Source organism: Lactuca virosa, chromosome 8 (genome assembly GCF_052849685.1).
Source record: "Lactuca virosa cultivar CGN04683 chromosome 8, Lactuca_virosa_CGN04683_v6, whole genome shotgun sequence".
In the NCBI taxonomy this organism is placed as follows: domain Eukaryota; kingdom Viridiplantae; phylum Streptophyta; class Magnoliopsida; order Asterales; family Asteraceae; genus Lactuca; species Lactuca virosa.
The window spans coordinates 14,384,380-14,528,558 of record NC_136433.1 but is presented as its reverse complement, the minus strand read 5'-3'; the positions used below and the strand labels follow the sequence as shown (position 1 = coordinate 14,528,558).

The following is a 144,179-nucleotide window of genomic DNA, read 5'->3' as shown; positions in this document are numbered from 1 at the left end:
TTTTTCCGTTATTGCCTCCACAACTCCTATTTTCCAAGCTTTAAGTATTTTAACCCGACATGACACAACATATTCCCAAGGTCTAAACCTTACCCCAAAATCCGACACGAAAATAAACGGGTTAACACGACATGACATGATAATTAAACGGGTCGGGTTAGGGTCAAGTCCTTTCAACCCGTTTAATGTCTTGACACGACACGAACCCGACACGACACGACACGTTTGCCAGGTCTAATCAGGACTTTCCATTTGAACTCGTCGAGTCCGTCCTTGGACTCGTCGAGTTCTCCTTCATACAGGTCGGGACATTTTCTCATTGACTCGCCGAGTACATCCTTGGACTCGTCGAGTTCTTGACCTTTAAATCCAAAACACGTCTAATTGGCCGAGTCATCTTCTAGACTCAACAAGTTTGCTAAGTAACAGAGAAGGTTGGGGAACCATGACCCAACTCGCCGAGTCCAAAGAATGATTCGTCAAGTCCCCCATGATCCAAATCTATCCATTCGATTTCAGTCGGGCTTAACGCATCCAAAACATAGATCTGGCCTCCTAGGGTCGATATAACACGTAAAGTTACAAGCTTTACGTTCATGTATGTGCTATTTAGCTCAAAAAGCCCTAAAATAGGATGCATGACCCCCATGGCCATAAAGTTGGCACCTTTATGCCATGGAGTTCCTCAAAGGCTCTGGATATGAAGTTATTACCCCAAATAATGCTTGCATCCATGAATGGCTCCAAAAATGGCTCCTTAGAGCTCTAAACTACTCCAAAAAGAGATCTAATAGATGAATGGACAAGGTATAAACTTTATACCTAAAATGAGTTGGAAATGGAACACAAACTCTAGATCTACTTGTTTCCTCTTGAACTCCCAAGCTTCCTCTTCCTTCTCAAGCTTCAAAACCACCAAAAACACACACCAATGGCTCAAGAACACTAAAGATGGGTTAGGGTTTCGAATTAGGGTTTTCTGGACTAAGGGAGGCGATGAGGGAGGCCATAATGGGGTGTTAAGGCCTTTAAATAGGGTGCAAACCCTGAAAATTAGGGTTTCACATTGGTAGACCTACTCGTCGAGTCGAGGATCCTCGACTCGTCGAGTAGACTTCAAGTCCCGCGTCCAACATATCCAAATTCCTACTCGGCGAGTTTGGGGCCTCCAACTCGTCGAGTCCCTTAGCAAATATGAACAATTTCTCATTTAAATACCTACAAGGAACCGAGCGTTACACTTTGGGAAATGATTGAGTGATTTAAGATTGTCACGAGTGTTAACAGATTAGCTATAGAGATTGGACATTGCATTGAGATTACGCTAACATTCATGAGTACTTGAAATAAAAATCTAAGTATTGTAACAACCCACACTTAGTGATTAGTTTATGGATCAGGTCATAAGTAATCTAAGATGATAATATCTTTTATTCTTCAAAATGAGATGCATATGGTGTTTTGATGCAAATTTGTTGTGTATTGGTATGCTCCAATGCTATCTGTCACTGATAGTTATAAAGGGTATGTTTGTGTATGATAAGAGGAGTAGATATAATGTAGTCAAAGTTTATTTGTTCCTTCTCGTAACTACGAAGCGATATCTATGGGTCATCGATGATTTGATGCTGACATCTGAAGTGTTTGGCCGAGCCCTATCTAAATTGATGTGTTCGATTTAGAAGTCAGATTTAATCATCAAAAATTGTTAATCAGGAAACATAATTATTGAACATTGAGATTGACCCTTATCCATTGACGTGTTTTTCATGCACTAGTTTATATATATATATATATATATATATATATATATATATATATATATATATATAAAGTCCTATATAATCTCAGCTAGTTTTAAACACAAATAGGAAATGTACCTAGTCGTGAAGTAATATAGCTGTGCTAAAAAAGGGTGTCGAACACAGGGAACGTGATGGTTTAGATCAAATAATTCAAATGTTAAATAAATTAATAACAGTAAAGTAAAACTGGGGTTTCTGTGTAAACGAAATTAAACTAATGCTCAATTAATTAATGAAACTAAAGAACTAAATGGAATCAATAAATAAGAAGTACTTCCACTAGAATACGAGTCCCCCAAGTTTTTATGTTTGATTTATTAGAAGTGAAATAGATTAATGAATTGATTACCGAATTGTAATATGACTAGTTATCTTGATCGGATCTCCTACTACTAATAATTAATAGACAACTAACACAATGATCATGGAATTAGTGAACACATAATTAATGAAATATATTCGAACTATGAACGATATGATCTAGTGATTTCTCGTCAATAATCATGACAATCAATCTAAGCATAGCATGGATATCTAATGCTCTCTAACATAATCAAAGTCACTAATTAATATTATCTTAACCCTAAGCTTATGATCAAAGTCCCACTCATACAAACCTAATGACTGTAGATTCATATGATTCAAGTACATCAAGATAGAATGATCATCTAATCCTAATCATACTCATCAATAAACAATAAAAATCATAACTTTAACATGAAAGGTAAAACAATCAATCGAACAAAAGTAAACACCAAATTCAATTAATCCTACTAGCGAAATCAAAGCATATCAACAAGGGTTCATCAATATCTAGTGAAAGTAAAGGTTTTTACACCATATTCAGTAAACTAAAGCAAAAAATACTGATGAGATATGGCCAAAATACTGATGAGGAGTCAAGATGTCCAGTAGTATCCTTTTTGTGTCTTTTTCAACTCCTCTTCCTTTGAGTATCTAGATTTCATCGGTATCAGTCCTTTTCTTCGAGAATTTCCATTTTTGGCTGCAAAATACAATTTAAACATTATAAGTACCAAATATCTTTGAAATAAATCAAATTATAGCTTATAATGTATTAAAATAATGACTAGAAATGTGTATAAATATTGCAATATCAAAATACCCCACACTTGTCTTTTACTTGCCCTTAAGCAAAACTGATTTTTTATTAGCATCACAGAGAACCCTAGCTACCAACAATGCACAAGACAAACTATTTTGAACACATCCATTACATCAAGACCGCAATGCATGTATTTATGTCTAAATTTTCCTAAGAACTTCCCCAATCCTAAATACTTAAGATCCTCAAAAACACTTCCCCATTTATTTTGATCAACATTCATTTTATGCATCCCTCGGAATATATCCTCAGAAATCTTTCTTAACCTCAAAGTATTTTTTTGGTTAAACCCCTAAGTTGTAACATCCCAAACTTCTCCGGTATATTTCGAATCCCTTCTCTTTATTTAATTGCCATTGTAGTCCTTGGAGTTGTTTGAGTTGGGCCATGAGAAGTATAAGTGCTAAAGTTGCAACTTTAGGTCAGGAAGGAGTACGCTGACCGTACACAAGGGTATGCTGAGCGTACTAGGTGCGCCCTAGTACGCTGGGCGTACACTCATATACGATGGGCATACTCATGTCAGGAAAAAACCCTAATATTTAGGGTTTGGGGACTATATAAACACCCTTATGGATCATTTCCTCTGATTATCCTCAGCCTCCACTGCCTACATTCATCCTCCCCAAAACCATGGCTCTTCCTTGTGGGTGTAAGCTTATTTGGTGTGTTTTGGAGTGTTTCAAGAGGAAGGCATTGCTTCCAAGTGTTGGAGAAGAAGATCAAGTTCATAGATCTGAAGTTAGTTTGTGCTCAAGAAGCTCCTAAAGGTATAAAGTTCCAAACTTTATGCTTATATGCTTAGATCTCATCATTTTACTTTATTAGAAGCATCTCTTGTCCCAAAAGCCATAAAGTGGTGTATTTTGTGTTGTGGACGTAAATAGCTGTCCTTCCAGGCTCTTGAAGGGACTTTGAGTAATAAAAATAAGGTTCCATAGGCTGTAGGTGTCCCATGCAAGAGAAATAAGGTCTTAATGGATTAAGACCAAACATTTAGAACTTTATGGACGTCCAAAGTGATAAAGTTCGTGACTTTATGGACCCTAGGCATGTTAGGCCTCTGGATGTGAGATTAGGACTTAAGTGCTTAAGCCATTAAGCACTTAATAAGGTTTTGTCAAGTTATGGAGTACGCCCAGCGTAAATCCAGTACGCCCAGTGTACTGGGTCAACCACCCCGATGGTGGTCAACCTCTGGTCGCGTACGCCCCACGTACCAGAGGAGTACGCCCCGCGTACGTCCTCTGTTAGGCCATTGACATTTGGGCTTCGGGTATTGGGCTGTTTATGGACTAAAGGGACTTGGGCCTTTGCTGGACTTAGTAAATAAGATGTTATGGGCCAGTTAGTGGTAGTGGATCATGGGTTTAGGCCCAATAAGGAGATTCGGCCCAATTTAGTAAATTGGGCCAATAGTGGACTTATGTATATGGAATTTCAAGATAAGGTCTTGGTGTGGGATTTTGGCCCAATAAAAGGAATGCGTTTAATGAGTTTTAAAAACACTTGATCAAGGGGGTAATGCTGGGTATTAACCTAGTATCTATTATTATGTGACAGTTCGGGATTTCCGGTGAGATCGTAGTCAGAGACTTGCAGTAATTCAGCACTAACTGCAAGGTGAGTCATCCTCACTATACTAAGGGGTCTAAGGCACCAAGGCCGGCCCATTGGAAATGACATCCTATTAGTTGGTATTATGTTGAGTATGAGCTAGTTATGCATGCTAGTTTGATATGCTAGAGGGTAGGTTGTAGGACTACCTGTGATATTGCCTGTTTATTTGTATGTGCACTTATCTGTTATATGTCGACATATTATGTGGGATGGGTTGAGGTGATCCTGCTCCGTGCGGTAACCAACAAACCCGAGAGCATTCCAGATACGAGCTGAGGGCCAGGTGGGGCATGCCAGACTCGTACTGAGGGCTCAGGAGCATTCCAGATACGAGCTGAGGGAGTCTCGTACTGTGGGCTCGATGGCAATCCAGATGTGAGTTGTGGGCCCGGAAGGCAATCCAGAATCACATTGTGGGCCCAGGGGTAATCCAGTCTGTAAAGCTATGGACCCAGTACATGTTGTTATTTGTATATGTGTTTATGTGCAGTGTATCGGTATTTTGGGGAACTCACTAAGCCTCGTGCTTACAGTTTCAGTTTATTGTTTCAGGTAGATCAGGGGATCGCGGCAAGGCGAAGGCATGATCGTACAGCTCGTCATGTTTTATTTATGTTTCTGGGATAAACTCTGATGTTAGACTATTTTAAAAACAGATTTGTAATAACTACTGGTTTTAAATGTCTTTGAAAAGTTTTAAATTGGCTTAAATTTTTATGGGTGTTACAAGTTGGTATCAGAGCCTTGGTTTGAGTGAATTGGAGGAACACTCGTGTGAATTCAGTCTCAAATCAAGGAAAGGATTTTAAAATGATTTTTAATGGTTTCAAAATAAATAAAGGAGGATGCAGGATGTACGATCAGCCGGAGCCAGTAAGTAGAGCCCAAAACACCATATAGTTATTTATTATTATGTAATACGTTAGAACAGCATGCTAGTGTTAGGCTAGGGATCTTCGGGAATTACATGTTAGAATTGTCTGATTACATGATGCCTGCTAGCCTAGGGTTTCCTTTATATGAGATTGACATCATTACTATAGTTGCTTAGTGTATGCATCATGGTTATACATAATTAAGATCTTATAGCCTGAGAATGTTTGATTTGGCCTTATGTTCTGTTCTTGTTTGATTGAGAGCTTAGGGTAGGATTGGGTATTCGAAAGTCTATAGGGTCCAGTGTTATGTATGGCTAGCATACACTAGTACTGCAGGGTTGGTGGAAGTTTCATTGATGGGTGGTTAGTGAGAGGTCGGGAGGCCAGTTATGAGATATTTAGCATTCCTCTAGGAGTGAGGATTTAGCGCTCGCTATGTTATGTATATTGTTAGGGTTTTGTGGTGATACTTGAGACAAATATGGGTAGGTGTGGAAGGTAGTATGGGCCCGTACTACTGAAAGCACAGGACCCATACGCGTAGCACGGAAGTCATAACCCCTAGGATTTAGTCGGGAGTTGGTTCCCAGTTCTTTATATGGATTATCTGATATCTTGTGGTATGTTTCAGAATGGTGATGACGAGGCGCTTTGTGACCGGATCCGGTTCGGGATCAGGATCAACAGACGGAGGCCCGGAGGGGCCAACAACACCTGAGCATGTGGTGCAGATGAGTACAGAGGAGTTGGATGCCAGGATTCTAGAAATCTTGCATGATGAGGTTGCTGCTATGTTTCGGGTGCCGCTACCGGAGATGTTTGGGTCTATTAAGACCGCTATGGTCGAGTACTTTGACGAGCGTTACACAGCCCTTGCAGAGACGGATGTCGCTGCAGCTGCATCGGCTGTAACAGCGGCAGGATGAGGTGGAGCCGGTCGGGGCTTCCAGTACCGGGACTTCGATAACACGAAGCCCCCGACATTCGATGGTACTCAGGATCCGATTAGAGCTATGAGGTGGTTATCTGACGTGGAGGGCTGTTTCTTCACGTGTTCATGTCCTACTGACCAGAAGGTCAGATGTGCCTTGAACATGCTGAGGCTTGGGGCCAAGGACTGGTGGAGATTGACGACATGGTCGTACACGGACGAACAGAGAGCTGCTGTTACTTGGGAGCAGTTCAGGGATATGTTCCGCGCTCGATACATTCCTCGGGTAGAGCGGGAACGATTGACTCAGGAGTTTTTGAGTTTGAGACAGGAGGGAGAGTCGGTGACGGAGATCACCCGGATGTTCACTGAGAGGGCGATGTTTTTCCCGGAGTTTGCCTCGGAGCAGGCCCAGATGACACGTTATCTGAGCAGGCTCAAGACCGACATTCGTCAGTTTGTTGCCACACAACGATGTGATACTCTACTGGAGTTACAGGAGGCCGCTAGGCGGCATGAGTTGGAGATTGAGCTGCAGATGAGGGAGCAGCGGCAGGCCCCGACACAGACGCAGCCGGCGCCGAAGCCGTCTAAGACCGCTGATTCTAGGGTTGGGAGCCAGCCGAGCCGGAATTGTGGGAAATGCAACAAGGGTCATTCGGGGGTTTGTCGAGCGGGTAGTGGGTTCCACAGGTGTGGCAAGGAGGGGCACTATGCGAAGGATTGTCGCCAGCCCGTCGCGGTTCCGGGTATGAAGTTGTGTTATCACTGTGATCAGGTTGGCCACATGAAGGCCAACTGTCCATTACTTGTTGGTAAGCTGGCACAGGCTCCCGCCCTAGCTACATTGAGGATTACGGATGGGAGGTCTGGTAGGGCAGAGCCCCCGAAGGCTCAGGGGCACGCCTTTCAGCTCACCGCAGAGGAGGCCAGGGCCGCACCGGATATGATTGCTGGTATGTTTCTATTCCTTATGTTATTGATCTTATATGTTTTATGCTTATCTCTATATATCTGTGTTTAGGTACGTTTTTAGTGAACTCATTGCCTGCATTGGTTTTATTTGACTCGGGGGCAAGTCGGTCATTTATATCACAAACTTTTAGTAGGGAGTTCAGTATGCTAGTGGGCGAATTAGAGTGTCCGTTGCGAGTTTCGATCGCTAACGAGCACAAGGTTTCTGTTTCTTCGGTCTACCAAGGATGTGAGATGGAGATCTTCGAAGTATCTTTCCCCATATACCTGATTCCGATTCCCATGGGATATGTGTGCGTGATTGTAGGGATGGAATGGATTGGTCGATTTGGTGCTATGATAGATTGTGAGGGCCAGCGGGTTGTAGTTCGAACCCCAAGTGGGGGAGAACTGATTGTTTATGGCAATGGCACCAGGGTGGGTTCAGGGTTTTGTTCAACTGTCAGGGCTCGGCAGTACATTCAGTACGAATGTGTGGGTTATTTACCGTATGTGGTGGATACACGGTTCAGGGATCAGACTCTGGTGTCAAAGGTTCCAGTAGTTAAAGAGTTTGCTGACGTGTTTCCGGAGGAATTACCGGGAGTACCTCCGGAGAGGCAGGTCGAGTTCCGAAGCGACCTGGTGCCGGGTGCGGCTCCTATCGCCAAAGCACCGTACCGATTGGCGCCACCCGAGATGCAGGAGTTGTCATCATAGCTGCAGGAATTGCTGGGCAAGCAGTTTATTCGACCTAGCAGTTCTCCATGGGGAGCACCGATCCTCTTCGTCAGGAAGAAGGACGGCTCGCACCGGATGTGCATCGATTATAGGGAGTTGAACAAGTTAACGGTGAAGAATTGTTATCCACTCCCGAGGATAGATGATCTCTTTGATCGGTTGCAGTGGGCCTCTTGGTTCTCCAATATAGATTTGAGATCGGGGTGTCATCAGGTCCGGGTCGGAGAGGAGGATGTGGAGAAGACCGTGTTTCAGACTCGTTATGGTCATTATGAGTTTGTGGTGATGCCGTTTTGGCTCACCAACGCACTGACAGTATTTATGGATTTGATGAATCGGGTCTGCAGACCGATGCTGGATCGCTCGGTCATCGTCTTTATAGATGATATCTTGGTGTATTCCAAGACTCGAGAGCAGCATGAGGAGCATCTCAGGGAGTTGTTGGGAGTTCTGAGACGGGAACGGCTATATGCCAAGTTCTCTAAGTGCGAGTTTTGGTTACGATAGGTCCAGTTACGTGGGCACCTCGTTAACCAAGAAGGGATTTTGGTCGATCCGGCCAAAATCGAGGCAGTCGTGCGGTGGGAGGTTCTGAAATCTCCCTCAGATATCAGGAGTTTTCTGGGATTGGCAGGGTACTACCGGAGGTTCATACGAGATTTCTCCAAGATTGCGTTACCCTTCACTCGTCTGACGAGGAAGGGGGTGGATTTCCGGTGGGGCCCTGAGCAGCAGAGGGCGTTTGAGACCCTCCGTCAGCGTTTGTGTGAGGCTCCAGTTTTGACACTCCTAGAGGGAGTTGAGGATTTTGTGGTGTTCTGCGATGCATCCATCATAGGTTTAGGGGCGGTTCTCATGCAGAGGGGGCGAGTGATAGCCTACGCATTGCGACAGCTGAAGCCGCATGAGACGAGATACCCTACGCACGATTTAGAGCTTGAGACATATCATATATGGGGTTCGTTGTACCATATACACGGATCACAAGAGCTTGAGACATATCATGGATCAGCCGAACCTGAACATGAGGCAGCGCAGGTGGCTGGATGTAGTCAAGGACTACGATTGTGAGATCCTTTACCACCCTGGTAAAGCGAATGTGGTGGCGGACGCTCTGAGCCGCAAGTCAGCTGGGACTTCCACCCCGACACTATGTATGAGGATAGCAGTGGATTCTCGCTTGTGAGTTTGATCATAGATGCTCAGGTGGAGGGCATGCGACCAGAGAACTGGAACATGGAGAGGATCAAGGGCGAGAACACCCGGTTTGTGTGGGATAGCCGCGGGTTGTTGGCCCGATGCGGTCAGGTATGGGTTCCGATGTCTGGTGGGGTCAGACAAACAGTCATGGAGGAGGCTCATAAGTCTCACTTTTCTATCCATCCGGGGGCCACCAAGATGTACCGGGACTTGAGTTTGAGTTACTGGTGGCCATGCATGAAGTGAGAGATCGCTTGGTACGTCGAGAGGTACTTGACCTGTAGGATGGTCAAGGCCGAGCATCAGAGGCCGCATGGCAAGCTGCAGCCCCTGGAGGTTCCCATGTGGAAATGGGAACAAATCATGATGGACTTTATTACCAAGTTGCCGAGGACGGCGAAGGGGTTTGATGCTATATGGGTCATCGTGGATCGGTTGACCAAGAGTGCCCATTTCTTGGCCATACGGGAGAGTTCATCAGCCGAGAAGTTGGCCGACGTGTACGTCCGCGAGATCGTGGCTCACCATGGGGTTCCGGTCTCCATTGTCTCCGACCGGGATGTTAGGTTCACCTCCCGCTTTTGGCAGAAATTCCACGAGGAACTGGGCACGCGGCTGCACTTTAGTACAACATTCCATCCTCAGACCGACGGTCAAAGCGAGCGGACCATTCAGACCCTCGAGGACATGTTGAGGGATTGTGTTATTGACTTCGGTGGGAGCCGGGATTCCCACCTACCCCTTGGAGAGTTCTCCTACAACAACAGCTACCATTCCAACATTGGCGCTCCGCCTTTTGAGCTGTTGTACGGGCGGAGATGTCGCACCCCAGTTTGTTGGGGAGAGGTTGGCCACAAAGTGATGGGGCGGACGGAGGTAGTTTTGCAAACTACCGAGGAGATTCAGCAGATTAGACAATGATTACAGACCGCTCAGAGTCGGCAGAAGAGTTACGCCAACAGACGCCGATCTGAGTTGGAGTTTCAGGTAGGTGACATGGTTCTACTGAAGGTTTCGCCCTGGAAGGGTGTGATTCGCTTCAGGAAGAGGGGAAAGTTGGGTCCCCGATACATTGGACCATTTTGGGTTATCGCCAGGGTTGGAAAGGTTGCATACAAATTGGATCTTTCGGAGGAACTCCGTCGGATACATAACACTTTCCACGTTTCGAAATTGCGGAAGTGCATCATGGATCAGGAGGCAGTAGTATCTTTGGATGATATTCAGGTTGATGAGCGCCTGAATTATGTAGGGAGGACCGTGGCCATTTTGGAGAGGAAGATGAAGGTTCTGCGGAACAAGGAGATACATTTGGTAAAGGTACAGTGGGAGCATCGGAGAGGATCTGAGTGGACTTGGGAGCCCGAGTCCGAGATGCGGGAGCATTACCCGGATCTATTTGTTGCAGCAGACTTCGGGGACGAAGTCTAAGTTAAGTGGGGGAGAATTGTAACATCCTGAACTTCGCCGGTATATTTCGAATCCCTTCTCTTTATTTAATTGCCATTGTAGTCCTTGGAGTTGTTTGAGTTGGGCCATGAGAAGTATAAGTGCTAAAGTTGCAACTTTGGGTCAGGAAGGAGTACGCTGAGCGTACACAAGGGTACGTTGAGCGTACTAGGCGCGCCCTAGTACGCTGGGCGTACACTCATGTACGTGGGGCGTACTCATGTCAGGAAAAAACCCTAATATTTATGGTTTGGGGACTATATAAATACCCTTATGGATCATTTCCTCTGATTATCCTCAACCTCCACTGCCTACATTCGTCCACCTCAAAACCATAGCTCTTCCTTGTGGGTGTAAGCTTATTTGGTGTGTTTTGGAGTGTTTCAAGAGGAAGGCATTGCATCCAAGTGTTGGAGAAGAAGATCAAGTTCATAGATCTGAAGTTAGTTTGTTCTCAAGAAGCTCCTAATGGTATAAAGTTCCAAACTTTATGCTTATATGCTTAGATCTCATCATTTTACTTTATTAGAAGCATCTCTTGTCCCAAAAGCCATAAAGTGGTGTATTTTGTGTTGTGGACGTAAAGAGCTGTCCTTCCAGCCTCTTGAAGGGACTTTGAGTAATAAAAATAAGGTCCCATAGGCTGTAGGTGTCCCATGCAAGAGAAATAAGGTCTTAATGGATTAAGACCAAGCATTTAGAACTTTATGGACATCCAAAGTGATAAAGTTCGTGACTTTATGGACCCTAGGCATGTTAGGCCTCTGGATCTGAGATTAGGACTTAAGTGCTTAAGCCATTAAGCACTTAATAAGGTTTTGTCAAGTTATGGAGTACGCCCAGCGTAAATCCAGTACGCCCAGTGTACTGTGTCAACCACCCCGATGGTGGTCAACATCTGGTCGCGTACGCCCCGTGTACTAGAGGAGTACGCCCCGCGTACGTCCTCTGTTAGGCCATTGACATTTGGGCTTCGAGTATTGGGTTGTTTATGGACTAAAGGGACTTGGGCCTTTGCTGGACTTAGTAAATAAGATGTTATGGGCCAGTTAGTGGTAGTGGATCATGGGTTTAGGCCCAATAAGGAGATTGGGCCCAATTTAGTAAATTGGGCCAATAGTGGACTTATGTATATGGACTTTCAAGATAAGGTCTTGGTGTGGGATTTTGGCCCAATAAAAGGAATGGGTTTAATAAGTTTTAAAACACTTGATCAAGGGGGTAATGTTGGGTATTAACCTAGTATCTATTATTATGTGACAGTTCGGGATTTCCGGTGAGATCGTAGTCAGAGACTTGCAGTAATTCAGCACTAACTGCGAGGTGAGTCATCCTCACTATACTAAGGGGTCTAAGGCACCAAGGCTGGCCCATTGGAAATGACATCCTAGTAGTTGGTATTATGTTGAGTATGTGCTAGTTGTGCATGCTAGTTTGATATGCTAGAGGGTAGGTTGTAGGACTGCCTGTGATATTGCCTGTTTATTTGTATGTGCACTTATCTGTTATATGTCGACATATTATCTGGGATGGGTTGAGGTGATCCTGCTCCGTGCGGTAACCAATAAACCCGAGAGCATTCCATATACGAGCTGAGGGCCAGGTGGGGCATGCCAGACTCGTACTGAGGGCTCAGGAGCATTCCAGATACGAGTTGAGGGAGTCTCGTACTGTGGGCTCGATGGCAATCCAGATGTGAGTTGTGGGCCCGGAAGGCAATCCAAACTCACACTATGGGCCCATGGATAATCCAGTCTGTAAAGCTGTGGACCCAGTACATGCTGTTATTTGTATATGTGTTTATGTGCAGTGTATCGGTGTTTTGGGGAACTCACTAAGCCTCGTGCTTACAATTTCAGTTTATTGTTTCAGGTACAACAGGGGATCGCGGCAAGGCGAAGGCATGATCGTACAGCTCCTCATGTTTTATTTATGTTTCTAGGATAAACTCTGATGTTAGACTATTTTTGAAAACAGATTTGTAATAACTACTGGTTTTAAATGTCTTTGAAAAGTTTAAAATTGGCTTAAATTTAATAACCTAGAAAGAAAAATTACAATAAATAATAACTTGGCAAATTGTCTTATTTTTGAGTCTTCAACTGTTGGATTTCTTGATTTTTCTTTATAATATTTATTGATTTTCATAAATTTGTAGACTCTTATTCACTTAAACTTTTGCAACTTTTTTTTTCTTTTTACATTTTCTATTTTTTTTCTTTTTTCACAACTTTTTCACTTTTTTTTTCCTTTTCTCATTTTTTTCACTCAAAACTAAAAATCCTAAAAATAAAAACATATGCTTAAGCAAGGGAATGTAACTTTAACCCTTACTGATTAATGATATTAGTTTATAGTGCAACGACTACATAAACTCTCCTCGATACATTTCTGGTACATATTATGTCCCTCAAACTAAGCAATGTCGTGTTTTTGTTCCATGATTTCACTAGGATAGAGAAGCCACAAATACTCAAATAAACATTGAACTCGCATCGGATCATCCCACACAAGACTAGCAACCTAGGTATCAACATAATAATATAACAACTTTTAACTAGATTCAATTTTTAAACCATTATTTCAAGTCTTTCTAATATTTTTTTAAATCCTAGTCATTTTTCAATTCTTATCAGTATGCTTGTATTCCTATATTCGACCCATACCCCACACTTAATTGATGCAAAGTCCCCATTGCATGCTTAAGCAATAAAAGAATATAAAATTAAAGAGGAGAAATTGGAACAGACTCCCCTGGGATAGTAGTGGCGAGATCGAATCTTGAAACATGTGTGGTTGACATCTCGTAATAATGGCTGGAAACAAAACTTTTGGACTCTTTTCACGTGAATGTAAATGTGCCGAATCACAAAAAACCAAAGAACCATCTTCAAAAAGTGTGATGAACCTCAGCCACGATGTGGGAAAGCAACGCAACGTCGTGGTATCAAGTAAGAAGTCATCATGGTCACCAAAAATAAGAATGCCACGACATGGTCTAGTGATGCCACGTCGTGGGAATAGGTCTGATGAAATTCAATCGTGAAAATAACAAACTCCACGGCGTGGAGATGATAGCCACGTCGTGATGACTTCTCAGAAGGTCATTTAGATCCAAATTAATGCATCTTCACTTCTTAATGGCTAAGGACCAATCTCGACCTTTTCTTACTGTAAAATTCTTCAAACTCCTCTTTTCATCAGGTAGTTAATTACCCCACACTTATTCAAAAATATGGTCTTCAATCGCAATCTTCAAATATCTCACGACCTTTTCCAATTAAGCTCCTTAACTGCTCCACTTTTGTTCAACACTACAAAATAAGATCAAAGACTAGAGAAACATATCATCATTCGGTTAAACTAAAATAAAAACAAAAACTAAAAAGAAATAAAAAAGAAATAAAATGCAAACTCTTAAAACATCAGGTTGCCTCTCGATAAGCGCTTCTTTTTGAGGAGTCACGAGCCAAACTCCTTCCCTTCTACATTGCGTTGGGTGGATGTGTAACCTCCCTGTTCTCCACCATCTTGAACCTTGCTCGTTTATAGGCAACCCTTCTGTTGAATGCCTTTTTCGAGCTTTCTGGAATTTTCGGGTTGACATCTTCATTATGTTTACGCTTGGGTTCTTTCTTCATTCCAGTGTCTTTAGCTTTTTTCTTGTCTCTTTCCGGGTTTTTCTTGTCAAAATGAGGCTCATCACTCTCTTCTTCTTTTTCTATAACTTTCTACGTGACTTGTTCTAGAGGTCTTGTAAAAGCAAACACCTCGAAAATCATTGGTGTTGACATTGAAGGTTTCGAATAATTCACTTCCTTTTCCAATTGCTCTTTAGGTAAAGGCTCCTCCCAGTCTTCTTCCTTCACGCCTTCAAATTCATCATGCTCAAGGAACTTTGTATGTTCTTGCCTCATCATATTGGAATTGGCACGAGATAGGTAAGGGAGAGGTGGTCGATATGGCTCAATAACTAAGAAATCATAATTTTCTTTTATCGTCCACGATGTGGCACTAGTGCCTCCATGTCGTGTCAATTGGGCAGCTTCACGACACACTTTTTCTTTTTTCGCTTTTACTTCGAGTGACTTATTAGACTGTCCTTTTATTGAATCAAGGACCCTCATATGCACCAATTCCTCCTCTTCTTCTGTATAAATAGCCAGAACTTGAGAGATTGGGATTGGATCAACTTTTCTTGAAGGTGTATCCAATAGCTTTTCTTGCACAAGCTTTATTAATTCCCCGAGTTGTGTGTGTATGCTCAAAATAGATTCTTGTTGTTCTCTAAGTGTTGCAGCTGTAACATCATGTCGTTTTTCGCTAGCTTCCGTAAATCTAAAAAGCATTGACTCGAGAGCAGATATTTTCTCGGATTGGACTTGTTCTATTTGGTAGAGATAATGCTTTAGTTGTTGAATTTCCTTTGTATCTCGATCTCTCTTATACTCCAATTCACAATCCCTTTGTAGAATGAGGTCCCCCCACAACCTCCGCATCTATCTTGAATTGATCCACCCATTTTTGTGATCCTTTCTTCCATCGTGTAGAGCTTTGCAATTACTGAACTTGTAGCATCTTGACCTCCATCTTTACTTGATTTTCCTATAGTGAAATCCTCCTTTGGGTTGTGATACTCTCTTGAATTCTTAGCGAATTCGTCAATCAAATCTTTATTTGTTGCCGGATCCTTCTTTGTCATGGGCCCTTAAGAGTCTAGAAGTTGGCGAGTGCACACATTGACTCCATCATAAAATATCGATATTTCTTGTTTCACATTGAAGTCATGTTGATGGAAATGTCGTAACAATCTCTTGTAACGCTCCTAAGCTTCGTACAACAACTCCCCGCCCAATTATTGAAACTTATGTATGTTTATTTTAAGCTTCTCCACTTTTGAAGGAGGGGTAAACAGGTTTATGAACTCAGTCTTAAAATCAGCCCATGTCGTGATTGCTCCAAAGGGAAGTGATTTTAACCATTCTTTTGCTTCACCCTTAAGGACGACTAGTAAAAGTCGAAGCATCACTGCATCTTACTCATGTTTGGAGTATTAAAATAATTTGAAATCTCCACCACCTCTTCTATGTGCTCGTAGGCGTCCTCCTGGTCCTTCCCATGGAATGGTAGATCTTTTAGCATATTAAGAATGTGACAAGGTAGTTCAAACTTTGTCGTGGTTGGGATTTTTGTTGGATCAAGATCCCATCTATTGTCATTCCTCATATGTCGCTTGTATTCTTCCATTGTCATGGTCGTGATGTCCCCCATAATTTCTGCTAAAATAAAACTAGAAAACACACGCAAAAAGGGAAAAACTAAACTAAATGAAAACTAAAACTCATTGTTTAGTGGTCACAATGTGGCTAAGGCTGCCCATAAAGTGGCTATTAAACCTACTGAAAAATTACACTAAGCAGAAAAATAACTTTTTGCGATTTTTACCCCACAAAAAGGATCGATTAACTAGAAGCAATTAAACTATAACTAGAATAAGTCGTTCCCCGGCAACGACGTTAAAAATTCGATGTGTTTATTTGTTCCTTCTCGTAACTACGAAGCGATATCTATAAGCCCCTCGATGATTTGATCCTGACATATGAAGTGTTTGGCAGAGCCCTTACTAAATTGATGTGTTCGATTTAGAAATCAGATTTGATCGTCAAAAATTGTTAATCTGGAAACATAATTATTGAACATTGAGATTGACCCTTATCCATTGATGTGTTTTTTATGCACTAGTTTTTTTATTTATAAATTTCTATCTAATATCAACTAGTTTTAAACACAAATAGGTAGTGTGCCTAGTCGTGAAGTAATATAGTTGTGGTAAGAACGAGTGTCGAACACATGGAACGTGTTGGTTTAGATCAAATAGTTCAAATGTTAATTATATTAATAACAGTAAAGTAAAAATGGGGTTTTTATGTAAACTAAATTAAACTAATGCTCAATTAATTAATGAAACTAAATAACTAAATGGAAGCAATAAATAAGAAGTACTTCCACTAGAATATGAATCTCCCAAGTTTTTATGTTTGATTTATTAGAAGTGAAATGGATTGACTAATTGATTACCGAATTGTAATATGGATGTGCGTTTGGACCGAATACCCGAACCGAAACCGAAACCCGGACCGGACTGACCCGAATTAGGACCGGATAAGTTATTTGGGTCGGTTCTCGGGTATTTATTTTTGCCCAATTCAGGTTTCGGGTTATTCGGTCATGGTTACCCGAATAAAGGTTTAATCGGGCCAAAAAGGCTGACCCGGAAAATGAATAGTCACTTGGGTCGTGTGTATTGCGTAGCCAACTAAGATCCAATCTCGTCATGCAAAAATCTGTTGTATCCGGCTATCATCGAAGTTTCAAAAAAAAGTCACTGATCATCGTTTTCCCTAGTCGATCATTGTTTCACCCTTGTCGATCATCATTCCCACTCTTGTCTATTAAGCAATTGATTCAATTCCATCGAGTCATTGATTCATCGGCTTTGCAACAAAAAAAAAACTCCTCTACACCTTCGATCGTTTACTGTCATCAATTAACAAAAAAATCAATTCAAGCATTCAAGAAATCAACCTACACTCTACTCTCAAGAAATCGAATTCCATTCTTCATCTCCAAGGAATCATTCTAAATCATGGAAAATTGGGTTCCAAGTCAACAAACTCAAGTAAGCATCATATCTTAATCTACTGTTATTTTTTTAAATGTTATGATGTTATTTTTTAAAAGTGTTATTATGTGATATTACTTATTGAGATTTGAATGTTTTATGTTGATGTATGAAAGTTCATTGCTATTATATCATATTAAATACAATATGCTATGTTAAAATTGTTAATCTATTTCAATGTATTATGTGATTGTAAGTCATTGTCTTATTGTAATTTAGATTAATTGTTGTATTTCAATGTTAAAGAACATATTTTGCTATTTTATGATATTAAAATCATTTTGTTATTGTGTTTTAGATTGATGATGAAGATGTTTTGGTTGATAACACTCAAATTGACAACGAAGACGGAAAAGGTCAAACAACAAAGAAGAAAAAAAATATACCAAAAGAGCGGCTTGTTGGGCCGATTATGATGAACTTGAGGTTGACAACGTTCAACATAGCAAATGCAAATGGTGTAACACGTTGCTCAAAACTGAGTCCGGCGAAAACAGTACATCTAGTATGATTAGACATTAAAAAAAATGTAAAAAGAACCCAAAAATTTTAGAAGAAAATTAAAAAAAGCAAACCACTTTAAATTTCAAGAAAAAAAATGGGGAGAATAGTATTGCCACTTGGAAGCATGATGAGAAAAGAATAAAAAAAAGCTTTGTTAAACTTATTTGTAGTTGGAGAATTACCGTTCAAGTTTGTAGAGAATGAAGCATTTATTGAGTATACTAATGCAATGAACGGGAAAGTGGTTTTTCCATGTAGAACCACAATTTCAAAAAGAGTTGCCGATTACTATGTTGAAGAAAAGGCAAAGTTGAATAAGTTATTTAGTAATCCCCTAACAAATGTGCATTTGACCACCGATTGTTGGACAAGTTCATGTCAACGATCGAGCTATATGGTGTTCACGACCCACTTTATTGATAAAGATTGGGTCATGCATAAAAGAGTTATCAACTTTAAATCTTTAGATAATCATAGGGGAGAAGACATTGGGCGCACTTTGTTGACTTGTCTTGAAGAGTGGGGTATCAATAATGTAAGGACCGTAACCGTAGACAATGCTATTTCAAATGGTAAAGCCATTGAATTTCTAATGAAAAAACTACCAAACTTGTACGATGGGGGGAAACAATTACACGTAAGGTGTATGACCCACATCCTAAACATTATTGTTAAGGATGGGTTTGATGAACACCAATCCAATATTAAGTGCATGGAAAGGGCCGTTAGATATATTAGGAATTTCACTCAATGGATTCAAAGGTTCAAAGAATGCATGAAAGAGTTAAATGTGGAATCCAAGAAGTTTTTGTGCAATGATTCCCCAACCCGATGGAACTCCACATATGAGTTATTGAAGATTGCGGTGGAGTTAGAGAAGGTTTTTGGAAAGTTTGAAGTTAAAGGTAATTCCATATTCCATTCCATTCCATTGTTTTTTGTTTAAAAAAAAGCAGCATGTTTGCAGATTTTTATGTCCACTTTGAACTGTCATAACTTCTTCATTATTTGTCCGATTTGGCTGATTTTTTTTCCAGCATCTAGTTCACAATTTAACATTCAGTTTACACTATTTTATGCTATTTTTGGTTGTATATTGAATGAGATATAGACCCTTAAACAGGAGGTATTGAAGCTGTTTTTCTGATTCAGCATGTTTGCAAATTTTTATGTCCACTTTGAACTGTCATATCTTCTTCATTACAATTTTTGTAATATGACTAGTTATCTTGATCGGATTTCCTAGTACTAGTAATTAATGAACAACTAACACAATGATCATGCAATTAGTGAACACATAATTAATTAAATATATTCGAACTATGAACGATATGATCTACTGATTTCTCGTCAATGATCATGACAATAAATCTAAGCATAACATGGATATCTAATGCTCTCTAACACAATCAAAGTCACCGATTAATATTATCTAACCCTAGGCTTATGATCAAAGTCCGAGTCATACAATCTAATGATCATAGATTCATATGATTCAAGTACATCAAGATAGAATGATCATCTGATCCTAATAATATTCATCAATAAACAATAAAAATCATAACTTTAACATGAAAGGTAAAGCAATCAATCGAACACAAGTAAAAACCAAATTCAATTAATTCTACTAACGAAATCAAAGCATGTCAACAAGGGTTCATCAATATCTAGTGAAAGTAAAGGTTTTTACACCATATTCAGTAAACTAAAGCTGAAAAACATCACCAAAAGAAAGCAAGACGCGATCATCAAGCAAACCCGAAGTGATATATTGATGTATTAGCTCTTAAATCTTCAAATCCTTGCTCCAATTGAATCTCTAACTTCGAAATCAACCCTTGGAGGGTTTTTCCTCGTAAATAATCGTAGCCCTATGGCCTCCACCTCTTGGAAACGACCTAATGTCCGGAATATATATACTTGCCAAATTATGGCCACGATGACATGGTTAAGAGGCACCACGCCATGGTCTTCATGAATATCCTGTATTCTCCAAGTCAGCTCAATGATCGCGAAGTTTCCATTTACCACATCGTCGTGGTTGGACTTCACATTTTGGCGTAAACATGAAAGTCGTCCGAAAATTTGTCTAGTTTTTAGATCATTTTGAATTGTCGTAATCAGAGTTACGAGTCATGAGATATTGCCAAAATACCGACGAGGGGTCAAACTATCCAAAAACATCCTTTTTGAGTTGATTTTTAAATTAGGTTGCTATAACTAGTAAAACATAAATCTTAGGGTGCGTGTACACATAAGGTTTTGTTTTTGTTTCCGCTGTCTTGATCATGTGTATTGATGCTTATAAAACCAACAATTATTATGTCGTGTCGTGTTCGTCTTAGATAAATTTTATCATGTCGTGTAGTGTCAACAAAAACACGATACAATTGCCAACCTTAATAAAACATGATGAATAAAAATGGATGATAGCCACATAAGTTAGGCCAGTTATGTAGTATATTATTGAATATTGGATAATAGAAAAAATATGTTAGGATGATGAGAGTTATAATGAGGATGCTATAGTATCCTTTTGTAAATTAGCGTACCAACTAAGAAAGTTGTGGTAATTATGGATGAATTCATGGAAAGAAGTTTGTGTGATTGTTTGCGTATGTACAAATAAGGCAACCGGCGATAAGAGTAAGTAATATGGACATTGTTACGATCAATATTGCAAGGATGAGTGTCCACCAAGGAAGTAAATTTGAAAACGTTTGAAGTTACATACGAAGGAGTTGGCACGTTTTGAGAATATTATATGAGATAAGAATAGCGGATATAGTATATTATTATGGTGCCATAATAGTTTATATATGAGATAAGATTGGCGGATACATGTTATAATGATGCCATAATAATTTAGGTCTTATTTATTTATTATTATCTTTATATGTATTTAATATCTAACTACTTATTTATCATAAAATTCTTATATATTTTTTTACTGTCAAGATATTCGACCATTTTTTATGTCATTTAAATATGTGATATATAAGAGTTCTAAAAGGTAGCATGCTAAGTTTTCTTGTCTAAAACTAATGTATGTATTAAGTATTTGACAACTTATTTTTTGTTGGAAACAATCATACTTTAAAGTAATTTGTTAAGTATTCTTAAACTCAAAAACTTACTATAAATAAAGATATTTCGTTAAATGTATTAGCGTGATGTCTTAATATATATGAATTTTATTAGAAAGCTAGTTTTACCAAATGTAAAAGGATTAAAAGACGATGTATGAACATGCTATTAATATATGAATCGTTGCAACACGGTCAACAAGAGGAGAGTGACTAATGTCTCTCAATCCTTGAAAGTCATCAACTAACTTTAAAAGCCATTAGGATTTAGGACTCGTCTCTCCCTTGGGTTAGCCGGAATATCTTTTTAGAAGAAGAAAAAAAAGACTCTGTTAAATCTTTTTTTATATGTTTAGAAAATAGGGTTTTAGAGTTCTATCTTTTGTTAGAAAATATCATCTCATATTTTGCAAACTATTTTACTATGTGTGCTGAAAACTTGATTATCTTGATATAAATATTTCATATATGGTATTTTTAATGTATAGTTCTACAAAATTACTTGTAAAAGTTTAATAAATATTTGAGTTATTAAAATCGGAAGGTTATATATAGGTGGGAGTATTTTTCAAGTGCAAGAAAAGTGGGTAAAGGCATAAGTGGCATTGACTTGCGGTGTTAATGGACGACAGATGGAGTCTTCAAAAGCGTAGCGGCCGAGGTCTTTGTTTTTCGTTTTGTGGGCCCCATCCTGTCACCCTTCTATATTACGCTTCATGTTCTTTTACTTTATTACATTTATGGTATCTCCATTTCCATTAATCGACAACTTTGACCCTTTTGGTTTTAAAAATACATGCTTCATCTATAGAAGTTTCTTTTTCTCAATCAAAAGTAGAGTTAGTTAGGTATTTTTTTAAGAAATTAAATATCATCGGACATTTCTTCTAATTTATCTTACTACCTATTGGAAATGATGATAAATGTCATAATAACATTTGTCATCATTTCACCCGATAGGAAGATAATTATGGGTATATTTAATTTCTTTATTTTTATACAATCTAATCTTCAACTTGTCTATCTAAAAAGATTAAATTTTTTTTTTTAAAGTCATCATTTTATTTATAAGTCACAATAATTTATATTTATATATTAGTTGAATATTTAATGTTGGTTGTAAATCTATAACATACATCACAATTATTGAAAAACCTAATGTTAAAAGCTAGTAAATTTGCAATTTTAATAAAAAAAAAACTTCAAATGTAAAGAGTTCATAGTGTAACACTTGTTTCCAAAATAAATCAGTTGACGACTTAGAGAGATCAAGGTAAGGTTTTTTTTTGGGAAAAACCTGGTGCCAAGACGTGGAATATGGAGGACCATGACGTAACATGTCCATTATAAGAACGCGTGTTTGGATTGTCGCCATGACGTGGCAAGAGGAAGGCCACGATGTGGTAGCTGATGCAGCCCAATCCCACGGTTTTTAGGGTTTTCTCCGTATTTAAGAACCTTAACTTTAGGGTTAGGTCATTCTCTTCAGTTTCCACCCTCTTATCTTGAAAACCCTAGCCCTATTGAGTGTTATTGAGGTGTTCTTGGCCACTTGAAGGCTCATTTCTCAGGTTTTGGTGTGAAGCATGAAGATCAAGTTGCTTGCAAAGTGTTTTGGTGAAGAACTTCATGTAGATCTAGCAAAGTGACTTCATTTCTGGACCATTATGAGTATAAATCTTCAACCTATACTTCTAGTTTGTTAGATCTAGCTTATGGTCCTTCTATGCTTTTGGTCCTTTTTTAGTGGTATGCTTGGATTTGAGATGACTCCTGATGGGTTTATTAGGTTACAACAAAATGCTCACTGAGGAAAACACTTAACAATTAAGAAAGTGCACATAGAACCTAAAAGGATCTATGTCTTTTACATTAAGAAAACATACTTTGAATAACAAAATCTAACATAATGTCACAACTAGCAAATTTGGCTAGGAAGTTCTATCCTTATGTAAGCATTATCAATAATTGTAACCATGAGTTGAAAACATGATGTTTATTCAATAACAACAAAATTCCATCAAACACTCTATACAACACTTCAAATGGTCAACAAAAGATTAGAAACCCTAACAATCCCGGTTTAAGTCCATTACGGACCAGGATTTCCTTATTGGGCCTAATGGACCAATAAGCTTCCAATTTGACTATTTTGGGCTTAGGACCCTTAAATGGGCCCTAATTGGACCCACTCTCATGAAACTTAACATTTTGGGCCATAATGTATCCAAAATGAATTGGTTTACCTTAATGGGCCTTATTGGGCCATAACAAACCTAATAAACTTCAATGGGCCGTGAAACCCATTCTATCCTTTTAATTGGGCCGTGAACTATTTAATGAGCCCAATGGGCCGAATAATAATATTGGGCTTATGAAAATTCAATCAAATCAAAAGTTGGGCCCAACATCACTCTCTTCATGTCTCTAGGCCCATTCTCGGCCATATAGATAAAAAAAGAAGAAGAAAAGAGAAAGATATGAGTTAAGGAGAATTAAACACCTAATTATTACATCTTGGATATCCATGCAAGTTCTCATGTCTCCAAGAAGCTATCACTTCAAGCTTTCTCTCCTCTCTCTTCTTTTTCTTCTAGGCCGAAGATCACAAACACACACACTTCACTTGAAAATTCTCTCAATCACTCTCAAACACTTCTCTCCTCTTTTCCTCCAACATCTCGAAAATTTGGCTAGAATTCTAAGGATCTTCATCAAATCATTCCAATTATTGATAAGTTATTGTCAAACATAAGTATCTTCATCCACCTTAGCATGAAAAACTCTTTCTTACATAGTTTTATTCCATGATCACACCATAGAAGCTTCATAAACTCGAGATCCACAACAAAGGTGTGCTAAGACCCAAAAATCTCTTCCAATTCTTCTTCAAACCGAGAACAACTAAGCAAGGTGAGTTTATAACCCTTGTTTTTGGTTTTTACATGATTTATGGGAGAGAATACAAGCAAAATGTGTAGATCCATGTGGTTTTGTATGATATGTGTGATTTCTTGAATTTATTTGATGAATATGTGTTAGAAACTTGATCTATTCGAGATTCTTAACCTTGTTAAGGAAATATGTGACCTAAGATATCTTATACATATTATTATCAAGGCAAAAGTATTATACAAGTTCAAACTAAGTAAAACAAAACACAAATTCTATTTATGAACCATTTTTGACAAATAAGCAAAAGATGGAGGGAATGATGTCATTTACGGTTTTTATAAGGGTCAAAAGGGTCAAATCACTTAAAATATGAGTTATTATGAAAATCACAGTTTTTAAAGGACTAAAAGTGTAAATTTTAGCCTAATGGGCTAAAGTTTGGGCTTTTCGGCTTTTAGGCCCAATTTGCGAAAAATATGAAACTTAAGGGACTGAAATTGCAAGTTTATCAAAATATGAATTAAAAACATAAATAAACAAGTTTCAGGGGCTAAAAATGTCTTTCTTACCAAATAGGACGAAAATGCAAAGTTTTTGGATTTTGGGCTAAATTTGTAAAAATTGCGAATTTAGACTACAAGTGTAAATCTTTTTAATAAAGGGCTGAAACTGTCCAAAACTTTATTTTGGGCTGAAATCATGATTTAAATGAGTGTTTGGGCCGAAAATGTCAAGAAACATAATCTAAGGACCTAAAATGTCATTTTTCATAAAAGGGGTAAAAATTTGTCATTTTTACTAGAAAAGGGGCTGGATTGGTCAAACAATTATTTCTGGATCAATTATGTTAATACTAAAATAATTGGGTCAAAAATACATAATTTTAATAACTTATGGATTTAAATAGAAAAATATATACATATATTTTTTTTTATAAATCTAAATATCATTATAAAACAATTTGGCGAATGTGGTGACTTTTTGATTAGACAATTCGTGTGAAACAAACCTTACGACATTAATACTATACAAAACAAGTAAACATTATATCGGTTGGGCTTTAATACTTCTAATCATGCTTATTGGGCATTCGTGACTCATTAACATTACGATTGGGCCCAACATAAATAGTACATGTTTATTGGGCTTCCGGTGGCCCAATTACATGTCTAATGGACCCTCAATGGCTTTAGATGGCATTGGGCCTTAGTGGCCCGTTAGCATTGCTAGTATGGTCCAAATCAATTATATGCTTAACGAGCTAATGTGTCCGTCGCATACTCGACAGTCTGTAATAACATACACGATTAGTGGGCCATAGTTGTCCTTTTTCGTGTTTGTTAGGTTTTATTCATATTCATGTAAACATCAAACGGGTTGTAATCAATGTTATTCAAATTCATGGGGGTAATAATAGGGATTTAGTGAGAATTATCGGTTGGCACCAATAAGTGTCGGTCGTAGCCTGTAGTTATAACCAGAGTCTCCTGGAGGGAGGGCGAGAGTTTGTGTATAGATCTATACGGGGGTGACTCCCCCACACCTGAGTTGTTCGCTACAGTTAGACTCAGCCAGTCTAGGGTGACAAAATCTTAATTCAATACCGGTATTCGCAAGAATGCCAAGGTAGGCGAAATAGTCATTATTATGCATGGTTATAACGACTCACATAGAGATCCATTACCATATCATCATTCATGGGAATCATATTCATACACTGTGATGATGCAAAGTGATTTATACAATAATACAAAACTGCCATACTATTTAAATTGGAAAACATCGGGTTTCCCGGGGAACGACATTATTCACTTCTACATACAACAACTACAATACAACGGACAATTATGAAAGTCATTCACTCTTACATGTTTTGAAATCACATACATTATACTTATGGGATCATCACATCTATTTCGTAAATAGCTTTTGTTATAGAAAATATCGGATTTTCTGGGTTTTTTACAAACAATACAAACCATTTTATATCAAACACGCTTATGAACTCACCAACATTATATATGTTGACCGTTTTCAAAATAACTTGTATTCTCAGGTAACAAATAAGCTGAAGAAAATTTCCAAGTGTGTTAGGATGTTATGTTTTGTGACTCTCAAACAATTTATGCTATGAATATGTAATATTAAGACAATGTACTTGATGTGAACAAGGTCAGTTGTAATGTATTAATGCATGGTGATGTTTATGTTATGTTTCATGTATATTCATTGTGATGATATTTCAATTTAAGTCACACGAGCCCTCGGACGTTTCCGCCGTCTGGTTCGGGGGTGTGACACATAAGCCTAACAATTTTGAAAAACATAAATTAGTGTTACATACCTTAAACTTGTTATAGCAAACAAGTTGCTTGAATCTTTCCTTTGTAGACTTGAGAAGCTAGCACCAAAAGTTTAGTGCCTCTAATGGTTTGTACCCAAACCCTAGCAACAAGAACACAAGAGGAGAGAGGCGTAGAATTTCGGCTATATTTTTAGTAAAGATGATGGACGAAAATAATGCACCCCAATGGTCATATTTATAGCTGATAGGATAACCCAACCCTAATTTTGAATAAAATAATACTATTTCAAATCCGGGTGGTTATCCAGTTTCCTTATATCTAGAAGGAATATTCCATATACCTTTCGCATCTCCTAAAATCGTGCATCCTTCATAAAAGGTTATGGAATTCCTTCTTGTTCAACTATTGAACAATTACAATTCAGTCCTTGCACCTTTGATTACATTCTAATTAACCCAGAATTAAATCCAAATGAATTCTGATTAATTCCTAATTAATTATTACTATTTCAAATTAATATATTAGTCACATAATATACTAAAAAATTATTTACTGTAATTTATTAATCATATAATAATCAATAAATCAACCTTTCTCTCCAGATGTTATTCTATTCCGTTACTAGTTATGAGAGCAACCCAAAAATGATTTTGCTTCTACTTACAAGTCATACCAATTTAGTTATAAGCTTAGAAACCTTAATCCAACAGTCTCCCATTTGGATAAGTCTATAACTACAAAATTCAAATATAACCTTGAACTAAACAGCAAAATGAGCTTCCCAAACCACTACCAAACTCTGATTCAAATCAAATGTTGGCCCTAAGATAAGTGACCAACTATTCCTTCGTTCTTCATGATATCGTATGGACACGAGTCATGGAATCTAATTAATATCATTGTCCAAGATTTTGTTTCCCGATTTGTGATGACGTCATAAGACTACAAATTAAACACAACAATTCCGTCCTGGCTGGGCCCAACACTATAATGTCAACACAAAATCACCGAGGGGACCAAAGATATCGTTTTTTCCCGTTAGGGCAAAAGGAACGAATAAACATCGACTATATAATTGTGACCTTAACTCACCAAAATGATACATGATACTATGTTTTATAACATCATGTTACTAATGCATTTTCGCTTTGTAAATCATAACTTATGTATATCCGTTTGAAGAATAGAAGATATTATCGTCTTAGAATTACTTGTGACTGAATCCATAAAGTAATATCTAAACGGGTTTATCCAATACTTAAAATCTATATTTTCAAGGTCCTCGTGAATATTGTTACAAAACCATGCAATTGATGGGTTTTATAGGTTACTAAAACATGTAAAGCGGAAAATCTTAACCCTTAAGTTTACATGCAACCTACTTTGGATATATGTTTTCTCTAATTGATAGCAATAAACAATGAACATCAGTAACTCTAATAAACCCTAGATATTTCGAAAATACAAGAAGGATTAGGGTTTACTTACCTTAGATTTATTATAGTAAACAAATCTTATTCATTGGTCTTCAGAAAGCAAGCACCAAAAACATAGTGCATCTAATGGTTTGTACCAAAAACCCTAGAAACCCTAGAATGAAGAGGAGTGAGAGAGATAGGAGAGGGGAAGAAATTTTGTTTCTAAGTTTGTAAGTAAAGGTATGAACGAAATTTGTTGGTCTTGGGGGCCTATTTATAGTTTAGGTAACTTGTAGGCAAAGCCAAATTTGAATTAATTAAATAATAGATTTAATCACAATTCAAATCCTTTCCTTATATGCATCCATGAGGCTTCCAGAAACCCTACGAATCAGGCCAAAACTGTCCATACCATGGATGGTTCTAGAATTGCTTCTTTCATTCACCTATTGAACAATTACAATTCACCCCTTACACCTTTAAGTAATTCTAATTAATCCCAAATTAATTTCAGATAATTATGATTAACAATTAATTAATTCTTATTGATTTCTTATTAATTTATCAATTAATAAATCAATTATTTAACTATTGATCTCATGTTAATTTATTAATCACATAACAAATTAACAGATCTTTTATCTATTTATAGTTAATATATTAATCATATAATATATTAAAAAATCAGTTATCTCTCTCTCTCTCTCTCTCTCTCTCTCTCCTAATATGATTTTCTAGCTATTTCTGGTTATGAGGGCAACCTAAAAAGGAATTTGCTTATATTTGCAAGTATATACCAATTTAGTTATGAGCTTAGATACCTTAATCCGACAGTCTCCCACTTGGATAACTCTATAACTATAGTTACAAGTGTGACCAAACAACAAAGGGTGCTATCCAAAGCCACTGCCGAACTCTGATTCAAATCAAACGTCAGCCATAAGATAAGTGATCAGCTATTCTTTCGTTCTTAAAGATATCATATGAGCAGTGGCATGGATTAAATGATCAACCTCATGTTCATTTGTTTGTTTCTCGATCTCTGATTTAATGATCAAATTCAAGCTACAAAATTGAACACATCAATTTAGTCCGGACCAGGCCTGGTTCTTATAGATCAACTCAAACCACCGAGGGGCCCAATGATACCGCTTTTCCTTATTCAAGAAAAAGGAACAAATTGTCGAATTACATTGATTATATAGTCATACCTTTTAATCACCAAATCATACATGGAATAACCCTTTATAACATCCAGTTAAGAGATGCATTTGGGCAACCCAATGCAAAGCTGATTCGCAAACTATGAACTATATATCTCTTCCTTAAAAATAGTAGATATTATCATCTTAGAATTACTCATGTTAAAATCCATAGCGTGGGTTTATCCGATACTCAAAATCCAATTTTCTAAGTACTCATGAATCTTTCAACAATCCATATGCAATGTCTAATCTTCATAGGTAATCTACAAACAATTCATGACAGTCTTAATTCACTACTTACTTCCAAAAGTATAAATGAATGTGGAATTTCAAATAATAAAATTATTCAGGAAGTAAATATGCAAAGTTAAACACAATAATAAACTAATTAACTATGGTATCAAACCCTTTGAATATACATAAATCTCTATTAATCACCATAACAGTTACAAATTTATTCATTGTACATTGCTTCGTGTAATCAACAAACTACTTGAATTAAGTAACATCAGTCATGCCATTTTCTAAACACGCACATTCTGTCTCTCTATGGTCGTTCCTTTATGAACATATCGACTGGACATTATTCCAATGATGCTCATTTCACAATTCCTAATTATCGTCGCTATCTAAGATGTAGTGGGATTTATTTTTTACATGCATTGTCCTTCTGAGATGTCGAGGTTCTAAAGTCATAGAAACTGAACCTTCGATATTACAGAATGTTCCAACGGAACTTGTTACTCAGAACAAGTCCATGGTTATTAAGTCTCAAATTCAAGACACACTCCTTGAACACTTCTCTTGCATTAAAGTTTCCAGCTCACATGTAGATTTTATAACCAATTCTTATTATGGAAACATTTCCATATTCCCATATGACCATCAATTCTGACCAAGAATCGTCTCAATCCAAGACGTGTCACTATGGTCCTTCGAAAACAATACCATACTTCCAACTGTCCACAAACAACCAATCTTCAGTAAACCTCAGAATGCTCATGTCAGTTTGTTTAATAACTCCAGTCACTTAAAATTATAGTCCTTTTTCTCACAATGATCAGAGCATTTGAAAAATTAGAATATTATAGCATATGTAATCGATCCTATATCCGAAGCATATGAGATTCGACTCATTATATCTTATATAAGGATCTGATATATGTTCAACCTCTTGCTATAATATTTCCATATAAAATCTCCTATGTTGAAATATTTTAACACATTATTCATATATGATTTTGACTATGTTCTATTAAACTATACGATCTAAAACTTTAGATTCATAACGAAGTATGAGTGCCCTCTCTCTTAAGTCCACTATTGCCAAACAGTTCCCAACTTTTGCAACTTGCAAATTAGAGACATTGTTCCCTATGAATAGTATTGTCAACAAGAAATACCAACAATATAATTATTCTCCCACTAGCTTTGACGTGTACTCAGAAATCAACTGGATTTCTAGAAATCAATACCCTTTGACTTTCTCGTGGAAGTGCAGATTCCTATTTTGCGATGCTTCGTCAAGCCTCTAATTAGGCTTCTTAATATTATGCACTTTATCCAGATATTGTATGTATTCAAATCCTTTCAAGACGTGATAAACATATATCCTGAAGGTTTAACCAATTCATTGCCATTCCTTACAATTAGAAATATGAAGAGGGATGTCGTAATCATATTGTGAATTTGAGAATGAAATTAATACAACCAATATCCGTATTGATCTTTATCATATCCTTAAAATCTACTAGAGAAAGTGCTTCCTCATAACCATTTTCATGAATTAGAGAAAAACCTTTTGCCACTTAGATTCGAAGGTGCATATGTTCCCATCCATGTGTAACTTTTAGTTTCAGCCTACAATTACAATACAAGGTTTAGGACAAACCAAAATCACATTTAGGTCTCCTTCATGGACTGAACTTGGCTATTCTTCGCTTAAAGCCCACCGGTCCTTCCGTTCCTATTAGCACCTCACCCGTATTGATCAGTTTACCTTCACTGACCAACACACTTTGCATTTTTAGTTAAATGAAAAACATAGAACTCATAAGCATTGCAAACTTAACTGGAATTGCACAGATTTAAGAATGTGTCAATAAACACAACATGTTTTAAACCTCAAGTTTCGTGCTAGTGATAACTAAAAGGATCATTGTCGGTTGACTCTTGAAACTCACAAGATCAATATGACTCCCACCGACTTCTTGACATATAAGTTTTTCTCTCAAGAAACATTCCTTGATGAGCTAAAAAAATATGCAAAAGTTCGTGCGGATTTCCGACATGAGTGTTATCATGTATTAAGAATCTATGAATAGGAACTTAATAAAATAATGGAGTTATATACTATCTCTAAGATCTTTCAAGTAGTCTGGGTAGCTTTGCATCCAATGCCCTTTCAATTTGCAATAGAAACACATGGACCTTTTGGGATTAGCACATGGAACTATCTCAGAAATAGCCTTTCTCTTTCCCATATGATCAAACGGTTTGACTTTGGCCGATCCCTTTCCATTGGGAAAAGAAACCTTTTCTGGACTACCAATGTTGCCATTATCAATGTCCATGGAAATTTGGGAGATAGATCCTTCAAACATTTTTGCTTGACTTGTGCTCTTAAGCATTTCTGCTTCAGCATCAATCAACATATATGTTAGATCAATTAGGGTCACGTCTGTGGTCCTTCATATAGTAGTCTTTAATGAACTGAATATGTGATTCAGGAAGTGAAACTAGAACCAAGTCAATGGCCAGCTCCCTTGGGAAAACGACACCCAACATCCACAATCTGTCAATGTGCGATTTCATTTTCAGAACATGTGCACATACATACTTTCCATGCCAATAGGGCTTGAGTAGTTTCGTACTTTTCAACTTGAAGAAGACATGACTCAGGGGGAGTCACTAGAGGAGGTGGCTGAAGAGTTGGAGAAGCATGATTTCCAGTTCCACCACTGCTTGAAGAAATGAACATTCTTTCACCTTGATCAACATGTGGAAGATCATCTTCAGAAGGAAAAACATTTCCAGAATAACGAGGAAGACCATTGTTGTCTGAACTTGACATCTATAAAAGGGAGAATAGAGAATTCAAGTTAGTTGATTTTAATCATTAATTATCAACCCGAAAAAATTAAATTCAGGCTAGGATCTATATTTTCGATTCGAATTCTGAAGAGGGATGCCATAATCAAATTTGAATCTATTTTAGGTAGGTAAAGCATTTACCAATTTCAATCTTATGAAACTCCTAAATCTTTTGAGATTCACTGAACTATTCAATGGCATGTTTAATCTCGATTATGCTCTCACTTTGTGACTGGGATGCCGAGGATCACAAACAAGATGTGAATAACCATGAAAATTAGCTTGGTACTCTCGATGTCATTTATCATCTAACTAATGTGCCGGTTAGCCACACACGCTCCATTAATCAATGATAATTTACGAGACACCCATTGTCAATAATATAAGTCCCATACTAGTGTGCCGGTTAATCACACACGCTCCACTAACGAGCAATAAGGTGCAATGTGCAATTTCATGGGTTAGCATCAAATTCACATTTTTCCTAAAGTAACTAAGAATGTGATTTTAGAAAATAGTTTAGTTACTTTACGCCATTATACTTTTAATCAAGTTATGTCCTATCAAACCCGTTCAGCTAACAACCTTCCACCATACAAGAGAGTTGTGGGTAAGAATGGATACCTAATGACGGTCATTTTACAGGCCACTTCCTTAAACTCTCCTTATAGTATGGCTTCGTGAATGAGGCGTACTAGCGGTTCGACTGACTTGTCTTTTATATATATATATATATATATATATATATATATATATATATATATATATATAACCATTAATGCTATATATATTATAAGGGCGTATTTTAAAACATTTTAAAACATCAAAGGGTTAATCCTTTAATAAATTAAACATTTTAACTTAATTAAATTTAAACCAATTATGGATTTATTAATTATCCTTTAATCAATCAATTATTTAAATTAATAATAAGGTCCATAAAGATGTAATTTAGGGTTTACATTTTAAATTTCAAAAATTAAACTTTTAATTTAAATCTCAAACAACCCTAAAATTAACATTAATTATTAAGTCAAATTAATAATCAAATTAATTATTTAGTAACCAATAATGGATATATTAATTATCCTTTAATTAAACAATTAATTAAATTATTAATCATATCCATAATGATAATTATAATTAAATAAAATCAACATTATCCAATTCATAATTATCTCTTAACATTTAGGTCTTATTTAATTATCTAATATTAATAAAAATCGGATTATGGCAGGTTTAATAAAAGATAATTACCAAATATTAACCAAATAAATCAAGTTAGGTAAGAAAATATGAAATCAGGATCTGACACGCAAACACGCCGAGTTGGAGGACCAACACGCCGTGTTGCAGTCCAACACGTCGAGTTCGAAGAACAACTCGACGAGTTCAAAGAACAGAATGACGATTCTGTTTTCTACTCCTTTTTCAAGTTCATATTAGTATCAATTCAATAAAAAACTAAACCTAGGTTCTGATACCACTGATGGGATTTGAGCAAAACATACAATCCTATGTGTGCATGCAATTCTAATTGAAGATCTACGTTTTCTCTAACTGAACATACAATAATGAAAAAAAAGGTATAAACCGTAGATTTATGAATAATAATTGAAAATCATATAATAAGGTTATAATACATACCTTTAAGATTGTTATTGTAAACAATCTTGAATCCTTGCTTGAAAGACCTTTGGTAGCAAGCGCCACAAGTGTCGCGCCTCTAATGGTTCACAAACAAACTCAAGCAACCAAGGAAAACTATAGAGAGAGAGAGAGAGTAATAGAAGAGAAATTTTGGCCCTTAGGCTCTTAGGGGAGTCATAAACGATATTTAACCCTAAGGAGGGTTTATATAGGTGTTACGAAGGTATTGGATAAGGCAGGTGTATCCAAGATAACCCTAAGGCATCCAAGACACCCTTAGAGCCCAAGAAACCCTAGAGACACTCTAGATTTCGTTCCCTCCTCTTTAGGGAGGTTCTAGAATTGTCAAATGATCAACTATTGAACATTTTCACCTTTAGTCCCTGCAGTTTTAAAACCCTAAAATTAATTCCAAATTAATTCCCGATTAAATATTAATTAAACAATATGATTTCTAATTAATATATTATATCCATAATACATTAATAAATCATTTATTTTTGATTTCTAATTAATTTATCAACCAAGTAATTAATTAATAAATCACTATTCTCTCTCTAACAGTCATCCAATTCAATTGTCAGGTTTGAAGGCAACCCAAAAGGACTGTGCTACTATCAATTCAAGTATATACAAATTATAGTTATGGGCTTAGACACCTAATCCATCATTTATTCTTAGTGATATGTTAGATCTGCCTGTTATCTGTTCTGGTTATATGTTTAGCTGTGTATATGGTGTCGTAGTGTGGGTGGGTTGCGACTGCACTGCTTTGTGCTGTCACTCAACAAACCCGAAAATGTTTATATCGATATATTGTTATGATTTACTAGGATTATATGTGTTTGGATATGTATATGTTGACATCTTGTGTGGGATATGTATATGTTGACATCTTGGATACGTATATGTTGACATCTTGTGTGGGATGGGTTGAGGCGGTTCTGCTTTGTGCTGAAGGCCAACAGACCCAGGGCGTCCCGGATAGACTAAAGGCCAGTAGGGCACACCAGTCAGACCGAAGGCCCGGAGAACGTTCCAGATAGGCTGAAGGCCCGGTGAGGAGTACCAGTCATGATAAAGGTTCTGTAGGCATACTAGATAGATTGTAGGCCGGTGGGGCGTTCCAGTCAGGCTGAAGGCTCTGTGGGCGTTCCAGATGGACTGTAGGCCGATGGGACGTTCTAGTCATGCTGAAGGCCTTGTATGCATGTTGTTTGTTGTATATGTTATCTTTTGTGTGTTGGTACTTTGGGGGAAACTCACTAAACTTTTTTCTTACAGTTTTCGGTTTATGGTTTCAGGTGTTTCAGAGGTTCGTGGCAAGGCGAAGGCTTGACCGTACACATCCTGATTTTATGTCGTTGATCTTGGGAGGTACTGATTTTCAAATAACGTTTCCAGAACACTATTTTTGTAAACATTTTAATAGTAAAAGGATCATTTTGAAAAGTTTAAAATTGTTGAAAATTTTGGGATATTATAAGTTGGTATTAGAGCCTTGGTTTGAGTGAATTGGAGGAACACTCGTGTGAATCCAGTCCCAAACTAATGAAAAAGGGTTTTTAAAAAATGGTTTTCAAAGTGTAGATTAAAAAAAAATAACTTTCAAAGTTGCTTTCAAAATAACCAAAAGAGGATGTGATGTGTACGATCATGCAGAGCAAGTAAGTTGACCCCAAATTACCATACTATTATTTAATCTTGTGATATGTTAGAACAACATGCTAGTGATAGGCTAGAGATCTTCAGGAATTGCATGATATAATTGTCTGATTATATCATGCCTTATCTCTTATAGAATCCCTGATTGATTATGGTATGACACTTTCGCATGTGAATTGGCTATTGAGTGAATACACTAAGTCACATGATGCATGGTTTAAATGATCTTAGGATAAGGGGTTTGGTCCTGTTGCGCAACTCTTGTCTGAGTCCAACCATTGTGGGATTGAATCTGTTAACCTAAGATTGTTTAAACTATGGGGTATGTGATTGTATTCATGCAATAGTCATCTGACACCAATAGAGAGTCACGCGACAGTTAGTGGTATGGTGATTCATGTGGGGTCAGCCGACCAGTTGCGTTATTAAATGATGAGGCGGTGGTTTTCCCTAGAATGGGTGCGGTTCATGGCGGGTTAGCGTGAGGAATGATTAGCCACTCTTGAGAGAGTGAGGGCAGGGCGAAGGTGCGCTCGTGATGCTGGGAGTCTGAGATCAAGAATTCGTATGAGAATCTGTCTGATTTTATCGTGTTTTAGTACCAGTCGGCTCCTATGCTCGAATATTGCTTGTTTCGTGCTTCGTGCGACCCATGTCGATGAGAGTCAACAAACAAATTAATACATTAAAAAGTACATGCTATTAGGGTTAAATAATCATAGAATAAAGGACTTGAACTTATTGTGCAGCTCTTGTCTGAGTCTAACCGTTGTAGGGTTGAGTCCTTTAGTCGAAGGATTATTTAAGCTTTGTTGCATGTAATTGTATGCATGAAGTGATTAGTTGTTATTGATAGGGGTTCTTCAGCAGCTGATGGTAGAGAAGGTGTGGGTGGAATCCTAGAAGATCCTATGAAGTATTTAGTGCGGTTGTTTCGTTGTAGAGCAGGTATTGGGAGTATTTTATGAGTAGGTCTTGGAGGAACCGAGATGATTGTTGTGGAAAGTATGGATAGGTGTGGAAGGTAGTATTGGGCCCGTACTAATGGAAGCACAGGATCCATACTCGAATCAAGGAGATTTTCTGGGGTTCTAAGGGTTGGTCGAGGTGATAGCATGGTTCGGTGCCATGTTTCGTGGCAGGGGTTCCGTACATGTTGATCTTTTGGTTATGGTTACCCATGCATGAGGATGGGTCTGGTAATTGCTTTGATCCCCAGTGGTGTTATTGATTTGGGTTGTTTGATGCAAACCTAGTAAGATTATTGGTTTAAAGCCTTGGAGGTTTTGCTCGAGGTCGGGTATTCGAGTCGTGGGACTCAAGAAGGGGGCGATGATTATGATCGACATGGGTTTGCAACTGGAAGTGGGATGGTCAAGTGATGGATTGGAATGTTGTTATATGTGGCAATAGTTATGCCATTTTCAGTTTCCAAGTTCGAAGAAGGAGTGAGCAGACTAGTGATTTTCAGAAACTGGATGCAAACCCAACATGGGGTCTGTTGGTCATAGAGTTCTACGACAGTATGTCAGTGTAGTAGTGCGAAGTTGGAATGATGTGTTATGGATGCTTGTGATGTGTTCAAGGGTCCGTATTCTTGGGTTGCAGCAGAGCGAGTGTCAGATCGTCGATTGGGAATGCAGGCAAGGATGGTAAGTATTGGATTGTAATTTAGAGTTGTTTATGCTTTTTAGTAAAAACTAGCGGGTGGTAGTTCGAGCCCTAAGTGGGGGAGAACTGGGATTCTCGGGTTGAGTATCAATCGTGAGGGATTTGTCAGTTCGTTGTTGGATTGCAGTTTTCAGACTAGTTTCGGGCTGATGTTGATCGGTAAACCATTTCCAGAAGCGGTTATGTTCAGTTCCGTGTGGGTATTGATTCTATGGATTAAGTGTCATGTGTTCTCGGCCATTGGTCATTGAGTTCTTCTTTCAACAGGGGTCTCTGAAAGATTCAAGTGGTGACAGTTAAAGTTCAAGGAATGTGTCAGCTACCATCAAGTTCAGTGTGTTATGTTTCTTTGGCTTCGGGGTGTTACCCTCTTTGGGGTGTGAATTATGGTTATAGCAAGCTCAAGTTTTTGGGTAGCATTTAGAAATCTTTCGTTAACTAGGTTTGTATTGATGGAATCTCTTCAGTCTAAATCAAGATTTGGGGTATGTTCCTATCATTCATGGGGCTGTTTTCTGTTAATGTTTGAGGTTGTCGCTCAGCTGAGCTCTGGTGTTTCTTCCCTTTATGGGGCGAGGTTATGGGTTCCCTAAGGATGTGTATTGTGGTTATTTAGTATGTGTAGTGCCGAGAGGGATGTAATGTGTTTTGTTTAAAGGAAATAGTTAAGGATTAATGGGAGTATCAGTCAGGTATCAGAAAATATCGGTGGAATGCGTGCATTATATTTCCGTTGTTCTCAAGCTGTTGTCAGGGGATTGATTATCAAGATGGGAACCGGTTTTGAATCCACAAATCATAAAGTTCCTCATGAATGCCTCGAGTGGTTTACCAGGTGAGGGTACACCTGAGTGGATAGGGGTTGGATGCAATGCGAAAAATTTTGGGTTGATAATCTCTACTCGTCGAATCAGTGGTTGGTAATGGCATAACAAAGAGTCAAGGGTTATTAAGGTTTGCTACGTCATATGGTTTGGTTTTGGGTGAAGTTCGTGATCGGTGTGTTTTGAGGATCAACTCTGCGTGTTTCTAGTAGTGTCTCTAGTCAGGGATTGGGGGTAGATTCATAATGGATGCTCATCAGTTTAGGGGAGGTTCTGCGAGAAGATATTATGAGTGGCCATTTTTTGAGTAGGATTTTAGTGGAAACTCACGTTGGAAATCGCGAGTGTATCTGTGTAAGGTCTGTATCCAAAGAGATGTGGGTTAAGAAATTGTAGGTCAAGGCATCAACCAGAGGGTTCATGATTTAGCTTATGTGTCTGTACTCCGGGATGGTTCTACCTTTGTGAAGGTCGGGCAAGTGATTAGGTTTCAGGATTCTAACAGCAGGGTGTCGGTCTGACGATTGAGGAAATCTATATCTTGTATCTCTTTGTTGTCATCATTAGTTGAATATATAGTTTGATGGATACATGTCATGTATTTAGCATTAGTTCAGTTTGGGCAGTCTTTCAGGAAGTCAGGCCAATTCGATACTTCAGGCTTCAGATAAAATAGGTTTGGTTTGTGTATGGGATTGTGGAATTTGTCTTCTTCGAGTGGAAAATTATGTTGGGTTCAGTTGCCTTGGGAAGGCAATTGTATGTTTAGGGTTGTGGTCGTGTCCCTCAGGTTGTGGGGCACACCGGGAATGATAAGAAATGATTTTGAGGATGAAATCGAATTTAAGTGGGGCATAGTTGTAACACCCAATTTCGAATCGCTTCATTATTCGGGGCTGCTGTAACGCCCGCAAATTCGGGCTAGTCAATTTAGAGACAATGAGCGTCAAAAATGACTTTTTGATGGAAGATTATTTATAATAAATAATCTCAACCAAGTTATAGTATATGTCACAAGGGTTCCGTACATATAAATAACGCCGAAATCCGAGTTATAATGAAGAAGTTATGACCTGTCAAAGTTTTACGGCTAAACCGGCACGACACCACGTAACGTAAAAAGTGAATTTTTGATAAATTACTTTTTAACCTTAGTGATCTAAAAGAAAGTCGTAGTATACGTTAAACCGAGAGCGTGCATAAAAAGAAAGCCCAAATCTGACTGCGTATGGGGAACTTATGATTTTTCTAAGATTTGGCATAGCACCGCACAGCCCGGAATTCGAATTTTAGATCGATCGATTTTTGGCCAACGCAACCTAAATGAGAAATGAAGATCTCATTAATAGGAGCTCAACGATAAAAATACAGACGAAAACGGAGTCCGTATGTAGAAGTTATGAATTTTACACGGTCATTTAACAGTGTAATCTTCTCATACTGTTAAATTTAAAATCGGTCGAGAATTAGCCGATGGAGTCAAAATCAGAGTTGTAGATCTCGTCAATACCTACGCGTGGATATAAAGAATGTCGAAAACGAAGCTCGTATGCGAAAGTAACGGAGTTTAGAAGTCGGCAGAGTGTTGCAGCGAAGAGGGTGACGTGGCTGAATCTGGGTCATTGCTTTCTACCCAAGCCTTGCCACCAAAGGGTGACATGTGGCACCAAATCGATGAGTTGGAGGCCCCAACTCGACGATTTGAGCAGTATTTCATCCTATAAATACCTTGCGAAGGTGCCTTCATTTTTCACACTTTCCACTCTTTCTTTCTCACTCTAAACTCTCTTTAAACCTCCCAACCCCCCCCCCCCCTAAAGCCCTAGGAAACTCCCCTAACGCTAGAAGAAATCTCCGGAGTGCCCGGAGGTTCTGAGAAAAAGAGCTTTTCGGCTCAGAAGCTCTGCTCCAGCGGAACCCGGTTTTTAGCAAAACCCGTTGTAAGTGAGATACGCCTACCCTACTTTAAATATAACTTATATTTAAATATAATATCATTATTATGAACCTATAAATAAAATTTATCAGTGATTCAAATTCGTTATACTACTTACGGGGATGATGTCTAGGCTATGATTTAGTGAGGTGTTTAAAGTGGGATTTCCAAACAGTATACTTCGTATACCAAACAGACCCTACCTCCGATATGATCCTACCTGGTTGTTCCTTACTTGATAGATCATGCAGTAGACTCTGAGTTAACGATGAATCTAGACTAATAATTAGTCGCAATAAATATTAGACTAAAATCTAGTGGTAATAATACTAGGTTTCGTCGAAGAAAATTATTTTTAAGAAGCGAAACGTTGTCTGAGTTCGGAATCACCACCTTAACAAGTGAGTGCATAGTCCCTTTCATGAACATGATTTTAATACAAGTATTGATTGAAGTATTAAATATACGTTTATATGTGAAATATTTTATGTTGCCTGAAATACATGTTAAAGAGCATACCTGATAATATATGATGATTTAGGATAAAAAGTAAACATAAATTAATTATAAGCAATATTGGGTAGTATCTTCTTATAAGTACGAGTGAGATATACACGAAGAATAGAACTTTAAATTATGTCATTGATCCGGGAGCATGGATTAGTCATTCGTCCCTAGTCCGAAAGTATGGATTGGGCACAATCCTTTTCATTAATCCGGTAGCATGGATTAAAACATAGTCAGTTGTCCTTAGTCCGAGAGTATGGATAGGAAATGGCTATTTGTCATTAATCCAGGAGTATGGATTTAGACATAGACAATTGTCCCTAGTCCGAGAGTATGGATTGGGCACAATCATTTGTCATTAATCTGGGAGCATGGATTAAGACATAGTCGGTTGTCCTTAGTCCGAGAGTATGGATAGGACATAGTTATTTGTCATTAATCCGAGAGTATGGATTTAGACATAGACAATTTTCCCTAGTTCGAGAGTATGGAATGGGCATAGTTATTGATTTGAGAGCATGGATTAGATCCGAGAGTACGGACAGTGTCGTTGAGAGGATTGACGGGGTAGGGTAAGAGTTGTTTATACATGGCGAAATTGTATACTTGTTAGTTCTAATATATATATATATATATATATATATATATATATATGATATAACATTGTGGGATTAAAATCCGTATGTACTCACCACGTTTCCCAACCTGAACCACTCAGTTTATTTGTATCACAGATGTCGATATGAAGCTACATTACATTGAGAGATTAAGGAGATGTAGATCACTAGTGTAAATGAATGTAAGGTTTGTATATGCTTATGTTCTGTATTGACGATTACATCCCAACGTTTTAAAAGGCCCTGTATGCATGCTGTTTGTTGTATATGTTATATTTTGTGTGTTGGTACTTTGGGGGAAACTCACTAAGCTTTGTGCTTACAGTTTTTGGTTTATGGTTTCAGGTGTTTCAGAGGTTCGTGGCAAGACGAATGCGTGACTGTACACATCCTGATTTTATGTCATTAATATTGGGAGGCGCTGATTTTCAAATAACATTTTGAGAGCACTATTTTTGTAAACATTTTGATAGTAAAAGGATCGTTTTGAAAAGTTTAAAATTGTTGAAATTTTTGGGATGTTACAGCGAATTAGGATCAGATAAGGGGTTGGTGTTGGTACCAGAGCCACCCAGTGGGACATTGCCCGTCATTGTTTAACAGGATGTAATATCCCGCTCCGATACCATAAAGAAAACGAAGAACAAGAAGAAAATAACTTCTAATTATGTTACTTACATTCAACGAAGGAAGAGGGGATATAAATAGATCCTAATTATAAGTGGAGTCTATGAAGCTATCAAGTAAGGATAAGAAAAAATAAATACTTGACATAAGGAAACAAGTATCTTCTAAATATAATGAGATATACCCGACAAACGATTAATTCCTTTACGTGTACACTTTGGAGTTTCACGTGACAAAATTACCAGCATCGTAGAAAACCATTATGACCGGTTTCTTAAAGCCAAATGCATACTTCCAAATTGTAATCTTGTGGACGACCACATGTATAGTTTTTGCATTAGTTTATTCTAATAAAATATAACTTTTCACCAACATTTATTTTAAAGATTCAGTTAATTTGAAGTCACTAATCAAATTTTGTAAAAGTTAAAGTTTTGACATAAAATATGTTAAATCAAATTCCCATAAATCTCGTAATCACAAATAAGACATGTTATAAAATATGTCAAGCAATTTTTTTTTTATAAATACTATGCAATTTGAAATCTCTTTTATAAAATCAAAATTGAATGTACTATCAATTATTTGATGCATAGCTTGTATGAAAAAGTCCTTACGTACATATTAGAAAATCCCTATAAAGTAATTCTTGATCACATGTATTGAAACACATAAAAATAATGAGATAAAAATGACTTCCATATTACTACATCCAAAACATTAAATATTAAAATTTTACAACAAAAAAACATAAAAATCTAATTTTTCAGCTTGAATTCTTCTAATTTGTGTGTGTTTGCTTCTACTCGGTATCTCTTGATATGTTTGTTATGATATCATTCAGAGTATTTTCATCTGCATATTCTATATTTGTCTTCCTCAAACGTTCTTTCCTTCATTGCTTTTATATTTCTAGAATGAAATGTTTTTTTTGGGACATACAGCCAAACTATTGTAATTCCTTTTTGATTTTTAAACAAAATTAAACCAAATCAACACATATTCACTCTAAATTCGTAATACAAATTACAAACCCCACGAATAGAGTACTACAAGTGTATTGATGGCGGGAAAGCAATAGGCGTGGTCACCATTTCTATTTCCTTTCCTTTTTCTTTTTCTCTTTTACTTTAATCATTAATTTTAGCTTATTTTATCCAACATTTAAATTAAATAAAAGAAATGTATTTTGCTTTTTACCAAATTTGATCAAACTGTCGCTTTCCATCCATCCTTTTCTTTATGTAATTTCTTTATAAATTTCAAAAAAAAACACTCGTTATTTAATAGTATAAAATATTATCGTTTACAAATTATAAAATACTTTATTAATAATATTTAGTCTTTTTGAATAATTGACAAGGTGCATATTTACCTTTTGAGATAAAGTTAAACTTACAGATAAAAAGTAAAAAGATTAATTTTGTGTCAAAATCGATAAATGATGTTCGATTTGGAACAAAAAGACATAGTGTCAAAATTGAAAGAAAAAATTAAACTTAATGTCAAAATCGAAAAAAATGAAAACTTAGTGTTTTTTGTGGAAAAAAATTCAATTTTGACACGTCAGCATATCATGTCAGCATGTCACATCATCAAAACTGACACGTCATCATGCCACGTCAGCATGTAACCTAGTTAACCGGTCAAATGATCAGAATTGTAACAAATTGGAAAACACAGTGTCAAATTTGAGACAAAAAAAAACACGGTGTCAAATTAGAATTTTGGTGTAAACGGAGTGTTTTTTATGCTATTTACCCATGATTGTAACATTCGTTCATTTTGATTGATTATTGTTACTTGATAAAATCCGGTTGTTCCAAATATATAAAAAAACCGGGTTAGATATAAACTGATCATAATTTTATTTTGTAATTTGAAATTGAATTCATTATATATGACGGGTTTGAATCTCATGAAACTCAAGATACAAATATTAGTTTGAAAAATATATAACAAGTTGAGTTTGTAAATTGAATTATTATCGAATTGTTATTGTTTAATGGTGTATATATGATATAAATTACGGTTAACAATTACAAAAAAAATCTTAATTTAAAGTACACTAAACATAAACATAAGGGTAATTATGAGAATTGTAATCGGACGGTTTGGGTTAGTTCCCCCTTTTTGATCATGTGTTTTTTTTTCTTTCTTTGCTTGTACTCTTGTTTTTCTCCCGGCCTTGTTCCTTTTTAGGCTGTGCCGTTTCAAAAAAAATAAATAAAGATTTTTTTATCATAGATATTTCACGGTATTTGAGCTCTAGGCTAAAACATTAAGCATACATTGCCGAACATTCTTAATAGACATTTTCAAGCACCCAAATGGAGTTTGAGTTTTTAGCACACCAAGATCGAGTAAACATAAAATAGACCCCTCTTATTTGGTTTGAGTTTAGTCTAAGTCTAAGACCATCAAATTGGTGGTATTGGTCCTATCTTTGGGTAACAATGTGTTCAAAAATGTTTCCAATTTATTTAGAAAAAACATTTGGATGGAGACAACGGCAAATTTAAATAGAGGGTAGGTGGGTCTCACAAGTCACAACCCAACTAATTTTTTTTTTATTTTATAAATTTAATAATAAGAATTTTAGGACCTATTTTCAAATAAATGTAGAACTTATCTTATGATGTTGCGCTAAAGATAACAAACTAGAATATTATTATATGTACTCCTACCACGTTAAATTCAAAAGCAAAGCCAAGGCATTGTCGAAGATTGTTTCACTTGCATTGAATATTTTAGTGGTATCACAAGAACAAAAGGATTTGATACCACCCTTCTAATCACATTAGATTTACAAGGACATAATCAATGACTTTCGAAACAAGCGGACTCATTCTACAACAATATTTGTACTTGAGAGTAAGCAATCGTTGAATCGTTCGAATTACACCTTAAGGATATCACATAACATTTTTCCTAGACAAGTCAATATGAAGAAAAGTTTTGAAAACATGAATATTCCTTAGTTAAATGAATTATTCCTTTGATCTTCTTTCTTCTTTTGGAATCTCACTACAGTTGCTACTCGTTGGAAGCTCACCGTGGATAAAAGGATTCTTGTTCGTAACATTATGCTACTTAGTAGGATCGATGATACCCAACATAAGGTACATTGGCACTATCATCTTACTCTCATCTTTTGTCAAATCTCCAAGGCCGAAGTAACATCCTTTCCATCTACAAGGTTTGAATCCCATCAAACATCGCCGGTACGCATTGCACTTCATCGTTCTCTTTCGCTTCATTCTTTTTCGGCCAAGGGCGGTCCGTTGATTCTGAAGGCCCTATGCAAACCGTAACAAATGGGCCCCTATATATATATATATATATATATATATATATATATATATATATATATATATATATATATATAAGATGTAAATTGTTTAAAAAGTAAATTAAATTAATTAAAATAGGAAAAATGTAATTTTTAAATAATTGAGGGGATAAATATATAATTTCTAAAAACTGATTATGTATAGAAATTGGATTGTTGGACTGATTGTAAAGTACTGAGCATAAATGAAGGGCTGAAAGTGCAAAATAAGTGAAAATCACTTTAAATTAAGTAATCTACGGAAGTTAAAAAAGGTCGTAACAGGACTTGAACATACTTCAATCCGGAATTGTAAACGGAGGATGAAGCCCTTTACCAACTGAACCAAATCAATTTTATGTTTAAATTTGAATAAGATAATATATATTAACTATTTAATCACACAATTTCGTAAAATTCCGGGCCCTATTTTTTTCGGGGCCTTGTGCGGCTACACACCTTGCACACCCACAGGGTCGGGCCTGTTTTCGGCTTCCAAAATTTTAGTTCTTAGTTCTTACAATTATGAGAAAATTACATCCTAGTTCTAGTATAATAATTAAACATTTAGAAACTTAAGCACGTAAAATCTCACTTTCTAAATTAAGGCCAACTCCTTAAAAATTCTCAAACATACTTAGAGCACATATAGTTTAAGTCTAGAGCACAAATCTTAGTGCCTAGTTCACTTAAACTCATGATTTGATACCAAATTGTGACACCCCTCATTTTCAGTTTGATATTTAAATACTTTCATTTTAAAAGATTTCGAAGTCATCAGTTATGGAATTTAGGTCGTATAGTGTGACATCCCCATTTTCACGGCCAGAAAATACCGATTTTGTTTATGATTTATAAAAATCAGAGTACTTCTTTTGATAAAAATGTTGCGGAATTTGTTCCCAGTAAAACATGATAAGTACGTTATCAAAGCATTTCTGAAGAAATGTATTTTTATTCATTTTAAAACATTGGGGTGTCATCGTCAATACAGAAACATAAGCATAAACAGAACTTACATTCATTTACACTAGTGATCTACATCTCTTTTAAATCCCTCAGTGTAAAGTAGCTTCATATCGACACCTGTGATACAAATAAGCTTGAGTGGGTCAGGTTGGGAAACCTGGTGAGTACATAGGGTTTTCAACCCACAATAATATAATTATTATGTTAAACATCAAACAATCAATCCAATTACCCATCCCCCATTATCTTCTTTACTCTTAAGGATCTACCCTAAGATTCAGTTATTCCTCGTTCATTCATTCCTAAGGAGTATCCTAAGGAATCGACACTAAGTCTGCATAGTCACCAGGGTTTATCTCGTTTATTGACAACATCGTTTTTAAGAGTCCACTCGTAATACCTGTCAATGGGTTTTTAGAGTACACCGGGTGAACACATCGTTCACAACACCTACAGGTTGCGAGCCTGCTAGTGTTCCACTAGACTGTCTAGAATAGTCTGTGGTTCTCATCCATACTCTGCTAGATGACAGGTCCATCGCTTGGGTCATCGTTTGGCTCATCGCTTTGGCTCATCGCTTTGGCTCATCGCCTTGGCTCATCGCTTCGCACCATATTTTATCACTCATATATCATCGCTCATCATTCATCTCATCTTTCATTACTCATCATTTATCTCATCTTTCATCGCTCATCATTTATCTCACCTCTAATCTACCCATGTTTTACCCAACACATTTTGTAGATATAAAATACATATACAGTTTATATCATTTAAAACATGTATAAAACGTTTCATCCAGCATAAACAGTAAGTATTCAGACAGTATACATACATAGCACGTAATTTATATAAAATACTTCATATCTATGTGTAAGATGAAAGTAACTATGCACTCACCTGATAAGGTGGTGATTCTAAATTCGGACAGCGCTTCGTTACTTCTTAAAAGAATTTCCCTCGACAAAACCTAGTATCATTACCACTAGGGTTTAGCTCAATATTCACCGAGACTAATTAATAGTCTAGCTATTATTAATATTATTATATAAGCGTTAAGAAACACTCTTATATAACTCATAATAATAGTCCAAATAATTATTTTAAGGTCATAATAACATTACTATATTGAAACATAAGTTATACTAAAGATAGGGTAGGCATAGCTTACTTACAGCGGGTTTTTCTCAAAACCGGGCTTCGCCGGAGCAGCGTTCCTGAGCCGAAAGGCTCTTTTCTCGGGGCTTCGGGAGCCTCGGGGCTTCCTTCGGGTGCTAGGGGGTTTACCTAGGCTTTAGGGGGGGGGGGGGTTTGGGGGCTAGAGAGAGAGTCTAGAGAGAGAAAGAATAGTGTGGAAAGGTGTGAGAAATGGAGGAACCCGGCACCTCTATTTATAGGGGGGATGGCAGCTGGACTCGCCGACTTGGAGGACAAACTCGCCGAGTTCATGCATGTGTCACCCTTCTGGTGGTGCCACGTGTCCTCTTTCTGGTGGTGTCACGTCACCTCTTTTGCAGCAGCACCCTGTCGACCTCTAAACCCCGTAACTTTCGCATACGAGCTCTATTTTCGACGTTCTTTTTTTCCACGCGTAGGTAAAAACAAGATCTACAATTTTCATTTAGACTCCGTCGGCTAATTATCTACCGATCTTAAATTTAACAGTAGGAGGAGATTATACTGTTAATTGACCGCGAAGAATTCGTAACTCCTTCATACGGACTCCGGTTTCGTCTGTCTTTTTACCGTTGAGTTCCTATTAATGAGATCTACAACTCTCATTTAGGTTGCGTAAGCCAAAAACCGCTCGAACTAAAATTCGAGTTTCGGGCTGTACACTGCTAAGCCGAAACTTCGAAAAATCATAACTTCCTCATACGAAGTCAGATTTGGGCGTTCATTTTATGGACGCTCTCGGTTTAACGTTTTCTACAACTTTCCTTTAGATTGCTAAGGCTAGAAGTCGTTCTATCGTAAATTCACTATTTACGTCTCCCGGTGCCGTGCCGGTTTTGCCGTAAAACTTCGACGGGTCATAACTTCTTCGTTATAACTCGGATTTCAGCGTTCTTTATATGTATGGAAACCTTGAGACATATTCTACAACTTGGTTAAGATTATTTATAACTACAGACTACGAACGACCCTTAGAGGTGTCACCCGTTATTACTCACTTAATCCAAACAAAATTGATTACTGTTGAATAACGACATGGATTTGTTTACTTTGATTTCAAATAAGCCTAACAAACGAGAAGAAGAGGAATACGAAGTCCTGCTAATTACGTGAGTTATTTTAGGCTGTTGGTTATACGAAGGACGCGTTGGCCCATTTCATATTTGATTTAATTTGGACCTTACTAGCAATGCTAATGGGCCACCAAGGCCCAATAGTACATATAAGCCATTGAGGGTCCCTTAAACATGTAATTGGGTCACAAGAGGCCCAATAGACATGTGTCATTATTGTTGAACCCAAAAGTCACGGTAATGGGTCACGAAGGCCCATTAAGCATGATTAAGATCTTTCAAGCACAACTATTTGAATATTTACTTGTTTTAGGTATTATATAATGGTCGGAAGTTTGATTGAAAAATTGTTAAATTCTCAACGGCACGAAACTTGTCGGTTGTTTATAACGATATTTGAAAATATATGTATATTTTTCATTCTATCTTCATAAGTTGTAATTTGGTATTCTTTTTAACCCAAATATTTTAAAACCAAAATAATTGACTCAAAATATTGATTTGACCCATTCAACCATTTCTTTAATAAAAATGACAATTTTAGTCCCTTACATAAAGAAAAAGACATTTTAGGCCCTTAACTCATTTTCTTGACATTTTTGACCCATAGACTTGTTTAAATAATGGTTTTTAGCCCAAAATTTACTCTTTGACAGTTTCAGCCCTTCCAACAAAGAGTTTTTCGGTTAAAGTCCAACTTTTTCGCAACTTTTACAATTTTGGCCCAATGTCCAAAAACTTTACATTTTTGATCCTTTTTGGAAAAGAAAAGTATTTTAACCCTTGAAATGGTTTTTTTTACTCCTTTTTCCCCCTGTTTTGAGAATTGTACCATTTCAGTCCCTTGAAAATCATAATTTCGCAATTTTTGGGCCTATGGGCCGAAAAGCCCAAAAATTAGCCCATTAAGCTACATATTACCTTTCTAGTCCTTTAAAGAGTATAATATTCATAAAATCATTTATTTTTACTGTATTGACTCTTTTGGTCCTTAAGAAAATCGTGAATGACAATTTTAAACCCAACTTTTGTTTATTTGACAATTATAGCCCAAAAAATGGGTTTTATGTTGCAATATGTTTATTACAATCTTAGAGGGTAATTTTCTTGACTTGTTTAGTGTAGTATATCTTAGATTATGTTTGTTTTCCTTCTTGTGCCATGGATCTCGAGATTTCTTCCCTTTTTGTTACATATTTACCACATAAACACATAAAATTACACATACATGCATGAAATCACACGTAACATACACATAGACATAGATCTACACATTTTACTTGTATTCTCCCCCATAAAACTTGTAAAAACTGAAAATAGAGGGGTATGAACTCACCTTTTCTAGTTGATCACGGTTTTGAAGAAGAAATGGAAGAAAGTGATGTGATTTTCGGCCTAGCAAGCTTCTTGGAAGATCTTTGGCTTAGATGTGTTCTAAGAAGCATGATCATGTATTTGAATAGATCAATAGGAGATTTTTAATGAAATGAAGTAATTAGATCATGGATTTAAGCATCAACTTACCTAGGATGATGACTCTTATGGAAAATCCTACTTGAAGTGCCCAAGATCTTCGAAAATTTTTGATGAAGAAGAAGAGATTATGATGGTGTTCTTGAGAGAAAATTTAAGTGGTTTGTGTGTGTGTTGTTCCTCCTTTGGCCGAGAATTAAGAAGAAGAAAGGAGAAGAGAGAGAGATGAAAGGATGGTTGCATGGAGGTATATGATGTTGCTTGGAAGTCCATGGTGTAATAAGGAGGTGGCTAACCCTCCTTATTTCATGAATTTATTCTTTTTTTTTTTTTGTTTTCTTCTTGGGCCGAGAAAGAGAGAAGAGAGAAGAGGTCTTTTGGGCCATTTTGTGTTTAAGTTCATATTATGGGCCATTTAGATGATTTTCGGCCCATTGGCCCTTTTTGAGTAATTCACGGCCCAATATTCTTCAAGTATGAGTCTTATGGCCCATTAGGGCTATTTAGATTTGTTATGGCCCAATAAGGCCCATTGAATATAACCTAGTTCATTTTAGGCTTATAAGGCCCAAAATATTAAGTTTCATGCAAATGGGTCCAATTAGGGCCCATTCAAGAGTTCTAAGCCCAAAAAGTTAAATTGGAAGCTTATTGGTCCATTAGGCCCAATAAGAAAATCCTAGTCCAAAATAGACTTAAACCGGGATTTTTAGGGTTTCCAACCTTTTGTTGACTATTTGGATGTTTGTATAGAGTATTTGATGGAATTTGTGGTCATTGAACAAGCACCATACATGTTTTCAAGTTTTAGCTACAATGTTATCTTTGTTAAGTGTTTACAACATATCAGAAATTCCTAGTTGTGACATCATCCCCCCGTTAGAGGGAATTTCGTCCCGAAATTCTTTTTAAATCTAGATTTGAGAATATGAGAATAGATGAGGGTACTTCTGCTTCATTTGGTCTTCGCGTTCCCATGTGAATTCCGGTCCGCGTCTCGCGTTCCATCGAACTTTCACAATCGGAATGCGACTTTGCTTAGTACGCTTCACTTCCCTATCCATGATTTCGACTGGTTCTTCGACGAACATGAGATTCTCGTTGATTTCGATTTCTTCTAATGGAATGACGAGAGTTTCGTCGGATAAGCACTTCTTTAAATTGGAAACATGGAACACGGGGTGTATACTGCTGAGCTCAGCGGGTAGCTGCAATCTATAAGCTACTGGACCTATTCGGGCAAGAATCTCGAAGGGTCCAATGTATCGAGGGTTTAGTTTTCCTCGTCTCCCAAAACGAAACACCCCTTTCCAGGGAGAGACCTTTAATAACACCCTATCCCTGACTCTAAATTCCAAGGGCTTTCGCCGCTTATCGGCGTAGCTCTTTTGTCTGTCTCGTGATGATTGCAGTCGGGCCTTGATCTGAATTATCTTCCCGGTCGTTTCGCGTATGATTTCTGGTCCCGTTAATGCATTATCTGATGTTTGTCCTTTTGCTAACTGAGTGTCTCCTACCTCAGCCCAACACAACGGTGATATACATTTACGCCCGTATAATGCCTCGAAAGGAGCGACTTTGATGCTTGAGTGATAACTGTTATTGTACGAGAATTCGATTAAAGGCAAGTAGGTATCCCACGACTTTCCAAAGTCTATCACACATGCACGAAGCATATCTTCTAGCGTTTGAATGGTTCGCTCGCTTTGCCCATCCGTTTGTGGGTGGTAGGCAGTGGTCATGTCAAGTTGTGTTCCCATAGCTTTCTGAAGCGATTGCCAAAAGCGTGAAGTAAACCTACTATCTCTATCTGAGATGATAGATATGGGAACTCCGTGGAGTTTCACGATTTCCTTGATATAGATCCTCGTCAGACGTTCCATCTTGTATGATTCTTTTATTGGCAGGAAATGAGCGGGTTTTGTTAACCTATCAACTATTACCCATATGGTATCCAAACCATCAGTCGTCTTGGGTAGTTTGGTCACAAAGTCCATAGTAATCCTTTCCTATTTCCACTCGGGAATTACTGGTTGCTGTAATAATCCCGAGGGCTTTTGATATTCCACCTTTACTTTAGCACATGTGAGGCACTTGCTAACGTAAGTAGCAATTTCTGCCTTCATGTTAGGCCACCAATAATGTTGCTTGATATCCAAGTACATTTTATCCGAACCCGGATGGATGGAGTATCGTGTCTTGTGGGCTTCATTCATGACTACTTCTCTGAATCCCCCAAGTTTAGGGACCCAAATGCGGTTCATGAAGTAATATGCTCTGTCCTCCTTCACTTCGAAATTCTTTTCCATTCCACGTAGCGCTTCGCTTGTTTTGTTTTCTGCCTTCATGGCATCCAACTGGGCTGCTCTGATTTGCGAGGTCAGGTGGGATTGGATGGTTATGAAGAGAGTCCTCAAACGACGATTCGAGTAATCCTTTCGACTCAAGGCATCAGCTACCACGTTAGCCTTACCTGGTTGGTACTTGATTTCGCACTCGTAATCGTTTAGCAGCTCAACCCATCTTCGTTGCCTCATGTTTAACTCCTTTTGATTTAAAATGTGCTGGAGACTCTTGTGGTCGGTGAAAATGGTGCACTTGGTACCATAAAGGTAGTGCCTCCAAATCTTCAAGGCGAAGACCACAACTCCTAATTCAAGATCATGGGTGGTATAATTCACCTCATGTGTCTTTAGTTGCCGAGACGCATAAGCTATCACCTTTCCACACTGCATCACAGTAAACTACAAAGTCTTCTGTTCCTTCTGATAGTGATAGTACCGGTGCACTGCAGAGTGCTTGCTTCAGAGTTTGGAATGCAGCTTCTTGCTTATCCGTCCATTCAAAGGGTACGCCCTTTTGCGTAAGCAAGGTAAGTGGCTTGGCTATTTTGGAGAAGTTCTGGATGAACCTCCTGTAGTATCCTGCGAGACCTAAGAATTGACGAATTTCGGTGGGTGTTGTTGGGATCGCCCATCCTTCAACGGCTTTGACCTTAGAGGGATCCACATGTATCCCTTCCTGACTAACAACATGACCCAAAAAGTTCACACTACGAAGCCAGAACTCACACTTAGAGAGTTTCGCGTATAACTTTTCGGTTCGTAGGGTTTCTAGGATTTGTCGGAGATGTCGGTCGTGTTCCTCTTCACTTCGAGAATAGATTAGGATATCGTCGATGAAAACGATGACAAAGTTGTCGAGGAATGGTCGGCAGATTCGATTCATTAGGTCCATGAATGCGGCATGGGCATTCGTTAGACCGAAGGGCATTACGACAAATTCATAATGTCCATAACGAGTTCGGAAGGCGGTTTTGGGGATATCCTCCTCCTGGACTTGGAGTTGATGGTATCTGGATCGCAGATCTATCTTGGAGAAGTAACTTTCTCCTTGGAGTTGGTCAAATAGATCGTCGATTCTCGGGAGTGGATAGCGATTTTTGATAGTGAGCTTATTAAGTTCCTTGTAGTCAATACACATCCTAAAGGTACCGTCTTTCTTCTTAACAAAGAGAACCGGAGCTCCCCCAGGTGAGAAACTGGGTCGGATGAATCCTTTGTCCAAAAGTTCGCTGAGTTGACTGGACAACTCTTGTATTTCCGCAGGAGCCAATCTGTAGGGCGATTTGGCGATGGGTGTAGCTCCTGGCGCGAGGTCAATTAGGAACTCGACTTGTCTTTCTGGGGGTATCCCCGGAAGATCTTCCGGAAAGACATCCGGGAAATCGCAAGCCACAGGGATGTTTCGAATATTGATCTCTTCTTTGGACTTATCCACTATATGAGCTAGAAACGTCAAGTCCTTCTTTCGTAGATACTTTTGTGCCTTAGTGCACGAGATAAGACGAAGGTTCGTGCTGGGTTTGTCTCCGTATATAATTAGGGTTTCGTGATTTGGGAAGTGAAGGCGAACGACCTTCTCGTGACACATAATTTCAGCATGGTGGGGGCTTAACCAGTCCATGCCGATAATCACATCAAAACTCCTAATGGATACATGCATTAAGTTTATTTGAAAGACGTGATGGTTCAAGGTCAGGGTACATCCAATGTAGATTTCCCCAGTGGATTCTGTTTTCCCATTAGCCATTTCCACCGTAAAGGTTTCATTAAGTTTCTGGGGTTGTTGTTTTAACAAGTGTTTGAATTTATTACTCACAAAGCTTCGTTCTGCCCCGATATCAAATAGGATGCATGCATAAGTGCGGTTTAGGAGAAACATACCGGTAACAACAGCAGGATCCTGAACCGCTTCTCCCTGTCCCATGGTCAGCACTCTTCCTGCTCCTCCATTCCCAGGGTTGTTGATGTTGGGGCAGTTTCGACGGATATGCCCAGTCTTTCCACATCCATAGCAGGTGGGGCTTGATCCTGCATTATTGCCGCAGTTGTTGGTGTTGTTGTTGTTGTTGCGGTTGTTGTTGTTGTTGTTGTTATTGTTGTTGTTGTTGTTTCCTTGGTGCTGGTTCTTGGGAGGATAGGTCATGCAATATTTTGCCGTGTGACCCTTCCGATTGCAACTGGTACAATGCATCTCCCTACATTCGCCATTATGATGGAGACTGCACTTGTTGCACTTTGGGAGATTCCCGAAATACTGTCTAGAGGCACTTGGATTAGCTGAGGCTGGAGCATGTGGTGTGGAGGATACTTGGGTGGTTGCAACATTGACTGTCACTGTTTGCTGCTTCTTTTACGACTCTAAGCCTTGTCGCCCTTTCTCTTGTTGTTCTTTCCCTTCTTGTTGTCACTCTGCTTCTTGCCTTTAGTTTCCACTGGCTTCTCGCCCTTCCTGTTGTTGTGGTCGTACAGTTTCTTGGCCAACCTCTTGGCACTGTCGAAGGTTTCAGGATTTGCAGCTATCACATTTCCTTGAATTGGGGAGGTTAATCCCCAGATGAATCGTTCGATTTTCTTTCCCTCTGAAGTAATCATGCCAGGGCATAATAGTGACAGTTCGCTAAACCTTGATATGTATGCATCTATGTCAGAGTTTCGGACGGTAAGATTCCATAACTCTTGCTCCATTTTCTGAATTTCGCCTCGCGGGCAGTACTCGGCCATCAGCATTTCTTTCGACTCCGCCCACGGCATAGCGTTGGCTACGGGGAGAGTCATGGCCTCTACATGTCCATTCCACCAGGTGAGAGCCTGGTCAACAAATGTGCATGAAACGAACTTCACTTTCACCTCTTCGGGGCATTCACATATCTCAAATACTGATTCCACCTTCTCAATCCATCTCTTTAGGGTTATCATTCCACCCGTGCCATTAAAAGTTCGTGGCTTGGCATTGGTGAAATCCTTGTAAGAGCATGTCTTGGTAGGTCCTTGATTCGTTCCGTTGTTCGAACTTCCAGCCCCTTGTCCATTGCCTCCACCATTGTTCCCTTGGTGGATCTGCGCCATGGATGCGGTGACCGCAGCAGATACAGCTGCTTGGAATGCAGCTGAGTTGACTTCGGGTGGGGTTGGTCGTTGGGACATCTTTCTGTCATGGAACGGAAAGATGTTGAGTGCCTATGATTTTTGTGAGATTGTGGTCCTATAAGCTAGGTGTATTGCATGAACTTAAGTAGTTTCACAAATTAGCATACAATCATGGATACATAACACATAGCAGATCACAACATCACAATAAAACACATAAAATTTTCCATTAATATTATCCGCACTTTGATACATGAAAATTTGCTCGTAAGAGCATACATAAGTGGTGCAAGTTCGGCAGCGTAATGGCTCTATGAGTAGTGTAATCACTTAAACATAGAGTCGATGGTACATAGCATAGATCATATAAGCGTAATACTAAAGATAGATATGACTAGCCCTAGTCATGCTGGGATGCGCCAGGGGGTGGTGCTGAGGAAGTGGACGCTCCCTGAAGGCGAGCCACCTGTCGTTCCGCGTCTCGGAGGCGAGTCTCCCATCTCACCTGCCTCATGTGGAACTCTCGGATAACCTCTCGCATCTCCTGTTCTGCACGCTCGACTCTAGTCCGCATCTGGTGCATCTGATCGGCGGTGCTCTGAGCTAGGTCGCCAGTGTCCCGCAATCGTCTCACCATGACCGGAAGTGCGCAATCAGCTGGTCCTCCCTCCCTCAGGTCGTAGAACTCGCGTGCCATGCCAAACGGAGGTCGTTGTCCCTACTGTCTGCTCATCCTCCAAAGATCGATACCCCAGGGGGGTGTAGGGCCAGTTGGGCCCATCCGGTGAGCGGGCACCCTAGTCGGGTAAGGGGGGTTGATGACTTCGGACTCCGTGTTCGAATCACCATCATCGCTAGGTTCCTCCTCGAAGTCCTCTTCGGCTTCTTCTTCTTCCAGGACCTCCACTAGCTCGACAGGTCCGCCCTCGACTTCCGCCTCAGGTTCCTCTTCAGACCCTTCCTCAGGGTCTTCTACAGGTTCCTCCTCCAGCCATCTGTTATTTCCCTGATTAGGGAAATATGGATCTCCGGGGTGATGGAAGCCGGCCATACTGTCTGCGTGAGTATATAAATGTACTGATATTATTCCTAAGGTGTTTTAATTATTATGTAAATTGAGTTGATGTTCTTTTCTTGGTAACAAAGGGGTATGTTTTTAGGTTTACCGTCCATCGAGGTTTTTACCGGGGCATGTAATAGTTGTACTTCGGAGAAAATGTAGTTGATCAGGCCACATCCACCCCTTCATACAACTAAGAACAGTCCCGACTTAACCAAGATGTTAGTATCATCTTATTTGATTTGGTATTATGTTCTTTTTCCTTTATCACACAAGTAAAGACGTTTTATCGTTGTGTTTTATTTGTTTTGTTCAGAGTTGTTTTAGTCCCTCTTTGGTTTATAGTTGCATATCAATGTGTGGTTAGATATGCCAGTTCACTATAAACAGAGCTCTGATACCAACCTGTCACACCCCCGAACCAGACGACGGAAACGTCCGAGGGCTTGCGTGACTTAAATTGAATATCATCACAATGATTATACATGAAACACAAAATAAACTTCACCGTGCATTAATACATAACGACCGACATTGTTCACATCCAGTACATTGTTTAAATATTACATATCCATAACATCAATTGTTTGAGAGTTTTCAAAACATAACATTCTAACATACTTGATATTACCCTGCAGCTTACCTGTTACCTGAGAATACAAGTTATTTTGAAAAACGTCAACATATGAAATGTTGGTGAGTTCATAAGCAGGGTTGTGATAATAATGATTTGTATAATTTATAAAACCCAGAAAATCCGATATTTTCTGAAAAGACAGTTGTTTACCAAAGTGTGAAGATCCATAAGTTGATGCATGAATGATTTCAAAACGTGTATAAATAGGAAGTTTTGTATTATAGTTATAGAAAAATACAAGTGAGTGGTGCTGATTTCCTCGAAAAACCCGATGTTTTCCGATAACTTAAAATATAACTGTTGTCAGATTGTTATACCGCCACACGAGTGGTTTTGATTACTTTTCCTTGATTACTCGGATAGTATTGGATTTATTTAATTATGTGAGTCGTTATAACCATGCATAATAATGACTAGTTCGTCTGTCTTGGCATCCTAATGTACGCCGAAATTGATCTAAAGATTTTGTCACCCTAGACTGGCCGAGTCTAACTGTAGCGAACAGCTGAGGTGTGGGGAGTCACCCCCGTATAGATCTATACACAAACTCTCGCTCTCCTTCCAGGAGACTTTGATTATAACTACAGACTACGAACGACCTTTAGAGGTGTCACCCGTTATTACTCACTTAATCCAAACAAAATTGATTACTGTTGATTAACGACCTGGATTTGTTTACTTTGATTTCAAATAAGCCTAACAAACGAGAAGAAGAGGAATACGAAGTCCTGCTAATTACGTGAGTTATTTTAGGCTGTTGGTTATACGAAGGACGCGTTGGCCCATTTCATATTTGATTTAATTTGGACCTTACTAGCAATGCTAATGGGCCACCAAGGCCCAATAGCACATATAAGCCATTGAGGGTCCCTTAAACATGTAATTGGGTCACAAGAGGTGTCACACCCCGATCCTTGTCGGAATCGATCGAGGCGTGATATATTGTTCAAAGTATCATGACAACTATGTTATAATATGATTAGATTCAATTAAGTACTAAGTATGCAAACAAGATCCACAACATACAAATACAAATCCAAATATGAACAACATTTATTACATCAAATTTAAATAGTCTTGTGGATTTCTAAGGCACAACCTATTTTTCATCAACTTCATTCTTCAAATCTGCATCATGGGTAAAAACAGGTCAACTACGAGAGTTGGTGAGTAATCTAATTTTAGTAGAGAAAATTGTGAAGTTGAAACCTTTATAATTGGAAATTTGTTTTCTTTTGAAGTCGGCAAACAATTGTATTTGAGATAACGGTTTATAAATCAAAAATTGATTAACAAATGATAACAACAACAATAAGTCCTCACCCTATATATACATATGTATATATATATATATATATATATATATATATATATATAAAAATATATATAGGATGGAGCATCTAATCATCATACACACTTAACCACGTGCGATCAATCACCTTAGCGTCCCAAGGCGGGGTGGTCAACCCAATAGCGCTATTATTGTCCATAACGTACCTCAAGAATACGGGCATAGTCATGGAGATTAGACTAAAAATGGTAATGCACTACAAGTACATGTAGCGTAAACAAACTATAGTTATACAATTAATGACTCACGTATAAATGTCCCAACAATGTCTCAATTGGGATAAAACAATAAAATGAAGTTGGAACATATTAGAACCACATGATACACCCCAAAAGTATTGAAAATTATAAAATATGGGGTAGATTACTCACTTTAGTCCCAAAACGAAATGCGTGTGTCGTACGATAGACGGTTCGGGTCAAAATGGCGTAGAACCTAATATAATTAATAGTTTTGGTTTAGGAACTGCTAAACGAGAATAGAGTATTAATAAAAATTATAGTTTGTTATGTAAATGTATCATAAACTATACCTATTATAGTTTATCACAACAAGGGTAGTAGTAGTGTTCATAAACTATAATTGTCATAGTTTACCAAATGTTTGTGTATAACGGATGTAAACTTTGTTTATAAAAATTAATTATTTACCATACTTGTGAAGGTAAAAATCCATTTGTTTTCTGATGTATGTCTAATTACCAAGACAAAATGACATATAATGTAATAATATATGATTACATAATGATATACACCTTGCTCAACGAGTTACAAGGCGTAAATGAAATTGATGGTATTTTTCTAGTAATAACGTTTCTGTTACTGTTCTTAGAAAATTTATAGAAAAATCATCAAAGGTCTAAATCAAAAACCGCAAATTCTGAGAGTTTAGAAAGTGTGTCTAGTTTGTTCATAAATTTTCTCATGATTTTTAGTGATCTCCAACTTGTGTGAAAATATTCATATTCACAGACTGGTCCGGTTTTGTTTCTGAAATGATAGACAATTTTGTAAAAATCACCATAAATCGTATAAAAATCATATGGTAATGTGCAAGTAGTCATTTTAACGGTATGAACCTGAACTATATGCGTCTGAAACAGTTTTGAAAACTAAAATGTTTAAGTTGACCAAAACAGTCCGTGAATGGAGTTACACGTTTCTGTTGAAGACTGTTAAATGAGTTTAGTTGTGTTTTTGGTGTTTTAACTTGTATTCCCCCCCTTAAAACTTAAGAAAAACATTAAAATATAGGGGTATGAACTCACCTTATGTGTTATTAGAGGATGGATGTTGGAGAAGAGAAGTGTTCAACCCAAGAACACTTAGAAGATGCCTTGACGAATCGAGAACCTAACATGAAGGTGACGATGTTTGTGTAAGATTCTTATGATTTTGAGTAGAAGGATGTGTAATAATCATAAGAAGAATAAATTATACTTACCAAGAGTGGAAGAAAGCTTGATAATCAGCCTTGGAAGTCTTGGAATTGAGAGAGAATGGTGAGAGAATTTGGAGTGTGATCCTTGGAGGAAAATGAGAGAATGAAAGAAGTATGAAGAGAGGGGATGGGTTTTTATACTTAGACAAGGAGTGGGGCTGGTCATGTAGTGGGTATGAGTTGGTCATGTAGTGGGTAAGAGCTGGTCATGTAGTGGGAAAGAGTTGGCCATGTAGTGGGTGTGAGTGGTGGCATGTGACATAAAGTAAAGTAAAGTCATCTTTCTACCTCAAGCACCTCCCCTACTAATTATTGGTATGAATGGCCCTAAAAACGTGGGGATTACTGACATATAGAGTTCTAACTGTAAAAATAAAGTTTTTGGTGAAAATCCCACGTTAAAATGATGAAAAACGGGCCTAAAACAAAGTCGTAGTCGAAAAACCGGAAACATTATGACACGCAAAAATGCATGTCGTCTTCTTTTATGACAGGGGCTTCCTTGATATTCATTGCGTGTCATCAACACGCGCGTCGTAAGGTTATGACAGACAAATGTGTGTCGTCTTCCTTTATGACAGGGACTTCGGTCATGAAGCTTCAGTTTTGGGTCCTTAAGCCTATTTTACCCGTTTTTACCCCGTTTCAAGTGGTTTTTGACCCAGTTAAGGGTCGGGATGGCCCGAATGATTACAAAAATTTAAAGGAACTTTTGAGAGAGATTTGGGAGAGATTTTAATAGAGAGAGGTTGAGTGAAAGAGATTGTGAGAGGTTTCGTTTGTGATCTTTTTGAGTGTCCGGCTTCGCAACGAAAGGTCCATAAACCCCGTTAAGCCATGATTTAGTGTCTTACGCAATCCCGATGATTGTGCAATAGTGTTTTATCGCTTTGGTTCGTTGTTTAGCACTGTTAAGGCTAAGGAAAATCAAACACATGAATTTTTCAAATGATGTTTTCTCATTGAAATAGCGAATTGTATAATGTAAACCCTAACATACAAGGGTTAATGGAGTTGACCGGTTTGACTTGTTGACTTTGTTTGACTTTGACTTGACCGAAATTTGACGGTTGTCACATCATCCCCCCGTTAGAGGGAATTTCGTCCCGAAATTTGCATTTTGATTGGGACTTCAAGAGTTTGGAAAAAGATGTGGAAAACTTTGCGTAGTACAAGAAATTGATTATGGTGAGGAACAACCCTCCTGATGTCAAATGACGACCTTGGAAATTTCTTATTGTAACTTGAACTGAGTCAATTTAAAAGGAGTTTATTGTTTTGGGATGATAGAGTATTCTATGTGTGCTTTTATACTCCCTGTTTTATCCTTGGTATTACCACTATGAATATTTTATAACGTAGTTAGCGAGTTCCATCATTACGAATGTTTCAACAAATTTTGACGAAATTTGCATTATAAGTCCTACTAGTTCTTTTATAGTCGATTGGCGTAAACTAGTCGTATATCATTAAGATTGCAAGGGCATTTTGGATGGGTGACCCCGCCTTAAGCCCACAACCAAACAAGGAACAGGGAATGAGGCGGAATCACACATTCTAAGTCCATAGAATCTTAATGATATATGACCATAACGTTTACACTAGCTATCATAGATTCCAGGGGCGTAGTATTATTGGGGCCAGGAGTAGGAATTGTAGTTCAAAATAAAATTGTTATAAGCCTGCTATCTTCAAACTTGGGCTTTGGCCCCTCCCGATTCCTAATCAGAATGGTCCAATACTCTTGCCCGATCCAAGTCGAGAGTTGATTCATGTGGCTTGAGCTTAGGCTTGGGTCTTAGAGAAAGAGGCAATGCGTCAGGCTGGCTTCACAGAGCTGCAAAAACTCTTCTCTCTCGACAGTGGATAGATAACATGCCTCGGCTCTTCAGGCCCACATTGCCTACTGGGCCAACTCAAATGAACATCCACTTTGTTACCCCACTTGGGTTATAGGCAAGTGTTACCAAGCCCGGTATCAAGAAATCAAAATCGATTCATCCCTATTTGCCCAATTCGCTGCCTATCTCGCCTGCTGTTCGTTTCTCGCTGTCTCGCTAAGTCAGTCGCCTGGTCTCACTCTCGCCAATCGCCATCGCCTAATGCCCAAATCCCTATTCAAACTTCACAGAAATCAGGTATGTAATCCCGAGACCCATATCCTGTTCAGCTGTTCTTTCTTTTCTGATTGTAAGATTGTTGATTGTTGGTGTTGGCGTATTGCACTGCTGCTGCTGTTTTCAGTCAATCCGTTGCCTATTTATGCGTTACTACTGTCTTACTGAGTTTCTTTTTAATTTGGCTGTCATTTGTGATTTGGCGATTTTCCAATTTGATTTATAAGTTATGAACTTATAGATTTGGTTATTGTTAAATGAGTTATTGGTTATTGTTCAAATTTTGATTTTGATTTTTTTTTTGTTAATTTCAGTTATAATATTTTCGGCCCCCCTCCCCCAAGTTAATTGTTCAAGCTCCGCTACTGATAGATTCACTGGTAAAAACCCTGAGTTTTTACATAGATGATAAGACTTATTTGGGTTTTGCCGTGTTCCCAAGATTCATGGTTTATAGACTTGAATAGATGCTAGTTTTAGTAATAAAAAGAAATTTAGAATTTAAATGTCGATGTTAGATGCTTGTACTGATATTTAAGGGGTTAAAAAAAATAAAGTTTTATTAGTTACCTATAGCGACACTCAAGTCATAATTTGCATGTGTGAAGACTTGGAGTACTTTCTAATGAAAAGTGTGCTACTGGGGAAATTCGAAACTGGTACGTAGCTTCAAAGTCAAGAATATGCAGTAGGCATGTGATGCATTAAATGCATGAGGCACAAAAGTCCTAATTTGCAGCAACATATACGTATATGTGTGTGAATTGAAGAAGAAGGTTACGGCTCAAAGACCATTCATTTCCTCTTTATTTTTTATTTATTACTCCTCCCACTTACCTTATATAAATCATCACAGAAGAAGGTTACGGCTCAAAGACCATTCATTTCCTCTTTATTTGTTATTCGTTACTTCTCCCACTTCCCTTATATAAATCAGCACATTCTTACCGCGACTCTTTAACTTCTCCCTCACAAATGGATCCGCCTGCAGATCATCAAAACCCCATAGATGACCTCGATCGGTTTCAGTACTTTGATCATCAGGATCTGTTCAGGTATATATAAATGTCACTCATTACACCATCTTTCGCACAGAAAAGTGATTTTGTTTATATTGATCAAAACATGGTTTGATTTTTTTTGCAGTGGTGACCTGCTCAACCATCAGGATTTCGAGTTGTCGGAAAAATTGCATGAAGTGCTCGATCAGAACGTTTCCACAGTACTTAACAAAGATCAAAACATCATTTCTAGAAATGAGTTTCACGATTTGGATCCCCTTAAAGACATAAGCTTATGGGATTGTTGGGAGGATGGTAATTTACCATTGGTTAGTTTCAGTGAAGACTGTAAATCCGGTGGTGAGGCTACAGGTAGTTCTAGTGCTGCCACCACTGATCACGGTGACCGGAAGGTGGCAAATAGATTGAGACCATTGGAGTTTGAAGAGATAGCGAAGTACTTTGAGATGCCGATAATCATGGCAGCAAAGGAACTAGGGATAGGGTCAACATTGTTGAAGAAAAGATGCAGAGAGCTAAACATAAACAGATGGCCTCATAGAAAACTTAAGAGCCTTCAATCCCTCATTCAAAATGCCAAGGTAAACTACGATAATAACCTTCTATACATTACTCATGCATGTATGCATGCACTTGGTAACCAAAGTAGTTTTGGTATTTTCTAAAATTTTAATTATTAGTTTCTTTATAACATAAACATAGGCCCTAGGCATATGCCACATCGAATCAATTGTTTTACTACGATTTCTGATTTATATTTACATAAACTTAACTCATTGTAAATTTTATGAACTCACACGAAAAATATATTGCATCTACCTAAAAAAACTAGGAGTTGGGATTAAAGGAGGAGGTAGAGACGTTAGCAGGGCACAAGAAGATGATGGAGAAATTGCCAGGTATGGAATTGACAGAAAGAACAAAGAAGCTTAGGCAAGCTTGCTTCAAAGCTATTTATAAGAAGAGAGGACTTAACAATCCTTAGTCCTTACCTTTTCTTTTAGCCATTTTGTTATAATTAGTGGATTTTAATCTACATTGTATGTGTTTTTCTCTTGATAGATTGATACCCTTTTTAGTTTCATTGTATTTGTCTATTGATTTTTTATGCAGAAAATTTTGTATAATTTGGGTATTATAGTTTGTATTATGTATTTAGCTATATTCTAGATTGCCGACACGACTACGCTGACGACTCTATACCAGAGGTCTTATATAAATAGACTTATGAATTTAGTAGGAATAACTTGATTATAATCTTGTGATTTGTTCCATGTCTGATCCACTCCTAAGATTCACTCGACATGCCCCCAGTTATGTGTAATTAAAATTTTATTAGACTGTTGATCCTAATGAGTCTACCCTAAGTCCACAACCAAACAAGGAACATGTCAACTATGAGAAACACGCATATGGACTTGTGAGTTATTTGTAAATTGATTATGGAAATAAAGTTTTTTTTAGACATTGTTGGGTAAAATAATTGTAAAACACTTGTTGGGCCATTGTTAGGAGTGTTGGGCACCTTTTGGGCTTTCCATGGTTACTAAATGTGAAACATGTAGCACTTGCGTGGGCCCCCACAAAACTAAGTTTTCAAATTTCTTTCCCACTTCTAGGCCCATTAGGGAACTTAATAGTCCAATGAGTTGGCCATTTTGGAGTGTATCCTTTCGGATACGTTTGATAAGGTCGGGTATTTTGATGGCTCAAAAGTAATGTGAATGACGCGCTTTGGCCTATAGGTTTGGGAACTCTCGCCTTTGGTCCCCAGATAAGCAAACTGGTCCCTCGGTTGATTGGGATGTATACGAATGCTTACCTAGTCAGGACTTTCGGGCTACCGGCACCTCCCCCTTCCAGTTACTACGCGTCCATTACTATGATCCTACCCAACTAGAGTGGATGACTTTGAATTTCCTATGAGCTCTAAGGAATACATATATGTATATACATTTTGTTAAACAACTTGAGTATGTGTGTGATTTTCAGAGAAAGTGGAGAATATTCACAAGTATATGCACACATATAAGTGTCAGGAGTAATACGTATGCACATAAGGGAGCAATTAACACACAAAGGTATTCCTAGGATTTTCTAAGTGTGAATTGCATGCAGTTGTGTGTGCATTTTATAAACTAGCATACGAGAGGACCCTAGAGGCTATAGACTAGGTCAAGGCAATTAACCTAATTCCCTATAGTCAAGGGCTCTGATACCAATCTGTCACACCCCGATCCTTGTCGGAATCGATCGAGGCGTGATATATTTTTCAAAGTATCATGACAACTATGTTATAATATGATTAGATTCAATTAAGTACTAAGTATGCAAACAAGATCCACAACATACAAATACAAATCCAAATATGAACAACATTTATTACATCAAATTTAAATAGTCTTGTGGATTTCTAAGGCACAACCTATTTTTCATCAACTTCATTCTTCAAATCTGCATCATGGGTAAAAACAGGTCAACTACGAGAGTTGGTGAGTAATCTAATTTTAGTAGAGAAAATTGTGAAGTTGAAACCTTTATAATTGGAAATTTGTTTTCTTTTGAAGTCGGCAAACAATTGTATTTGAGATAACGGTTTATAAATCAAAAATTGATTAACAAATGATAACAACAACAATAAGTCCTCACCCTATATATACATATGTATATATATATATATAAATATATATAGGATGGAGCATCTAATCATCATACACACTCAACCACGTGCGATCAATCACCTTAGCGTCCCAAGGCGGGGTGGTCAACCCAATAGCGCTATTATTGTCCATAACGTACCTCAAGAATACGGGCATAGTCATGGAGATTAGACTAAAAATGGTAATGCACTACAAGTACATGTAGCGTAAACAAACTATAGTTATACAATTAATGACTCACGTATAAATGTCCCAACAATGTCTCAATTGGGATAAAACAATAAAATGAAGTTGGAACATATTAGAACCACATGATACACCCCAAAAGTATTGAAAATTATAAAATATGGGGTAGATTACTCACTTTAGTCCCAAAACGAAATGCGTGTGTCGTACGATAGACGGTTCGGGTCAAAATGGCGTAGAACCTAATATAATTAATAGTTTTGGTTTAGGAACTGCTAAACGAGAATAGAGTATTAATAAAAATTATAGTTTGTTATGTAAATGTATCATAAACTATACCTATTATAGTTTATCACAACAAGGGTAGTAGTAGTGTTCATAAACTATAATTGTCATAGTTTACCAAATGTTTGTGTATAACGGATGTAAACTTTGTTTATAAAAATTAATTATTTACCATACTTGTGAAGGTAAAAATCCATTTGTTTTCTGATGTATGTCTAATTACCAAGACAAAATGACATATAATGTAATAATATATGATTACATAATGATATACACCTTGCTCAACGAGTTACAAGGCGTAAATGAAATTGATGGTATTTTTCTAGTAATAACGTTTCTGTTACTGTTCTTAGAAAATTTATAGAAAAATCATCAAAGGTCTAAATCAAAAACCGCAAATTCTGAGAGTTTAGAAAGTGTGTCTAGTTTGTTCATAAATTTTCTCATGATTTTTAGTGATCTCCAACTTGTGTGAAAATATTCATATTCACAGACTGGTCCGGTTTTGTTTCTGAAATGATAGACAATTTTGTAAAAATCACCATAAATCGTATAAAAATCATATGGTGATGTGCAAGTAGTCATTTTAACGGTATGAACCTGAACTATATGCGTCTGAAACAGTTTTGAAAACTAAAATGTTTAAGTTGACCAAAACAGTCCGTGAATGGAGTTACACGTTTCTGTTGAAGACTGTTAAATGAGTTTAGTTGTGTTTTTGGTGTTTTAACTTGTATTCCCCCCCCCCCCCCCTTTAAAACTTAAGAAAAACATTAAAATATAGGGGTATGAACTCACCTTATGTGTTATTAGAGGATGGATGTTGGAGAAGAGAAGTGTTCAACCCAAGAACACTTAGAAGATGCCTTGACGAATCGAGAACCTAACATGAAGGTGACGATGTTTGTGTAAGATTCTTATGATTTTGAGTAGAAGGATGTGTAATAATCATAAGAAGAATGAATTATACTTACCAAGAGTGGAAGAAAGCTTGATAATCAGCCTTGGAAGTCTTGGAATTGAGAGAGAATGGTGAGAGAATTTGGAGTGTGATCCTTGGAGGAAAATGAGAGAATGAAAGAAGTATGAAGAGAGGGGATGGGTTTTTATACTTAGACAAGGAGTGGGGCTGGTCATGTAGTGGGTATGAGTTGGTCATGTAGTGGGTAAGAGCTGGTCATGTAGTGGGAAAGAGTTGGCCATGTAGTGGGTGTGAGTGGTGGCATGTGACATAAAGTAAAGTAAAGTCATCTTTCCACCTCAAGCACCTCCCTTACTAATTATTGGTATGAATGGCCCTAAAAACGTGGGGATTACTGACATATAGAGTTCTAACTGTAAAAATAAAGTTTTTGGTGAAAATCCCGCGTTAAAATGATGAAAAACGGGCCTAAAACAAAGTCGTAGTCGAAAAACCGGAAACATTATGACACGCAAAAATGCATGTCGTCTTCTTTTATGACAGGGGCTTCCTTGATACTCATTGCGTGTCATCAACACGCGCGTCGTAAGGTTATGACAGACAAATGTGTGTCGTCTTCCTTTATGACAGGGACTTCGGTCCTGAAGCTTCAGTTTTGGGTCCTTAAGCCTATTTTACCCGTTTTTACCCCGTTTCAAGTGGTTTTTGACCCAGTTAAGGGTCGGGATGGCCCGAATGATTACAAAAATTTAAAGGAACTTTTGAGAGAGATTTGGGAGAGATTTTAATAGAGAGAGGTTGAGTGAAAGAGATTGTGAGAGGTTTCGTTTGTGATCTTTTTGAGTGTCCGGCTTCGCAACGAAAGGTCCATAAACCCCGTTAAGCCATGATTTAGTGTCTTACACAATCCCGATGATTGTGCAATAGTGTTTTATCGCTTTGGTTCGTTGTTTAGCACTGTTAAGGCTAAGGAAAATCAAACACATGAATTTTTCAAATGATGTTTTCTCATTGAAATAGCGAATTGTATAATGTAAACCCTAACATACAAGGGTTAATGGAGTTGACCGGTTTGACTTGTTGACTTTGTTTGACTTTGACTTGACCGAAATTTGACGGTTGTCACAAGAGGCCCAATAGACATCTGTCATTATTGTTGAACCCAAAAGTCACGGTAATGGGTCACAAAGGCCCATTAAGCATGATTAAGATCTTTCAAGCCCAACTATTTGAATATTTACTTGTTTTAGGTATAATATAATGGTCGGAAGTTTGATTGAAAAATTGTTAAATTCTCAACGGCACGAAACTTGTCGGTTGTTTATAACGATATTTGAAAATATATGTATATTTTTCATTCTATCTTCATAAGTTGTAATTTGGTATTCTTTTTAACCCAAATATTTTAAAACCAAAATAATTGACTCAAAATATTGATTTGACCCATTCAACCATTTCTTTAATAAAAATGACAATTTTAGTCCCTTACATAAAGAAAAAGACATTTTAGGCCCTTAACTCATTTTCTTGACATTTTGACCCATAGACTTGTTTAAATAAAGGTTTTTAGCCCAAAATTTACTCTTTGACAGTTTCAGCCCTTCCAGCAAAGAGTTTTTCGGTTAAAGTCCAACTTTTCGCAACTTTTACAATTTTGGCCCAATTTCCAAAAACTTTGCATTATTGATCCTTTTTGGAAAAGAAAAGTATTTTAACCCTTGAAATAGTTTTGTTTACTCCTTTTTCCCCTGTTTTGAGAATTATACCATTTCAGTCCCTTGAAAATCATAATTTCACAATTTTTGGGCCTATGGGCCGAAAAGCCCAAAAATTAGCCCATTAAGCTACATATTACCTTTCTAGTCCTTTAAAGAGTATAATATTCATAAAAACATTTATTTTTACTGTATTGACTCTTTTGGTCCTTAAGAAAATTGTGAATGACAATTTTAAACCCAACTTTTGTTTATTTGACAATTATAGCCCAAAAAATGGGTTTTATGTTGCAATATGTTTATTACAATCTTAGAGGGTAATTTTCTTGACTTGTTTAGTGTAGTATATCTTAGATTATGTTTGTTTTCCTTCTTGTGCCATGGATCTCGAGATTTCTTCCCTTTTTGTTACATATTTACCACATAAACACATAAAATTACACATACATGCATGAAATCACACATAACATACACATACACATAGATCTACACATTTTACTTGTATTCTCCCCCATAAAACTTGTAAAAACTGAAAATAGAGGGGTATGAACTCACCTTTTCTAGTTGATCACGGTTTTGAAGAAGAAATGGAAGAAAGTGATGTGATTTTCGGCCTAGCAAGCTTCTAGGAAGATCTTTGGCTTAGATGTGTTCTAAGAAGCATGATCATGTATTTGAATAGATCAAGAGGAGATTTTTGATGAAATGAAGTAATTAGATCATGGATTTAAGCATCAACTTACCTAGGATGATGACTCTTATGGAAAATCCTACTTGAAGTGCCCAAGATCTTCGAAATTTTTTGATGAAGAAGAAGAGATTATGATGGCGTTCTTGAGAGAAAATTTAAGTGGTTTGTGTGTGTGTTGTTCCTCCTTTGGCTGAGAATTAAGAAGAAGAAAGGAGAAGAGAGAGAGAGATGAAAGGATGGTTGCATGGAGGTATATGATGTTGCTTGGAAGTCCATGGTGTAATAAGGAGGTGGCTAACCCTCCTTATTTCATGAAGTTCTCCTTTTTTTTGTTTTCTTCTTGGGCCGAGAAAGAGAGAAGAGAGAAGAGGTCTTTTGGGCCATTTTGTGTTTAAGTTCATATTATGGGCCATTTAGATAATTTTCGGCCCATTGGCCCTTTTTGAGTAATTCACGGCCCAATATTCTTCAAGTATGAGTCTTATGGCCCATTAAGGCTATTTAGATTTGTTATGGCCCAATAAGGCCCATTGAATATAACCTAGTTCATTTTAGGCTTATAAGGCCCAAAATATTAAGTTTCATGCAAATGGGTCCAATTAGGGCCCATTCAAGAGTTCTAAGCCCAAAAAGTTAAATTGGAAGCTTATTGGTCCATTAGGCCCAATAAGAAAATCCTAGTCCAAAATAGACTTAAACCGGGATTTTTAGGATTTCCAACCTTTTGTTGACTATTTGGATGTTTGTATAGAGTATTTGATGGAATTTGTGGTCATTGAACAAGCACCATACATGTTTTCAAGTTTTAGCTACAATGTTATCTTTGTTAAGTGTTTACAACATATCAGAAATTCCTAGTTGTGACACTGGCCCAATCCATTTAACCAATAAGAATTCCCCAAAAACATTTCTATAAAACTCTTTGATAAAAGTATTGTCATAAGTTTGTGGAAAACCTTTAACTCGTTGAAAACTCTTAAATCCTTGGTTACATAACAATAAGTCATTTCCAAAAAAAATCATAAGTCATCAATCATTATATACTACTCATTATTAAAATAACATCTTTAGAGTCATAATCAAATATCATCATTAACTCATAATAAGAGTAGATGTAATGCACGATGCTTTTAACCATTTCCCATTTTAATCTCATATATCCAAACTTAGAAGTCATAAAGTGAGAAATGTCTCACAAAGTCACCGTGGGAGAGCATCCAAGTAAGGTAGCACATCAAGTTAATTATTATAGTGAACCACAAAGTCATATCTAGTATATGTGTCCACATATGTATCCACATACAAGGTAACTAGCCTTGTATGCAAGTGAGGCATCGTATAGAGAAACATCACTAGTTATAAGTCATTAGACTTCATCAAACTCATTTACAATGGATTTTAGGTTGGACAAATACAATTCATTCTGATCCTAACATAAAATGCATATGGATGCACATAGTCATGAGAAAATAATTTAAAAATCATAATAGTCATTAAGTCTTTAAAACATAGTTTAGAAAATATGATTTCATGTATGCACACATAGATACATATTATATTCAACATAGGAAGAAAGTTTGAAAGCATTTAGTCATATTTCATTTCATAAAATCGTCATTTATTATCATAGTGACATGTATTCGGTAATTACTCATATTTGTCTAAAGCTATCCTTCTTCACCTTTAAGGTATGTAAAAGATTGTAACATACCCTTTCTCCTGAAGAATGATGTAGTAACTCATGTGTCACCTAATAACCTAAAAACATATATCAGAACTATATTAAGTGATTAATTCAGAATAATATTAAGATATTAGCTCTAAATATGTAATTTTATTATTTCATTGTATTCCTTTTGTTAAAACATGAACATAGGCGAAAACCATACATGATTTCGAGTATGGGTGAAAAGTTATGAACAAAACAAATTTAGCGTCATAAAGCATATGGGGTAGTACACGGCCTGTGTGGAATTTTGCGTTGGAATATGACACGGCCCGTGGCAGGACCAACATGCCAAAAATAAGCAAATATTTACATTTAGTCGTCATGGAATGAATATGGCTTAGATTTAACCATACACTTCATTTAAATTCGAATTCCTTATGGGATCTAGGGTTTGAAAACCCAAAAACTTTATCTAAGCCATATTCAAGAAACTATAAAGGAATTTGTTCATTAATTGGTGAACTAATGATAGAATATCAATTTAAAACTCAATAAAATCCTTAGACAAAATTCATTTTGGATTTAGAAGCAATTTCTCAAGCATTAGATTCAAATTGAGGAAGAAAAGGAGAATAAAATTACATTTCAAGCTCTTAGATGCTCATCTGCCTTCAAACCCTTGATTACTCTTCAATTGATTATCTCCCAATCACCATGAAATGCTTGAAGATTTTCCATGGCAACCTATTTCTTCTATCAATCATGTTTTCTCTCCCAACTAAAGAGAACCTTTAGCTTATATACTTTCACCTATACGGACCCTCAAGTTATGAATTATTTTAAATGAACACCAAATTGACTAGTCTTTTAATGAAACTTCTTATTCTCACATATTGCCTCCAAAATCTTGCTATTCTTATCATATGGTATTGGCTAAACTAGGCCTTCAAGTTTGTCTAATAGTCAATTTTTGCCCTTTAACTTCAAAAGTTTACACCTAGGTCATTTTTTGACTTGGAAACTAATTAGTACCTTAATATTTCCTAAATAATCTTTCTTCATGTAATTTATGACTTTCAAATCCTATTTGCTCAATTAAAATTCAATTCTCAACTTTCACGATTCAACAACTATGGCCCTTAATTATAACTTTCTTAATTTGACTATATTATCTCTAGTTTATTCTATCATCATATTTATTATATATTTCATTTATAACTTTTTAATTAATTATTGTTATATTGTTTTTATTTTATTTTCCAAAAAAAATTCACCATAAAGGGCAAAGCTCGTAGGTCCATTTTGCGGATTTATAGTTTTAATTTCTAGTGATTTAATAATGACTTTTTTGGGAAAACATTAGGGAAAATCCTTAAATTTTGGCATCATAATCGATTAATCTTTATATTTTTTTCTCTTACAATTAATCCCAAAACACTGGCAATTGTTTACAATTAAGTCTCAAAAATTGACAAATATTTACAGTTAAGTCCTCAAAATCAGCAATTGTTTAGAGTTTTGGGGTTTTTACCCCCACAAACCAGAAATTTCTTTAGGCGTTTACCATAACCTATCACCAACCGAATACTAATGCTTTTTCACAAATATAATAAAAAATTAAGTTAGTACAATACAAAATATGCACTTAGTTAGTCCAATACAAAGTATTAGATAATAGTGAGTCCAAACCTCTAAACTATAATCAAATTTGTAAAAAAAAAAAAAAAAAAAAAAAAAAAAAAAAAAAAAAAAACTCATTCGGTTGGTGATTGATTATCGGGAAAAAAAACTCAAAACTTACCGGTTTGCCTTGGTAAAAAACCCACATTGCTGGTTTTGGGACTTAATTGTAAACAATTACCAGTATTTTCGGCTTAATTGCAAGAAAAAAATATATAATGATTTAATCGATTATGAAGCTAAAATATAAGGACTTTCCTAAAGTTTTCCATTTTTTCTATAATTAATTTAATCCATCACGTTGACATACCATTCTTTAAAAAAACATATTATTTCATATGTTTAAATCTTGGCATGCTTCACCTTTGAAGATAACATGCCATTCTTTTAATAAAACATATTATTTTTCAATTTTTTTCATAGGAAACATGCATTATGCTTTTATAATATATACTTTGCTTTGGGTTTTATATCCAAATTAAAGTGCATCTTTACAAATACTAACAAAATAAGTTGGATACTTTGTAGTTTGTACAATTGTACGAAGTATGAACCAACCCAAGAAAGATCAATTATGGCCCTTGCCCCTTGACTATATGAGAGGTTCAAGCCCAATTTCTAGTAGGAGTCATGACTCATGACAAATAGAGCTCATGTCCAAAAGTTATGATCCTTCTTTTCAAATGAAAGTATCACAGGATAAATGATTGATCACACACGACCATTATGATACATTATATCTTTTTTTGGCGTATTCTACTATTATACAGTTAGTATCTTAACTTGTCTGTTAAAAGTATCACAAGATAAATGAGTGACCATACACGACCATTATGATACATATAACATGTTTAAGACACACAATGAAAATAATATTCATTTATAGAAAGAAAAACTATCATTTGGTATAGAAACAGTTAGGGGTGCTCCTTTGAGTGGATTGAATTGATCCGATATTGATCAATTGAATCCAGTTTTCAAATAATTAATCTGAATAGTTCGAACTAAATTATGAATCAGTATAAACCAACCAAATTATAATTCGATTGACTAAGTTTTGTAATTCCGAAAAAATTCAAAAAACCTACAACTTCAACATCAACATCAATCTTGATTTGTAACTAAAACCAATCCTAAATTCCAAAATTGTAATTTGGTTTTTGTTAAAACCCATTCTACAATCCGAATGTCCGAATCACAGAATATTTCCAAAATAACTGGCTAAACAATACATTTTTATCTGAATAATAAATGGTTTTTGAAAAAGTTTGGTAAAACAATTTTATCAATTTCTTTTTAGAAAGAAACCGCTAAAAACTTTGTAAATTATGGTGACCATGACCCATGGGTGGAGTAAGACTAGAGGGTGTGGTGTAGGGATGTTATTCGGATCGGAACCGGACCCAACCAACTCGAACCCGAATAACTCGAAAACCGAATAAGGGTAATTGCATGAACTGAATACCGAACTGATTAACCAATGCGAGTTCGGTTCAGTTCGGATATTAATCGGTTCAGTTCGGTTATAACCCGAATAACATATACAAGATGATTAAGGACGTAATATAACCGAAAAAAACCGAATAAATTGTGTTAGGATTCTATAACCCGAATAATAGAATAACAATGTACTTTTATACATCAACGTAAGACATTCAAATACTAACATAACACAATAACATATTGAAAGAATAACATCTACATGGTAAATTAACATAATGAGAATTAATTTCTTACTTGAGTTTCTTGAGTTGGAGCCTATTTTTCCATAACTAGACAATAGGAATGGTCGATTTTGAAACGAGAAGAACGAGCGTAGGATATTTTTTGTTATGAACGATGAGGACAGAAGTGTGAATCGTGATTTTGATTTCTGTCGATAATAGAAAGGGGACGAGGAATGTTTATTCGGGTCGGGTATTTAGAGTCAAGTAAGCTCTTATTTGGGTAACCCGAACCGAATAACCCGAAAATCGAATAAACATAATATAGATACCTGATTCACAAACACAGTAGTCAGTCCTACTACTCCCTCAAGGGCTCCGATCATCTTCCCCCTACAACAAAGACGATGTTGTCGACTGTAATGTCTGTGTTTCTAGGCTAGACATTAATATTGATATGATAGTCTAGGTTAACCTTTGTAACTCATTTTGAAGAAATGAAAAGCAATTATGTGAATATTATGTGTTTTATATGTTTTATGCTTAATTACTAGGAGTTAATTAATTAAGAAAAAAATAAGTGTCGAAAATAAATATTAGATAAAGCCGATATCTATTAAGAAAGTTGTAGTGGTCGTGACAAGGATTACGGATATATAAACAATACCAAAATCCGAGTTATAACGAAGAAGTTATGACCTGTCGAAGTTTCACGACAAAACCGGCAAAGTGCTGAATGTCGTAAAAAGTGAGTTTTTGATAAACTACTTTTTAGCCTTAGTGATCTAAACGAAACTCGTAGTGTTCGTTAAACCGAGAGTAGGTATAAAAAGAATGCCCAAATCTGACTGCGTATGAGGAAGTTATGATTTTTCAAAGTTTCAGTTTAGCAGTAGACAGCTAAAAACTCGAATTTTAGATCGAGTGATTTTTAGCCGACACGACCTAAACGAGAACCGAAGGTCTCGTCAATAGTATCACAACGGTAAAAAGACAGACGAAAACGGATGTCGGATGAAAAAGTTATGAATTTTTAACGGATTTCCTGTCCCAGTCTGTTAAAAATAATAATATAAAAATTAAAATCAAAATTAGCCGACAAAGTTTGAACGAAAGTTGTAGAGCGTAATTTTACCTACGCGTGCATATAAAGAACGTCAAATACGGAGCTCGTATGCGAAAGTTATGGATTTTAGAAGTTTTGGCGCGAAAATCGAGAAAAATCCCCAAAACCGAGGAATTTCGCATAGGTGGACTTCGGCCACCTCACCCTCGCTTAGAACATGCCACGTGTCCAAAATTTTGCTGAGTCATCCGAAGCGGTCCAATGGGTGTCCGACGCGTGCCCTTTATCACGTGTCCGAGCCTCGCAGTGAGCCACGAACCCCCTACCTCGGACCCTAGACCTCGGTCCACTTAGAAGATGACAGCGAGCGCTTCGCATGTGCAGCCCACGTGCGAGCCACCTGCGAGCCTTCGGATCTGCTGCCACCTGGGAGCTTCTCAGACGTCCGATCAGAAGTCTCCTCCTATAAATAGAAGGCTGTGAGCCTTCTCGGATATTTTTAAGAAATTGTCCATTTTAGCCCCTTTCTTCATATTTCTTTCATTTTAACATCCCCCAAAGCCCCAGTATCAATTATAACCTCCGGAATATGCCACGAAGTGCCCGAGAAGCCCGAAAATTTTATCTTTTCGGTTTCGAAGCTCGACCTTCACAGAGCCCGGTTTCTCAATAAAACTCCCGGTTCTATTAGAAATGATCGTTTAGGAAACGAATTGCTGCCCGATTTTCTTCAAAACATGTGAGTGTGTAGTTACTTTCACTTTACACATAGATATGAAGTATTTACCTTAAAATACGTGCTATGTGTAAATATATTAATTGTTTATTTGAGGTGACTGTTGAATAGATGTTTTATACAAGTTTTAGGCTTTATATGTATTTTATCTACAAATATGTTGGGTAGAACATGGGTAGACGAAATAGTCGATGTGTTTTAAAATGGTGAGAGGCCTCGGTGTTGTTGTTGTTGTTGTTGTTGAAGTCGTCTAGCGGAGTATAGATGACGACCACAGACCTTTCTAGACAGTCCAGTGGCACACTAGCAGGTTCGCAACTTGTAGGTGTTGATGAACTAAATGTTCATTGGTGTACTCCATCCCCCTCATGGTTGCCTTTAGGACATGTATGGCTAAGGAGTCCCCTTAGCAGTAGTGTCCATCCCGATGATATTCCTTAGGATAGGTCCCTTGTGTTAGGTGTTTAGGGACATAAAGTGAGGACAACGGGAATGGGTAATCAGGGTTATTGTTGATTGGTGAACTTAATAAGTTATTATTATTGTGGGTTGAAAACCCTATATGCTCACCAGACTCCCAAGCCTGACCCACTCAGCTTTTTATGTTACAGGTAGTGGACCCCGAGCTTAGTCGGAGGACGATGAGAGATTTTTGATTATAGGCCAGTAGTTGTAAATAACTGTTGTAAGGCTTATAATGTCTTGTTTATGCTTTTGATCTGTATCGGAACATGACATCCCGAGGTTTTGATATGAAATGAAACTATACATTTCTTATAGAAAGGTTTTGATAAACTTTCATCATGTTTTGTTTTGGGGACCTATTCCGCAACATCTTTTAAAAAGATTTCTCTGATCTTATTTTAAAAAGCATAAATTAAATCGATCTTTCCTGGCTGAGAAATTAGGGGATGTCACAGTTGGTATCAGAGCATTAGTTTAAGCGAACTAAGAAATATCCTACAATTTCTAGACTTGAACTTAGAATGCTAAGTGATGATTGTGAGATGAGTGTCTACCATATTTTAGACACGAGCACTAGTTTATTTTAGGAAAGGTGCCTAAAATGCTTTTATGTGCTAAATGCTATATGTTTGCCATATATTCCATTATTTGTTCGGATCTATGGTCTGTTGCCGACCGGATCTGGAAACCTTATGTGTGTAGGATTCTAAGCGTATGATTACGAAATTAGAACTAACATGTACACGTTTCGGAGTGATAAGGGAATTGAAATATCTAACAAGGATAAAGACCTAAATTCGCCTTATTCGGTATATAGATTGTAATGGCAAGAACTCGAAGTGGAGCAGGAAATGCAAACAGAAACCAACAACCTCAACCTCAAGTGGTGGAACAGGTGCCGATAGTAGGAGCTGGACCCGAACCCATCACCATGGCTGGAGTACGAACTATGATTCAGACCATGATGGCTGAACAGAGGGAGGAATTGAGGCAAATGTTGCTGAACAACAGGGATGAACCTTCAGTTCCTGTTGAACGACGTGAATTGAATGATGATCAATCTGAAGAAGGAAACAACAGTAGATCGGCTGGTCATAGTGAACCGCTTGTGGTTGGGAGAAATAACCACGAGGTTAGAGTGGAGATAAATGGGTGCAAGTATAAGGACTTTATGACTTGCAAGCCATCGACCTTCACTGGAAAAGAAGATCCTGTCGGAGTAATGGACTGGATCTCGGAAATGGAATTGGCTTTCATGACTTGTGATTGCCAAGGCAAGTTACAAACCACCTTTGCAGTGCGTCAATTCAGGGGTAGTGCTGCTCGTTGGTGGAACACTTTGGGGAAAACCCTAAGCCCTAATGAGCCACTGCAATTGACTTGGGCAGAGTTCTTGGTGCACTTCAAGCGCAAGTACTGCTCGGCCCAAAACGTACTTGAGTTAGAAAACCAATTTCTAACGTTGAAGAAGGAGAGTATGACCGTTGACGAATATACGAATAACTTCACAGACAAAATGGAGTTTGCTTTGCGTATTGTCCCAGATGAGCTGGCGAAAATTGAAAGGTACGCAAAGGGACTTCCATGGGAGTATGCAGTGCCAGTACGCCAGGCACTTACTTTGGAGGCAACTATCTGGGCTGCCAAGTCTGTTGAAGATATGATAAAGGGGAGAGCCGCCAGCAAGGTTGAAGTTGGCGAAAAGAGAAAGTTTGAAGGAACTTCAGGTTCCAATAAAAAGAACAAATTCTCGAAGTCTGGTTCGAGAAAATTCGGAGGAGGAGCCGAAGGCAAGTGGTGTGACAAGTGCAAGAAGAAACATGTTGGGAAGTGCAACGTGGAACTCTCTTGTTACAAGTGTGGAAAGCCAGGACATTATGCCAATAATTGCACCTTCACTAATAACGTCTGTCATGGGTGCCATGAAGAAGGGCATATTTTGAGGGATTTCCCGAAGAAGAAGGACACGACAAAACCCAATCTTCCACCAAAGCCGAAGGCGAGAGCCTTTCAGATGACACTTGAAGCTGCGAAAGAAGAAGCCGATGTCGCTTCAGGTACCTTTCTCGTAAATGAATTGCCTGCCCAAATTTTGTTTGATTTTGGAGCCAATTACACATTTATTTCGCATGAATTTGGTAGAAAACTAACTTTGCCTGTAGATAGACTAGTTAATGCTATAATAGTCGAGATTGTTAGTGGCAAGTTTGTACCTGTTAGCCATCGTATGAAAAACATCCTCATTGACTTGGATGGGAATAAGTTCCACGAGGAATTATTGCCTATCGAGTTAAATGGTTTTGACATAGTTTTAGGAATGGATTGGCTTAGTGCCAATGATGACGAAATATTGTGTAGGAAGAAGATAGTAAAAGTAAACCCGCCATGGAAGGAGTCGTTTATGGTGTACGGAGACAAACGCAGAGTAAACTCTGGAATCATTACCCTAATGAAATCCAGAAAGTGTTTGGCCAAGGGGTGTACATCATATCTAGCGTTCGTGATCGATGCTAAGAAGGAAAAGAAGGAGGTGCAGAATATTCCGGTGGTGTGTGATTAACCGGAAGTCTTTCCCGAAGATCTTCCCGGATTGCCCCCTGATCGACAAGTAGAATTCCGTATCGACTTGTTACCAGGAACGACGCTGATAGCAAAAGCACCGTATCGATTAGCACCAACAGAGATGAAAAAACTTATGACCCAACTTCAAGAGTTATTGGACAAAGGTTTCATTCGACCTAGTTCATCACCCTGGGGTGCCCCTGTGTTATTTGTAAAGAAGAAAGACGGGAGCATGAGAATGTGCATCGATTACAGAGAGCTGAATAAAGCGACGATAAAGAACAAGTACCCATTGCCGAGGATCGATGACCTGTTCGACCAGTTGCAAGGTTCGAGCTATTTATTGAAGATCGATCTTAGGTCCGGATACCATCAACTAAAGGTGAGAGAGCAGGATATCGAGAAGACTGCGTTCAGAACAAAATATGTACACTATGAATTTTTGGGTATGTCGTTCGGACTAACCAATGCCCCAACAACTTTCATGGATTTAACGAACAGGGTTTGTAAACCATACTTGGATAAATCCGTGATAGTATTCATAGACGATATCTTGATTTATCCAAGGCTTTTCTTCGATCGCTACTCCATTAACAACTTTGACCCACAAAGGAGCTACTTATGCTTGGAATGAGAAGCATAAGGAAGCCTTTGAGAAGTTAAAGAAGAGATTGTGTGAAACACCGATTCTTTCGTTACCTGAAGGAGTTGATGACTTCGCAGTCTATAGTGATGCCTCTGGAGTTGGGTTAGGATGTGTTCTGACCCAAAGGGATAAAGTGATCGCGTATGCATCGAGGCAATTGAAAGAGCATGAAAAGACCTACCCCACTCATGATCTGGAGTTGGCAGTGGTAGTATTCGCCTTAAAGATATGGAGGCACTATCTTTATGGTACTAAATGCAAACTTTTCACTGATCATTAGAGTCTTCAATATCTCTTTAATCAGAAGGAATTGAACATGAGGCAACGGCGCTGGCTGGAGTTACTCAAGGACTACGACTGTGAGATACTTTACCACCCTGGTAAAGCAAATGTTGTTGCTGATGCTCTCAGTCGGAAGGTGAATCTTGAAAAGAAAAGGCCAAGAGCGTTGAGGATTGAAGTTGTCTCTACAATTGTGGAAAGTATAAAGAAAGCTCAGGAGGAAGCTTTAGAGAAAAATGACCGGAAGGAGAAACGTTTGGGCAAAACGTTGGTGTTTGATACAAACGGTCAAGGACTGAAGGTATTCAAAGATAGGATTTGGGTACCTAAGACGGGAGGAGTAAGAGATCTTCTGATGGAAGAAGCTCACAAGACCATGTACTCGATTCATCCCGGCAGTAAAAAATTGTATAGGGATCTAAAACCCTATTACTGGTGGCCGACGATGAAGCTCGATGTTGCTAAGTATGTGGCCGAGTGTGTAACTTGTGCTAGGGTTAAGGCACAACATCAGAAACCGTATGGGAGTTTAGAACCTTTACCTGTACCCATGGGTAAATGGGAAGACATCACCATGGATTTTGTAACTAAACTGCCCAGAACAAGGAACGGTCACGACATGATTTGGGTGGTCGTTGATCGCTTCACTAAGAGTGCGCATTTCATAGCCGCTAACGAGAAATGGTCTATGGATAAACTTGCGAATTCTTATGTGAAGGAAACTGTGAGGCTTCACGGTGTTCCGTTAACGATTGTATCCGATCATGACAGCCGTTTTACCTCAAGGTTTTGGATAAGTCTACAAGAGGAAATGGGTACAAAGTTGTGTTTTAGTACAACTTACCATCCTCAAACCGATGGTCAAAGCGAACGAACGATTCAAACATTGGAGGATATGCTGAGAGCATGTACCCTAGAATTCCAAGGTAACTGGGATGAACACTTAGCTCTAGTAGAATTTTCCTATAATAATAGTTTCCACTCAAGCATCAAGATGGCACCTTATCACGCCTTGTATGGAGAAAAGTGTCGAACGCCATCATGTTGGCTGGAAGCTGGGGAAAAACAGTTTATGGGACCTAAAATAGTCCATCAAACTGCTGAAAAGTTGAAAGTGATAAGGGAAAGGATGTTAGCAGCTCAAGATCGACAAAAGAGTTATGCTGACAAAAAAAGACAACCGATATCCTTCGAAGTTGGAGATTCGGTTTTACTTAAAGTCTCGTCGTGGAAGGGACTTATAAGATTTGGTAAAAGGGGAAAGTTGAGTCCAAGGTTTATTGGACCATTTAAAGTTCTTCATAGGATCGGGAATCAAGCTTACAAGCTAGAATTACCGGAAGAACTGGAGGGTATTCATAACACCTTTCATGTGTGTTATTTGAGAAAGTTCACGGGAGATGTGCCGGACATAATTCCCATTTCTGAATTAAGGTTGGATGAAAACAAGAGGTTGATTGAAGAACCTGAGGCAATCGTTGACCGTAAGACTATGAAGTTGTGACGCAAGATGGTTGATTTAGTGCTTGTGCGTTGGAAACATACGACTGGGCCAAATCTCACCTGGTAAACGGAGAGTGACATGATGAGTCGCTACCCGCAGTTGTTTGTTGATATGTGATTCCGGGGACGGAATCATCCTATGGGGGAGAGAATTGTAATGCCCGTGTTTCTAGGCTAGGCATTAATATTGATATGATAGTCTAGGTTAACCTTTGTAACTCATTTTGAAGAAATGAAAAGGAATTATGTGAATATTATGTGTTTTATGTTTTTTATGCTTAATTACTAGGAGTTAATTAATTAAGAATAAAAATGAGTGTCGAAAATAAATATTAGATAAAGCCGATATCTATTAAGAAATTTGTAGTGGTCGTGACAAGGATTACGGATATATAAAGAATACCAAAATCTGAGTTATAACGAAGAAGTTATGACCTGGCGAAGTTTCATGACAAAACCGGCACGGTGCTGAATGTCGTAAAAAGTGAGTTTTTGATAAACGACTTTTTAGCCTTAGTGATCTAAACAAAACTCGTAGTGTTCGTTAAACCGAGAGTAGGTATAAAAAGAATGCCCAAATCTGACTTCGTATGAGGACGTTATGATTTTTCGAAATTTCAGCTTAGCAGTAGACAGCTAAAAACTCGAATTTTAGATCGAGTGATTTTTAGCCGACACGACCTAAACGAGAATCGAAGGTCTCGTCAATAGTAGCACAACGGTAAAAAGACAGACGAAAACGGATGTCGGCTGAAGAAGTTATGAATTTTTAACGGATTTCCTGTCCCGGTCTGTTAAATATAATAATATAAAAATTAAAATCAAAATTAGCCGACGAAGTCTGAACGAAAGTTGTAGAGTGTAATTTTACCTACGCGTGCATATAAAGAACGTCAAATACGGAGCTCGTATGCGAAAGTTATGGATTTTAGAAGTTTTGGCGCGAAAATCGAGGAAAATCCCCAAAACCGAGGAATTTCGCATAGGTGGACTTCGGCCACCTCACCCTCGCTTAGAACATGCCACGTGTCCGAAATTTTGCTGAGTCATCCGAGCTGCTGAGTCATCCGAAGCGGTCCAATGGGTGTCCGACGCGTGCCCTTTATCACGTGTCCGAGCCTCGCAGTGAGCCACGAACCCCCTACCTCGGACCCTAGACCTCGGTCCACTTAGAAGATGACAGCGAGCCCTTCGCATGCGCAGCCCACGTGCGAGCCACCTGCGAGCCTTCGGATCTGCTGCCACCTGGGAGCTTCTCAGCCGTCCGATCAGAAGTCTCCCCCTATAAATAGAAGGCTGCGAGCCTTCTCAGATATTTTTAAGAAATTGTCCATTTTAGCCCCTTTCTTCATATTTCTTTCATTTTAACATCCCCCAAAGCCCCAGTATCAATTATAACCTCCGGAATATGCCACAAAGTGCCCGAGAAGCCCGGAAATTTTATCTTTTCGGTTTCGAAGCTCGACCTTCACAGAGCCCGGTTTCTCAATAAAACTCCCGGTTCTATTAGAAATGATCGTTTAGGAAACGAATTGCTGCCCGATTTTCTTCAAAACATGTGAGTGTGTAGTTACTTTCACTTTACACATAGATATGAAGTATTTACCTTAAAATACGTGCTATGTGTAAATATATTAATTGTTTATTTGAGGTGACTGTTGAATAGATGTTTTATACAAGTTTTAAGCTTTATATGTATTTTATCTACAAATATGTTGGGTAGAACATGGGTAGACAAAATAGTCGATGTGTGTTAAAATGGTAAGAGGCCTCGGTGTTGCTGTTGAAGTCGTCTAGCGGAGTATAGATGACGACCAGGGACCTTTCTAGACAGTCCAGTGACATACTAGCAGGTTCGCAACTTGTAGGTGTTGATGAACTAAATGTTCATTGGTGTACTCCATCCCCCTCATGGTTGCCTTTAGGACATGTATGGCTGAGGAGTCCCCTTAGCAGTAGTGTCCATCCCGATGATATTCCTTAGGATAGGTCCCTTGTGTTAGGTGTTTAGGGACGTAAAGTGAGGACAACGAGAATGAGTAATCAGGGTTATTGTTGATTGGTGAACTTAATAGTTATTATTATTGTGGGTTGAAAACCCTATATGCTCACCAGGCTCCCAAGCCTGATCCACTCAGCTTTTTATGTTACAGGTAGTGGACCCCGAGCATAGTCGGAGGACGATGAGAGATTTTTGATTATAGGCCAGTGGTTGTAAATAACTGTTGTAAGGCTTATAATGTCTTGTTTATGCTTTTGATCTGTATCGGAACATGACATCCCGAGGTTTTGATTTGAAATGAAACAATACATTTCTTATAGAAAGGTTTTGATAAACTTTCATCATGTTTTGTTTTGGGGACCTATTCCGCAACATCTTTTAAAAAGATTTCTCTGATTTTATTTTAAAAACATAAATTAAATCGGTGTTTTCTGGCCGAGAAATTAGAGGATGTCACATCGTCATCCTCCATTACACAAGCTTTCTTGTCCACCTCCATATCCACTAACACCACCTAAACCACCAACACTGATCGCCTCGTCGTCAACCTCTCTTTCATTTCCAGTTCCAACTCCACCGCCCTACGTCACACCGCTTCCCTCACTCCAATCCAACTGACGCGAACGCGATAATCACATACTACCGTGAAAGCGTCTGCACAATCAGTCCAGAAAGCAACCGACTCGTCATTGGTGGAGAAATCTGTGAACACGATCCGATTCATGGCTGTAGAGTGTAGACGCAGTTGAGAAGGCGAATTCAGGTCATCCCGGATTGCCCATGGGTTGTGCTCCAATGGGTCATATACTATTAGATGAGTTTATGAGGAATAACCCGAAGAACCCGTACTGGTTTAACCGTGATCGGTTTCTGTTATCCGTTGGACACGGCTGCATCCTTCACTTAGCTGGTTACGATAGTGTCAAGGTATCAAACACTAATTTTTCTAGTTTCAAATTATTCGTTTCATTTTCATATCAAATTTGAAATTTCCTCTCTGGGATTTTCTTCAATTTATGAATAACTCAACCTACTGGCTACTGGTAGGAAGAGGACTTGAAAAGCTTCCGACAGTGGGGAAGCAAAACACCTGGACACCCTAAAACTTTGAGACACTAGGAATCGAAGTCACAACTGGTATTTCCAATTTCCCTTCATTTATGTTACGATTCACCCGAAAATATACGAATCTGGAATTCGGCGACTTAAACTTAACCAAATTTAATGATTTAATTCATCTTGTAGGACCTCTGGGACACGGTATTGCTAATGCGGTTGGTTTAGCATTTGCAGAGAAGCGTCTAGCAAGCCGATCTGCCGATACAACAAACCAGACCATGAGATCGCTGATCACTACACGTAAAAACACCATATATATATATATATATATATATATATATATATATATATATATATAATATTTGATTCTCGAGTTTATGTTTTTGATGAATTTTTGGTATACTTAATTACGTTTATATTTGATTAGGTTTGTTGTAGTTGGTGATGGTTGTCAAATGGAAGGAGTTTCCAATGAAGCTTGTTCACTTGCTGCACATTGGGACTTGGAAAGCTGATAGCATTCTATGATGATAATCATATCTCCATTGATGGAGAGACTGGTATTGCTTTCACTGAGAATGTTGACACGAGGTTTGAGGGATTAGGGTGAAGAATGGTAACTCAAGATACGATGAAATTCGTGAGGCGATTAAGGTCTAAGGAAGCAAAATCGGTTAAAGATAGACCCACTTTGATCTAAGTTTTTTTTTTTTTTTTCGTTTATAATAAAAAATATTATTATGTGAATCTTTTAAATAATATATATATATATATATATATATATATATATATCCTAATAAATGAAAATCTTTTTTGCCATGTCACTTCCTCCTTCACTATGCCACATGTAATTTTTTGGTAATTTTGATTTAAATAAAAGTCACATGTCATTTTGTAATTTATTTGTAGATTAATTTAATTTAATAATTTCATTAATGTTTTGTTTTCATTCCATTAATAATCCCAAAATAAAAGCCACATATATGGTATCTTGCCGTGTATTTTGCTCAAATAACGTATGTCATCAAAACTTCATTACATTGACCCTAAATTCACAGAATCCGTTCCTAATTTATATAATGTATACAATATGGTATTTCATTTTACCATATATTTACTCATGACAGTTTTTGATTGATAGTGCCAGTTTTTTATTGATAGGAAGCTCTGAACTCCAATTGATGATAAACAGTACTCCTCCATCACAAATAGCCGATTTCTTTCTTTTCAAGTTGAACTCCTGATTTCACATTCACCGTGTTTCTGTATTTGGCCTAACTATCATCTACTTTTTGCATTAAAAACAAAAAAAATTCCAGGTAAGTACTATCAAACATCATTGCTATAATATTGATTGTATGTGTGTCCCTAAGTCAGTTTTTATAGATGTGTTTATTTGATGTTTAAATCAGTTCGGTTTCTATGGTTGTGTATGTTCGATCCTCAAGACCTTCTATGGTCGTGTGTGTTGTTCTGTGCTTTATTTTGTGTTTTGGATTTCGAATTTGTATTCTGCAGTTTTTTTTTCAGTTTGCTTGAATTTTATTTTCTTCGATTCATGTGTATGTGTATCTGTGAAATTACTCTTCAATCTAAATGAAATTTTAAACCCTTATGTGTATGTATGTTATTAACCCTATGTGGATGTCCTTCCCTATTTCTTTCAACCTGTTTAATGAATGCAACAAATATGTTGTAGGAAAAATATCAAATTTTTGAAGCCCAATGGTTCTTCACTTATGTATGTACGTGTATTTAACTTGATTTTCTTTACCTGATATCCCTTAACCCTGCTAATGCAGCCCTCCTGTTGGTTGAGTGATTATAAATTGTTGATGTCAACTGATGCTATTTATCTTTTTCTATTGTAGTCATTTGAATCTATGAATATGATAGTAAACAGGGGCAAAATTGGTCATTGGTGGCCCTGCATGAAGATGTATAGAGATCTTCGGCCTGATTATTGGTGGCCCTGCATGAAGCGGGACGTAGCATGGTACGTGGAGCGGTGCTTGACCTGCAGGAAGGTCAAGGCCGAGCACCAGAGGCCACACGGTAAGATACAGCCGTTGGATATCCCACTGTGGAAATGGGTGGATTCGATTTGGGTCATCGTCGATCGATTGACCAAGAGTGCTCATTTTATTCCGATTCAGGAGAGCATCTCGGCCGAAAAGCTGGCCGACATTTATATCAGAGAGGTGGTGGCACGGCATGGGGTGCCAGTGTCGGTGATTTCAGACAGAGATGTTCGGTTTACTTCCAGGTTTTGGAAGAAGTTTCATGACGAGCTGGGTACTCGTCTGCATTTTAGCACAGCCTTTCACCCGCAGACGGATGGTCAGATCGAGCGTACCATACAGACGCTATAGGATATGCTGTGGGCATGTGTTTTAGACTTCGGAGGTAGCTGGGATACCTACCTTCCGTTGGCGGAGTTCTCGTATAATAATAGCTACAATGCGAGTATCGATCGACCTCCCTTCGAGATGTTGTACGGGAGAAAGTGCAGGACCCCGATATGCTGGGGCGAGGTTGGCCAGAGGGTCATGGGGAGCACCGATGTAGTGCTCAAGACGACCGAACGGATTCAGCAGGTCAGGAGCAGACTTCAGACTGCGCAGAGTCGGTAGAAAAGCTATGCTGACAAGCGCCGATCGGACCTGGAATTTCACGTCGGGGATATGGTTCTCCTGAAGGTGTCGCCATGGAAGGGCGTCATCCAATTCAGGAAACGGGGCAAGTTGGGTCCCAGGTATATTGGACCCTTCAGGGTTATAGCCCGGGTGGGCAAGGTGGCCTATAGGTTGGATCTCCCAGTCGAACTTAGTCAGATTCATAGCACTTTTCACGTCTCCCAGTTACGGAAATGTTTGGTGGACGACTCGGCGGTGGTACCACTAGAGGATATTCAGGTCGATGACAGCCTGAATTACATTGAGCGGCCTGTAGCGATTCTCGGCCGGAAGTCGAAGGATCTGAGGAACAAAAAGGTGGAGCTCGTGAAGGTGCAATGGCAGCACCGGAAGGGCTCCGAATGGACCTGGGAGCCGGTGGATGAGATGATGGAGCATTACCCAGAGCTATTCCAGGATCGAGCAGCAGACTTCGAGGATGAAGTCTAAGATAAGTGGGGGAGATTTGTAGCACCTAGTTCCTGGTATGTATTTTATTTAAGTACTTTTGCATTTTTGGCCTTGGACTCGGCGAGTTGAAGGACCAACTCGCCGAGTAGAAGCGGGATGAAACGCGGGATTTAAGTGATGGACTCGTCGAGTCGGGTCCCGGACTCGACGAGTAGGCTCTGTATGGACAAAACCCTAATCTGAGGGTTGCACCCTATTTAAACAACCTTATACAGCCTCCATTGTCCCTTTATGCTCCCAGAAACCCTCCATAGAAAACCCTAGCCGTTGTTGAAGCAATCTAAGCCATTTTGGTGGATTTTGGTGTTGATAGTCTTAAGAAGGAAGGAGAAAGGCTTGAGGAAACAAGAGGAGACCAGAGGGGTTCGAGTTTGTGCTTCATTTTAAGCCATCAGAAGGTATAAAGTTGCTAACTTGCTTGTTCATTTGCTAGATCCAATTTTGCGGAGATTTAGGGCTTTTAAAGCCATTTTAGGTAGCCAACCATGAATGCAAGCGTGTTTGGGAACAAGGCTTCGGATCTAGGTCCTTAAAGGGGTCACAAGGCAGAAAGTGGGTGCTTTTACACCCAAGAAAGACTCCATGCAACCCAAGAGCTTGTTGTAGGACCTTTTGGACTCAAAGTCCCATGCATGCACGTAAAGTTTGTAACTTTAAGTGCTAGAACGATTGTAGGAGCCCAGATCTACCTTTTGGTCAAGTGTTGTACCTCAGGAATCGAGGATTTAGTGTGTGGATGTCATCGACTCGGCGAGTCCGTTCTTGGGACTCGACGAGTCCAAGACTTTGAATCCCATTTCTGTTGAGGATCGAAAAGGACTCAGTTGGGCGTTATAAGGGTTGTAACAGGATAGAAAGAGTGACCTAACGCACTGGACTTAATTTTAGACCTGGAGTTCTTGGGACTCCACGAGTGCTAGAACAGACTCGGCGAGTCCAAGGCAATCTTCTTATGTTTGAAGATGAACTCGACGAGTTGTTCATACAACTCGACGAGTCAAGGTCAGGACTTGTTCATCAGTTGAAGATAAACTCGACGAGTGTTCATCAGACTCGGCGAGTCGTATGAAGGCTCAATCGATGTTCATATCGGAGAGGAACTCGTCGAGTCGTCGCTAAACTCAACGAGTAGAGTCGTGGATAAGGACGAGTAAAGGGAAGGGACTCGACGAGTTGACGGCCCAACTCGGCGAGTCCGGTCAACTGGAAGTTGACTTTGACTTGGACTTGGTTAGGGGTAAAATAGTCATTTTACCCTATGGGTAGATATCAGATTCTGATTAAGTGTTTTGTGGGGATTATAGCCGGAGGACTTCCGGAGTAGCAGCAGTCAAAGATTCCCCACACGGATTATCAGCAGCTACTCGTTTGAGGTGAGTTACCTTCCAGTAGCGGTGGGTCTACGGCCACAATGCCGGCCCACCAGTAGGAGTTGTATGTTAGATGATTGTCTTTGTGATATCATCTAGTTTTGCTACTACCTGATATGTTATATGCTGGCATGATATGTTATATGTGATAGTAGTAGAGTTCGGTTGTTAGGACCGAAGGGTAGGTCAGACACCCCAGATATGTCTGATAGTATGTGATGATATGTTTATATGCTGGCATGATATGTTATATGTGATAGTGGTAGTAGGAGGGGAATAGTCCCCAAGTTCGGTTGTTAGGACCGAAGGGTAGTTCGGACACCCCAGATATGTCTGATAGTATGTTTATGTTATGATATATGTGATAGTAGCAGTAAGGGGTGGAATAGTCCCCGAGGGTCGGTTGTTAGGACCGACGGGTAGGTCAGCACCCCAGAATGGCTTGACATGGGTAGGTCAGCACCCCAGAATGGCTTGACATGGGTAGGTCGACACCCCAGAATGGCCGTACCGGGTAGGTCGGCACCCCAGAATGGCCGTATCGGGTAGGTCGGGCACCCCAGAATTGTCCGGCAGTATGTATGCTATGTGATTGTATGGTATGTGGTACGATGGGGGAACTCACTAAGCTTCGTGCTTACGGTTTACAGTTTTGGTTTCAGGTACCTCTTCAGCGAAGGGCTAAGAGCCGGCGCGGTAGTGGCACATCATACACACACGCATTGATTTTCCGCACTTGAGATATTCTGGGATTGTACTCTGACATGTTGCTATTATATGTTTTGGGTTTTCGGACATGATACATTGATTCACAAAATGATGTATTGTTTCGCAGTTTTCTTATGAATGTTTTATAATCTGTTAATTAAAATAAAACTTTTGGACTCAAAATTGGGACGTTACACATGCTTACCTACAACTTCTTCTCTCTCAATAGTATGATTGACTCCCTGTAAAACCCTAGACGGAGACACTGTTGTTGAAGACCTGCTCCCTTCCCTCACCCTATAGACTGCTCCTTTCCCTCACCCTATAGACGATATAGACGATATGTACCATCATTCAAGAATCAAATGAACTCTTGCTATCGAAAAATCTTCTATGTGATTATGGCTTTAGAGCGCTCTCATTGGCTTGGACAGAAGGTTACAATTTTATCCTCTTTGAGTTGATTTTCTTGCTGATAGTTAAATCTGAAGAATGCTTACTCATCTTCAAACTCATTTTTGATTGTATGGATGATTGTAGCATATTGCAAAACCATCTCCCCAATCGTAACTTGGAATCCTCCTGAAATTAAGATATGTAGCTTTCCATTTGGCGTGAGTGGAAATTTTCAGCTTTTGCTCACCACCCATTCGATGAAATGCCTAAGAGGTCTCGAGAAAAGTTGTAAGTGCATTAATGACAGAAAATTGATCATCCAAAAGCTAAAGTTATTTTATGAATAATAAATTCCATTGAAAGCTACATATCTTACTCATTTCCTCCATTTTAGTTTTATTGTTATTCTGATTGGAAATTATCTAGACAACAAATCCTTGCACACGTCGGAAAAAATGTGGTGTTTTGTTACTACTCTTGCAAAAAAAATCAAAGAGTTTACCGTCTTTTATTAGCCTATTTGAATTAAATATAAGTTTCAACTGTTTAGGGAGTAACCGTAAAGAAAAGGAGGTGGTAACCTCATATGTATCCTATTCTGATTCAATGAAATTGACATCTTCAATGTTGAGATAATTAATTCCAGGTCGATTGTGTGTAATTTAAATTGGCTTATTTGGTTTACCTCTTTGAAGTTTGGAACATGCAGAAACCTTATGGTTTAATGAACTTGACATCTTTCCTTGAACAAATGAATACGGTTTGGAATAGAAGTAGGATGTTATGTATAGTAAACAAACAAATGAACAAATGAATACACTTAGATGTTTATGTACAGGTATGATTATTCTTACTATAATATTTATAAATTCTAGATAACATAACTAGAAGTTGTATTTGAATCAAAATTATTGGTCCATAATTTTAATAAATGCTTTTAAGATACCATTGTTCATGGTTGTAAACCCATTCTTGATCATAGATTCATATCAAGCCTTTCATATATAATGGATATAAATTGTTCATTTCAGATTTCTTACCATTGCTTCTTATCTCTAAAATTGTAGTTCTTTCAAATTAATATTTTGTTTTGGAAAATTGAACGTGTTAGATTGAAATCTTGTTTATGTAAAAGCACTTTATTGAAGAGTAATGGCATACATGTAGACTATTTATTTATTTGCCTGTTTTTATTGTTATTTGTTGGGTTTCAGTAGTTCTACATATGTATTTAAATACAGGGAAGTTTTGTTGATTTTGAGCCTGTGGTTGTTGGAAAATCAAATGAGAAGAAGCTTCTGGGACCAGGAACGCTGCAGGCTTTCTAATTTCATATCTTAATATGCGGGCCATAGTCAAAATTGCTCATCAAATATACAAGTTAGATCCTCTAAATCCCAACCATTTGTAGCTATTAAGGGTAAGAACACCATTGTAACTTATCAGCCTCTACCTGAGTTTTAATAAAGTAGAAGCATTTAATTTTTAGGTTTTCTTTATTCTTTTTTGCAATTCTTTGAACAAGTTGAGAAACCTAAAATGTAATAAATTTTTTGACAGAGAAAACAAGTTGAGAAACCATCTGACATGTTACATATTTAAGATATAAGTGAACTAAACCTACCAACAATAGGCAACTTTTCATTTCCATGTCTTTCGATATATCATTAGACCCCATGGAGGGTATTACATGTAAATATGCTTTTTAACATGCCTTTTAAATCTCCATCTATGCACGAATAGTACAAGGCTTGGTAAATATGATTTTTTTAATATGCCAAAGATTATAGTTTTGCAGGATTCTGTACCAACCGGTCAACCTGATATTTTATGTTGACTATATTTTGACAGCCTCTTGTAGCAGTGACTTCATTTATATGTATGGATGCCTTCAACAACAAGTTGTCATTTTGTATCAGGTTTGCAGCAGGTTGTATGATGTAGGTGGTTGGCGTTGCTAAGATTCTTCAAAATGCATTGAAGGTAGTCTAATTTATGAGTGATCTTGAGTTTCTTAAATCTTATATATATATATATATATATATATATATATATATATATATATATATATATATATATATATTGCCTCCTCAAATTTTTGTGCATAATATTGATCTTTACGATTGTGTCCCATTTGCATATTAAAGTTATAGTTATTCTTTTTTCTATCTTTACTTTAAGAATCCTCAAATGGATCACACTAACTTTAATGAAAATAAGAATGGAATAGAATTCCTTTTGTCAATCCCAATGAATGGTGAAATCCATTAAATATGGAATTTGATGGGATTGAATTCTTTCCATTTGGCTTCCAATATGTCATGGAATGAAATCTTGAGTTCCAGTTCTGTCTGATTGGAATCCAAAACTAACACGCCTCATTATTACATTGGCTTTTTTGCAGGCCTGTTTTATTTATCTTCCCTTCAACGACATTCAAAAAACCATTTCATTTTTGCACCTGCAATTGAAGAACAACTAACGAACCGGTGAGCATCTTCGCATCATTTTTTTTTTGCTTTTGTTTGCTATCGTTTTTGATTTTCTGGTTTAACAGGTTTGAGTTTTTATATTTTTATTTCCCATCTACAAACACTTCTTGGTTACTCATCATCAAAGGTAAATCAAGTACAACCTTTTTTCATCACATGAGTTCCTTTACCTAAATTTTAAATAGTAAACTTTTAAGTATATGTACATATGTTGTTTATGAAACAAACATACACACATAAAATCTCTTAATCCCAAAACATGTATGAGCTCTTGATCCCCTAAACCCTTACTTTTTACTTAAAAGTCAAATGGGCTGGCTTTTCAATGGATTATAAACATCGCCAACCAGAACCCAACCAATGAAATAACTATTAATGTTAAATCTTTGCAGCATATAGTTTCAAATGCTATAAATTTGCAACGTCTTTCTCCATGATTCAACTAAGTTTACCTTTATTTTAAGTTTGGTGTTTACAAAATGTGAATTTTTTATTATGATTGATTCAAATACAAAAAATTTGACAACCTATTTTATGTGGGTTAGCTTCGGTCACTTCATAAAAAATATGTACTGATTGTTTTCTTTAGTTTAGATTTTTTGAGCAAACTGCATTAGATTACAATAATATAATACAATATTCCTAATTTGAAATTCCTGTAGTTGATAATGAAATTCTTGTTTGGTTCCTTTTGTTAAAACTTAGGAAGCAATCAAATGCATGCATTTCAAACAGAACCACATTGACTACATATGATGTAGATAGTGCAATCAGCATGAGAAATGTTGAGGTAGTCATTGTTTATAAAAAAAGATCATTTTTCTCCTTTTAGATTACAATAATATAATACAGTTTTCCTAAATTGACCTATTATTATTGTCAGTTCAACCAATCTATGGATTCACATCTGGAGATCCTTTGCATTTCAAAAGAGCCATTTGACACTAAGATCTATTTTACATTGATGACAAAGATGTGGATTTTAAAGATGTAATTGAAGCTCCATTACCAAAATCACCACTGGATACTTCAATCTGGTTAGCCATTGAAGGTGTACAACCTGATATTCCAAAAAATGCTCATGTTGAAGGTTTGTTTCTAACTTTATATATACCATCAGCTGTAAAAAGTAACAAAATTTTTGATTTTTAAAGTTTCAGAAATCCCCTTTTCTTTGTTAATTGTATTTTATATACTATTTCACTGTGACATAGCTAACATTTGTAGATATTATGGCTGACATTTGTAGATATTATGGGTGACCTGTAGTTATTGATCCATCGATTTAATGTTAATTTACTGGATTCGATTGCTTGATTCGATTATACCTCTGAATATTAATCTCCCTTTCACTATCGACATTCAATTTTAACTTATTGTGTTTATAATCTTCTGATTGTTGACGTGATTTTGGTTCTTCAACTTGAGCGCTTTTTAAATATGCAAATGATAGTTTCTATTTAATAACGGTTTTGAATTTTTCTACTGCGCACCCCAACTGATATAATGTCTGAGTGAAGTTTTTAACTTCTTTATGATAATTTAACAGTTTGCCGCCACAGAGATTAACGAAGGGGGACACGTGGTTCAGGGAGTTGTGACTCATGTTACCAGCTTTTTTCATTGTATGAGTAAATACTTTTCCTTTATTGGATCTAAATTAAGACCGGTCTTAATTCTTATATTTGTTCCCCATTTAAGTAAAAAAGAATCATGTGTCGTTACCAAGGGGTTGTTTCTTTTTTACTTATTGTGATAAATAGGTTAAACACTTAATGTACAAATTTGTTTCTTCTTTTGACTTAGTATGGACAAAATGACTTAAAGGATTAAGCCTAAATATCTGGTTTAATGTAAAAAACTATTAAGACGCCAACAATTTACCTATTTTATGTCCTCTTTTTCCTCCCAACTACTCTCATGTTAAAATTGATGCATGTTGTGAAAATTGTTTGTTGGGAATGTTAGGGTGAAATGGTTATTTTAGTTTCATTCAAACCAGAAAAGAAAAGAAACAAACCTTATGTATGCAGCAAGTTATCCACACAGACATCATTATCCATTTAGTCATTCTACCCATAAAATACTTAATGGAAAAAAGAAACAACCCCTAAGTCCATTTATTTAGTCAAAACTAAACAACACCTTAGTGTTCCGGAAAGATAAAAGCTCTTTTACTTTTGGAGCTTTTGGTAGAGCTAGATGGTGTTGACCAACGAAAGGGCGTTTATGTAATTGGTGCTACAAACAGGTGTGACATGTCATCTTTGATTTTCTTTATAAATTACTTTATTTATAACTGATCCTGTTTATTTAATTTTAGGCCTGAGATGGTGGACAAGACACTCTTAAGACCTAAAAGAATGGAGAAACTTGTGTATGTGCCTCTGCCAAATCCAGATGAACGTGGGTTGATCTTGAAAGCTCTTGCTAGGAATAAGCCAATAGATGCTGGTGTGGACTTGGTTGCTATTGGTTAAGAGTGAGGCTTGTGCATATTTTAGTGGAGCCAATCTTTTTGCATTGGTTCGCATCTCTTCCATACACATGCATATGACAAATTTTAAGCATCATAAAGATTTAAAATAACAATGGCTTTTCAATATGCCTATCAAACTATTTTAATTGAAACCAAAACTAATAATCATTTACTATCATACAAAAGTTCAGCATTTAATTTGATGAAAGATATAATAAAAATGTATAGTTAACAGTTACATGTTCAAAATATTATGAACTAAATGCAAGAAATACTATTTTTTTTGTTATCTTTTATCTATAACATTTTTTTTTGTTATTAGAGCATTGTGTGTTTCAATTATTTCTTATTAAGGAACTGTTCTTTAAAAAGTCAACTCACTATAGCTACATTTGGGCAGACATTCATATGCCAATGCTTTAATAAGATATAATTTGGAAGAACAATGTTGCAATAAGAAGAAAGGAAAGTACAATGCTGCAATAGAAGATTGGGTTAAATGCAAGAAATAGCGACGTACTTCCATTGATTTGTTTATTTTAGCATCCAATTTTTATTTATTTCTATTACAACGTTGTAATTTGGAAGATCTATCCGATGCTTAACAATGTCAACATTGCTATAATACACAAATAAATAAAAAATAGACAAAATTTCAAAAATGGTCCCTATAGTTTGTCATTTTATGTGAAGGAATCACCCATATCTTATCAGTTCTGAGCTCGGCTTCTATCAGCTTTTTCTCAGAATGGAAATCGAGTTTCTCAGTTCCTACCGAAGAGATTCGCACTGTGTACATAGGGGATTCAGATTCAAATGAAAATTTGGAGGGTGATGTATCAGATAAAACCTTATTATCCTCCAAGAAGATTCTTTATGTAGTCGAGAATGCAGGAAATGATTTGAATCTGGTGAGGATGGCTATTCCTTTGAGAGATATGGAGAGCAATAATTTGCTTGATCATTTAGATGTTTGTTTGGATTTCATTGATGAAAGTAGGAAAAAGGGTTCATTTTTGGTTCATTTCATCTATTACTTTCATGTTCATACACATGTATACTTCTTGTATCTATGTGTACCCTTTGTGTTAAAACTTATTTTCTTGATCATGTTTTGCTTATAAGTTATAAGTTATAATTTATAAATAAAAATCCATCTCTGTTTTATTTTTGTGCTTATTTAGTGTGTGTTCGTTGCAGTGCGGCCATCATCACAGCCTGATGAGAACTGAACGAATATCTCTAGAAGGTTTGAAAACAGCTAAAATTTTCAGTATTTATTGTCTTATTTATTAATCATTTTACATTTTCTTCCATTGGATATGAAATGTCTCTTTCCATTTTTGTCCACCTAAATATCCCTGGAGATGCACTTGAATCGTTATGCCAAAGCAATGAATATGTTTGCCCTAATGATGGATTTTTAGAACAGGTAAATAAAAATTAAATACAAATAATAATAATAATAATAATAATAATAATAATAATAATAATAATAATAATAAACTATACGAGTGTCTGGTTTTATATTTCATTTTCTGCTTGTAGTCGAGCATGTTTGAAGATATGGGTTTCAAGGTTGACCATTCAACCACTATATAGAAACGCTTCCATTTGAATGTTTTAGGTGCGTGTTTTCTTACCCAAATTCTTTAATTTCTTAATATATTTTGTAATTCTCAACATTTGACGTTTATGCCCTTGTGGTATTTAGGCGACTCATACAACCGAGGAGAGAAAATTGACACCATAAAGTTTGCTGCTGACCGTGGCTTGGCCAATAAAGAAGCTAGCATTGAGACCGTAACGGAATCATAGAAAGAAGTGATTCTGATTCAAGTATAAATATGTGATTGTATTTATTTCAAATTGCATTCGAAAACCGTTGTTTTTTCTCATGAAGATATTTTAATATTTTATATTAGTTTATGATTGAATATTTTGTTTATTTTGTCTATAGTTTTAATCTTCAAATCATGTTTTATTTTGTTTTATGATATTAATATTTTTTATTATATGTATTCAAGAATTTAATAAATTCATTTTAAGAGTTCTATGGACATTTGTATGTTTTTTATATGTGTTCCCTCACGTTTAACGCGGGTCATAATCTATATATATATATATATATATATATATATATATATATATATATATATATATATATATATATATATATATATATGAGATTTTCATATATACAGGTTACAACTACGATTGGATATGGATCACCAAACAAAGCTAACTCGTATAGTGCTCATGGTAGTGCATTGGGAGCCAAGGAAGTCGATGCCACAAGGAAAAATCTTGGATGGGATCACGAGCCATTTGATGTACCAGAAGATTATGTCTACGTAGTCATGTGGATTGGGCTCATTGTGGTCACTATGATTATGTCTACGTAGTCGGTCCAGTGTGAAGTATATTGGCAACTTAGAGATTGCTGGAAAAATAGGTGTTTGAATTGTTTGTAGGCATTTGAGTCGACACGTCGCTTATGGTAGTGTTCTTGAAGCCGAATGGAATGCAAAGTTTGCAGCATACAAGAAGATTTACAAGGAAAATGCCACATAATTGAAATCTCTTATAAGTGGTGTATTACCTGTCGGATGGGAAAATGCTCTGCCGGTTAGTTTCCATCTATCTCGGCTTGTTCACTAAACTTACACGAATCCCCTGAATATTGAGATGAAAATTTTGATTTCTTGCGATCTTACACACCAGGTGATGCGATACAAAATTTATCGCAACAATGTCTAAAAGCACTAGCAAAAGTTCTCCCGGGACTCCTTGGAGGCAGTGCGGATCTTGCTTCCTCCAACATGACTCTTCTAAAATCATCCGGAAATTTCCAAAAGGAAACCCCCAAAGAACGAAACATCCGGTTCGGAGTCCGGGAACACGGAATGGGAGCGATCTACAACAGAATCGTTCTCCACACACCCGGACTCATCCCATACTGTGCAACTTTCTTCGTTTTCACCGATTACATGAGAGCCGCCATGAGACTGGCGGCCTATCAGGATCGAGAGTCATCTACGTGATGACTCACGATTCAATCGGTTTAGGCGAAGACGGCCCCACCCACCAACCCGTGGAACATCTATCAAGTTTCCGAGCCATGCCGAACATCCTCATATGCTTCGGCCAGCCGACGAGAATGAAACCGCAGGTGCATACCGTGTCGCTGTTTGAACACAAAACGTCCTTCGATTTTAGCGCTTTCTAGACAAAAACTTCCGAATCAAAATGGAACATCAACTGAAAAAGTGGAAAAGGGAGGGTATGTGGTGTCGGATAATTCAGTGGGTTACGAACCGGATACGATTCTGATTGGGACAGGATCGGAATCGGAGATTGCAGTTATGGCCGGGGAGGAATTGAGGAAGGAAGGGAAGGCAGCGAGGGTGGGTGTCATTTGTTTGATGAGCAGAGTGATGAGTATAAGGAAAGTGTGTTTTCAAGTGGTTGTTGGGGCAAGGGTTAGAGTGGAGGCGGGGTCCACGTTTGGGTGGGAGAAGATTATGGGGGCAAAAGGGAAGGCGATTGGGATTGATAGATTTGGGGCGAGTGCTAAAGCGGGGAGGATATATAAGGAGTATTGGATTACGGTTGAAGCTGTAATTGGAGCGGCAAAGGCAGTTTGCTGAATGTTATTTATGAATTTGGAGATGAAAATAAATAATGAACAATGGAAAATGGAAAATGATAGGTTATAATTTGAGAAAAGGTTTGGTCTACTATACGAATCTGAGTTACCATAAAAATTATATTCTGTATCAACTTTAAAAACATCAAGAACTAGAAGAGTCTGAAAAACTGTATAAAGTCAGTTGCAAGAGGAACAAGTTTATAAATCACACTCCTACAAACTACAAACCTTGCATCATCATGTACCAAACTTGGTAGTTGTCATTAAAAAACGTTACATGTCAAGTTGCTTTTGAGCAAGTAACCAGAAGATGATCATTGTTGGTCACCATTTCTGTTGTTGCTCTCCATTTCTTCAGCATCCTCAAACCTTTGGTCATTTATTTGAAGCTGTGTAATCATCAATATTGCATACTTTGTGTCAGTTGCATACATTTGTAAAAAAGTGAGAAACATTATTTAGACCTAGTCCCTACTCCCTACATTGAATAACATCTTCAGCTAATGTACATGGCTTAAACATTTTAAAACCTATGATTAAAAAGGAAAATAAAAACCGTGTGGTTCCAATTACAAATGGAATCAAGACAGACAGATGAAACAGGAAAACACTTGTCAAGAATTCAGTTATACATGAAAGCAAAGTTGGATTGGAAAAGTTGTGTAAAGTTCATACCTCAAGCACATTGCGTGCTAGATCATGATCTCCATTTGGATGACCAATTGTGGTGAAATGAGTTTGTGAAGAATCCCATTCCTGATCAACTCCATCTAAACATCAAAGTAAGTTGCATAAATATAATATAAGAATTAATTACATTAAATGGAATAAAGTAATCAGCATATAGCATAGGTAAAATGTGTTTATACCTATTATACCCATGGCAGGTCCCAGCTGATCTGCACTGAATATCCAATTATGCTCCTCAGGTTCATCCTCTGAAGAAAGAAGTAAATATCAGTAAAAAGTTCAAAAGGGCTTCAAATGTAAATTTAAGCAAGCAATATACCTTCAACAGGTTCAGGGTTGAGCTCTGCACACTCACAGAACACATCGAAGAGAGCATCCACTATCAACCAATTTAAGTTAATTTATTAGGATTGTGAAGTAATGTATTGAGATTTAAGATGGAAACTGACTTTTCATATTCTGTATGTATTGAAGTGGGATTTTGGAAGTATACATTGATTAGGGTCTGAAGGCACTAGTCTCATTTCGGTGATCTTTGATAAATCCAATATTTCATTAGATTCTGAATCTGAACTTTCATCATCATCATCTTCATCACCTGTATCAATCTAAAATAATAATGAATTACAGAACCTTCATTCATATCAAAACAGTTGTAACAGCAAAGATAAACTTCATCTCCAAATATTCTTAAACACAACACAATACATTGCAATTAAATACTGAATACTTCAGTGCAATCTAAACATAAGACTACCACAAGATAGGGCATCGATTCTTCCTCTCACATCGAGATAAAATACAGGCCAAAACAATATAAGTATAGTTGTGATAGAGGCGAAATACCTGTGTATATATGCAGGGAGATGTAAATGCCTCAGGATCCCTAGACACCGCATGAAGAGACACCGACAAGAAATCAACAGCGTAGCCTTTTGTCCTCTCGGTATCGCTCAACCATATCACTTGTCTACAAAATTCGAACGAATCTTAGGGAACAAAAATGAAGTTATTTACGTAAAAAAATGCAGAATTGTCAGAAGAGTTGGACATTTACTTGGTAGAGATGTAGAGCGTGCCAGGAGACTCGGGAGGATGGTTGCCGAGAACAATGGAAACGGCCGGCTGGACATGCATAAGCTCCTCGCCGTTGACAGTATCTAGAAGAGGTGCACCGGCGGCGCCGTCGTCCGATCTATCTGTAAAATACCTTAAACCTGCCACCATGATTTCCGCTGTCTAAAACCCTAGCTTACAATTCTGGACTACTGTGTTGTGTATGTTCTCTATAGCTTGAGAAAGTGGGAAGAACGGATAGTTTATTATTGGTTTATTTTTATTTTTATTTTATTTTATTTGTAGCCATTGATTATTATATAAATTGAGAAAATGACAAGTTTTTTTAAATTTTTTATTAATTAACCAAAATTAATAGTTTCTTTTTTTTAACCATCTTCACATTATGTATAAATTTTTTTAGATTTTTTTATTATTTTCTCAGGACACAAAATCACAGATGGCAAAAATGTCGTCTGCATTTTCACATCTACACATTTGCGATCTCATGCTAGCTTTTTCTTGATTAATATATGTGATTGTGCAAGTCGTTAATACACGGTTTACTTCTTAAAGGTTGTACAATTGCAGAGGGTCATGTCCTCTGTGATTTGGTCTTTTTTTTCACAATTTAGACAAAATAACTACAAGTTACTACTATATTTAAGTTGAATACAAACAAGAAAGTACAACATTGTTAATAGAAAACTAGTCTTATGCTATATTTTTAGGACTGAAAATGATGTTGAAATTTTTTTAGAGTTTAAATATATTATGATAATGGACCACAAAACCGCATATGGTCCATGATTTCACAATTCATTTATTGAGCTTGCAGGCAAGTCCTACTTATATGCAGTTGGTTAAAATTGAAAGTTTTTTAAATTTTTGGCTAATTTATGGAAAATGCTTTAGAGAAATGGCTAAATTTGTCCTGTTAGCATATGATATTTTTATATTGTCCTATTAGCATATGATATGCTTAAGAGAAATGTCTTCTATTTATCTCAATCACTAAAAGGTTAAATATCAAAAATCTCATCCAACTCAAGCCACACCAAATCAAGCTTTTCGTGTGTGATGATCAACGGTTCATTATGATCGGGACCTGAATAAATAATTGTTTTTCATTAAACCTCAAGCCCATGTTATATATCTTATCTCAAACCACGAACATGGTACTCCGTAATCAAAGCTAAATAGAGGTTATATATTTGCATTTATGTTTTTTATTCATCCACTTAAAAAAAGTATTTTGACTTTTATATTCTTAATCATGATTTTTTTTTTTTCTTTTTACAATCGAGGGTATAAAAGTTAAATTGCCTTTTTTTTTAAATGGGTGACTTCAAAACAAATATCACCTCGAAAGCTATACCATCTTTAATGACCCAAGCAACATTAGTTTGTGAGTACAAAGTTTTGAACCTTGACATTTTTTGTGTAATTCCGTATCTCAACTACTAGAATTTTATTGTAGGGACTTATCTATTTTTCATAATCGATTAAAATAGTTAGATGACTAAACTGATACATTATGTGTTTATGCAATTGCCCAAATCTGAATAAAGATGTAAATGTATATATCAACATCTTAATGTATGCACAAAATGTTACATTGAATTTGGTATTAAAAAAAATCTTTTGACAATGGAAGATGCACCGAGATCCTTACACGAATTACTTCTAGTTTCTTGTCCATACTTAAAGTTGATTTTGGTTGGATTATCCTCAACCTCAAGTGAATTTCGTAACACCCAATATTGTAGATATGGAAAAGGAAATCAATTGATAGATACCAAATTACCAGTGTTTTACATGAACATTTAAATCAAAACTATTCACAAGCACCCTGTTTAGAAGTAAGGCAAAAAAATGGATAAATGTGTGCACAAATTTCGGGTTATTCGCCAAATACAAATAGTTCATCAAAACTAGCAAGCAGAAAACTCTGAACCAGAGTTTTAAGTAAATTACCACACCAAAATATAAAATCTAAATAAGGCAGAGAAGCACACAGTATTTCATCAGCAGCATCTCTAACCTGCATAAAAACCAAACAGGATCATTCTCAAGTTATATTTTAAGCTAATAAGAGATAATCATGAGGGGGTTGCTTCATCTTAAAACACACGCAAAGACCCATTTAAGAAAAAAAAAATACAAGAAATTTTGATGAGAAACGTTTGTTTTTCGCACCAAATTGGAGTTATAATGTTCAAGGGAATGCGATTTGATTTGTGAAAAAAAGAATTATACAAAAGGGCAGATGCTATATCATTGAAATTAGCAAAAAAGGTTGGTGTTCAAAAAATGTAAAGAATTCAAATGGACATGTAATCTGGAATTACAGGATTTGGATATACCAAAGTATGAACCTAACTTTTGAGACGGGGGATCAACATGTAAAATGGGTGAAAATCAACAAAAATAAGTGTGTATTGATATATTTTCTATATAATAATTAGGTAGGTAACTCACAAAAAAAAAAAAAAAAAAAACTAATGAAATACGTGGAGACACAAAATTTAAGATGTTTATGATAAAACGAAGGAGAAAATCGCAACTTACAAATCATTTAGCAACCATTCTTGCGATGAAGTCCTCATACTTGATTTTCCCATCGGATCCAACATCAATCTCTCGGATCCACTCATCGAACTCCGCAGGCTCTAGCTTCTCTCCGATGCTGGTGAGTATATGTTTGAGATCCGCAACGACGACGAATCCGGTCCCGTCCTTGTCAATAACCTTAAACGCATCACGAAGCTGGCGATCAAAGGGCTCCGGTTTGAGGTGCTTCCCCATTAGGTCGGTAAACCTGTTGAAATCAAAGGGAGATGTGAGTTTTTCCTCGGCGATTATGGACTTGAGCTGCGCTTGCGTAGGATTTCCACCGAGAGAACGCATAAGAATCCCGAGCTCCGATGGGGCGATCTTGCCATCGCCGTCGGTATCGAAGAGGGTAAAGGCCTCTTTCATGGCGGAAACTTGTTCATCGCTCAAATCTTTCCCCATTGTTATCGAATTTTTCTTTGATTTCGTTGAATCGCTCTCTCGTTTTCTGTGTCTGAATTATGTGAATGAATGTCTTGTAGCCGGTGATAGGTTCCAGAAAACATGTGTTCGGGAACAGAATCAATAACGTCCATCAACTGACTGGGCTGACAATTGCGACCAATTGAGATCAACTATGGGCTCATTTGGCCCATTACTTCTGGTCGTACCTTGTTGTTATTGCTAGGATAATTGATTTAGGGATTGTTTAACTTAATCAAATCTAACTCACCTCGATGGTTTGATTGGATTTAATTGATTTAGGGATTGTTTAACTGAATCAAATCTAACTTACCTCGATGGTTTGATTGGATTTGATGCTTTGACTGTATTTGCTTTTGACGAAATGTATAATGAATTTTGTCCAAAAGTGTCTATAAAAACCTTTTAATTAACTATAAAGAATGACAACGTAATAATGTTGATATCTAGTTGCTAGTATAATCAAATGAATTATATATAGTGTCACTTCTCAATTCAAATTTGGTAAGTCGAACTTTAATGCCTCTAAATTTATGTTACCGAAATGTATCATGAATTCTGTCCAAAAGCATCTATAAAACTTTTTAATTAGCTATTAAGAATGACAACGTAAAAATGTTGATATCTAACCGCTAATATAATAAAATAATTATTTTTAGTGTTACTTCTCAATTCAAATTGAGAAAGTTAAACTTTAATGTCTCTAAACTTATGTTATCGAAATGTATAATGAATTTCGTCCATAAGCGTCTGTATAAACTTTTATATAGCTATGAAGATTGAAAACGTAATAATGTTAATATCTAGTTGATAATATAATCAAATGTGACACTTTTGGACGAAATTCATTATACATTTCAATAAAAATAAGTTTAGAGACATTAAAGTTTTAACTTGCCCATTTTGAATTGAGAAGTGACACCGAATGTAATCCATTTGATTATATTAACAACTTTATATCAACATTATTACATTGTCATTTTTCATAACTAATTAAAAGCTTTTTACAGACTCTTTTTGACGAAATTCATTACACATTTCAATAACATAAGTTTAGAGGCGTTAAAGTTCGACTTATCCAATTTGAATTGAGAAGTGACACAAAATATAATTAATCTAATTATTTTAGCAACTTTATATCAACATTATTGCGTTGTCATTTTTCATAGATAATTAAAAGTTTTTTCCATACGTTTTTGGACGAAATTCATTATACATTTCTCTTTAGAAAAAACATAAGTTTAGATCAATAAAGTTCGACTTGACCAATTTGAATTGAGAAGTGACACCAAATATATACCATTTGATTATATTAGCAACTTTATATCAACATTATTAGGTTGTCAATTTCCATAGCTAATTAAAAGGTTTTTCCATATGTTTTTGGACGAAGTTTCTGGACACGGACAAGTGAAGAAACAACCCTCAACATTTGATAACCACCTCATAGCAACAATCAGGTCCTTGACCCCGTCAAACTCTGGGGGCTTCGTGTTGTTGAAGTCTCAGTACTGAAATGACCCTCTCCCGTGGAGTCTTGCGGCAGCAACAACTACGGTGGCTGCAGCAGCAGCAGCCTCTCAGACATACCTAAACATCTTTGGGATCGCCTACCTAACATCTATGGTCAGTTGAGTGGTGATCATCTCACGAATCTCATCATCAGGCAAACGTGGCCTCTCCGGGCCGCCAGCTCCTGATCCAGAACCTCTGGTGATCAGCATACTGAAAACCAAACCGGAATACATTAAAAAGCCATAGTTCATACTATGACATCATTACGAAATCACTAAATCCACGGGGTTCGTGACTTCCTTGATATGCGTACGGGTCATGTGCTTTCAGTAGTACAGGCCTGTACTACCTTCCACACCTACCCGTATTTGTCTCAAAAGATCGTCACAGACCATGCAAAGCCCAAAACTAGGATACAGATACATCCTATACATACTCTCTCAAGAGTAGCTAATCCTTCCTCATGCTAGCCTACTACAACCCATACTCACTTATGAAACTTCTACTAACCCTAAAGTCGCTCGTGTATGCTAATCATACACAACATTGGATTCGATAGACAGTCGAATACATGATTCTACTCTAAGCCCACAACCAAACAAGGAACGGACATTATTGGACTATAAAATCTTAGTTATATACACCTATGATGCATACACCAAGCAACTACAGTAATAATATCAGGTCCATATAGCATAACAAGAAATTCTCCTAGGCTATCAGGCATCATACATCAGACAATTCTATCATGCAATTCCTTAATATCCTTAGCCTACATACTAGCATGCAATTCTATCATATCATCAATACACAAAACAAGTATGGGTATCTTGGGGAATCACTTTCCTTAGCTCCGAATGATTGTACACATCGAATCCTTTATGTCGGTTCTTTTAGAGTTAAATTTTTTGAAAATCATTATGTAGATCCTTAGTTTGAGTCTGGAATCACACAAGCGTTCATCTAACTCTCTCAAACCAGGACTTATCCCAACTTGTAATATCCCAAAAATCATGAAAAAAATCATTTATACCATTCCAGAATCCACAAATTACACAAAACATAGTTTCAAAAACCAAAATCATGAATCAAAGTATCCCAAAATCATAAGTCAGATAAAAATCCAGGATGATGTGCATAATCACGCCTTCGCCTTGCCTTTGTCCTCTGTTGTACCTAAAACCATAAAATCAAATTGTAATCCAAAGCTTAGTGAGATCCCCCAAAGCACCACACACAACAACATGATACAATGCACGCAACTAGGCCTACAGCACAAGGTTGGACCGCCACCTAGCCTTCAACTACAAGTTGGACCGCTCCCGAGCCTACAACATAAGATGAACTGCTCCCTTGGGCCTACAATATCAACTGGGCCGCCCAGGTATCTTGGCCTTCAACATAAAGAAGGATCGCCTCAACCCCACAACACAATAACATGTCGACATCTGCAATAATAATCAATAACCAGCAAGCACAAGTAATCATACACATCTAGCAGTCTAACATATATCCAGCGAACACATGTAATTATACAAATCTACTAGTCTAACATATAACCAACATGGCATCATCCTATATATCATGATACATAACCTAATGGGTCAACATTGGTGCCTTCAACCCACAAGTACAATGAGAAAAGCTCACCTCACAGTCTGGAAAATAGCTTAACCGATCACTACTCCAAATACTATCTCTACAGATGTAACGCTCGTGTTTCTGGCTAAGCATTATTATTATGATGTAATAGTTAGGGTCAACAATTGTAACCTATTTTGAAGTAATGAAGAAGAATTATTTGAGTATTATGTGATTTATGTGCAATATACGTGCTTATAACGATATAATAAAATAATAATAAAATACGTGTCTAAAATAAAATAATAATTAGACCTGATATCTTTGAATAAAGTTGAAGTAGTCATGACAAGGATTCCGGAGATATAAAGAACGATGAAATCTGACTTATAACGAAGAAGTTATGACCCGTCGAAGTTTCGCGACTAAACCAGCACAGCGCCGCGTATCGTAAAATGTAAATTCTTGATAAACTAGTTTTTAGCCTTAGTAATCTAAACAAAATTCGTAATAGACGTTAAACCAAAAACGTATATATAGAGAACGTCCAAATCTGACTTCGTCAGAGGAAGTTATGATTTTTCTAAGATTTAGCATAGTAGTACACAACCCGGAAAGCGAATTTCAGATCAATCGATTATTACCCGACACAACCTAAACTAGAATTAAAGATCTCGTTAACTGGAGCTCAACGATATAAAGACATTCGAAAACGGACGTCAGATGACAAAGTTATGAATTTTTAACGGACTTTAACTGTCTAAGCCTGTTAAAATATAACTTTAAAAATAAAATCAAAATTAACAGACGGGGTCTAAACGAAAGTTGTAGATCATGTCGCTAAATATGCGTGGATATAAATAACGTCAAAAACGAAGGTCGTATGCGAAAGTTACGGATTTTAGAAGATAATTAGTTTTTGCATTAAACCTCGGAGTGACACGTGGCAAGATATGGGCCACTACTTCTTTCGCACGGCTTGGAACGAGATTGAGACACGTGGCATGCGTACGCCCAACGTACAGCCCAATTACGCCCCGCGTAAGTGGATTTCACAGCCTATAAATAGAAGGCGCAAATCACTCATTTTCTCACACCATTCTAACCCATTCTCTCTCAAACACCCCTAAACCCTCTAAGCCTTTCCCTAGCACCTCCTAGTTGTTAGTAGCGAGTCCCGGAGCGCCAAAAGGCCCCGAGAAGAAGAGCTTCCGGCTCAGAAGTTCTGCCCGCGTAGAGCTTGGTTCCTCGCTAAACCTCCTTGTAAGTGAGTTATGCTTACCGTACTTTAAGTATAACTTATGTTTAAGTTCATTATCGTTATTATGAACCTATAAATGTAACATCCATAAAATTCATAAAAATTTCAAACTTTTTAAATATCCCAAAAACCACTCATTGTTTACAAATTGTTTTCAAAATAGTTTAACATCAGAGAAATCCCAGAAATCATAACACAAAATGTGAGGAGGTGCACGATCAAGCCTTCGTCTTCCCACGATCATCCGAAGTACTTGAAACATAATCCAAAACTATAAGCCCCCAAGCTTAGTGAGTTCCCCCAAAATACCAACACCATACAACCAGAACAATGTCATAAACACACAATATGCATACAGAGTCTTCAGCATGACTGGACCGCCTCACCGGTCCTACAGCCTATCTGGTCCACTCTCAGAACCTTCAGCATGTCTGGACCGCCTCACCAGGCCTTCAGCCTATCTGGACCGTTCTCCGGGCCTTCGACCTGACTGGTACGCCCCTTTGGGCCTTCAGTCTATCCGGGTCGCCCTGGGTCCGTTGGCCTTGAGCACAAAGCAGGACCGCCTCAACCCACTCGTCATCACATAATATAAAATAATATCAAACTCTAGCTAGCACATACAGTTATCATATAGGCCTAATAGATCATCAATCATAGCATCATCTTAAACACTAGAATACAGATCTACCCGATCACTATACATAGTATCATACGATAAACCAGGATACAATCCAAAGCGCCAACATTGGTGCCTTCGACCCTGTCAGTATAGTGAGGAGAACTCACCTCACAAGTAGTGCTGGACCGGTAAGATCAAAACCCAACTCACAGCTCTAAACTCAACTGCCTACAACCACGATGTAACTAACTTCATTAAAATCCCGAATACCAAAAATACCCCTCTAAGTCAAACTTGGTCAACCATGGTCAAAGTCAGAGTCAACAGTCATAGTCAACAGTCCATGTTGACCCAACTCGTCAAGTGCATATTTTTGACTCGTCGAGTTCCTTCAAAACTCAGAAAACCAGGAAAACCCTAGTCAACTCGCCGAGTCGACAGGACAACTCGTCGAGTTCGTGCAGTATCCAGAAGATCGGGGAAACCCGAGTCAACTTGCCGAGTTGACAGGGTAACTCGTCGAGTTCTCCTAGTCTTAACACATTCAACCACTTTTCCAGCGAGTCCAAAGCCCCAAACTATAGATCTGATCCCCTAGGGTGAAGATATCACGTAAAGTTGCTAACTTTACGTCCATGCATGGCATTAAGGGGGCTAAAACACTCAAACATAGCTCATTAAGAGATTTAGGGCATGAAGGAGGGCCAAGACTTGATAAAGTTGGCAACTTTAAGTCTAAGGAGGCCATGAGACGTCCAGATCTGAAGCCATAGCTTCATGACATGCTCAAATCCAAGAATGACCCCAAAATAAGCTAAAAATGACCATATACTTCCATAGGAGAAGATCTAAGCAATAAAAGGCCAAGGTATACCTCAAAATGGTTGCCACAACAGAGTAGACACCAGATCTACAGCCTCTCCCTTCATCTATGCACCACCCACTTCAAGCTTCTTCAAAATAAACTACCAAAAAGGCACTCTTTAAGCTCTCACACACTCAAAATGAGAAGAAATGCATGAACTAGGGTTTTTATGGGCAAGGAGGCGATAAGGGAGGCTAACAATGAGAGTTAAGGCCATTAAATAGGGTGCAAACCCTGAAAATTAGGGTTTTCATGTTCCTCCTTCAACTCGTTGAGTTGCCCTTAAATGTAAATATAAAAAGCTTGAAATTTGTACCTGAAGATTGGGATGTTACAACTCTCCCCCACTTGAACTAGGCTTCGTCCTCGAAGCCTGCTGCAGTGAACAAATCCGGATAATGCTCCCGCATTTCCGCCTCCGGCTCCCAAGTCCACTCGGATCCCTTCCGATGTTGCCACTGTACGTTTACCAAAGGTATCTCCTTGTTACGCAGAACCTTTATCTTCCTTTCTAAGACAGCCACCAACTTCTCAACATAATTCAGATGTTCGTCGACCTGAATGTCATCCAATGACACTACCACATCCTCGTCTAATATGCACTTTCGTAATTACGAAACGTGGAAGGTGCTACGAATCTGGCTGAGCTCCTCCGAAAGATCCAACCTATACGCCACCTTGCCAACCCTAGAAAGAATCTGAAACGGTCCAATATATCGGGGACCCAACTTTCTGTTGGATTAGGTGTCTAAGTCCATAATTATATGTGATATGTATTTGACCCGAAAGTAGCATGGTCCTTTTGGGTTGCATTCACCAGAGCAATTTGATAGGATTGATATTTGAGAAAGAGGTTATTTATGATTTATTAATATATTATAAGTATAATATATTAATTGAGAAATCATATTATTTAATAAGTATTGATAAAAAATTAGTTTGGAATTAATTTAGTAATCAAAAAAGACTAATTAAATTAACGGAGACTGATTATTAAATCAGTGATACATATGGTTTAGACTATTGATTCATGATGGACTAAGTTTATGTGAGAGTTCATGAAGAGTTAGTCCATATGAGTTATTGGACCATACAAATTGTTTTGGATTGCTTATTTAGAAGAAATGATGTTTATTTATATAATGTTTATTGGTTTTTTCGGTGTTAAAACGGAGTTTACAATAGTAAATTATTTTATCCGCTATTAAAATGAAATAAACCGGCATAAGCTATTTGAGATAAGTTAGAACACATAACTTATTACAAAAAAGAAAAAAAGAAAAAAAACTCTTTATTTAAATTAATAAAATCTTTTAATTTTAATGTATTCGATCACTAAAAGGCAAAAAGGTAATAATAACAAATATCCTGCTATTTTGTGTTTCTGTTCGTTTTCCTATTTTGTATTAAAAAAAAAAATCTATGTTATTATTTTATATTAATAGTAACAAAAATTAGAAGGAAAATCTTTAAAGTAATATATCCAGATACACCCCATTAATATCATCGTCGACGACTTCTTCACGCGTCACACCTCACAACGCTCGTTTTGGCGGTTTCAGATGTGTCTACGTTGAAGTTCATATAGATATAATCACGTAACGAAGTATCTCTCCAGATATTTTCAGAGAAAGTAATTCAGATATATTTAGATACACACAGAGTGGGTGAGAATTGAGATTGCAGCAGGTATGGGGAACGCATCGTGTATTCTTGTGGGTTGCATAGACCAAGCAAGTGTAGGGGTTGTTGAAAAATGGGGTCGATTCGAGAAATTGGCTGAGCCAGGTCTCAATTTCTTCAACCCTTGCGCCGGTCAATATCTCGCCGGTGTTCTCTCCACCAGGATCAACTCGCTTGAAGTCAAAATCGAGACCAAAACCAAGGTTTTCTTTTCTGTTCCTTATAACTCACATGATCTATGAAATTACCTTCTCATGTATCGATTGTTATTTTTTGACCTATGTTGTGAGTTTAAACCCTTGATAATCGTACGATCTGCGATAGATTATCAAGTAACTATCATATGAATTGGTAGGTTGTATATTGTGATTTAGATCATAAGAAGCTAGAGCTAGGGTTCATTTTCCTGGAGCTGGCAAGCACAGTGAATTATTTCAAATGTTGAACTTCAAGTATCTTTCTCTTTTGCAGGACAACGTGTTTGTTCAAATAATTTCTTCAATTCAATACCGAGTAGTAAAGCAAAACGCTGATGATGCATTCTACGAGTTACAGAACCCTCGTGAACAAATTCAATCCTATGTTTTCGATGGTGATCTTCTTAGTTCTTACACTCATGTCCATTTTGCTTCTACAAAAATTCCTCCATAGTTTCTATCTCATAAACCAGTGGTATTCTTTCAGTTGTACGAGCTCAGGTTCCAAGGATTACTTTAGATCAACTCTTTGAACAGAAAGATGAAGTTGCAAAAACCGTATTGCAGGAACTCGAAAAGGTAAATTCATATCTTGCGTTAGGTTTTCTATTATTTTAAAGAAAAAGTTTATATGATTTCGTGGGATCATTGTATTAGGTTATGGGAGAATACGGGTACAACATAGAGCACATACTGATGGTGGACATTATACCTGATCCTTCTGTGCGTAGAGCAATGAATGAAATCAATGCAGGTCTTGCTTTTTTCCTATGCACTATGCACTTTCATATTCTTTTTCTTTTTTCCATTAATTCTGTATGGGTAAAGTGGTTGAATGTGTAATCATGTTTGTGTTGTGTATACATGAGGTATGTTTCTTTTCTAGACTGAATGAATGAGACTATATGACCATTCTACCCTTCCATTCAAAAAAAAAAAAAAAAAACAAATCTCGTGATAACTTTTTGACGAATTTGTCCTTGTATGCAGCACAAAGGCTTCAGCTTGCAAGTGTGTACAAGGGAGAAGCGGATAAGATTCTTCTAGTGAAAAAAGCAGAAGCAGAAGCTGAAGCCAAGTATTTGGGTGGAGTTGGTGTGGCAAGACAGAGGCAGGCGATAACTGATGGATTAAGAGAGAATATATTGAATTTCTCACATAAAGTGGAAGGGGCGTCTGCAAAAGAGGTGATGGATCTGATTATGATAACTCAGTATTTTGACACGATTAAAGATCTTGGGAACTCATCAAAGAACACCACTGTGTTTATACCACATGGGCCTGGACATGTGAGAGATATTAGTGATCAGATTCGCAATGGTCTAATGGAAGGGAAAGCAGGGTCTAGTGGTGCCCATCATGACTGATTGTACTCTGTACAGTTTTTGACATGTACTGGATCTTCTTTTTCCTTTTTATGAATTTTTCATTACTAAATAAAGAACGATAGATATGAAGTTGCATTTGTCCAAGGTGTGTGTTTGTGTCTTTGCTTTGAGGTGGATTTTACTTTGTTGATATGGAAGTTGACAGTTTGATATTAAATATTTTGTTAGGTGTTTACTACTCATCCACTATATTGTTTATAGATCTTTACTAGTTAAAAATGTTTTGGTTAAAACTTGAAAGTATGTGTTCTTTTTTTACTTGCTAGTTCTTTAAGGTTAGGCGTAATGGGATCTGACAAGCTTTATAAGGCTATTTTTATGATAAAATTGGGGAACTTTATACGGCTATACGCTTCTTTGCATTGCATAGATGGAAAGCACGTCTTTAGGGCATCTCCAACCCAACATCGAAACCTAACACTAAATCAAATTTTACATTAAAATCTATATTATAATGTTCCAACCTTACACTAAACTTAACATTATATACTGTTATATTATTCATCAATATTATATTAGTGTTAAGTGTCAATAGTATATATTAGTCCTTGAAATTTGAACTTAAATACTTTTAGTTTATTTCTTATATAATTACAGTTTATACTTAATACTTTTATGTATATTATTATATTTAATAAGTTAAAATACAATACAAGATTTATATAAAACACATAATGATATATATTATAATCTTAGTAGTATAAAAAAATACAAATGATTTTATATGTTATTTTACATAACATGATAATTGATGATGAACATGATTTTGATGTACCAATTGAAGTTGTAAGAGAAGTATTACAGCTAGATGTAGAAACAATGATAACGAATTTCAATTTTTTTTGCTTGGTATAGACACATCAATGATAAAGAAGCTCATTTCGATCTACAAAATGCATTAATTAACCACTTATGAGAAAACATTTCAATTCATATATATATATATATATATATATATATATATATATGTGTGTGTGTGTGTGTGTGTGTGTGTGTATTTATTTAAGTGTATGTGTAATATTTCCAAAATGCATGTATGATATTTATTTTGATTTGTGTTAAAATGTTATTTTTTTTTATTTAATAAACGGGTTGTTTCAATAATACGATAAGTAATTATATATGAATAAGTAATTATAGTTATAGATTTTTAATAAAACAATTTATATAGTTATATTAATAAAAAGCTATGGACCTAGTTTGCAAAATCTTAATAAATATAAATGATTGTTTTTGTAAAATTATAAAAACTAAATAAATATGAATATACCGAGAATATTTTTTTAGTGTTAATAGTATAATGTAATAGGTTGAAAAGGTTTAGAATTAACACTGTCTGTTGCACTATATTATAAGTTTTAGTGTAAAAGATAATGTCTTATGAGTTAGAGATGTCTTATTCTACTATCTACTGTTATAATTGCAGTCCATTAACATCTAGTGCAATAAGTTGAATACATATCTCGATTTGTGCTAAGTTTTCACCTAATATTTTCGTCTACATCCGGTGACTCCATATTATTGTGATTTTTCCTAGTCTATCACTCTACCTCCACCATTACATGCACAATCTTGGTTTCTTGACGTGTAAAAAATGGTTATTGTCACATCTGATAGCTCGCTCACTAAATGCCTTCAACTACTACACCTTGGGCACATTTTAAGGGGTGATAGCTCTGTTTCCACCTAAACACGCTTTGCCATGACTTCCACAATATTAAAATAATTTTATTTATACCACAACGGCACTGACAATGAAAAAAACTTGGCAGCACCATCGCTCTTCTCTAGATGCAAGAAATCAGAGTTTCTAAAACATGCAAATGGGCAGGATGCAACAGATGAAATATATATATATATATATATATATATATATATATATATATATATATATATATATAGTATTTGATATTGATATTGATATAGATAGATAAATAAAACAAGTGTGTGTATCATATATGTATATTCTTAAAGTTGAAGAAGCGAGATTTATAACATGGCAACTAAAAAAATAAATAACGATGCCTCATGGCTCAAGGCTCATGGTATAGATAAATTTCTCCCGCAACATATAACAGAGGATATCTTCATCCTTATCCTTATCCTTATCCTTAAGATGCATTTTAACTCACTCTACTCAGTAGTATGTTCTTTGACTAGTACTGTAACCACCTCCACTGTAACTCCCACCACCACCACCACCACCCTGCATTTATCAAACAAAAAAGTAAACCACCAACCTTCAATCATTTCACCATTTGTGTGTGTGTGTGTGTGAGAGAGAGAGAGAGAGAGAGAGAGAGAGAGAGAGACCTTGTAGTAGCTTGTGTGATTTCGCACTTGAAAGGCTGAAAGCGGTGGACCTATAATTTAAGAAAAAAAAAATGTTATGATTTGGTGATATCTATTAAACTTTACAATAATAGTGGAAACTGATAGTTGGTTAAAAATTCAGAGATACAAAGAAAGTGGGTAAAGGATTACCTCCAACATAAGTAACAGCAGCACCTCTGCCATCATGACCAGCACTTCTACACAAGTCACAAAAACATTTTGAAATGTAAATATAAATTGGAAAACAAAACACAATTATTATTATTATTATTATTATTAATGTTGACCTTGGGATTGGGAGGAGAGAAACATAAGGATCACGTTCACGTTGAAGGATTGAAGATTGTTGTTGATAGGGTCTGTGAGTGTAAGATTGAACCTCAGGTACAACAGAAGTAGTCTCGATGTTATAGCCTCTGTGAGTATGATAAGACTGAGATTGGCTCATAATGGGACGATCTGAATATCTTGAATGACCTTGATTTTGACTTTGACTTTGACTTCCAAGGTAGACAGTTTGATGATGATGATGTGGGTGGTTATGGTTATGGGTGGGTTGAACATATCCTGAATATGATCGACTACTGTGTGTAGCAGCAGCACCAGAAACAGAAACAGGTTCAATGTATCCAGCATGTGCTTCCTACATATACAATCATTGCACCTTTATTTTTTATCAAACACCACACCAGCCACATCAATATTTAAACAATCCCAAATACCAATGTACTTCAACTTCTTTCTAGTACACACTCATTTTATTCTTATCAAGACATACTAGTTTGAAAACTCTACTCATCGGATACATTGCTATAAGCCAATAATTGGGTAAATTTCTCAAAGTACAATGCTATGATTATGATATCAATCGAGCCATTTCTTGCATTTAACTAATTTAAGCCTTTAAAAATAATAAATATATAAGAAAATCCATAGTACCATCTCCTTGAAGCGTCTAGTAGACAATGAATCAGGAGGCAGACGATAAGAATCAGATGCAGCAGCAACAGCAACAGCAACAGCATATGAATGATCCATGTATCTGGTGGTGCTTCTGTAATCATCATGTCCATGCCCATGCCCTCTTCTAATACGATTATCATTCCTAATAACATTATCTCTCTCCCTTCCAATTGCATGCACATTGCCTATAATTTTCAATGTATTGTAAATGGGGTCAAAAAACACTACATTGCTATTTCTTGCCTTTAGACTGCTGGTATACTCCTAAGTCCTAATCCCAAGTAGTGTTAACAGTATCAATTCTGGTTCTCTCAGTGTGGCTTCTTAAGTAGAGAATAGAGATAGTGGGGGGCAATAACGTCTTTTAGTCAATTAGGATAGGTCGGTTGAGTGGATCATCATCATCTTGGATATTCCTTTTTTAGTTCATTCATTCAATTTCCAGTTTTTAACAATTCAAGTGTACAACAACTGGCTAGGAATAGCAAAGCAAGAGGACATAAATAGTAATATACCTTTCTGTTTCTTGAAAGCCTTTTTGTTTTGAGGGTTTCTGTTACCTCCATCATGCTTCGGGGCCTTTCTTTTGTGATTTCCTGGTTTGGAGGCGGATTTACTATTTTGCCCTTCACCCCCGACACCAAATTTTGGTTTTTTTGTATCACCATGTCTCAAATTGGGAGGAGCATTCACGTTATGGTCAGACGATGCTTTTCTTTTCTTATTAGAACTTTCACCATTTTTTATACTTCCCTTCACCTTATTTTTAATGGTATCATTTTTATTTCTTTTAGCTTGCTGAGAATTCAAACCACCTTTTGTTTTTATTGGTTTAGGTTCTGAAATTTCTTTAGATTTTCCACCCTCTGTATTCGATGTTGAGGCTTCAACTTTGAATCCCCCACCAAAACCATGCTTCTGAGATTGACTCTTAGAATGAGGCTTTGAAATGTTGGCTTTGATCTGAGGTAACAAATAATAAATCCGAATGATGTTTCATACTAGAAATATAATATACACACATAGCGTTCTTTTTTAGTGAATTACAAAAATGGTCCCCGTTGTATGCAAGGGCAAAATGGTCCAAAAATAATATGATCATGTGGTATTTTTACGGTTTTGTTCCAAAAAAAAAGAAGAGAAAAATTTGTCATTTTACAAGGTTAACAACACATGGACCAAAATTCGATATAAAACCTTGCAATAAGGACCAAAATTCGATATAAAACCTTGCAATAAGGACCAAAACCTCAAAAGGTTTCAAATTTGGACTAACCCCTGTAAACAACCACATACCGGAGGGATCGTTTTTGTAATTTACTCTTTTTTAGAGAGGAAGTAAACATCCATACCTTGACTTCGCCTCCAACACCAGCATTGTTGATACCCTCAACACAAGCTAAAGCATTTTCATTTGATGCAAAAGTGATGAACCCAAAATCTTTATTTTTGGTTCGTGGGTTTAGGCATATATCAACTTTAAGAATCTCACCATACTTTTTACAAATCTCCTTCACCTTCTCTTCATTCCAATCTTTAGTGAGTCCTTCCAAATATACCTTTTTGGCCTAGAACACAATAAGAAACACATTAATCGATTGAGCATGGAAACAGGGAATTTTAACAAGTTTTATCATGCCTGTGACAAATCTTCATCATTGTGACGCATAGGTGTTTGAGCAAAGGCAACCTTAGCACTTATATCACGCCCAAAAACCGCATCTGGCTTTTTGAGTCGTTGAAATGCTGCTACTGCATCTGAATGTGTGGTGAATTCCAAGAAAGCAAAACCTTTATTTTTCCCTTCAAGCTTGGGATTCTCTGGTAAACGGATCATCTCAATATGCTCAATTCCATATTGTTTCAATTGTTGCAACACCTTAAAGAGGAAATTGGGAACACTGAGTGGTGCTTTCAAAGCAATGTTATGCAACAGTGGTAGCTTTGATACTTGAACAAATAGAATAGAAGTGAATGATGATAAACAATGTAAACTTACTTCCTCCTTTTTCCATGTTTTGCTAATATTTCGCAAATATAGTGTATGATTGTCCTGGCTTTCTGATATCTTTACATGTTTGCCCCTCACCTAGGCATAGAAAAAAATATTAGAATCTGACTTGTTGAGTTCACCTTCTGTCAATTCCCAAAACCACATAAGCAGAGCTCAATCTCATACCTCAACTCCATCTTTCAACTCCAAAAGAGCACGCTTTGCTTGATCGGGAGATGCAAACCGTATAAATGCAAAACCTTTGCTCTTTTTTGTGGTTGAGTTCCTCACTATTCTTGTTGATTTCAGCTCCCCAAATTGTTGAAAGACATTGACCAGATCTTCTTCAACTGTATTCTTGTCCAATCTTCCAACATAGATTTCAATGTCCTTATCTTTCTTATTATCGGGGACAGGATCCTGAGAAGGATCTTCATCACCTTCATTGTCTGCATCATCTTCCTCACTATCATCATCACTTTCCCCATCTTCTAAAACTAAAGCAGCAGCATTGTTACAAGGTGCTTTGTCAGCATTAGATTCTTGAGCTGAGATGGTTTTCACATTTTCTTGTTTTTCTTCTTCGTTGTTGCCTTTGACAGCTAGAGGATTGTTATTGTCATTTAGTATTTTTGAGTTATTAAACAACTGAGCTTATTATGCAATTACGAGGATATATGATCCATGATGTATGAGTTTGACCGTAAAACACCTCATCTTCAAGAGCAATCAAGTAATAAATCAAAATGTATGTTCATGGTGAAAAAATTTCTTACCTGCAAATGTCTCCAATTGGGAACCATTGATGCCTGATCCTTGTTTGTCTTGATCCACATTCTCGCTTCCATGCTGTAAATCATCTTTCTTCTTGACTATGGTCTCGTCAGATTCATCATTTTCTAGGTAAACGATTCCATCTCCTTCTCCTTGCTTCCCTTTACCAACATCCTCACGTACCAGCGGTAAATCCTCTGTGACCTTATCTCCGCCCACGTCCGGTTCACCGCCCTCATTTATCGCTTTATTCACATCACCTACTGCAGAATTCTCCAAAACGACTTCCGCTTTAATCATCGATTCGGAAGAAACAGCAGCAGATGTAGTTGAATCACCGTCAATTTTAGCAGAATTGGGATCGGATACTTCTACCTGACCCGACATCTCCGTCTTGACTTTCGCAACATCTTCTAATTCAGCTCCCGTTTCAACTTCTGGTGTGGTTGATTTATGATCACCAACAGGGGTAGGTGTGGTAGCTGATGATGATTTTTTGCGCCTTATAGGCGTCTTCCGAGGAGGCATGTCTGATTTGTATATGACCCAACTGCAATGACTTCTTTGACAGGACTAGGGTTAGGGTTCTTGTAGCTGTTAAAGGCGATGAAAGTACCGATCGATCAACAGAGAGAGAGAGAGAGAGAGAGAGAGAGATGAAGAACGGTATCGAAGTACCATCTAACAAACTACGGAGCCGGAAAGTCGGAAACCGCGAGGAACCAAGATGGGCCTAGCACATTATCCAAGTAAATCATTTTGGTATCAAATTATTAATTATCAATATTTTGATTTAAGGTTTTATGTTCCCAAGTCCCAACTATTTTGGGTTATTATCATGTTCCAACTATTTTGGGCTGTGATTTCCTCGTTGCGCATAAAACTGTCTAAAGTGGTTCGGTACGAAACGAACTGGCCTCAAACGCATTTTTTCGGTCTTATATTATTAAATCAGTCAGGTTTTACTATATTGTTTTTTGACTTTTAGGTATTGTTTGTTTTTTCTGAGATAAAATGTTTGTAGTCTGCGGACCACATTTGTAGACATCTGCAGTAGAAGAGGTGGACCAAACGTCTGCAGTCTGAAAAAAGAAGACTGTTTGTTTTTTAACATCTGCAGGCTACTAAAATAAACTGAAATCTAACTAAACTGATTTTTTTTAAACTTCAAAGTGATTTTTTAATATTTTTATGACTTTGTTATAAATAATTAACAAATTTAGATCAACTTTTATGTATTATTGTATAAAAAATAAAAATAAAAATGGTATGAATTAACGTATATATTTGATAAAACCAACAACTTTGGTTGCAAAGTTATAACTAAACATTATAATTAGGGATCAAAAAATTTGATACATAAATGGATGGAAATAAAATTCGATTTTTTCAATTAAATCTATTAAAAACGTACCATAAATATTTTTCCGAGAAATTGACGATATTGTATTAAATAATGTTTTACAAAATTTGACAAAAAAATATAAGAATATATTATGATTTTTTTTCATATTTATATAAACTACTTCAACAACTATTATTGTAATAAATCTTTATTTATAAATTTGTCAATAATATCATTTTTGTTTCGTCGAACGTTTTTTTTTTAAGTATTGTAATTTTTAATTGTTTATCATTAATAAAGTTGGAAAAAATATAAATTTAAAAAAAAAAACTTAAAAAAAATAAAGATATATGTGTTTTTTAGGCTAGAAGATGTCTAAAGATTTTAGAAGACTCTGGTCCACATCTGCGCCAAAAAGATGGCGCGCAGACATTTTTAGGTATGCAGTCTTCAAAAAAACAAACAGTCTGTGAAGGCTAATGTCTGCGCGTGGTCTGCGCGACGCAGACAGAAGATGTCACCCAGATCTGCAGACAACAAACAAACAACACCTTAGACTTTTTGTGTTTGTTTTTTCCGTTTTAGATCAGGTTTTTTGTTCGATTTTGTTTTTTCAGTTTGGTTTTGTTTTTTTCTGTTCCAACATAAAGAGCCATGTTAGCTTCAACATTTATACCCTAAAATCTACCAAATAACTCGTTTATATCCTCATAAATTTGCTGAAATTTGTTCATAGTGTCACGCTTAGGGTAGTGTGACTTACTTAACTATAAGCCGGTTATAAAGTTTTCATGATAAACCTAATAACTCTAGGCCGACAAACCCGAAATGAAGATGTTATCGTATGAATATTTGTATAGACGATTGACGTGCTATTTAATTGTCATAAAGTCGCATTTGATCAACATCAATTTGCTTGAATTTCTGTAAGATGCCTCTAGATTTCAAAGCACGCTATATTACTATTAATAAAATTAGACCTAAGTTATACTTTGGTGTAATTTAGAATTAGTCGCTTTAATAGTTTACTTTAATTTATAATTAGTCATTTACATTAATTCACTTAATAATTCCAAATTACTACGTCTTAGTACCAAATAAATAATTGCTATACAACACTTTAGATAGGGACATAAAATGTTAGGAATGACTGAGACCATTCTAAAAATAATATTTAAGTTAACTTAAAATATGGTTAATTTAGTTAGGGGCTGTTTGGTAGCCTCTTAATTGACAAATTAAGAGGCAAACTCTTAATTTTTCAGATTAAGGGGCTGTTTATTTACCTCTTAATTGAAAAATTAAGAGGTAACCTCTTAAAAATTCTGATGTAGGGTGTTTGATCGCATCTTATTTTATGCCACTTAAATTAAAAAACACCTCTTAATTTCTCAGACATGTGATTGCATCTGAAAAAATAAGGGCACGCGTGTTTCCTGTTTTGCCCACAACGACACAACCTCTTTTTCCCCTCCCAACCATCAACGACGCCTCTCCTCCACTCCACACTGCTACAACTCCGATCCCCTCTCTTACCGCCGCCGTCGGATTCGCCCGTGGCGCCTTCGTCTCCTGCTCCAACTGCATCGCCTCCGGCATCATCTGCGGGTTTTCCCTTGATATTTCAGCCCCACTTTCCCTCTTCTCTTTCAATACACACGACGTTCCCTCACCCACTCCATCTTCGGAACCAGCCGGCCGACTCTTTCGCTAGTGTCGTCATCGCCGAAGCCTTCCAGGTCCCTCATCGACAACTCAACTTTTGGTAAGGTTATTTTTCCCCTAAAACTCGATTATTCTGTTTCAATCCCAATCCCAAACAACATTCAAGCACGATGGTGAAAGTAAGCATTTTGTGTCGCTCTCTCCATCAATTTTTTTGGCTTGATTTTGTCGATCCTACCCCTTGTGTTGTTGCCCCTGTTCATCAAAGTGATTGCTACTTGTTAGGTTATATTTCGGTTTTGATCTGATGTGGTTTTTGGATTCAAATAAAGTCAAAGTTATGGTTTTTGGATTCAAATAAAGTCAAAGTTACAACTTGGTAGTTGATTTCCCCTTAGAGATGTTGCCCTGGTCATGTTTGATGTAGTTGGTTTTGGAGGTGGATTTCATAGTTGTTGCCTGTTGTGTGTTGCTGCAAAAATTTTTGATTTTAAACATTTCATACTTGAAATATTCTTCTCAAGTGATTGCATATCATCTCATTTTTCAAAGAAAATGTTGTTGATAGAGTTCTTCAAGAGAAGTTATGGTGGTGGTGACTATGGGAACTCTGGTTATGGTAATGTTGGTGTCTGGTGATAGAGTTCTTCCAATTATAGCATTTTGTAGTTATGTGTAGCTCATGTTTGCTATAGTTGTATGTGTTTTCATGTGTTGGATTGTGTAGGGTGTTTGTATTTGGATTTTATAGGGTGTTAGGATTTTATATGGTGTTTATATTTTTTTTTTTTAATTATTTAAGAAGTTGGTTAAATTATTTTATAGAATAGAATTACTGAATTTAGCAAAAAAAATGCAGAAGGGTAAAATGGTCATTTTCATTAATCAGCACAACAATTCAGAGATTCCAACCAAACAGCTTGTTAAAAATTCAGATCTTAAAAATTCAGATCCTCTTAGAAATTCAGACCGCTTAAAGTTTCAGATCTTAAAAATTCAGATCCTGCCAAACAGCCCCTAAGAGTGTTTGGTAGCATAGGAACAAAAGCCTCTTAATTTTGTAAGAGTCTCTTAAAGTTTCAGACTTGGGCTTGTATCTGAAAAATAAAAAGCACGCGTCCTTCCCTCTTTTACCCTCATCGTTGCTGATATGCCCGCCTCCAAGACAACACACCCCCTTCAGATCGTATCTTCCGTCTCCTACCTCTGACCATGTCGAGCGCCAATCACCTCCTCCGTCGCCGACCTCCCTGAAATCGACTCCCACCAGAAGCTTCGTTGCCTCCGCCAGCTTCCGCTAGCACCGCAACAACGACGACCTCATGTTGCAGGTAAGTTTTTTTTCCTGGCCTGTTCTTCTTTTTTCCCCTGAAAACCGATTCTTAAAATACATGGATTTTTTTTTTTTTGCCCTAGAACTCGATTATCAATCCTCAATTTTGATTTTCGTTGTATATCATGCCCAATCCTGATGTTATGATGCTTGATAAATCTGATGCTATGAAATCTGCAATCTGATATGGAATATGATGTTATTACCTGTTCGATGAATTCTTTATCCACATTACCCAATATTTTTATCTATTCAAATGTTGTTGCTTTTTAAAATTTTGTTATTGTCATCATTCATATGTTCATTGTAGGAATATACAGGTGATATGAATCATATGACAAGCCCTAATTATACATTACAACAAATGGTTTCCTTAAGATGATCATATCAACCTGATTGTAGGAATATATAGGTGAAATGAGTCATATGACAGACCAAAACAACTCCTTCAAAAGAACAGGACTTTGGAAAGCTAAACGAAAGCTTATATAATGCACAAGACTTTTGTGAGGTGAAACAACTAATGTATTAAAGACTATAGGCATAGATTTTTGTTGATTTCTTTATTGTAGAATCATACTTTCATCTCTTCCTATTAGAACATTGTATTTTGAAAATTTTGTTTAGTTAAAGCAATGTTGTCCAAAAACAATGCAATTTTGATTGCTATTATTGGATAGATTCGTCAATTATTTATGTTTGATTTTGATTTTTGTTTAATTTTCATTTATGTTTGATTTTGATTTATGTTTGATTTTGATTTTGTATGGTGTTTAAATATATGTTTTTATAATTATTCAAGAAGTTGTTTGGTTATTTTATAAACATAAACATTGAATTTGGCAAAAAATAATACAGAAGGATAAAATTGTCATTTTTATAATTTAGCACATCAATTCAGAGGTTCCAACCAAACAACATGTTACAATTCAGATCTTAAAAATTCAGACCCTTTTAGAAATTCAGATCTCTTAAAAATTCAGATCTTAAAAATTCAGATTCTGCCAAACAGCCCCTTAGTACCTTACTTTTTCTTTTTCTTCTAAATTCTTGATATCGTTAAGCCTGGGTCATTTCTATGGACTTTATTCCAAGAGTTGGGCCTTTATATAAAGGCATTAACCAGTAACGTTCACAGCGACTTTGTGGTTTAAGCCTTAAAGGTTTATACAACTACGCTTTGTTAGGTTACTTCTTAGGCTAGGCTAGTACGTGTAGTGACACACTTGTCACGGTCACATTATTTTTATCAGACTTTAGCAAAAACTTGTCATTTGCATTGCGTAGGTTGCCACACTTGCCATGCTAAATGTTTTTTTTAATTAATTTAGAAAATAAATATTCAAACATATTATTTTTTTAAAAACTTAAATTCCATTAAAAAAACATAGAAATTAAAAACATCACAAGACCACTAGAAATTCAGAAACATCACATTAGAAATTCAAACACACAACCCACTAGAAATTAGAAGACAATGACTTCAAATTTGACGTCATTTGGGGCTCTGTCTCACAATTTGTCAAAACTCAACAAGTTTGAAATCTTTGTCAGTTTCAACATGGTAAGCCTCAAGAGCATTTTCTAGCAAAATATTTTCGTTTTCACCATTTCTGCATGCATCACCCTACGAAACACAATGGTAAACCGAGTTGCGTGTGCGTTTCTCAATTTAGCGTAGAGTAGATCTTTTCTTCGTGGTTGAAGGGCTTGGCGGTTGTATATGTCGGCGACTCTACTCTAAAAAGTAATCATAGGGTTGTCATTGTGGTTTGGATCTTCGACTACATCAATCCATGAACGAGCGAGTAAGATCTCTTCTTCAGTCAACCAAACAATAGCCATTTTTAGTGATGAAGTGTAGAAAAGGATGATAAAATAAGAAAGTTAAGAGAGTATAATTAAGGAGATTTGAATGGGTAAAAAGTGAATAAAGATGAGGGTATTTATAGTTGAAGATTGAGGGTTTAAATTTTGAAATTTTGAAGAAAAAAACGGTTATATTTTTTGAAATTTGGTATTTTTTGGAGAGAATGTAATTTTTGAAAAAGGGGTTTGAGTAATAAATGGGTAAAAAAATACAATCTCTCTCATCGGTGAACCATCGTCGAGTTGTCGAGCCGAGCTCGGCATGCCTAGGCCTCGGCCCGGTGTTCGCCGAGGTCACCGAGTTCATTCCCGAGTCCACACCGAGCAGCCTTATGATATATGTCTACGATTTTCAATAGCTTCTACATGTATTTTGATGTCATATTGTCAGATTGATGAAGAAGGCTGCAATATTCTCTACAAAATTCCATTACATTTTTTATTTGCCAAGTTTAGTGTTTAGGGTTTTGTGAGAATGTAGCATTTTGACTGATAATCTTCGAAAATTTCAATTTTTTGTTGTAATCGTGGAATATTCTATATTCAAACATGAAAACAATACTTACTCGATTGTTTTAGTGAGGTCGAATGTCTGTTGTTATTGGTCGTGAAGCTATTTCGAGTGTTTAAGTTATGTGGTTATTTTGTTTGGGATCATTGTACAAATATGTTTATCGGATCTATAACTACTATATGTTACATGAACAATGTATGTTTTGTAACAGGGGAGTGTTGGTCGATATGAACATGAATTACTGGAATAGTTGTGTTTCTAGTTTATATATGTGGTGAACTCAAAGAGATATGAGTGTAGCAACTAAAATGTTGAATATGAATCCTTGTTATGTTAAACAACGGATTTGATGAATGATATTTATTGTTATACTCTTAACAAATTACAAGATGGTCATTAAAAGGCCCACACCAGAATCGTTACCTGAAGAAATTGATATGCAGGCTTCTGGATCTGAACAAGAGACATAATCAGAATCGGAATCAAAATCAGAATCAGAATCAGAAGGTGATGAAGATATAAAGTTATCATAACATTCAAAAACCTCCATATACAACAAATAATGTCTACTCGATAAACTTAATGACATCACTTGGCTTGAAAATGTCGACTGGATCCATAAACGCTCACTCAACATCCAACAAAAACAAAAAGTAGATGTCAATGATGACTTGGCACGTGAGTTGGCATTCTACACCCAAGAACTAGATGGTACATGTGAAGCCTTTCTCAAACTCCAAACATTGAAGCTCCTATTCCTTCGTCCCTCTGATTACTATGCTGAAATGGCAAAAACATATTCCCACATAGAGAAAATCAAGGGTAGAGTTTTAACTGAAAAGAGAATAATGGAAGAAGTTGAAGAAAGAAGAAAGATGAGAGGTAATAAAAAGAAGGCTAAAGAAGTACAAGTTGTGAAATAGACAGAGAGGGTGAAATAGAAGAAATATGAGATTGAATCTGTTAAAAAAATGGAGGAAACAGAGACAAAAAAGTGGGTTTGCTGAAAAATATGGTGACATGGGTTTGTCATTTGAAGGAGGAAAGGAATTGGATAAATTTATGAATAATAAGAGATAGGGGGTGTCACCATGGGAAAGATCAGGTGGGGAAGGGAAAGAGCAAAGGGGAAGGAATTGAAATATGGAGTGTAACGCCCTGTTCTAAATCGTTTCCTAATGCGGAACGGTGACTCGAAGATCGGGTATTATCAGGCTTGGGGCCTTTGAGGGAATGAGATTTAGACCCATTTGGGTGTGGGTGATGTAATTTGGATGATCCGGGAGCTTGGTTTGTGTTTTGGAGCCATGGGGTATTTCGGTATAATGTCAGTTCGGACTTTTATATAATAAGGATTTTTGTTCGGGAAGTTTTCAGGCAAGTATGAGTTGATAGAAGTGTGGAATTTCTCGTTACCTCTTTGTGGATATAAGGATCGTCGAAAACAGACTTATAACGAAGAAGTTATGGCCTTCAGAAGATTGTAAGGTTTGAGGCTAACCCTAGTACGCGGGGAGTACATAGGGAGTACGCGGGGCGTACTAGTGCTGAGGTCAGTATGTGGGGCATACATTGGTGTACATTGGGTGTACTATGCAGATGGGTTGCGACTGTTAAGAGAAGTACGCTAAGCGTAATGGGAGTACGCAGGGTGTACTCCATATTCATGCAAACCCTATGTTAGGGTCTTGGATCCTATTTAAGCTCATTTTCTCTTCACCAAACCCTAATACCTTCAGCTTCCATCCCCTTTTAACCCTAGATTCGAACCCTAAGTGCATTTTGGTGATTTTGAGCTTGTAAAGTGTTTGGTAGGTGTTTTGTGAACTAGAAGAAGAAGAGAATCATTTGTAGGTGTGACTTGAGCTTCTAGATACAGGAGTATCTTCCTATTTACAAGTTTTCCTAAGGTAAAAAGCTTTCACCTTGATGATCATTTTGGTTGGATATACTTTATGGTGTTTCTTTGGCATTTTTGAGTCCCCTGAAGTAAAGGTGAGCTTTTGATGTACTCCAGAATAGTGGATGTTGGATCTAAGCTCCAATAAGGCCCCTTGTTCATAAAAATGGAAACTTTATGGAAGATTTTGGTACATGCATGTATTAAGCCCCTTTATTAAGTTCCTTTTTTAAGTTTTGAGTCCCATTAAGGCGTGTATGTGAGTAAAGTTGGAAACTTTATTGGTTAAGACCTTGTCTAGGGACCATATCTATGTTTTGGACATCTTGGCTTAACCCATTAAGAGCTAATGTGGGTTTTAGACTCCTGACGAGTACGTTGGGTGTACGAGGGGGTACGCTCAATGTAATACGGGGTTGTGCATTAGGCAGTTGTACTTTGCGCATCATGGTCGAGTACGCGGGGCGTACGTCCCAAGTACACAGGACGTACTCCCCAGTTCAGCGTTATTGGGCCTTTTTGAGTTTGGGCCATTGGACTTCTGTTTTTGGGCCATGGTTAGGCTGAGGACTTTCTTAGTAATGGTCCCATGAAAGTTTTTAGGCCCAATTAGGAAGTTGGGCCATATTGGGCTTGGGTTGCCATCTTGGGCCTTTGGTGTAATTGGGTTGGGCCTTGGTTTTGGGCCGAATGAGAAAAGAGTAAAATGGTCTTTTACCCTTTAGGAAGTTGGTTTATGGAATGGGCCTCGGAATTTGGGTTTCGAGTTGTTTATTAATTGAGTTTTTTTATTTATTGTTAGTTAGCGCGAAGTCATCCGGTTCAGTGACCCGAGTAGTCATTGTTTATCAGCGGATTGAGGTGAGTCTCCTCACTATGTTTAGCGGGTCAAAGGCACCAATGTCGGCCTATGGGTTATATGTTAGGATGCTAGATGTCTACGTGACTCTTGCATCTATAATGTGATGGTATGTTTACCGGGCATGGCCCGATGCCAGTCAGGGCCTGATGAGAATATTGTATGCTAGTTATCAGTATGTGTTTTATGCTTACCGGGCGAGGCCCGATGTCGGGCGGGGCTCGATGATTGTATGGAATGCTATTGTCTTTGTGAGTATCGCATATGTTCGTATGATTATATGTTTATGTGCTTATATGGGTATCGGGCGGGGGCCAGTGTCAGTTGGGGTATGGGGATTGACAGATCATTATATCGGGTAGGGTTCGATGCCGAGCAGGGTCCGATGGCGAACAGGATCCGATGTTGAGCGAGGCCCGAAGAAGGGCGGGGGCCCAGTATGTGATTATTATGTATGGTATGTGGTATTTTGGAGAACTCGCTAAGCTTTGTGGTTACAATTTTTATGTTTATGGTTTCAGGTACTATCAGTTCGAAAGGAAAGGGCCCGACTTGATCGTAGCGCATCCACCCATATTTCCGCATTATGATGATTTTTGGATTGTACTCTGATAATTGTTTTCTTATAAAGTACTTTAGAATAGTTAGAAAAAGAATATTTAATGTTGACTTAGAGATAATTAATGTTTTGGTTGAATTAAAAATGAAAAATGTAACATCCAAAAACTTTACGCCAAATTAAAACTTTTTCAATCGTCAATAAAACCAAATAGTATTTGTTTACAAAATGTTTTCAATCATTATTCATCAGAGTGTCCCAATAACCAAATCATAAGGATGAGGAGCGGTACGGTCACGCCTTCGCCTTGCCATGATCTCCTGAAGTACCTGAAACAATAAACTAAAAACTGTAAGCCCGAGGGCTTAGTGAGCTACCCCCAAAATACCAACACCACATTGATAATCCCATATCCGTAATAATCAATCAATCAACATGCATACTGGGCCATCGGCCTGACTGGACCGCCCTACAGGGCCTACAGTCTAACTGAATCTATATCGAGCCTTCGGCATGACTGGAACGCCACGTGGGCCTACAGTCTCCCCGGACCGCTCATAGGGTGTGTTGGCCTTCAGCACAAAGTAGGACCGCCTCAACCCAAGCAATAAGCAAATAACCATGTGCGCATAACTAATATATATTGGCATATACAAACATCAAACATATCTATCTCACTGATCACCAAACAGAGCAATCTCTCATAACTAGAGCACTGACCTAGCAGGTCACTAACATATCAATCCCTACGGATTATAAGAGCATAACATACTATCTATCCTGATTCCGATCTAACAGATCATAACCACATGTAGCGTACCATAATGATAACAACTAAAGGGCCGGCCTTGGTGCCTTAGACCCTATCGATATAGTGAGGATAACTCACCTTGCAGATGTCGACTCGGTAGATAAACTTCAACCCTCAGATCACTGCCACAAACTCCACCACCTATTACCATAGTATAATCATACCCATAAGTTCCCAACCTTTCAAGGTACCCCATAAGCCACTAATCAAACACTGGTCAAAGTCAAAGTCATCAGTCAAGGTCAACAGTCCATGTTGACCTTGACTCGCCGGGTACCCTCGGTTACTCGCCGAGTTCCTTGCAGTACTAACCCACTCGCCGAGTCAGCTGAGTGACTCGTCGAGTTCCTTTGGTTTACGACCGAAACCTTAAGGCCACTCGTCGAGTTTCCTTCTTGCAACTCGACGGTTTCACGCGCATACATAAATTGGGGAAACCTCAACCGACTCGCCGAGTTGTTCATCCACTCGTCGAGTCTACGGCAATCTTCATCGGACTCGCCGAGTTGTTCATCCAACTCGTCGAGTTTAATGCCTATCTTCGAATGACTAGCCGAGTCGACTATGCGACTTGCCGAGTCTCTTCAGCCCTTTAACCATGCAGTCACTTTCTAAGCCATGCCCAGGCCCCAAATTGCAGATCCAACTTCCTTAGGCATGCTTATCACGTAAAGTTGCAAACTTTACGTGCATGCAAGGCTTTAAGACCCCAAAATGGCACAACTAAGCTTGCAATGAAGTCACATCCTTGAGAGAAGGCTCATACTAGACAAGGATGATGGCTTTATGAATCTAGAAGCCAAGGGGAGTCCAGATCTGAAGTTACAACTTCAGATCTTGGCTTAGACACAAGAATCCCTTCCTAAACTTATGCACAAAAGGGTTTAGGAGAAAATGGGCCAAAGGAAAAACGATTTAATACCTTCAAGAGAGCCCTTTCTGATGCAGAACTTGAAACCCACAAGCTCTTGCTTCAACTAGCTTGCTTCCCAAGAGATTCCCTCACCAAAAGTCTTCCTCCAAGCTAAAATTTCCAAAGAATACACATACACTCGAGTTAGGGTTCTTTTGGACTCTCAATGGACTGCAAAGAGGCCAAAGGAGGCTTATGCTTCTTTAAATAGGGTGCAAAACCCCGGGATTTAGGGTTTCATCTGCCAGCTCCTGCTCGTCGAGTCCCTTCTTGGACTCGGCGAGTAGGCCACTAAATACGCGAACCAACCCGCTGCTACTCGACGAGTAGGGCAACCAACTCGTCGAGTAGGCCTTGAAACCAAATAAATTATTATTTAAACAATACCTGAGAATCAGGGCGTTACAATTCTCCCCCACTTGAACTAGACTTCGCCCTCGAAGTCTGCTGGAATAAACAGCGTCGGGTAATGCTCTCGCATTTCCGCTTCCGGCTCCCATGTCCACTCGGATCCCCTCCGATGTTCCCACTGCACTTTCACCAAAGGTATTTCTTTGTTCCGCAGAATCTTCTTCTTCCTTTCCAAGATGGCTACAGGTCTCTCCACGTAATTCAGGCACTCATCGACCTGAACATCATCCAGCGATACCACTGCCTCCGGATCCATAACACACTTTCGCAATTGCGAAACATGGAACGTGCTATGAATTCGGATGAGCTCCTCCGGTAGCTCTAGCCTATAAGCCACTTTGCCAACCCTGGCAATGATCTTGAACGGCCCAATATAACGGGGACCCAATTTTCCTCTCTTCCTGAAGCGGATCACACCCTTCCAGGGCGAGACCTTCAGAAGTACCATGTCACCAACCTGAAACTCTAAATCCGATCGGCGCCTATCAGCGTAACTCTTTTGCCGAATCTGAGCGGTCTGCAGCCGCTGTCTGATCTGCTGGATCTTTTCGGTAGTTTGCAAGACTACCTCCGTCCGACCCATCACTCTGTGTCCAACCTCACCCCAACAGACCGGGGTTCTACATCTCCGACCATACAACAGCTCAAAAGGCGCGGCGCCAATACTGGAATGATAGCTGTTGTTGTAGGCGAACTCTGCAAGTGGTAGATGGGAATCCCAAATCCCACCGAAGTCAATAATACACGCCCTCAACATATCCTCGAGGGTCTGAATGGTCCGTTCGCTCTGACCATCGGTCTGCGGATGAAATGTTGTACTAAAGTGCAGCTGCGTGCCCAGTTCCTCGTGAAATTTCTGCCAGAAACGGGAGGTATATATAACATCCCGGTCGGAGACAATTGAGACCGGAACCCCATGGCGAGCAACGATCTCGCGGACATATATGTCGGCCAGCTTCTCGGCCGACGAACCCTCCCATATTGCCAAGAAATGGGCACTCTTGGTCAATCGATCCACGATGACCCATATAACATCAAAACCCTTTGCCGTTCTCGGCAACTTGGTAATAAAGTCCATCGTGATCTGTTCCCATTTCCACATGGGAATCTCCAGGGGCTGCAGCTTACCATGCGGCCTCTGGTGCTCGGCCTTGACCATCCTACAGGTCAAGCACCTCTTGACGTACCAAGCGATTCCTCGCTTCATGCACGGCCACCAGTAGTTCAAACTCAAATCCCGGTACATCTTGGTGGCCCCCAGGTGTATAGAAAAGTGAGACTTATGAGCCTCCTCCATCACTGTCTGTCGGACCCCTCCGGACATCGGAACCCAAACCCGACCGTGTCGGGTCAATAATCTGCGGCTATCCTGAACAAATCGGGCGCTCTCGCCCTTAATTCGCTCCAACTTCCAGTTCTCTGGTCTCACACCCTCAACCTGAGCATCCCTAATCAAACTCACAAGCGGGGAATCCACCGCTATCCTCATACACCTTGCTGGGGTAGCATACCCAGCTGACTTGCGGCTCAAAGCGTCCGCAACCACTTTCGCCTTACCAGGATGGTAAAGGATCTCACAATCATAGTTCTTGACTACATCCAGCCACTTGCGATGCCTCATATTCAGGTTCGGCTGATCCATGATGTGCCTCAAGCTCTTGTGATCCGTGTATATAGTACATTGGACCCCGAACAGATAATGCCTCAAAATCTTGAGAGCGAATACCACCGCTCCCAACTCAAGATCGTGTGTAGGGTATCTCGTCTCATGCGGCTTCAGCTGTCGCGATGCATGGGCTATCACCCGTCCCCTCTGCATGAGGACCGCCCCCAAACCTGTGATGGAGGCATCACAAAATACTACGAAATCCTCGACTCCCTCGGGGAGCGTCAACACTGGCGCCTCACATAAACATCGCTGGAGGGTCTCAAACGCCCTCTGCTGCTCAGGGCCCCACCGGAAATCCACCCCCTTCCTCGTTAGACGAGTGAGGGGTACTAAAATCTTATAAAAATATCGAATGAATCTCCGGTAGTACCCTGCTAATCCCAAGAAACTCCTGATGTTTGAGGGAGATTTCGGAATCTCCCACTGCATAACCGCCTTGACTTTGGCCGGGTCGACCAAAATCCCCTCCTGGTTAACGAGATGTCCGAGAAACTGGACCTCTCGTAACCAAAACTCACACTTCGAGAACTTGGCATACAGCCGTTCTCGTCGCAGAACCTCCAGTAGCTCCCTGAGGTGCTCCTCGTGCTGCTCTTGGGTCTTGGAATACACCAAGATATCATCAATGAACACAATGATCGAGCGATCGAGCATCGGTCTGCAGACCCGGTTTATCAAATCCATGAACACTGCCGGCGCGTTGGTGAGCCCAAACGGCATGACCACGAACTCGTAATGACCATAACGAGTCCGAAACACAGTCTTCTCCACGTCTTCCTCCCTCACCCTGACCTGGTGATACCCGGATCTCAATTCGATCTTGGAAAACCAAGATGCACCCTGCAGCTGATCGAAAATATCATCTATCCTTGGGAGCGGATAACGGTTCTTCACCGTTAGCTTGTTCAACTCCCTGTAGTCAATGCACATACTGTGCGAACCGTCCTTTTTCCAGACAAAAAGGATCGGTGCTCCCCATGGGGAACTACTAGGACGAATAAACTACTTACCCAGCAGCTCCTGCAACTGATATGACAACTCCTGCATCTCTGGCGGTGCCAGACGGTACGACACCTTAGCGATAGGGGCCGCACCCGGCACTAGATAAATCCTGAACTCTACCCGCCTCTCCGGAGGCACTCCAGGTAACTCCTCCGAAAACACATCAGCAAACTCTCTAACCACCGGGACCTCAAAAACTGAAGTCTGATCCCTGACCCGCGTGTCCACCACATACGCTAAATAACCTGCACATCCGTGCTGAATATACTGTCGAGCCCTGGCGGCCGAACAAAACCCTGATCCTACTCTGGTGCCCTCACCATATACCACCAGTTCTCCCCCACTTGGGGTTCGAACTACTACTCGTTGTCCCTCATAGTCGATCATGGCGCCAAACCGGCTGAGCCAATCCATCCCTACGATCACACATACTTCCCCCATGGGAATAGGAATCAAATCTATCGGGAATGATACCCCGAAAATCTCCAGCTCGCATCCCCGGTAAACCGAAGAAGCAGAAATCCCGTGCTCATTGGCGATCGAAACTCGCAACGGACACTCAAGCTCGTCTACCGACACACCAGACTCTCTACTGAAAGTCTAAGATACAAACGACCGACTCGCCCCCGAGTCGAATAAAACCAATGCAGGCAAAGAGTTTACTAAAAACGTACCAGCAACCACATCCGGTGCTGCCTTGGCCTCCTCGGCCGTGAGCTGGAAGGCGCGCCCCTGAGCCTTCGGAGGCTCCACCTTGACTGGCCTCCCATCCCCAATCCTCAAAGTAGGCGGTGTGGACCTCTGCGCCGGCTTGGCGGCGAGCTGCGGACAGTTGGTCTTCACGTGACCAACCTGATGACAATGATAACAAATCCTCATATCTGCTGGAGGGGCAGACTGGCGACAGTCCCTGGCATAGTGCCCCTCCTTGCCACATTTGTGGCAACCACCTCCTGTTCGACAAACCGCAGAATGACCTCGGCCACACTTCCCACAAGTGCGGGTCTGCTGACCCCCGGTCCGAGTATCAACGGTCTTGGACCGCTTAGGTGCCGGCTGAGACTGTACCGGAACCTGACGCTGCTCCTTCAACTGCGGCTCTATCTCCAACTCGCGCCGCCTCGCGGCTTCCTGAAGATCCAAAAGAGTCTCACAACGTTGCGTAGCAACAAACTGTCGAATATCAGTCTTGAGCATACTCAGATAACGAGTCATCTGAGACTGCTCTGAAGCAAACTCCTGGCAGAACATAGCCCTCTCCGTGACATACGAGTGATCTCCGTCACTGACTCCCCATCCTGTCTCAATGTCAAAAACTCCTGAGCAAGCCGCTCCCGCTCAACGCGTGGAACGTCCGGGTGCGGAACATAACCTGGAACTGCTTTCAAGTAACTGCAGCCCGCTGATCATCAGTGTACGACCCTATCGTCAATCTCCACCAGTCCTTTGCCCCAAGCCTCAACAGGTTCAGGGCACACCTGACCTTCTGGTCAGCAGGACACGAACACGTGAAGAAACATCCCTCCACGTCAGATAACCACCTCATAGCCCTGATCGCATCCTGTGTACCATCAAACGTCGGGCGCTTCGTGTTATCGAAGTCACGGTACTGGAAAGCCCTGTCGGCTCCTCCTCCAACCCCTGCCGCAGTTACAGCCGATGTGGCTGCAGCGGCAGCTGTCTCTGCTAGATCTGCATATCGCTCATCAAAGTACTCAACCATCGCGGTCTTAATCGACCCAAACATCTCTGGCAGCTGTGCTCGGAATGCTGCAGCAATCTCGTCGTGCATAATCTCCCGGATCCTGGCATCCAACTCCTCTGTCCCTATCTGTACTACGGGCTCAGGTGCTATCGGCACATCCGACCCTCCGTCTCCTGATCCTGATCCTGATCCTGACCCGGATCCAGTAGTAAAACGTCTCGTCACCACCATACTGAAAAAATGTACTCAAGTCATCAGATAAATAACATAATATCGGGAGACCAAAACCCACAAACCTTAGGGGTTGTGACTTCCTTGCTACGCGTATGGGTCTTGTGCTTTCAGTAGTACGGGCCCATACTACCTTCCACACCTACCCATATTTGTCTCAAGTATCACCACAACACCCTAACACTATCATCAACATAAAATGCGCTCAACCCTTACTCCTAGGGAAACATCGCCTATCCCACAACTGATCTCACAGCTCCTCACAACCCACACATCCATGAAACTTTCATCAACCCCTGCAGTGCTAGTGCAGGCTAGTCGCACATAACACTGGACCCAATAGACTTTCGAATTGTCACACCCCGAAACCGTAATGGCGGAAATCGTTCCGGGGTAGAGGACGTCATGCGTAGTATCACAACAATTGTATCATAGCAAGCATAGTAAACACAACCAGACATTGAATATATATGTGAAAAAGGTTTACATTGTTTTAATATATAGTTTTTTTCACGTCAAAAGTAAGATAGAAATATGCGACTCGAACGCTTCGACTCTCCGAACTCCTGGAAGTACTTGTCTACTAATTTCCTGAGAATACAAGCAGTTTTGAAAGAATATCAGCATAAAGCTGGTGAGTTCATAAGCATTTAGTTTTGGTGAAAAAAAATGTTCTTTGATTCTTTTGAAAAGTGTTCCTCAAGAAAATCCTATATTTTCTTATGAAAAGCATGTTTGAAAACTCATTCCTTCCATGTCTTCCAGATTCATACATGACATGTATAATTCAAGGAGTCATGGAATGAATATCCGTTGGTAGAGTAGTGAACCATCAGTTTTAGAAAAGCCAGTGTTAATCCGGGAAAATCCTATATTTTCCCTAAAACAAGTTATCCATCACAGAGGTAGAGATGCAAGCTTAGAGATCCCTGATTACTATCAGTATATATAAAAGTAGTTTTATTACTTAAAATAAAACAAACGAAGAATAGAGTCCGTAAACCAAAATTAGTTTATACTTATTGTGAGTCGTATAACCATACTTGATATGACTAGAGACCTTTCCAACGTTCTTCATGCGTCGAGTTAAATGACATTTGTACACCCAGGCGTGCCCGCCTAATTGTAGCTAGCAGTTCAGGTGCGGGATTGTCAGTCCTGAATAGATCTATTCACAAATCTCACGCTCTCCCTCCAGTAGACTCTGGTTATACTGAGATAGGATTTATCACTATACACCTAAGGGTACAATATTGAAGTAGAGCCTCACAATTTTGTATAATCTAGTTTACTAGCGAGAAACAGTATAAAACAATAATTATCCTTGAATAATAGTACTTTATACTCCTGGAAAATATATAACATAAACTACATCTGGCATAGTTTATATATATTCATTTATGAAATCTGATTAGGTAGAGACTACCTAGAGGGCTATCCCAAACTATACCCATTATAGTTTATTAGAGTTTATATGGAAAATGTTTTGTAAAAACCTTTCTGAAAACCATGAAGTAGATTTCCAAAATAAAAGCTTCCCTTATGCTCGACATAATATAAAAGGGATAAAATATCAGAATATTTTATTAAACTTGGAAATCGTTGGACTGCATTAATAAGTTTAAAACTTAATAAAATACTTTGAGTTTGGCTTGTATTCCCCCCTTTAAAACATTAAAAACACGGAAAATGTAGGGGTATGAACTCACCTCGGGTGATTTGAATGAAGGATCGATACGGATTGCGGGATGTTCAAGTGAAGCCTTGAACACGATTTGATCCTAATTAACATGCAATGATACATAAAGGAGTCAAATGAAGGTATTTCACCACTAAATGTGATGGAGAACCACTCTAGGAACTTGGGGCTACTTGCACTAAGTGTTAGAGCCTTAAAGGATTGCATGAGGTGAGTGTATGGCCACCTTTAAGGTGTGTGCGGCCATGGGTGTGCGGCCCAAGGGGTGTGCGGCCGTACACTCATGATGGAAGGTGTTATTGGGGTGTTTCAAGGTCCATACTTGCAATCCATAAAGCGTCCTAGGTCTATTCTCCATTGTAGTGCAAGTTAGGGGTCCTAGAAGTGTGTTTGTGGTCCTAAGATGAGTGTGTGGTCGCACACTTGGGTGTGCTGCCGCACAAGTGTGTGTGCGACCGTACACAGGTGTGTGCGGTCGTACACCCCACGCAAAGATGTCCAAAAATGCCATTTCCAAGGTTCAACAAGGCTAGGGGCATGTCAATCTCGAATATGGAAGTCAAACTCTCACTTTGGAGGGTCTTTTAGGAGTGTGCGGCCACCATATGAGGGTGTGCGGCCGCACTCCTTCAAGTAGATGAAGAACATGACGGGACTTGATGATTAAAGGCTTAGATCAAGTGGTTCTTCAAACAAAATAATTTAAGGGATGGATTACTCACGTTTTTGCAGCCTTGGAAGGTTTGTGGTCGAAGAAGCTTAAGAGGAATGGTGTTGTGTGCTGCCAAGGTGTTAAAGGAATGAAAGGAAAGGGGTCTACCCTTTATATAGGGTGGATGTGCTGTCTAGAAGGGAGTGTGCTGCCAGGAGGTGTGTGTGCGGCCGCACACCCATGTGTACGGCCGTACACTCCCTCTAAGGGTGTGCATGGCCTTGTTTTGACAGTATACGACTTGCTGACCCATTCCTAAATTCAACCTTGGTCATGCTCAATCTCGAATATGGAAGTCAAACTCTCACTTTGGAGGGTCTTTTAGGAGTGTGCGGCCACCATATGAGGGTGTGCGGCCGCACTCCTTCAAGTAGATGAAGAACATGACGGGACTTGATGATTAAAGGCTTAGATCAAGTGGTTCTTCAAACAAAATAAGTTAAGGGATGGATTACTCACGTTTTTGCAGCCTTGGAAGGTTTGTGGTCGAAGAAGCTTAAGAGGAATGGTGTTGTGTGCTGCCAAGGTGTTAAAGGAATGAAAGGAAAGGGGTCTACCCTTTATATAGGATAGATGTGTTGTCTAGAAGGGAGTGTGCTGCCAGGAGGTGTGTGTGCGGCCGCACACCCATGTGTACGGCCGTACACTCCCTCTAAGGGTGTGCATGGCCTTGTTTTGACAGTATACGACTTGCTGACCCATTCCTAAATTCAACCTTGGTCATGCTCAAACTTAGAATAACTTAAACGAACCCTCAAACAGTGCAAGAAGTCAACAACACAAGTTTAACTTTGATTGAATTGACTAAGTGTGCGAGATAAAAGTTTCGGGTTGTTACACGAATATCCAATCCTATCCGAAGACTGAATCAAACATTCTCAGGCTATAAGATCTTGATTACGCGCAACCTTGATGCCTACACTAACGACTACAATAATGATGTCAATTCCATATACAAGAAACCTTAGGCTAGTAGGCATCATATAATCAGGCAAGTCTATCATGCGATTCCTGAAGATCCCTAGCCTAGCACTAGCATACTGTTCTAACATATCATAATATCAATAACTGTATGGTATTTTGGGGTTTACTTACAAGCTCCGGCTGATCGTACCCCCTGCATCCTCCATCCTTTATTTTGAAAATCATTTTAGAATTTATTCCGAAAACTTCTTTGATTTGAGACTGGGTTCACACGAGTGCTCCCCCAATTCACTCAAACCAAGGCTCTGATACCAACTTGTAACATCCAAAAATTTTACGCCAAATTTAAACTTTTTCAATCGTCAATAAAACCAAATAGTATTTGTTTACAAAATGTTTTCAATCATTATTCATCAGAGTGTCCCAATAACCAAATCATAAGGATGAGGAGCGGTACGGTCACGCCTTCGCCTTGCCATGATCTCCTGAAGTACCTGAAACAATAAACTGAAAATTGTAAGCCCGAGGGCTTAGTGAGCTACCCCCAAAATACCAACACCACACTGATAATCCCATATCCGTAATAATCAATCAATCAACATGCATACTGGGCCATCGACCTGACTGGACCGCCCTACAGGGCCTAGAGTCTAACTGAATCTATACCGAGCCTTCGACATGACTGGACCGCCATGTGGGCCTACAGTCTCCCCGGACCGCTCATAGGGTGTGTTGGCCTTCAGCACAAAGCAGGACCGCCTCAACCCAAGCAATAAGCAAATAACCATGTGCGCATAACTAATATATATTGGCATATACAAACATCAAACATATCTATCTCACTGATCACCAAACAGAGCAATCTCTTATAACTAGAGCACTGACCTAGCAGGTCACTAACATATCAATCCCTACGGATCATAAGAGCATAACATACTGTATATCCTGATTTCGATCTAACAGATCATAACCACATGTAGCATACCATAACGATAACAACTAAAGGTCCGGCCTTGGTGCCTTAGACCCTATCGATATAGTGAGGATAACTCACCTTGCAGATGTCGACTCGGTAGATAAACTTCAACCCTCAGAAGGAAGTGATGTTGGTGTACTGTACTATTTCTTCCAGGTCGGAATGTTTGATTTTTCATTGAATAGTTAAGTTTTAAATTGATATTTTGTCTTCATTATGTTGCTCTATTTTAGTTTCATATCCCCACCATAATGAGAAAATTGATTGTGTTTCTATATATTGTACCAAAAGCATTAATGGATGGACTTAATCTTATGTATTGAATTCAGGTTTACTCCAAATAGTTCATTAAACTTGACATGATTTTAGAACAAGGGGAGTGGGCTACGATTTGGCCATACCAAGTGCCACATAGGCAGGGGAACACCCCCTCCCCCATGCGGTCTTGGGTGCGGTTTTTCCGCACCTCTCCCTTGAATTGTCGTGACATTTGATTGGTAGATAGAGAATTGGACCGTTGAACAAATATATATATATATATATATATATATATATATATATATATATATATATATATATATATTTATATTTATAATTTTTACCTATAAAACCACAATTTCACCCTTATCTTTTCAAACCAAGACCAAGTTTTTACACCTTTCTATGTAATGTTTTTTTTTTAAATTAATGAAATATTTTTATTAAAAATGAAGTTTTTTAAGAAAAAAAAATTGTTAAAAAAAAGAGTGTGGTACCACTTCTTGGGTGTTGCAAGAAACCAAACTTTTGTGAAAAATAGTGATGTGGCGCCTATGTGGCAGTGTGGCAAAATGAGGGAGTGTGGCACCACTCCCCCCAACCTATAGGTTTTTGTTTTTGGAAAAAAGTTACGTTTTATAGCAATGGATTTGACTCAATTTCATCTAATGAAACTATAATTGATTTGACTTTTAAGTTTCTATAAAAGGGTTACTCTTCTAGCAACCCTAAAGTTGGCCCACATTGTCCTACCATAAACACATGATGTGAGATGTAAATTAGGTATATAGTGTCCACAAGGAGTCCAATATATATTGAAACTGAAACTCTTCCACTGCGTATTTGAATACTTGAAAGTCAAACCGTTGACCATAACGCCTTTCAATTCTTTCTGGTATAGCATTGCACTTTTTTTAATAAGGTATTACACATTGAAAAATATACCAATTTATAGCATTGTAGTTTTATTTTATTTTTTCTTGTTTGGATATTATTACCTTGAAAAATCTATCTAACTACAACAGTGGAAAACGTTCCTATGGTTGGGTTAGATTTTTCAAAGTGAATGTTGCAATAAAAATAAATGAAAGCAAAATGATGTAATAAATAAATCAATGAAACTACATTGCTATTTATTGCATTTCTCCTAAACAACACCAACCGTCCTCTTTCTATATATATCTCTGTCACACACACATAAACAAACAAACAAACGTACACATAAACTTATTAATATCCGGTTGAACTCTATCAGGGCGATTATCTTTATATTTGGATCACGTGCAACCCTTATTTCAGAATAATTATGTTGGAGCAATTGAGATACTGTTTTATTTGAGAAATTTGTAATTGGATTGGAAGTTGCCAAAAAGTAACAAAGGAAGAGCTCAAAGATGCAAAAATGATGGAAGTCAAGTATGTCCATATCTCAGACAACTCCAAGTTCAATCTTTCCATGAATATTAAAATATTGACTAATCTTTTTCGCATAAATATGAGAGAGAATATGTTAAAAAGTGGAGGAGGAAAGTAGGTTTGTCGTAGGTGATATAGATGGTGACATGAGTTTTTTGATCTTTTCGGTGAAAGAATTGTTGTAAAAGGCTAATTAATTTTTCTAACTATATTTTAGTTTTTCGTCACAACAAATCATTTTAAGGGTTATGTGTCATAAGAATAAATGGTTTTGAATAAACGAGAAACATAAATACAAACCAAGTAGTATAAAATGACTTGCTTTATCCGATTATATATTTTGTATAAATATAAAGGTCTTTCCGAGAAAAAGTAATAATCAGACAACAACAATAATGATAAATTAAGGAAAGGTAAGTTGTTAGATGTGGGAAGTCTAAATGGATTTTATTTAATGACTTCTAGCATAAGATAAAAGAAATACGCAAGTCCATACCGGATTATTTCCTACATATTAAACATAAATAACAATAAAGAATAAACACTATTGTTTGATAAAGAAACATAAAGATCAATAAAGTTGAAAGTAAAAAAGAAGAAAGGTAAAAAACATATAGATCAATAAAGTTGAAGTGAAAAGGAAGAAAGGTAAACAAATATAGTGCACATAGATATTAGTGATAAAACATAAAATATACATCGACAACATAAGCCAAATGTAAACAGAGGTACAAGTTTATGTTCCTGGTAAGATTCAAACTCCGTAAACCCTACCTTCACACAATTTACATGCTTCAGAAAACCACCATAATCATTTTTCTTTAATTTTCAGTAACCTACAAAAATTTCAACAAAAACATGATTAACGTGTTCGTTATCCTGTCTACTGATTCGTTATAAGACCAAAAGGTGTGGTTTCACCACACTTTTGACTTTTTCCTATGAACTCAACGTCATGTCATTTTTTTCTCACTCTCTACTCATCTTGGAAATGGTCACACCTTACATTCCATTCAATTTTTTAAACAAAATATATAAAAACAAAATTGAAAAAAAAAACACATTTTTTTCATTAATTTAAAGTTTTAAACTAAAATTCTAAAATTACACAAAGTAAAATAAAAAAAATAAAAAAAACTTAACAATAATTAAAACATAATTAAAACAAGCCTAAAAGTTATATGCTTATATTCGTTTCTTATATCCGTCTTGATCTTCAAAACCAAATCAAGTTCTTCACTCGTAAGATGATCGATATTTTGTATGTGTGTTTGAATGAATTATATGTGTTATTATTGCTCGGGTATAAAAAAAAGTAAATTTTTGAAATATAATTGTTGAAGGGGAGAGTAACAGTGGCGGTTTTGTTATGGTGCCCATAGTGGCAACGACAACGCCTGTTTTTTCGGACGCAGTGTAGAAATTTTTGAATTTTTTGTTTTTTCTACTATTGTGTCACTACGTAAAAAAAGAGTAAATTACACGAATGGTCCCCATGGTTTAGGGTAATTTGTGTATTTGGTCCCTAACTTATTTTTTTAACTCGGAAGGTCTCTACTGTTTGTTTTTTGTTACGCGTTTGGTCCCTGTCTTACCTAAAAACACTATTTTCCCATTGATTTTTTAATTAATTAAAATAAACACACCCCAACTCCACCCCCATCACTTTACCTTACCTACCAAACCATTTTTCTCTATTTAAATAATAGTCTTTTTAGGTAAAACAGGGACCAAACGCGTAACAAAAACAAACAGTAGGGATCAAGCGTGTAACAAAAACAAACAGTAGGGACCTTCCGAGTTAACAAAATAAGTTAGGGACCAAACGCGCAAATTACCCTAAACCATAAGGACCATTCGTGTAATTTACTCTAAAAAAATTGTCACGGGCAACACCTACTACGAATTCGTGAGTCCGCCATGGGAAAAAAAGAAGAAAAAGCTCTTGATAGATTTCTACCCATACTTGATCTGCGGTTTTTGTTTTTGTAAAGCGGTTTTACCGTGGCCACCACACAACCACAACGACAATATCGGTGTGGTGTGAGGGTACACGCACCAATCTAATTATAGCAATCATTATTCTAGATTGTCGAACATGGTTCTAAATGCAATGTAATTAAAGGAAACCCTAGTCTATATCGTCTACGTGGTTAGAAGCGTCACCAATGCTTTTGATATAACTCTTGATTACCCCTTATGATTGGTCTCAACAATTTTCTTATAAAATATCGAGTTTAATGCTCCATTTTGGGATACATATCTAAAAACACGATTTTTTTCTCTCTTTATGTCATTATCATTCTAATCACGAAAATATTTATTATACTAATTCAACCATTGTATTTGTTTTTACTTCAAAACTATATTTTTCTGGTAATTTGATTTTGATATCATGGTAAAAATAGAGAAAATTGCAACATATTTTTGTTAAATTATTATTCCAGTACTAAAATAATTAAATATTTAAATGGATAAATTTGTAAAAATGAAGTGTGTTTTTTTATAATTATTTTTTTTTCAATTTTAATAAATATATTAGTGGAACCTAAGACATCTTCAATGTAATGCATCAAATGGTTCATTTAATTTGATATAAAAATATATATCTTTTAAGTATGTATATACCATAATTTAGTTACTTTAACATATATACCAAATTTGACATGATGTATTAGGGTTTCTTTTAGTTAATACTTTTATTTAATTTCAATTTACTATTATTCGTTTGATATTGTTATAGATGTCTTCCATTTAACTTTAGAAATATGTAATATTTAATAATATGATAGTTTAAATTTGGTGACACTTTGAAATAAACTCATTCGGTATAAACATATTTCTAGAAAATTTGGTACATACATTAGATGTGCTCTTTCGTCGCGTCCTCTTGCATCTTTATTAAATTAGATAAAATACAAAAAAATGATATATTTTTAT

General features: G+C 37.6%; 3 protein-coding genes, 1 long non-coding RNA gene and 3 pseudogenes across 6 annotated transcripts; 4 read left to right on the top strand and 3 right to left on the bottom strand.

Annotated features, from left to right (window-relative positions):
* Nucleotides 1-83,912: 83,912 nt before the first annotated feature.
* Nucleotides 83,913-98,595, top strand: LOC145130870 (transketolase, chloroplastic-like; annotated as a pseudogene).
* Nucleotides 92,204-96,752, top strand: LOC145130872 (uncharacterized). Its single transcript, XR_013717762.1, has 8 exons — nucleotides 92,204-92,503; nucleotides 93,082-93,166; nucleotides 93,260-93,466; nucleotides 93,926-94,627; nucleotides 94,700-95,766; nucleotides 96,056-96,287; nucleotides 96,404-96,482; nucleotides 96,570-96,752. It is a non-coding gene; the product is annotated as an uncharacterized LOC145130872 (long non-coding RNA).
* A 1-nt stretch (nucleotide 98,596) lies between the features above and the next one.
* On the bottom strand, nucleotides 98,597-100,503 carry LOC145130871 (chloride conductance regulatory protein ICln-like). The gene is made up of 7 exons (XM_079065626.1): nucleotides 100,255-100,503; nucleotides 100,044-100,167; nucleotides 99,691-99,805; nucleotides 99,517-99,576; nucleotides 99,377-99,445; nucleotides 99,183-99,277; nucleotides 98,597-98,896 (listed from the first exon to the last, which is right to left on the bottom strand). The coding sequence occupies exons 1-7, from the start codon at nucleotides 100,422-100,424 to the stop codon at nucleotides 98,822-98,824; spliced, it is 708 nt and encodes a 235-aa protein (XP_078921752.1). The 5' UTR covers nucleotides 100,425-100,503; the 3' UTR covers nucleotides 98,597-98,821.
* A 1,522-nt stretch (nucleotides 100,504-102,025) lies between these two features.
* Nucleotides 102,026-103,364, bottom strand: LOC145134365 (putative calcium-binding protein CML13 pseudogene; annotated as a pseudogene). The gene is made up of 2 exons (XR_013719098.1): nucleotides 102,825-103,364; nucleotides 102,026-102,297 (listed from the first exon to the last, which is right to left on the bottom strand). The product of XR_013719098.1 is annotated as a putative calcium-binding protein CML13 pseudogene (transcript).
* Nucleotides 103,365-110,683: 7,319 nt separating this feature from the next.
* Nucleotides 110,684-112,579, top strand: LOC145133396 (SPFH/Band 7/PHB domain-containing membrane-associated protein family). The gene is made up of 5 exons (XM_079068343.1): nucleotides 110,684-111,022; nucleotides 111,291-111,411; nucleotides 111,504-111,595; nucleotides 111,674-111,770; nucleotides 112,007-112,579. The coding sequence occupies exons 1-5, from the start codon at nucleotides 110,828-110,830 to the stop codon at nucleotides 112,381-112,383; spliced, it is 882 nt and encodes a 293-aa protein (XP_078924469.1). The 5' UTR covers nucleotides 110,684-110,827; the 3' UTR covers nucleotides 112,384-112,579.
* Nucleotides 112,580-114,303: 1,724 nt separating this feature from the next.
* Nucleotides 114,304-119,231, bottom strand: LOC145130025 (uncharacterized). 2 transcript variants are annotated; one of them, XM_079064881.1, is made up of 11 exons: nucleotides 118,471-119,231; nucleotides 117,881-118,191; nucleotides 117,701-117,790; nucleotides 117,341-117,580; nucleotides 117,054-117,269; nucleotides 116,217-116,664; nucleotides 115,678-115,886; nucleotides 115,026-115,381; nucleotides 114,889-114,935; nucleotides 114,718-114,767; nucleotides 114,304-114,610 (listed from the first exon to the last, which is right to left on the bottom strand). In XM_079064881.1, the coding sequence occupies exons 1-11, from the start codon at nucleotides 118,994-118,996 to the stop codon at nucleotides 114,542-114,544; spliced, it is 2,562 nt and encodes an 853-aa protein (XP_078921007.1). In that variant the 5' UTR covers nucleotides 118,997-119,231; the 3' UTR covers nucleotides 114,304-114,541. The 2 variants fall into 2 exon arrangements, with proteins under 2 accessions (XP_078921007.1, XP_078921006.1); XM_079064880.1 differs by having other exon boundaries at nucleotides 117,881-118,296; nucleotides 118,471-119,230.
* A 6,352-nt stretch (nucleotides 119,232-125,583) lies between these two features.
* Nucleotides 125,584-126,334, top strand: LOC145129337 (putative rRNA-processing protein EBP2 homolog pseudogene; annotated as a pseudogene).
* Nucleotides 126,335-144,179: the final 17,845 nt, after the last annotated feature.

Excerpts from the sequence above, each read along its gene's own strand:
- LOC145130025 (XM_079064880.1), bottom strand. The coding sequence starts at position 118,996 with ATGCCTCCTCGGAAGACGCCTATAAGGCGCAAAAAATCATCATCAGCT. Across the intron at positions 116,665-117,053 it reads GTGTTGGAGGCGAAGTCAAG|ATCAAAGCCAACATTTCAAA; the intron begins GTATGGATGTTT and ends TTGTTACCTCAG. Across the intron at positions 114,936-115,025 it reads TCTCTCCTCCCAATCCCAAG|AAGTGCTGGTCATGATGGCA; the intron begins GTCAACATTAAT and ends TGACTTGTGTAG.
- LOC145130871 (XM_079065626.1), bottom strand. The coding sequence starts at position 100,424 with ATGGTGGCAGGTTTAAGGTATTTTACAGATAGATCGGACGACGGCGCC. Across the intron at positions 100,168-100,254 it reads ACGCTCTACATCTCTACCAA|ACAAGTGATATGGTTGAGCG; the intron begins GTAAATGTCCAA and ends CGAATTTTGTAG. Across the intron at positions 99,577-99,690 it reads GCCTTCAGACCCTAATCAAT|TGGATGCTCTCTTCGATGTG; the intron begins GTATACTTCCAA and ends ATTGGTTGATAG.
- LOC145133396 (XM_079068343.1), top strand. The coding sequence starts at position 110,828 with ATGGGGAACGCATCGTGTATTCTTGTGGGTTGCATAGACCAAGCAAGT. Across the intron at positions 111,412-111,503 it reads TCAATCCTATGTTTTCGATG|TTGTACGAGCTCAGGTTCCA; the intron begins GTGATCTTCTTA and ends GTATTCTTTCAG. Across the intron at positions 111,596-111,673 it reads TATTGCAGGAACTCGAAAAG|GTTATGGGAGAATACGGGTA; the intron begins GTAAATTCATAT and ends TCATTGTATTAG.